The sequence below is a fragment of the Spea bombifrons genome, chromosome 9, assembly GCF_027358695.1.
Source record: "Spea bombifrons isolate aSpeBom1 chromosome 9, aSpeBom1.2.pri, whole genome shotgun sequence".
Classification (NCBI taxonomy): Eukaryota; Metazoa; Chordata; class Amphibia; order Anura; family Pelobatidae; genus Spea; species Spea bombifrons.
The window spans coordinates 26,434,233-26,559,888 of NC_071095.1; the positions used below are offsets into that span (position 1 = coordinate 26,434,233).

At 39.8% G+C, this 125,656-nt stretch overlaps 10 protein-coding genes across 10 annotated transcripts; 3 read left to right on the forward strand and 7 right to left on the reverse strand.

Annotated features, from left to right (window-relative positions):
• The first annotated feature begins 1,636 nt into the window (after positions 1-1,636).
• Positions 1,637-31,510, forward strand: NTRK1 (neurotrophic receptor tyrosine kinase 1). The gene is made up of 17 exons (XM_053475040.1): positions 1,637-1,843; positions 12,073-12,147; positions 12,860-12,931; positions 16,358-16,426; positions 16,604-16,761; positions 17,212-17,354; positions 17,565-17,700; positions 17,884-18,213; positions 18,740-18,757; positions 20,224-20,282; positions 21,193-21,295; positions 23,534-23,680; positions 23,887-24,017; positions 25,332-25,504; positions 26,969-27,209; positions 29,836-29,994; positions 31,101-31,510. The coding sequence occupies exons 1-17, from the start codon at positions 1,671-1,673 to the stop codon at positions 31,284-31,286; spliced, it is 2,373 nt and encodes a 790-aa protein (XP_053331015.1). The 5' UTR covers positions 1,637-1,670; the 3' UTR covers positions 31,287-31,510.
• Positions 31,511-44,475: 12,965 nt separating this feature from the next.
• On the forward strand, positions 44,476-76,479 carry PEAR1 (platelet endothelial aggregation receptor 1). The gene is made up of 24 exons (XM_053475288.1): positions 44,476-44,866; positions 61,158-61,271; positions 61,935-62,039; positions 62,390-62,490; positions 64,269-64,361; positions 66,062-66,308; positions 66,648-66,771; positions 67,350-67,486; positions 68,315-68,527; positions 68,660-68,834; positions 69,295-69,415; positions 69,915-70,078; positions 70,234-70,336; positions 70,582-70,728; positions 71,035-71,163; positions 71,487-71,615; positions 71,925-72,053; positions 72,189-72,317; positions 72,448-72,666; positions 72,943-73,058; positions 73,455-73,593; positions 73,735-73,803; positions 74,323-74,535; positions 75,186-76,479. Exons 2-24 carry the CDS (start codon positions 61,159-61,161, stop codon positions 75,347-75,349), a joined length of 3,279 nt encoding a protein of 1,092 aa, XP_053331263.1. The 5' UTR covers positions 44,476-44,866; position 61,158; the 3' UTR covers positions 75,350-76,479.
• A 2,792-nt stretch (positions 76,480-79,271) lies between these two features.
• On the forward strand, positions 79,272-87,560 carry LRRC71 (leucine rich repeat containing 71). Its single transcript, XM_053475249.1, has 17 exons — positions 79,272-79,344; positions 82,406-82,500; positions 82,637-82,672; positions 82,978-83,112; positions 83,333-83,467; positions 83,648-83,723; positions 83,833-83,907; positions 84,106-84,174; positions 84,590-84,749; positions 84,973-85,056; positions 85,143-85,232; positions 85,471-85,599; positions 85,871-85,976; positions 86,412-86,494; positions 86,727-86,835; positions 87,009-87,130; positions 87,321-87,560. Exons 2-17 carry the CDS (start codon positions 82,425-82,427, stop codon positions 87,432-87,434), a joined length of 1,599 nt encoding a protein of 532 aa, XP_053331224.1. The 5' UTR covers positions 79,272-79,344; positions 82,406-82,424; the 3' UTR covers positions 87,435-87,560.
• A 4,493-nt stretch (positions 87,561-92,053) lies between these two features.
• On the reverse strand, positions 92,054-92,989 carry LOC128504809 (olfactory receptor 5V1-like). Its single transcript, XM_053475029.1, has one exon. It carries the CDS (start codon positions 92,987-92,989, stop codon positions 92,054-92,056), a length of 936 nt encoding a protein of 311 aa, XP_053331004.1.
• A 4,581-nt stretch (positions 92,990-97,570) lies between these two features.
• Positions 97,571-98,936, reverse strand: LOC128505087 (olfactory receptor 1019-like). The gene has a single exon (XM_053475387.1). It carries the CDS (start codon positions 98,768-98,770, stop codon positions 97,796-97,798), a length of 975 nt encoding a protein of 324 aa, XP_053331362.1. The 5' UTR covers positions 98,771-98,936; the 3' UTR covers positions 97,571-97,795.
• Positions 98,937-101,457: 2,521 nt separating this feature from the next.
• On the reverse strand, positions 101,458-102,538 carry LOC128504397 (olfactory receptor 5V1-like). Its single transcript, XM_053474428.1, has one exon. It carries the CDS (start codon positions 102,391-102,393, stop codon positions 101,458-101,460), a length of 936 nt encoding a protein of 311 aa, XP_053330403.1. The 5' UTR covers positions 102,394-102,538.
• A 5,112-nt stretch (positions 102,539-107,650) lies between these two features.
• On the reverse strand, positions 107,651-108,581 carry LOC128504398 (olfactory receptor 5G3-like). The gene has a single exon (XM_053474429.1). The coding sequence runs from the start codon at positions 108,575-108,577 to the stop codon at positions 107,651-107,653; it is 927 nt and encodes a 308-aa protein (XP_053330404.1). The 5' UTR covers positions 108,578-108,581.
• A 2,893-nt stretch (positions 108,582-111,474) lies between these two features.
• LOC128505107 (olfactory receptor 1019-like) lies at positions 111,475-112,543 on the reverse strand. The gene has a single exon (XM_053475407.1). The coding sequence runs from the start codon at positions 112,541-112,543 to the stop codon at positions 111,578-111,580; it is 966 nt and encodes a 321-aa protein (XP_053331382.1). The 3' UTR covers positions 111,475-111,577.
• A 5,308-nt stretch (positions 112,544-117,851) lies between these two features.
• LOC128504399 (olfactory receptor 5G3-like) lies at positions 117,852-118,829 on the reverse strand. The gene has a single exon (XM_053474430.1). It carries the CDS (start codon positions 118,827-118,829, stop codon positions 117,852-117,854), a length of 978 nt encoding a protein of 325 aa, XP_053330405.1.
• A 1,563-nt stretch (positions 118,830-120,392) lies between these two features.
• On the reverse strand, positions 120,393-121,357 carry LOC128504995 (olfactory receptor 1019-like). Its single transcript, XM_053475268.1, has one exon. The coding sequence runs from the start codon at positions 121,335-121,337 to the stop codon at positions 120,393-120,395; it is 945 nt and encodes a 314-aa protein (XP_053331243.1). The 5' UTR covers positions 121,338-121,357.
• Between the last annotated feature and the right edge of the window lie 4,299 nt (positions 121,358-125,656).

Below are 125,656 nucleotides of genomic sequence, written 5' to 3' on the forward strand. Positions count from 1 at the left end.
CAAGCGTCTTTGATGGCGGTCTCTATAGATTCTAAGGGATTTCCTTAGGACGGGTAATCACGCCAACCATATGGATATTAATGCGCTCTAAGCTTTCTCATTCATCACCTCTTACGAGTGTTTCTTTCTTACATATATAAAAGTCACGCACGCAAACCTTCTCTGGTTCGGAATGTAGATCATTAATAACGGGCGTTCATGTGTCTCCAGTTTGAGGTGTGACTTTCATATTGAGAGTTTGTCCCAAGTAACGCCTCTCATGTGCTTCAGATGCCAGAGCTACTACCACCTGCTCTCAAAGCTTCAACAAAGCCCAGATAAACAAGATAGGTGTCCAGAATTCTTGTGGGAATGAGCATTCTAATCAGAATGATGAGAGTGATCCTGTCCATATCACTCCAAAATATGGAATAGAGTTCATCCTGTATTCTTCCACATCTTTAATTCTTTCTGTTCCATTGTAGAGTCTCTCTGTTTTTTCGAAGTTGCAAGTTTATTATCTCGGGGAACGGTCATTTAAGAAACACTAACCAATATAAGCACGAAAGAACATGCTACAGCTCGAAAGAACATGCTACAGCTCAAGAGAACATGCTACAGCTCGAAAGAACATGCTACAGCTCAAGAGAACATGCTACAGCTCGAAGGAAGTGGCAGTTTATGCGTGGAATAGCCTTCCATCAGAAGCAGTAGAAAAGAAAATGTCATGCTAGAATATCTTGCGGCTTTGTTTAAAGTGATAAGAGTAAATGAGATAGAATAATTTGGTTGCCATGGTAATTTCACCATTTGTACACTAAAATTGCTCTCTATACAAGACTCGCTGCCGTGAGGATGGAAAAAAAAGACTCTGGAATAAAAGTTGTCGGATTTGGGCATCGGGTTGGACTGCGTGTTCCTGCTGGTTCTGATTGAGTGCAAATACAAATAACGTTAAAAAATTACAATGTGTGCAGCAGAATCTGCTGTTATATAGCAATACAGAGCATGTTTTAATAATGTAGCACGGGAGGGGTTAAATGAATATTGCCCCGTTTCCTCTCCATCTGCCCCTCTGCTCTCTTTTGGTTTAATTTACTTACTTCTCACTCCTTTGCTCTAAGCCTCACTTCATACATAAATAAAATACAAACATCTATCTACCCCCAGCATTTTATTGCCTCTGTCCCTGGGTCCAATACCCCAATAATTACTATAAATACCACATCCCATCTCCGTCTTTCTCTGGACCTTTAAACCAGTGCCGTTGCTTAAGCCCCCCGTCTCAGTGCTCCAACCCGGGGCGGTATGAAAAGTGTGAGCGTGAGGGTCTGGGAGGGGGAGGCAGATGGGAGATAAATATGTTCTGTGGACATCTACATCCCTCACATTAAGTATTCATTAATATGGTGACCACTTTTCTCCGTGTCCTGTGAGGGAGTCGTAATTCCCGATTCCTGCCCCTCCCCGTTTTAGGCTGAGTGGAGGAGATGCTTCAGTAGCTCACATGTGTTAGGAGTGGAAGAAGCAGGAGAAGGCAGCATCCTATGGGTCTGGGTGCTGCATCCAGTGGTAGGAAGAGCTTTTAGGACATGCGCTGAGTGTCAGCACTTAAGTCCTCAAGGAACATGAGGCACCCCGTCGCAAGCCCTAGGACCTGGCCCTCCTTGGACACTACAGGGTTTCTAGGAATGAGGCATGCCACTGGCTGGACGTTGGCTTGCCTCCTTGTACTCGCCGCATCGACCATGGTGAACCCTTGCCCGGAGACCTGTAGGTGCTACGGGCCCTTGGTCCAGTGCCTGGAACCCAACACCATCTCTAGCATCTCCGTACTGGGGGACATGGAGAACGTCACAGAAATGTAAGTGTATTCCGTCCCTGTGCCTCAAGACACATCACCTGCTTAATCTTCGTGTCATTGGAACACGGACATATCCGCCTATTGTTCTAATCATTTTATAACCTTATTAATGAACCTTTAGATTTATCTAGATAACTATGTCAGCAAATCTGCTACACAGACCAAGTTAGATATAATTAAAAGTAACTAAACCCTAACGACGTTGTTACATTTTAGATACATGTACGGGATTTCTAGGTTCTAGAGCAAAGCTTGGGTTAGTTATGCTCTAGAACAAAACTTTATTATTGTTTTAAGACATTTTATCTGTCTAGATCTCTGCTAATTTACGAGGAAGAGAAGACACGGAATTCTACGGAACCTTCCAAACCCCTGTTTGTTTCAAACTTATTTTAATACTTAATCTATTAACATCGTAATGGGGTCCAAGAAAGGGATGTTTGCGAGTCGGAAGAATACTTATGTGGGGTATTTGTGAAAGGTCGGTGAGAACGAATTTCGTTAAGTTAAGCGAGGGTGACAGGTCCTCGTAATAAAATGTAACATGTCGCTGGTGTTGTGGGATGACGCGTATCGTGAAGTCTCGTATTTTATTGATGTTGAGAGTTCATTCGCGTCGTGGCCTTTGATTCTAGACCAGAGCTGGTCCGGCTCACCGACACCTTCTAGAAAGGAGGAAACTTTGGTTCCTGGACAGCGTTTGCTACACATGTGTTTTGCGGTCTCTTTTGTAATATTTGTGTATGATTAATGTATCCAATGGCAGCTTCTTGAAAGGCTGCAAGGTTGAGAACAAGTCAGGAAGACTAGTGTTCCTACTCCTAATAAATTGTGGGTCACGGAGGTGATGCCCTCCCTAAGAGCAGCATTTAATTTCTGTATCATGGGCTTCTTACGCACAGAATAGTCCGCTCTATTGACAAGTTCACCATTCTTCTATTAATCTGAGATCCGTCGTCAGGATAAAGATATTCCACAGAGACTAAAGGATCTCGATAAGTATAGTTCAGAGAAGAGAGGAGATGGGAGGGAGACAGTAGAGGGTCGGAGGCTTAGATGGAATGGTGTGGTAGATAAGTGGAACAGCCTCCCAGCAGAAGTGGTGGAGGGTAATACAGTGAGGGGGTTTATACATGCATGGGATAGGCATATGGCTCCTGAATGTAAGATGAGACTGAGGACCAAGTAATGTCCGAGGGAGGAGAAGTTGAGTTGAACGGCTCTTTCGTGCCATAAACTGTTTCTGATGCCGGTGAATTGAGCGAGACGGACATTCTTAACAGCTGGAGTTTGGAGGAATTCACCAACTCCTTCCTTCCTCCTGAGTTCAGCTGGAGAGTCCCGCTTCCACCTGTGTCCTGAATGCCTTTAGCGCTCAGAGGCTGCTGGAGATCACGCTGTGCGACGGGGCTTCTTCTGGACACTTAGCACTAAAAGCGTCCTTTAATTAGAACACGTATGTCTATAGTAGGGGTCAGGTAACTGGCACATCCTGAGCGATGGTGTTACCCCGGAGTAATGACTGCCCCCCAGCTCGGGTAATGATTTAGTAATGGCATGATTTGAAAGGCAGATCCGGCAGTAAACAAGTCTGATGGATTGCCCCCCAAGGAGCCACAAAAACACTTGCTGCAACCGTAGCAGCTTTTAAGGGTATCACAAGGATCGGTTCATTTTTTACTCGTGACGATGTATCGGCCTTCCGCTCCATGTATCTCATGGCTCTTTCAACGAGTCGCTCTCAGCTACGCGGCACCAAGAGCCGCCCAATTCGGCCGTCTAGTCACCCGTTTCTCCTGCTGTAAAGTCTTAACCCTTAATCAGTCGTTGGTCTCGTCTTAGATTCAGGAGCCGTACGTCTATCCCATGCATGTTTAAATTCCCTGACTGTATTACCCTCTACCACATCTGCTGGGAGGCTGTTCCACTTATCTAGTCTTTCCTAATTCCTCACTTTAGTTGCTCTTCTCTGAACTCTCTCCAATGTGTCAATATCCTTCTAGAGACGTGGTCCCCAGAACGGTAACAGAACTGAGTAAGTTCTCATCTTTTTCACAAATGTTCAGAGCATCTAGTTCTGGTGTTAAATCGGCCATCTTTATCAAAGGAATATTGGAGAATGTTGGTGCAAAGTGCTTGATTTGGAAGAAATCAACCTAGAAAAGTGGGAGAGACGGGACCAAGCCTTCGTTTTCTAGAGGACTTGAATTCTGGCTTTTCCCGTCAACGACAGAGTTAATTCTTTGGGCTGTTTGGTTTCTTAGTGGGATTCCGGCTGTAACGGTACATGAAAGACACTCGTAGTTATGTCAGGTTACAGACCCGCCGATCTCTGGAGATGAAAGGTAAACATACGAGAAGTTATGATAATAAACGCTCGAGAGCCAACAGAGAAATCAATGTTTCCAACAGCCCTGATCAGCAGGGGACAGAGGTGGGAGCAACGGGGAGCGTCGGAAGTACAGTATTCCAGAGCGTAGAGGCGGGGGGGGCAGACTTGAAGGCGTAGTGGTTGGGTGACTTGACCTCCTGGCAGAAATTCCATGTTTATGGTGGAGTTTTTGATTGAAAATGAGCATTAGTGAGATTTTTGGATTAAAAAAGTTTGTTTCAGGTAGTAGGTACACAGTTTTGATTTTCATTATCTACAGGAACAAAGAGGCCATAATCTATGGCTAAAATGTTGGAGGCTAAGACAGAATGAAAGGAAGTCTTACTTTACTGAGAGGGTAGTAGATAAGTGCAACAGTCTCCCAGCTGAAGTGGTACAGAGGTAATTTAAACAAGCATGGGATAGGCATATGGCTCCTGAATCTAAGACAAGATCAACGACTGATTAAGGTTTGGGTCTTTACAGCAGGAAAAATGTTCAGAGTAGATGGGCCAAAATGGGGCGATCTGCCCGAAAATTGGTTTCTATGTTACAATATTAAAGTGGTTGCTACGGTAAGAACACCACTTTTTACATGTTGCACCATATTTACTCTTTATTGGCACTCTCACAGTATTCTCTCATACAGGATGGTTTAATGACCCCTAAATAATGCATTAAGCATTAAGAAATTCTCAAGAAAATAAAAAAATCTACAAATAAATAAATCTATTTTGAAAACATTGCTCTGCCACAATACATGAGAAATATAAATAAACCTTATAACTCTACACAGCTGCGGAGTCAGCTGATGATATATAGATGATGTGACCTTCGGCACCTGCTCTGCCATTATATTTAATCCATAATACGGGGTATATAATAAAATGGATAGAATTCTAAAAAAAAAGTGAGTTATGACCCTACCCAGAACCACTGGGTAAACATCCGATAAGTAATAATATTAAATGCTCGGGAGAGTACCAGAAGGAGCTCACTGAATTAAACCATATGCCCCGTCGCCTATATTAAAAGAGGATTAGGCGGTGACTGAGAGGCAAACCTTTCAACATATTGACCACAAACTACCCATGGAGTTGGTTTACCCCTTGCTAAGAGGTCTCTGTGATTGGCACCAGCCATCCATCCAAGGATGACTGACGGGACATCTTGGGTGTCAATAAGGCTTTGTGTGCGACGTCGCGCAGGCCTTCTGGGAGACAAACAGGGTTTAAGGATCAGTGGCTTGGGGGTCTGATTATTTTGTATGTGCTCTGACGGTGACCGAGGGGTTAACCTCTCGGCTTAACTGATCCGAAGCTCCGCGTGTAAAGATGTGCGTTCTAAGTGTAGGTCACAGTGTAATTTTGAACACGTCTGTTTAGTGGGGCTTAAGGGAGGTATCGGCTTACGCGGCTTTTAAGTTTGGCGTGTTGTTTGTACAGCTAGATGTCCACGTGACGAGAGATACAGCGGCTCGCTCAGATTGCAGAAAATGGGCCCAAAGTATCGAGAGGGAGGGGGCAGGGGGTGAAATCGATCCTTTAAAAAAAGAAATTAATTAATTAAAAAAAAAATATATATATATAAATATACCCATTGTACAGCGCTGTGGAAAATGCTGGCGCTATATAAAACAATAAATAATAATATTAATGCATGAAATATATTTTTTTAGGATTTGATATTTCCTTTTTTTTTTTTTTTAAATGTATATACACTTAAAATATTCATGTGAAAGAAACAAAAAATGTAAAAAAAATCTAAAATAGATTGGAATCTACAGGATTTAATAAAAAATTCTAATTGAAAAACTATAAAACTATTATCTATCAGCATTAAATAAAAACCATTGGGGCTGAAGAATGTTTTTGATTCCAAGAACAACGTCTGTAATGGATAGGCGAGAAGATAATAGATTAGTATTTTTTGTTAGTTTGTTTTTTTTAGAGTGATATATATATAATTTATATACACAGACACATATATATATATATATATATAATATATACACAGAAATAGTTCATCTACATCTACATTCTTTGCTTAATACACATTAGGCAAAATGTTCAAATTCACTAGAGAATTAATCAAACCACTGGACCCTTGTGACATCATTCCACCCAAAAAATGACATCACCATATAAAGTAATCAGAAGAACAGGGCAGTCCAATCAATGACAGAAAGAGACATTTACTCAAGTTTCATCTATACGCAAATAGATCGTTTTTGTATTTGTAATTGTTCTATATATAATTTTATCATTTGGTTATAACCGCTATTCTTCAAAGGGTGGTGGATAAGTGGAACAGCCTCCCAGTAGACTTGGCTGAGGCGAGGGAATTGAAATATTTATGGGATAGGCATATGGCTCCTGAATCTAAGACGAGATTAAGTCTTAGTTTAGGGCCAAAACCGAGACATATCTATTTCGAGGGGGATCGGCTACAGAGAGACCCCCGACTGTTTAGTACACAGCCTTCCACCCCCGTGGCTGCAGAGACTCGCATTGATCCCTGCGTGATGGCAGCTTCTCCTGAACACTTGGCTTATTATTTAATGGATCCCCCCTGGGAAGAGATTCTCGCTAACGATCTGCTCCGAACCTCAGAGCACATTATCATCCACATTATTAACCCCGCGGCAGAAGGGGGATGAGGTGTCATGCGGACCGAGACTTTAGCGGTTAATGGGCAGCTGTCACATACGATTCGATGACTCCTATTGTTATTATTCATAAATTTAACATTCGCCCCATCCGGGGATCAGAAATGGAACATATCTTTCAGTGGCTGATTGATGGAGGAGGACAGCATAGATCAAGGAAGGGCAACCCTGCCCACTCGCTGGCGTTCAACGTATCATCGCTATAAAATTAAAGGGACAGTAAAAGGGACCCGTTCGGCCGTCTAGTCGCCCGTTTCTCCTGCTGTAAAGACTTAATCAGTTGTGGGACTTGTGTTAGATTCAGGAGCCCTATGTCTATCCCATGCATGTTTATACTCCCTCCCTGTATTAGCCTCTACCACTTCTGCTGGGAGGCTCTTCTACCCATCTACCACTCTCTCTTTACGTTACATCTACGCCTCTCTTGCCTCATATTATGACCTCCTGTTCTAACATTCTGTGAATGAGAAAGTAACAAGGATGTGGAATCCTTCTCCATGAGACGGACCTTTAGGGTTCCAAATCTAGAATGAACATTAGAAAAAGGGGAAACAATAATTCCAATCAATCATTGTCTTTGACATAAGTTTGACTTTACGTGGCCGTCTCTAAGAGGAGATCAGCCACGATGGGTCGTCTCAGATCAGACAGCCCTGTGTCCTCGTCTTGATTACGAGGGATAAATGAAAAGCGCTCCCTGATAATACGTGTTAACGGCTCTGCCAGCAAACAGCCGTATTAATTAGGTGGAAAACGCGCTCGTTTGATCTTTCGCCGCTCCGAAGGCGAGGAAGGGAGAGGAAGGTCTTTAACCAAGTACATTAGCTAGGAGAAGGCTTCCATTAGACGCTCGTTCACAGATAACGCATCGTTTAAAGAGGCCGAACAGGCGCAGATCACAATCTCGGCAAAGCCCTTTAATCTCTCATCCCCTATTAGACTAAAGCCAAAATAATAGCGGTGACCATCCCTACAACAGTCACAAAACATAACAGAAATGGATAGGTTTTCACGAACAGGGTGGCAGATAAGTGGAACGGCTTCCCAGTAGAGGTGAATACAGCCAGGTCATTTAACCCTACACTGGCTGATTTTTGATTTTTTTTTAAATAGAATTTGCAGTAAGGAACGTTTAACCTGCCAGCGGCTCAAGGGCCGGACCCTGGGAAATATTATTTTCAGATGCAGTGGAACGGATGCTCCCGTGCTGTTATTCACGTGTAGAGCAGAACGGTTGCGTGATAAGATCAGACATTACTCGAGCCCCTTCTTGTAAGAGGCGCTCTGGGCGGTTCGCATTACCCCAGCGTAAGAAGGTTTGGAAAACGAGAGTAAGCTGGGGGGGTTACGGAGCCGCGGGTGAAATGATGTGTACATGAAACACGCGCCGTACAATGTATACAGCAGCATATTCTATTTACGCCGACTTCCAGGCAACATCGACCAGAGAAGCAGCCAAGTTTAATCACTGCTCCTAATCGAATCACGGGAACATTAGCAGCTATTAGAGGTAATCAGCTCCCGGCTGAAAGGCTTCTCTCCCAGGGACGGTCGAAACTCAGCACCTTGTGAATAGTTCACCGTCAGCTGTTTGTTTTATAAAGTGCCAAATGTTTTGTGTATAATTACAAAAGCCTTTCCTGACAGTGACAACAAGGCAGACGAATGGGAATATATAACTATACCTCCCAAGTGTCCCTGCATAGGAGGGATAGTCCCTCTCTCACCTCCCCTGATGCCCCTCTTTTCTAGGAGGTCAGGATGTTTGCTGGGTATGAGGGTATCGCAGGGTTCTACGGCCCTAAAAGCCCACGTAGCTGTATATGAATCATCCTATAAGTGAAACAGCCTTTATCATCTGTATTAATTGCAGAGCGTCTGTCTTTCCCCTATTGTTGTCCCTCATTTCCAGGAAAACAGAATGACTGTTAGAAGCCATTTGGACTTGCATGTGAGTCGGCCTATGCATTCTACAGCACTGGGAGGGTTAATACAACAGGCCAATGGACATACCTAGGGGCATTGTAACAGAGGAACGCGTAAGTGCAGGAGATCAATCACAATCCGTTTATGTATAAGCAGCTCATCCTTCGCATCGCCCTGATGCTCTTCACATGAGGACTCTGTCGATTTGTTATAATGAAGTTAGGAGCGTCCGGTCTATTGGTGCTATCCGCAATTACTAAATGATACATATGAAACTGGGTGGAGCGCTGGCCAATAGGGCCACAGGTCTATGCTACACACCCAGTTAGGGGCGACTGGGACGCTGCCTGTTCAAAAATATTCATAAATACATTGTTACTTCCATGTTTCACCTCAATGTTGTTTAACTGCACGTCAAGGCTTAGCGAATAAACTGCTAAGGCATGGAAGAACTAAAATTAAATATTTTCCTCTTTGAGTGTAACACAGTTATAACCCCCAACACTGTATACAGTAATAACCCCCTAGCGCTGTATACAGTAATATAACACCCATTCTGTATACGGTTTTACCCCCAGCACTGTATACAGTATTATACCCCCAGTGCTGAGTACAGTAATAACCCCCAGCACTGTACACAGTAACAGCCCCCCCAGCGCTGCATATAGTAATAACCCCCAGCGCTGTATACAGTAACATACACCCAGCACTGAGTACAGTAATAACCCCCCCAGCGCTGTACACAGTAATAACCCCCCCCAGCGCTGTACACTGTTATAACCTCTAGTGCTGTATACAGGAACATACCCCAGCGCTGAGTACAGTAATATACCCCCAGAGCTTAGTACAGTAATATACCTCCAGCGCTTAGTACAGTAATATACCTCCAGCGCTGTAGAGAGTAACAACCCCCCAGTGCTGTATACTGTAACATACCACAGGACTGAGTACAGTAATAGCCCCCAGCGCTGATTACAGTAATAACCCCCAGCGCTGATTACAGTAATAACCCCCAGCGCTGATTACAGTAATAACCCCCAGCGCTGATTACAGTAATAACCCCCAGCGCTGAGTACAGTAATATACCTCCAGTGCTTACTATATTAATATACCCCCGTGCTTAGTACAATAATAATCCCCAGCACTGTAGAGAGTAACAACCCCACAGCGATGTATACTGTAACATACCACAGCACTGAGTACAGTAATAACCCCCAGTGCTGAGTACAGGAACATACCCCCAGCGTTGAGTACAGTGATATACCTCCAGCACTTACTATATTAATATACCCCCAGTGCTTAGTACAGTAATAATCCCCAGCACTGTAGAGAGTAACAACCCCACATGATAATGCTAATAAAGTCCATTCCTCCATAGACTGTGAAATGGTGGGAGCTCCTCTATAACTAGGGACCAGACCTAATGAAATTATCCACTTGTCAATAAACCTTTACGATTTTATGCTAATTAACCCCTACACGCCAGCAGGAGACCACCAAGCATTTCCACGGCCTTGCCTCCAGGCAGAAGCAAGGGCCCCAACTGTTTAAGAGAGGAGTTTAAGACCGGCAAAATGCTATAGCTCATAATTTATGGTAATTGAAGTGTAATTGTACACAGCTCCGAACTCCCGCGTCCTTTAAAATTAAATTAGGAAAATTGACCAACCTCTTGTTCCACCTATTTTCTATGGCCTTCTACCAATATTTCTCCACCATTACTGCTCAGGCCAAAAACACCCCTTGATTAAAAAAAAATAGTAACTCCATGACAAGGGTTGGCTACAGTTTTGGCAGACATGCAATTTTCATCCCGTTTCAGGGGTCCACAGGTTACAGGGGTTAGTAATGCATTATTTTAATGGTACAAGTACAAGATATTTCTATTATAAGAATGTGCCACGATGTATCAGTTTCAGTGAATAATCACAGCGCTATGTGTGTGGAAATAAAAGGTTATATTAAAACTGTCTCAACCCCGGGGTTCAAGGATATGCCCTCGGAATTGCTAACGGTGTACAGGTCTTCAAGACCCCCCCATGCTATAAATTCCCGCCGTCCCTCCCTTGGTGTCAGCCTCAACTGATTGCGCTGACACAACAAAGACTAAGTAGAAGAATTTCCAATGACCCCCGCCTGGGCGAGAGGATCCATTAATCCCATGCAATGTTTTCATTTCAGTGATCACGTTCACGAGAAATCAAAACGCCCATCGAGGGAAGGTGACAAAAAGGGTGACCCTTCTTTTTCAGATGGAGAGCGGTGACCTAATGGTGAAAGCTGACACCCACTTCATTAGAAGCGCACACTTTAGGAGTGGGTGTGAGTGTTTTCGAGTGGGGGGCTGGGATGGAGAGAGCGGAGGGGGGGCACGAAATGTAATAGCTGTCTGAGAAGAAAGATGTCATCTGTCTGTGGGAACACACAGGGCAGGCAGCGACGGATTCTGGGAATTCTACAATTTTGTGTAGAAATTCAACAAAAAGGGCATTTTTTTAGTTAAAATAATACCGTTTATCTTCTTACAATATTCATAATATTACGTTCCCTCCCAAGAAATCAAAAGGCTAAAGGGGGCATTGGGTTTAATTACTGAGAAGCTCTGTGTTATATCTTTATACTGCCGGGAAGGAGGGATGATATGAGGGCAGGCGAGGGGGGAAGAGGGATTTGGATTGAAAAAAGGGACACCTAGTAGGAATGGTTTACAGGCATTGTGGCTGAATTTGAAATTATTTATGAAAAAGAATCGTCTATCTCGAAGAGTTTTCTTATGTACCCCCGGCCGCTCATAGAAATCCAATATCTGCTGGACATCGGATTCGGAATTTTTTAAAATATTACAAATATTAATAGAATTTTAAAATATCTTACAAACATTTTAACTCATTGTGTGTGGGTTTTGGCTACATTCTGATTAAATTAGATATCAGGCCTCCACCTCAAACCTGTGCCTGACTACTCTTAATGAACAATCGCAATAAGAATATTATTAATATCACTAAGCGCTGAATTCAAGAATGACACAATTTACATTTTTTGACCCCAGAATGTAATTTAAGATGATTTGTGTATTCCAGAATAGAGTTTCCACCATGCGGGGCAAGTCTAGGGTGGATGAATGGCCATTTCATGATTGAGGTTGCATATTGGCAGTGACATTTTTTTTTTGGAAACATTTTAGCCCTGAGGTTTCCCTGAATGATTCTCACCCCCCTCCGGGGACCTTAAAAGTTTGATTGATGCATATGTCTCTTCCAACAGAGTTTTAGAGAACCAGAAGGACTTGCTGAGCCTAACTCAGGTCGACATGAAGAACTTCAGAGAACTGAAAAACCTGTGAGTATTCTATTCGGAGCTCCGAGCCTCCAGTCTCTCCAGACGGGGAGAGACATTAATATCTCCTGTCATCCCGGGCTTTTAGTGCTAGGAGGGTAACAAAAGACAGATGATTTAGGAAGTTGAAGGAGAAGGCGCACGACCTTGAGCCTGGGGTGAGACAAGGAGGAATTTGTCTGGGGGTAGAGCAAGGACCAAGTTCAGTTCACCGATCTTAACTTCCTAACAGATGATTGGGTTAACGATAACCCTTTGAATGGTGTAATCATTCTAGTACTTTATGTTGCAAGAGGTTCCATGAAATGTTGTGTTTCCAGAGGGTTAGGAGTTCAAGAACCGATACATAGAATCCAGAAGTTCCAGTAGATTACCAGCTACCTGTTGAAAGGTTTCATGTAGAAACCAGCGTTTCTGCAGCAAGGCAACGACACCAATTCTCTAAGAATATTGGAATCATTTGCCGTCCACATTCACAAACGTGGCCGTACGCTTGGTATAAGAGGGGTGGGCTGTCAGTCGATGTTATTTCCAGCTCTATAACCGCATTCCTTGACTGGTAAAAAAGTCTCGTGGTTTTTTTTATACAGGAGAGTAAGTTTAATACCTATTCTGCACTATATATATATAAGGGTTAGGGCTAAAAAAAGACAAAGAATTAACGGTACTTTTTTCTTTCTTTCTTACTTTTTTCTTTCTTTCTTTTGAATTGCAGGACAATTTCGTATACTGGGCTGAAGTACATTTCAGAAGACGCTTTCGAAATGAACCCGCGGGTAACTCACATGTAAGTAAATCTTCCAGGTGACTAGATGGGCCAGATGTGTCTGATGTGTCTATGGATAACACAAATGCAGACTATTGCTAGATCATTGGACAAGGACATCAAAGGCAAGTAAAATGCATTGTAGAGGGTGTTTGTCACCTAGAGTCTCCTTCAAACCTTATAGAAGAAGAAGGTTATTTGAGCCTGTTGGGAGTTGTAGTCCGCTTCCCTGTCCTTGTCCAAAAAAGCCTTGAGCTTCTGCTTGCTTCTTAAGCCATTTGTGAAATGTTGTCATTAAGAATAGGGTGCGTTTGTTTCGTTGTTTTTCAAAGTTCTAAGTGTTTTCCTGGACTGTTTTTAATTGCCGGAGAGCATTTCTGGCACGGCACAACTGGCACTAATGGAAATCACACTGAGGAGGTGATTTGAATAAGTCATTAAATACACACAAATGTATCTTTTTTTGTCTAACAGCAACATCATTCTCCAAGGTAAGCTCTTTGTTCCAGTCTCTAGTGAACAAACTCAGCGTTATGTTCCTGTTACCACCAGCATTCATAAAACTCAGTGATTCCCCGTAGGATTTAAAGCCTCACCTTAAAGGGGAGCTGTCCCCGTTACAGCTTTTATCATCAGTGGACATGTTTGGGGGGGATCTTTAGTTAGAAATAAGGGACTATTTACTCCATTAAGTTATGCCTGAACTATCATCATCCCATCCATTTACTGCACTTAAGTTCTCTTCCTTCTCATTCACTCACCCTTGTTTATCTTAACCAATTAGATAATTTAAGAAAGTTTTGCTTTACTGAGAGGGTGACGATTAAGTGGAACAGCCTCCCATCAGAAGTGGTAGAGGTTAATACAATGAGGGCATCTAAACATGCATGGGATAGGCATTTGGCTCCTGAATCTAAGATGAGACCAAAGACTAGTCTTATCTGCTGCTCCAAAGTGAAATATACCTTTAAAGGTCAACTCACTTGAGGCTTGGGGACTTTTCGTTTTGTTGCCCCCTCTATTAAGAGACAGGCTGTGATTAGGTTACCCTCCTCTGTGCGTGTTCTGGTCAGCCGCCATGATATATGAGCTTTAGCTGTCTTCTGAAAGCACATTTATTGGGACATTGTCCTGTTCTAAACATACTGATTTATATTTGTGTTAAAGTCCATCGGGGAATAAGGAAAGTTAGGCTAAGACTTTGTTTCTGGCTCCAAACCTCTCTGCCAAAAGGCACCGTGCCTCTGAGGATGTGGCCGGACAGGAGGTTTGGAAGAAATTAAAAGCTAATCAGACTGATTCCTCTTTGTAGTCGACTGATTCATGTTTAAACAGCCATTCTTCATCTCAAAACACAAAGACAGCCCAGGACTGAAAAAGCCGGTCCCAATGGGCTTACGGGACCATTTATATCCCATCCATTACATAAAGAAACAAGAAATGTCCAAAACTTCAACTCCTATAATGCTCTGCCAGAGACAGAGATGGTAATTCTAGTATGTACAGTGATGCTACGATCAGACATGACTCTTGAAAAAATATATATAGTGTCCAAGAGATGCATTCATCCCATAAGCGGATACATTTTGGGTTGCTAGAGAGCCCTCGTCTGCTAGCGATTATATTTATGTTTACAGCTTGTTCTTGTGTCTTCATTTGTTGTTCTTGCATTAATGCTTCATTTGTTCGTTTTGTTTATTTCTTTTAAGCCTCAGTCATGATTGATTAAAGCAACTTTCCAGGAGACGCGAGCAGTCATATCCTATCACTGGGATGACTTTCTAGCAGTGGAGCTCTAACTGTACAACATAATTATTATAAAATATTATAGAGCTATTATAAAATATTAGATAACTATTAGAGAATGTGAGGGGTAAACTAAGTGACTCATGTTATGTTACATATGAGAAACCTAGCAGATCTCAGCTTTCGTGTTGACCGCTTCCAGCCATACAGGTCCCAATTCTGTGTCCAATCACAAAAACTACCTCGGAGCCACTGATCAGAGAAAGAGCATTTTCAATAAAGAAAGACGAGAGGCCAAACTCACTCCTAAGATTAAAAATAGGGATAACATTGTAGGAAACTCAGCTATTATAACTATGTGCCAGAAACTTTGGATTTATGAGTATAATTCACAAATTATTTAACCTCAAATTCAAAAAGAGGAATGCTTTTTCCCAACACCAGTGCCTGGAGAGAAACCATATTCAGTTTTATTTCTCACTTAATCCAAAGCCTGTCTGTTTATGTTTTAAGAATTTACCAGTTGGTTTCATACTAGTTGTAAAGGTGGTTAAACCTCAATCAATGAGTTATCCCAAGTGAAGGCTGATACATATTACGCTATAAACTTTCCCGAGTACAAAGAAGGTCCCTCGCTAAGAATCTCTGGGTCACAGATGATTAGTAGATGAAACTTTGATGGATAACGAGTGAACTTGTGTCCCATAAGACTTGGTTTCCTTCTATTGTATTGCAGCCAAAAAGAAAATGAATGTCTGTAGCCTACAGGTTATTTTATCCATGGGAGGAATAGGACATCAAGAAGAGATTGGTTTCATTTGCTCCTAACAAATCTTGGAAATTCTGGTCCATGCAAGACTTCGTCATAATTTACTCAAGAAGCACAAGGGTTCTTGGTAGACAACCCATGAATTGTTTGCATTAATCAGTATTATTAATACGAGAAATTATACAAAAAGAGAAAAGCACTATATCTGCTAAAACATGTTGCATTAATGTATCGTGTAGAATATCCAAGCCCGCGGAGCATGGAGGTGCCTGTGCCGCTAGCTTCAGCTCTGTGCTTTCGGAAGGTAGAATGAAAACTGATTCCAGGCAGATGTGTCTGCTGTGCAGATCAATGCTTACAGCGGAATTCAATCCCTCAGCAGCTGGCTACATCAGGGACCCACCGTGAGGATGGACAGCAAATTCTCATTTTCAGTCCCCAAGGGCCAATCGTTGACCTGACAAAGACTGAAATTCATCCCACCCGACTTACCCAGCGCTGCATGCGAGTGACTCATTGACCGTAGGCAGATGCGGTGCTATTAAGAGCTGTTTTGATTGTCTGCCACCATCCTGAAGAAGGTGCAACGACAGACTGACAGCCACTGTGGACAAAGGTTAAATATTTATACAGCTTCTCAAACGTCTGCGCTGACACTTGAGACAATAAATACCCCCTTGGAGTTTTACTCAGAAAGCAAACTCTTAGGATTTTACTTTAGTTTATTTGCTATAACGATGCTTTGGGTTTTTTGGGTAACATTGACAAAGCTCTTTGAGAGTCGTGATTATAACTAGAACGATATCAAGCCAGAAAGAGGAAAGGACATGTGGAAAGCAAAAGTGTTAAATTCGAAAGAGGTGCAAGATCTACTCTAAGATAAATCTATGTCTGATGTCTATCCTGACCAGACGGTCTTCTTCTTTCCACAGAAACCTGTCTTCTAATGCTCTCATCTCACTTTCATGGAGAACATTTCACAACCTGACTCTCCAGGAATTGTAAGTCAGCTGTATGAATGTACTTTAGTATACATTTGTTATGCGTACACATACATCAGAAATCCACACACAGCTGCTGATAGGGTATCGTTGGTACACTTTATGGCCAAAAGCATGTGGACACCTGAGGCATTCAGTCTCACTTCAGACAGACTCACTGAATCCTCCTTCTCCTAGGATTCTCACTGGCAACCCTCTACGGTGTTCCTGCGAGATACGTTGGATACAGATTAAGATCGACAGCGAGTGGGCTGACCTTGGAAACCAATCACTGAGCTGTTTTTTAGACAATACGGAAGAGATTTTGCTGGAAAACGTTCGCGTATCTCAGTGTGGTAAATCTCCTTCTTAATACAGTTTGTTAGCTATGTAGAATCCCCACGTTCTCAATTAGAACACTGTTCTGAACAAATGAAATGTGTTTAGGGTAAAGGGTCTAGTTCTCTTTAGATGTACTCTTCTGTTTGGATTTGCTAAATGGACTTTATGAGCCAAATATTGGCCAAATGTTTGTTCACCTAATCTTATGTCAGCACAGTAATATGTCTAATTGTAAATCTTCAACCTTTTTGCTTTAATTTCCAGCTTTTCAAAGCAATTTTCCTTCACTAATAAAATAAAGACTATGTAAGGGCTACAGGCTTAAAAACATAAAAATAATTAAATTGTAAATATGCAATGTAAAATCCACTATATTTCTGTTTTTTTTTTTTTTTGGTGTCGGGTTTCTTCTTCATTTTGACGGTGGCCAGATAATTTCAGAGGCTATACTTGTCTCCCCTCAGATCTGCCAGAGGTTAGCATCATGAAACAGAACCTGACGGTTTTGGAAGGAGAGAGCTTGACCCTCGTATGTAACATCGCTGGGCAGCCCAGTCCTACGGTGACTTGGATTCTGCCAAACATCAATGCAGAAGCAGAAATGGAGGTACCTATAATGGTTGGGATGGTGAAAAAAGATGGCGGCAAAGGTGCCGGTAAAAAGAAAAAGGCGAATGAAACAATAGATGTAAAACAAATCTCTGCTGTGGACTTCTTCTTTAACACAATGGTCGCCTTGATTGTAAGGAGACACATTGTGATTGCATCTTTATAGACATTGGGAACACTGCATTGTTTTTCTGTGTTGTCTCCGTAGCAATCGGACACTCCGGAAGCAGAGATCTACCTGCATCTATTCAATATTTCTTCAGGGTTCAACAAACGTGATATTTCCTGTAGGGCAGAAAACATAGTTGGACGAGAGGAAGCCTCGGTGCAGATAGATGTTCTGTGTAAGTAGATGACGAGCTGTTGCACTCGTGATCCGGTATTTTTCTTCTACACGGCGTCCACCTAAATTCTGCATTTAATTCCAAAAATGTATGACAATTGAGCTAAGTGTTATTTAGCCCTTCTTTAGCACAAAATAAAAATTGAATTGTTGTCTTTATATACTCCCTTGGTCTCTTTTACAGTTCCTGCCAAAATTATTAGTTTAACAGAACCCTTTAGAGGGCACCATGACTGTATCCCGTACACGATTGATGGAAACCCTCGCCCAGAGGTTCACTGGCAGTTTAATGGCGAAAACCTCGAGCTGGGCCACTTTATCTTCGAGAGAGATTTTAATGACTTTGAGAACTCCACGGCCATCCACGGCTGCCTCAACTTCAACAAGCCCACTCATGTCAACAACGGAAACTACACTCTTTTCATCTGGAACATGCTAGGATCTGCATCTCAGTCCATCGAAGCCCATTTTATGGACAACCCGTTTAACTTCAACCCAGAAGTACCTATTCCAGGTAAAAAGTATTGCAATGTTAATATTTAAAGCTTAGCGGCCTGTTCTGAACATCATGTCAAATAAAATTGGGATCGGGTTCAATCAACATTAGGTCTTATGTCAAGGTATTGGTACCCAACCTCTGTTTACCAAAACTGATGTTCAGCGAGACTTTCCTTTAGCGCATTTAGACGATAATTCCATTGCCCTCCGACTTTCGAAAAGTTGTTCACTAAATTGCTGTAAAATGCTGTGGCTCGTTAGTGAAATAAACGCTGTCTATGAATGGAAGGAAGGAGATGTAGGTACCATGTAATTCATGGAATAATCAAGTGGCAGCAGATATGCATATTTCCCGACCCAATGTGTCCTTCTAAATGCAATAAAACTGCTTTCCATCAGCCAGAGCCCGCTTGAAAGATTAGCGCTGCCAAAATCTTGTCATCTGATAATGAGAAAATCTCCCGGTATTTTGTCAATGGAAGTTTAATGCCAATAAATACATTCATCTGAAACTAATGTGTATTCTCGTGTTTACTTTTCAGTGTCCCTGTCTCCAGTGGGTAAGTGTTGTTTACTTTATTTTGAACTATTCCATTATTTGTGAGTTTAAATAAATTAATGCTTTTAGTTGGTCTGCTTGAGCACAGCTGAAGACATCTCACATGCCCTGAAAGCTGGTAATAATAATAATACAAAATATACAAATTTATGTATGTCCTTGGAGTTAAAACTATCCAAGATTCCATTGACCTGGATTAGGGCAATCAGAAACCCCTGTAAGTGTATGCCACTTTTGCCCAAAGGGGAAAAAAAACCCTACATGGAGCCACAGGCAGCCAAAATTACCCAGATCAACAATTTGTAAATTAAACACCAGTACATTTTTAAAAGCCTCAGTTTTTATCGCTAACTCTGTAGGTATCTCAAACGCTTTACAGCTTTACAGTATGTGACTCAAGCTACAAAATCATCTCTAAAGCGGATCCTTAGGGCTCCCAATGGGCCAAACCGTCAAGACGTTCTTTTAAATGTCCCAGCTACTTAAACTGTTTTAAGACAGGCAGAGCGAAATACTTCGACCACGATAGAAGTCCTGTCTGGGCCTCACACGTTCCCTTAAAGTTGATAAATGAGTTTCACAGGGTAGATTTTTATTGCCATAAGCCCTTCATCTTCTCAAGCATTTCAAGAATTCTCACACACTTTAACTTGAACCATTTTTTGTGGATATTTCATTCCACTTGCATTAATTTTCACACAGGCACGTTGACGTTTTAATTAACTTATTAAATGTACATTAAAGGCATGCCATTTGCATGGCGTCTGTTGGCTCCATGCCCTTTTTCCTGTACATTCGCGTCGTTACTGCGTCTTAGAAAGACAGACTGCTTCGATTTAAGTTATGCGATCTCCCCATTTTACTTATGGAGGACTCCAAGGTTAAATGAAATCAAGAGACCCTAATCTACATTATAAAGTGAATTAGATTTGTTTATTGCTTCTCAAATGTAATAAAATACTATAGTTCCTACTCTTAAAATCCAGAAGCTAGTGGTGCCTGGGGGTTATCCACCCGGCGCCAATATGGCCTCTGTGGTTTTCAAACGCATCAAAATGCTGGAGACGAGAACCCAGCTATAAGAAGGAGAGGGGTAAGAATGGAAATGCCCCAGACCCCTGTTTTTACCTTTGGTGCCAGGGTGTTTCTTATCACTGTAACGGTAGTTGAATGCTAGATATTTGACGTTATCCATTATAGGAAAAACTACTCAATATTCACGTTTGGCTATTATAACTACTGGGGGTGCCCACTACCTCCTTCTGCTGGTTGACCCTTAAACCAGTCTGCATATAGCATCCCCTGGAGCCTATAATATCTTTGAAGAAAGCAATAAGATAGCTTCCCAATTCCATCAGCTGCTCACCTTGGTGAGAATATTACCTGTAAATTCCTTAGAAAAAGACTCAATAGAAATCCAAAAAAAGATTGCTGTATCTTTAACAACCGTGTCCAATTGCCCTCTAGGTGGAGGCAACAGCACATATGTCAACCCAGTGGAAACAGTTGAGGAAAACACATTTGGGGTGAGTTTAACAGAATTCTGACAGATTCTGGACTAAAAAGACAGACATAGTGAATATCTAGAAGAGGCTCTATCTGCATGTCAAGGTTCCGTATTAGAACACTGAGCAGCCAATCGGAAACAAACTGTGTACAGGTTTAATCTCCTATTGGCTGAATGCAGTGTGTCAGTCTAGAGCTTCAATGGCTTTCCTTCTCATAATGGGAATGTTGTTACCTATGGAAAGGCTCGGTAGGGGCAAGGCACGAGATATTTATGTAACGAGATTCACCGCCAGAATCATTATTACTGGCGCTAATATTTTAAATTAGTGGTTTGCAAGCTCTGAGGAACCACAAGCTTGTTGTAATCCTTCAATTCCCTAATTGGATGCCAATTAATTGGCCGTCATTAATTAGTTGGTCATTTTTACGTGGTTAGTTTCTAGTAGTGAGAGAACAAACCACTAAGTAACACAATATACCATCTAAGTTGTCTCTAGAATGAAATACACCAATATCACAGAAGTAGTAAAAGTTCCACTGATATAGGGGTACTACAGACATTAAAAAAATGTTACACACCCACAACTCATGCAATCTTTGTGTTGACCAACAGACCAACATAGGCCCTGGAGTCAGTTTAAGATCATAAGAGTCACAAACATTATATAAAGAGAAGTTGAAATCAGCCCTTAAATTGCAGGGGTGGTTTCACAAATGATTAATTCTAATGTAATACTTATGCATTTATTATAAAGATATTATTTTATGAATTTTCCACGTGTATCCCAGGTGACTGCACATTTATCGAGCCTGAATAATTTATAGCACTCTTATCTGGGCTGAAGCACTGTGGGGTTTCTCACATTACTCCTGATTTATGGGAATAAGCAGGTTCACTCTTCCTGTTTCACTTTTTTTTCCCGTCAGGTCTCAGTCGCGGTGGGACTGGCCGCGTTCGCCTGCCTGTTCCTCCTCCTCATGCTCATTGTTCTTAATAAATGCGGACAGCATTCCAAGTTTGGAATTAACAGTGAGTTATCGTCTTTCCCTATACATGTGAAGTCAAAATTTGCTTACAAAAAAGTTTCAAGTGTTTGCCACTTATGAGCTCGGAATGTTCGCTGGGTATGAGGGTATCGCAGGGTTCTACAGCCCAAAAAGCCCCGATAATGTGTATAGAAACAGCAGGAAACGGCTTTATAAATTAAACTGTGTAAACGTTGGGAGGTACACGCAAAGTGTTGGACCTGGCTTAATTCTCAATATTTTAACACTCTCTCAAAAAACATAATGAGGCTGTTCCAACCTGGGCCAAAAACACTTCAGCTTTGTGAACAGTTTGGGATGAACAAAAAGGATTTAAACAAAATGACAATGGAGATCCTTGCCAAAAAGTTTTGACGTGGCTGCATTTTATTATTCTTGTTGTGAAAGCCACAGCCATCGTAATTTAGACTTTAATAATAAAAACACGTTTGCTCCATTAGTAAATCTTCTTGTACTGTTAATTACGATGCTCAGCTATTGTTGTAGGTTTTAAACACACTTACTATTTAAGCATACTTTCTCTTTAAATATAAACTATAATGTCCCTTTAAAACTGTATCTCTCTTATGTGGAATCCCCTAGTAAATTAATTGTCCATCCGGTACGACCCCTTTTCCCCCCCCTCTTATTCTTCTTATAATAATCCGAGGCTCATAGTTTAGTAAAATACAAGCAAATGGACAGGGCTAGAGATGAATGTTTAACCTTAACGTGGTCTCCAAGACCTTCCAAGTGTCAGATCTAATGATATTTCCATAAATTATCTACATGGTGGGAATAAGTACATTTTATGGAGCTTTCAATCCATTTTACACCTGTCATAGTATTATGGTCTTCAGACCTCTTTTAAGTGACCCCAGACATACAGTAGATTTGTTTTTTCAGCCCAAGGGCTGAGGTCAAGGAGCTGTTGAACCATAAAATAAATAGGACTTAACCCCCTGTTAACATCTGGTCCTTTTAAATATGCATTTGCTCGTACATCACCTCTTTACTATCAATCCTGCCCTAACAGCGAGAACGTTTAGGGTGGCTTCACCTTGACCTCTGATAGGTACTTACAGGTCAATCAATATTTATGGCAATTGGGAAATAATTACGGGGGATTAATTACCTCTGAAGACTGAAAGGTAGATAATGGTAGAGACGGTCAGAAAAGTCAAGCAGTGCTGGGTTGTATAGCGAGAGGCATTAGTGGCAGGAAGAGGGAGAGAACTCTGACACTCTCTGGTCAGACCTCACCTAGGGTATTAGGGACAGTTCTGGAGACCCCATTTCCAGAAGGATATTGACATTTTGGAGAGAGTTCAGAGGAGGGCAATTAAAATGGTGAATGGTTTGCAGGATAAAAATGATCAGCAAGAGACTCTCAATGGTCTCAATATGTACGACTTGAAGGAGAGACGAGAGAGGGGATGAGACGGAAACGTTAAAATGCATAAGGGGATTTAACAAAGATACGTGGAGGGGCCTCCCAGCAGACGCTGTAGAGGTTAACACAGTAAGGGGATTTAAGCATCCATAGGATCTCTCCAGAATGTTAATCTACTTCTAGAGTTGGGGTCTCCAGAATGGTCCCCAATACCCTAGGTAAGGTCCAACCAAATATATGCGAAGTGTCAGTACAACTTCCCTCTTCGTGCTACTAATGCTTCTCGCTATACAACCCAGAACCCTGCTAGCTTTTTCCGCCCCTGTGTTGCATTGCCTGCCTAGTCCTCAGGAATAATTACTGCCAAGTCCTTGTCCTCTATTGTCCCAGACAGCTCAGTCCCCCTGATACTGCATGTTCACCAACACCTCTTTTCATGTAATGGTTATTGGTCCCAATTGTTTTCTGTAGTAGACACATTCAATTTACAAGACCTGCTTGCAGCCTACGGTACATCTTACTCTCTAACTGCATCTTCTAGCTTAGAGAGCTACTCTTCATTACTGTTTGCCCCCCCCCACGCTATGCAATAAGAAGCTGTTAATTCACTTTTGAAATTGATTCAAGGCCTAAATGGGTTTGATCCGTCTGTATCCCAAGGGCCCACAGGGCTGGGCTGTTGGAGAAGAGATTGCACAGTAGAAAAAAGCAAGTTCTGCTTCAGCACTCAAAAATGATGTGTCTGTTTAAAGAGAAATATAAATTAATATTCTTCTTTAAGTATTAAATACAGCGCTGTATATATTAATATACAACAAGATAAGCGTTTTTTGATGATTACTTTTCCAGGAGCCGCCGTTCTGGCTCAAGAGGATGACCTGGCGATGTCCCTCCACTTTATGAACTTTGGCGCCAGTCCCTTGAGCTCAGCAGAGGGAAAATTGGACGGGGTGAAACCCAACTTCATCGAGAACCCACAGTACTTCTGTGATGCCTGTGAGTTATACGATTTCCTCTTTGTCAGATCATGTTCCATTTCTGGACGCCAAATACACGCCATATAATCACAATCACGGCTCCAAACGTAGCAAACAACTGCCAAGCCTCCAGGGCAACATCTAAATGTTCACGGAGGAGAACTGGTGCGGGTGGAATGTAATGGTCCTTCAATGAAAGCATGATAACCCTGTTTCCATGCGCAGGTGTCCAACACATCAAACGAAGAGATATTGTGCTGAAGTGGGAGCTCGGAGAAGGCGCTTTCGGGAAGGTGTTTTTGGCCGAATGTTATAACCTGACCCCAGAGAATGAGAAGACGCTGGTGGCTGTAAAGGTGATGTGGCGTCATGTCTCTTAATTACTTTTTGGTTTAAAAGTTGCAGCATCTTTCTTTCAACGGCTCTGTAAAGATGGGCTAGACAGCAAGAGTTCAGGGTCAAGTTCGTTAGTTGGCTTTAATGAAGCAAGTTCTGGGTCAACTTAATTTCAGCAGCTGAGTTGATTTTGTTGAACTGAAACCTGTTCTCGTCTCTGTCAGCCACCCAGACCATTTGGATTGGCGTCAAGATAACTCCACGGTGCTTCATTAAAAGCAAGTTGCCCTTGGTGACTTGATTTAATTGCCCATTGGACCTTTAGTGAACAGAATCCCCCAATATTAATATTTTAATGGTATTAAATGTCATTTTTTTGACAATGAAATGCTAATTCCCAATGTCATTGCGTGTTTCTGTTCCACTACACAGAAACGTACAACAGCCACGATATCATCAAATTAAAAGTAGTGGAACTGCTCTTTTAAATATGCACTGCATCTATAACACTAGTATTTCACCTTAATTATGGTGACCTTACGTGCAATTAAGAGGGCAATACTTTCATGAAATCTGGCCTGTATGCTTCATTTACTTTTATATTTAATAATGCCAGCAAAAATGATAATTATTCTATAAAGCAGGGTTTAAAGAGCTGTTTAGCTTGTACAGGATATAATCCATATGTATTCAAGCTTAAATGTATTTACTGTAAGCGTAAATATAGATCTAGAAATCCAATTATAGAATTTTACTTTGGCAAATTAGATTTTTTTTCTTTGAGAGTTCATCTAGAATCATTTCACACTAACCACTTAGAAAAATACCATACAATAAACAAGAAATTGATAGCAGCAAAGTTACAGATCAATGGTTTTATTAACTTATTTTATTTGCGTGTGTGGAATGATGGACATCCCCCCAGGCGCCTCTGCAACATGCATATGGGAAAGGTAAATTGGGTTACTCGTTCTAGAAGATCTCCATTATCTTTCTGCCACTTTTATGGGTGTATCGCAGTGCACCAGGCGAGTCTGACCTAAATGTCAGCTTAATGTGAATAAATGACCCCTGTTTATTTATTTTGTTTACAGCACTTCTTAAAATGAAAAGGGACACCAGCATGTAGAATGGTCTCATGGTTTTCTAGGTTCAATCTTTGTCATGTTCTAGAAGCACATCGAATCTCTATCAGTCTATGTAAAGCCGATTTTCAAGGTTTTTCCTACGATGGTCTTTAGTAGTTACTAAACCATATGAGGTAGAACCATTGGTTTGGACTTCAAGATGATAAGAACCAGAATATTTGGTACTTAATGTGTGTTTGGTTTTAGGCTCTGAAAGAAGCCACAGAAAATGCCCGCCAGGACTTCCAACGGGAAGCGGAGCTCCTCACTGTCCTTCAGCATGAACACATAGTCAAGTTTTACGGGGTCTGCACGGATGGGGAACCTCTCATCATGGTGTTTGAGTACATGAAACACGGAGATCTCAACCGCTTCCTCAGGTGAGAACGTCAAGGGTTTTGCAAGCAACTAACGTCTGGACTTGGCTTTTTACACAGATTGGAATATATATAATGACATAATTCTTTGTTCCCATGTTGGATGATGTTCTAATAAATCTAGTGTAGCCAAGGTTACGAACTCCCATAGCCTAACCGATGCTTTCATATGCTCTTTGTCAACTGCTCTACTGTCATCCCTTTTGTCTCAATCTGTATATTTTCCTGTTATTCTGCTAGCACAACATAAAAGATTTACTTTTATACTCTAAATTTCCGCAGCTGGAGAGAATGTCCCTTTAATAAAAAATGTAATGTTGTGACTTCTTTGGCTTAATGTTGCAGTGGTATACAAGTTTTAGCGGAAGTCTCTGCTAATAAACAGTACATTAATACTGTTCCAATGGAATCTTTCCATTAGACGTGCTTTTTAGAGGAGAGATTCCCCTTTATGACTCATTATATAACAAGTGCGTACGGAATTGGACCACGTCTCCAGCAGGAAGTTCGGTCGACTTGTCCGGAACACTTGTCTCCATTTGGAACTCGTGGGAATGGCTGTAGACCACACCCATGAGATATCTGCACGCCGTCGGCTTGTTTAGGATACCGCCATCTTCCTTGTAATTTTCCTTTTCTCTTATCATTTTTCCCTGCCAACACAACCCCACCCTGGACCCCCCCGGGCGCTCTCTTTCCATTATTAACGGTCTCTCAGACTGCCATCTCTCTTCAGCTAATGCAGTACTGCTTGCAATATTGATTAGATTAGCTGTCTGAGAGGTTTAAATAGAAGGAGATTGTCCATCAGTTGAAATAAACAGAGACATTTTGATTGGCCCCGCAGGTATTAGAGACAGACGATGTGCTGCCAGTGGCATCTCACAGTGTCCAGGTTCTGATGGCAGAATCTCAGAGACACTGTTTTATAGTCCTTTTATGATTATTGTTACAGTGCAGCGTGATATAAAGATCTCATTTAAAAAATACACGTCCTACTACAGATAGCATCGGTGAACGCATCCCGGATATCAACTATTAAAAACTGTAATCACAGATGTTTCAATGGGCCAAAAATTAGAATATGAGCAAGCTAAAAACAATAAATAAAGGATATATTATATATATTATATTTTATATTATAATGAAGCATGTGAGGTATAAATCTGATTAGGGTTATCAAATCTACTCATGTAGTTATTTGAGCGTGTATATATGGGTAGATTTAAACCACTTTGGAAGCAAGTACCTGCTTCTAAATAAAGGACATAAGCGTTGTTTTCCCTGTGGTACAGAGTCGGTTTTTAGTACCTTTACTATATTATACAAATCAGGTATAATATCTTAGGTGTGTATTTTGTACCTATGGAAGGCATTGTTGGGGGTCCTCAAGCCCAATGATAATTAGACTTTTGGTGAGGTTGATGTCCTCAGAATTCACATATTGTTGTCATCTTCTTCCACCAGATCCCATGGACCAGATGCCAAGATTCTGGACAACGGTAATGGACAGACATACGGGCAGCTAAACCTAACACAGATGTTGCAGATTGCCACTCAGATAGCTTCTGGCATGGTCTACCTAGCCTCTCTACACTTTGTGCACCGGGATCTCGCCACGAGGAACTGTCTCGTGGGCAACAATCTGGTCGTCAAGATTGGTGACTTTGGAATGTCAAGAGATATCTACAGCACAGATTACTACAGGGTAAGATGCCAGTTGAAGTATAGAATTTCTACAATTCGACTTTTAATACTTTTATAGAACCCACCATTGGCTTTAAGAGGAGCCACATCATAAAAGTATTTTACTTTTTAGGTAGGGTACTTTACATCTTTGAAGTGTTGGGGAAGGACAAGGAGGACAGTCCTTTTAAATCTTACAATTGTAGGAAATCCCTCAAGGCGATATCACCTTTAAGACCTCGTTTGTATTTTTGTTTTACTCTGTAATCGCATACAAATCTGCCTCTCGTTCAGGAGCATGGTTTTGACACAGAGCCTCTGGGCTTTGTAACGGAGAAGCAGGAGATGATCAGACAAGAGCTTGTTAGATCAACGGTGTCTTCGCTAACATCGTGTAGGCAACGAGAGACAGACAGACTCGGATCGATGTCATAATCCCGCACCGCTGATCCTTATCACAGCATCGAGGCGGCTGGGGGTAAAGGAGGGGTGAATATAACACCCTGGGTTACAAAACTCCAGCAGGGTCAATCCAATCAGTCAATACCTTGACAATTAACCACTCAATTGTTATTTTAATTTCATCTGACCCGGGTTCAGATTTGGTAAAGACAATATCTTCATTAAGATAACTTTCTTTTCCTTGGTACGATTCTATAACTTGATTTCATAAAAAAAAAAAAGAGAGACATATGAGCCTCTCCATGACAAATAACTTCTGTGCGAAGGCTATAAAGATTCAAAGATATCGAGAAATACAACTTAGTGGTAATAATCATCACCATGCTATACGATATTTAAAGGTTTACAAACATATTATTCATTAAACCCGCTACCCCACCACGGAAAACACCCAGTAACCAGATGAATAAAACCCTAAGTTCAAAATGTGGTAAACCACAAGAAAATCATTACAATTCTATTTTTCTCATGCTAAAAAAATGCACTTTACCATTATGTAAAAAAACCACACTAAAACAATTAAGAAGAAAGGTTACTCATGTGCATTGTTAAGTTGTCAATTTAAAAAAAAAGGGATATGAAACTTCAGCTAAGAAAATGACGTTTCCCAAACTTTGCCCGTTATTATAAATATGGACTAAGTTAGAAGATGTATTTGTTTTAACGTCTGTCATTTTTAAAATGCCAAGTGCTTTGTGGCCTCTGCGACAAAAACCCAAAGTCCTAATCTATTGGTAAAAGCTTGTGTAATGGAATTCTGTGTTACACAAGTTCCCCGACACGGGGGGCTTAATGGTGATCACCAACCACTTGACTTTTCAACAGAAAATTAGATAAGACTCCAGGGACGAGAGCACAGATGTACTGCGGACAGCTGTTGAGATAAATATTCAGAGAATGGAGTCGTTTTAAATAACTGCAAGTCACTAAAGCATTTGCACTGAAGCCATACTGTGACCTCAAAGCTAGAAAAAAAGGAAAACGGATCTGGCCATATCGGTCCAGCAAAAGCAGAGCATTTAGTCAAAGGTTATCCATTCTCTTGGGACAATTTAGAAAAAGATATAGATGGCACATGAGCTTTCTGAACCCCAGAGGTTCTTTAGATGGGGAAAGCTCTGAGAACCTTACAAGATGTATCCTCACTAAACAATGGTGGCCGACTTATTATAATATATTATTAGTATTTATAAATTATTTCTTTAAATCCTTACATTAGAAATGTAGTGTTTTGTGATACAATAATAATGTCCTTGCTCCGGTTGATACATCTCTGAATCATAGGATTCCATTCTAGATCTTCGACCTCCTTTCAAGAACAGCTTAGCGTCTGCAAACAACGGATAGGATGGGTTGTAAGCCTGCCATGTGCTGTACGTGGCGTTTGTCCAGAAGTGGAGGTTTTTATTGCTTGAATTAATCTTAAGTAACTGGCATGCTTGCTGTGCGACCAGAACAGGCCATTCGTCTTCATCACCTTTAACGGCCCAGTCGGGATTTCATCTTGCGACATCCTCAATGGAAAGGGTCTTTTCTTTCCCTTTTAGTGCATCTATTTCCAAGAGTCCTATTCATATTTAATGTTGTGTTTTGATGGGAATGAGGGGGGAAAAAATCACTTAGTGAATGGAAAATAAAGTCTTATTCTAGTGAAATAGATGGATGGAGAGAATGGCGCCCCATCACTGCGATTACAGTGCAGGTATATTGTCTGAGCATCCTGGATACATTAAACAAATGCTAGATTTATTATAGAATATATTTAATTACATCGCAAATCCATAAATCCGGCTGTGTAACTCGATTAATTAACATTTTTCTGGATATACAGTATACTCTCACGTTCAGCTTCTTGGTGAGCTGAGGTCTGACGTGATCTATCAACCAGAACTTCATCCAGTTCCAGACAACAATTCCTATTCCTCCCCGTTGACTTTCTTCCCCATAAGGCGGACATTCAATATATTACATTATTTGGAATAACTAAGGTTTCGAATGTGTAGAATTACAAAAATCGGAGTCCAGGTGTGCGTCCTAGTAATAAAACAACTAAAGTAAATATATTTTACAGTTCGTGTCCCATGTTGAAAGTGACCGCAAATTATTTTCCTCTCTTCTGTCTAATTCATGGTAAATTCCGCACGCCGCATGTTCTTATTAGTTTTCTTTTATGTCTCCTGTTACAGGTTGGGGGCCGCACTATGCTGCCCATTCGATGGATGCCTCCTGAGAGTATCTTGTACCGAAAATTCACCACTGAGAGCGACATTTGGAGTTTTGGCGTTGTGCTGTGGGAAATATTTACATGCGGGAAGCAGCCATGGTACCAGCTCTCTAATACAGAGGTAAGCTGAACAAAAAAGGGACAGGGACGTTCCCCCAAGAAGACCCTTCCTCTGCCTTTTGGAGGGTCCAGTTAGAATCTTCTGGCCACTGATGTCACAATGTGTGTGACTCTTCTGAAACTTTGGATGTCTCCGGAGCTCATGTGACCTAAATGTCACAGCGCTCATGTTAGGAAAGTCCAAGGAAACTCCCCACCCCAAGAATTGTTCAACAAAAAGGGCTCATGCCTGTGAAATTTACCCCACCTGCCCTTGCTTGGGAACAAAGAATTACATTCTGTTCAACAGCCAAGAAAGCTTTCTGAAAAAACTAATGTAAATGTAAAAAAAAAATGCAATTTTAATTTTTCCAATGCGCGAACAAGATAATTCAATTTTGTTTCCCTGTGGGGCTAGTAACCAACCTTCTCAGGAACTACAGACACTAATGAACTCGAGAGACACCCAGATAAGTGCCTTCTCTCTCCATCAGGCAGCATCGGGTTACCCTGGGCCTGGGGCGTCTTATCCGGGAGAGGGGGGAATTTGCAAACACAACATTATTTATTTTTGACAACTAATTGACAACTAATTTCATTTAAACATACTAGCAATTCTTAAATTCCACTGGGCATGAAAGATTAACTTCTCCGTGGCCAGAAAGACCGAGTGTTGCTCAGGTTCTAACGTTGTAAATCAGATAATTGAGGAATTTGACAACAGATAAGTTGGGTTTTTTTTTATCTGATATGAACTTCTGGAAACAGATGCCTTAGTATTTCAGAATCCTCAGATAAGGTACGGATAGTCAGAATTTTTTTAAAAGGACAGTATTGGACAAAGTTTAGCTTTTTAATAAGAATCGTAAAAATGTTAAAGAAAAAATAAAAACAACAAAAAATTGGGATACATGTGAGAATTTGTTTCAGTTTTCTTTTTATAAATTGTAATAAAATTTGCAATTTAACAATGTTCCTAAAATTAAAAAAATACAGAGTCTATATGTTGTTTTCAAAGAAAAAAATCATACCCCCCCCATTAAAAGGGATAATAGATATTTAGTAGCACTTTAGAGTAATTTTGGTGCATTTAGAAATGTTCCTAACTTTTTTCTGTTCTCAATCCAGGCCATTGAATGCATCACCCAAGGCCGGCAGTTAGAGAGACCTCGGACTTGCCCTACGGAGGTGTACAACATCATGCAGGGTTGCTGGCAGAGAGAGCCTCAGCAGAGATTAAACATCAAAGTGGTCCACAGCAAGCTTCAGGCTCTGGTGAAGGCCCCACCGGTATACCTAGACATCCTGGAATGAACAGACTTAACAATGTGATAAGAAGATTCTTTCAGAAGGCAAAAAAACATCTTCACCCAAAGAAGAAGAAGAAGAAGGAGAAAAAAAAGCTTTAATACCATCATATAACTCTATAGGCTGCTAACGCTTAAATTCTACAATTTAACTCTTTTCTGGAGGACAGTTCCAGATAAACGAGGATGAAGTCCAACTTGATGGGTTGAAATAGAAATACAAGCTAAAAATATTTAAAGAAAAGAAAAAGTGTTGGCACGTCAGAAAGGCTGGTTATAAAGACTATTCACTACCTGGTAATACTGAAAACTTAGATCTGTGAAGTTTGTGCTTTAGGTGGGACCTACCACTCCCTGCCGCTTTCTATTAATGTATGTCGCAAAGGCAGTATCACATTGGTATTGCATGGACAGAAAGCCGTGTCGCTGCTGGTCCGCAGATAAAGTGGGTCACCCTGACAAAGACGGACGCCGCTGAAGATGATATCAATGTTTCCTTTCCTCCGTGACGTGCATTATTTAATGGGTTACAGTGACAGCCTCATGCTTTGCTCATATATCGAGCAGCAAATGCCGCCAAAGACAGATATTCACCTTTGTCGAAGCCGCCTGGTCCTACGATTCCTCCATCCCATACCTACATCCGAAGCTCATAGGCATCTGAGGCCTACATCACTGGCATAAGGACAACTAATGTTAACGTATTCAAGAAAAATCAAGGACAGCAGTGCGTTACTTGACGGCTGCTAAACTTGTTTTTGGGGGAGTCTACAAACTTATTAAGATTACATAAAAGCATGTTATTTCAGAATAAATGACCAAAAGTATGGGCTGAGTCACCAACCTCAGTCCATGATAATTAACCGACTCTTGTACAATAAAATAGCTTCTGGGCAGAAACAAGAATGTACAGATGTTTAGCGTTTACTCCTGATACCAGGTTCCGCGATGTAATCCGATGTCGAACGTGTTTGCAGCCTTTAATATCTCAATGCCGTAGAAATATCAATATTCTTGCTGATCTTAGAGACTGATGAGAGAGATCAAAACAATGGTTTTCAAAGGTACTTCTATACATGATCACTTTCCTTTTTTGGTCAGGATTGTCCGACGACCTTCACCAATGTCCTTCTGGCTGGTGGGCTGTTTAGTTATGCTCCTGAATGCATAAAGCGTATTCAGATTGAATTTATGTGGTCCCAAGACACCTTCGTTGGCAAGGACACGTTCCAGTACGGTATCTCTCACCACATAATGTTCTCCAACACCGTAAATGAAGGAAGAAGGAATAGTCATAATTCTAGAATTGTCCTCATTTTAACAGATCTGGAGAGTTAACAAATTCCGCAAAACTCCACTTCAAAATTATATATTTTTTCCGGTTAAACATATCCGTTCCCCCCCCGAACAGACTCAATTGGTATGTGTTCATAGAATTGTAGAAATAAAAAAAATTGTTAACCAAATGCACCAAGAGCTGATCGGTCACCAAAAAAACATTCCATTCAACCAAAATGTTGAATAAGCTCCATTAACATTTAGAGAAATGGTCCACCGATTGGTTTTATCTTCTCTCCTTCCTTAAAACAACACTTAACCCTCCCATTCCTTAATAACTGACCTCTTCTGAATAATGAATATTATTCATTTGGGTAATCTCTTACAAGTTATTAAAACTACTGAACTGAAAACTGAAAAACTTTACAAACTACTGGCTGTCACTGAATGTATTTTTTGCTCTCTCAGATGTGTAGCACAGGAAACGATTTATGGTCCAAGGAAGAATTGATTCCTACGAATATAGTAGAAATTAGAAGTATTCCTAATGTGCCTAGAGATGCCTTTGAGATTGAGAGTATAATAAAATTAAAGTTACATTTCAGAATGCGAAGAAGGGCTAGAATCTGCCGGCAGATCAGATCCATTTGGCCCGTTTTTCCTGCTGTGAAGACAAAACCCTTAATCAGTCGTTGCTCTCGTCTTCAGGAGCCATATGCCTATCTCATATATGTTTAAATTCCCTCCCTGTATTATGCTGGTAGACTGTTCCACTCATCTACCCTCTCAGTGGTAGAGGGAAAAGTGGGAGGTTCTATGGAGACTGTGTCCGAGGAGCAGGGCCAAGGTCCTGGAGGGGCCCGATCTCCAAATAGGGCATTCTGCCCCTGGTAATGAAGTACAGAGGCCTTTCCCAGGGACCAGCAGTCGTAGACCTAGCCAGTCGGGGTCAGCATATGCCATTGGCGTGTAGCGATGAGCATCACAAAAATAGTTAATATAAAGAAGGTACATAGGATGCAGAAGGCAGGATAGCTATCCCCCACACAATACACCTTGAAACACAGCGTGCAAAGGGGGAGAACTGGGCGATTCAAGGTCTTCGATAGAGCAGGAAGAGAACTGGAAGGAATCTTCTGTGCCAAAGTTATCTCATAACACAATAAGATGTCTTTCATCCAAAACCATGAACGCGCAGCTCGCGTATAACCGCCTTGGACAGGTTCATATTTCTTTGCTTGCTGTAATCATATGTCATTGTATTAGACTGTAAGCTCTTTGAGCAGGGAATCTTCGTGTCTGTTAATGTCAGTAGCACTTATCTTGGCCGTCATTGTTGTGTATTCCTATAACGATATTTATTTCCGTTTTAACGCATCTCGAAGTACATCAGTTCTCTGAATAAACGGTATATCTGAATGCCTGGGTGCCGGAGTGTTTATTGAATGGGTCAACAGTGTCACGATTTACAGACTGACGGGTTAAACGCTTGCCTCCAAGATATTAGGGCTTCCGGGGATCCATTAAAGCTGCTGTTCCACCTACTATGACGAATTTAACACTTTTGCAACAATTTTTTTAAATTACGCACCATTCCTAGTACTGCTGGATAATCCCTTTCATGAAATTATTCTTCAGTCATGGACAAGGCATTCATTCATAATGTTGGTATATAAAAGTGCGCAATGAGAGAATACCTAGGATGAAGCCGGCGGGATACCTGGGCGTGGAGGAAGAGGGCTTAGAATTAGGCACACACGGGTGTTGTTGAAAATAAAATCACACTCACCTACTATACTGTAAAGAAATTGCAAAGAAATGCAATTAAAATGTTTTGCGTCGTAAAGAACTCAAAGCCTTAAACAAATATGTGGAAATCCAAACAGAGGGAGACAATGAATTCCTATAACCTATATCAAGGGATTCTGACAAGAAGAAACAGTTCTCTAGAAGTGTAAGGTCAAGAAGAACAAGCTACGTACAGACAATAGACTGAGAGGGTTTGGAAATAACACTGGACAATATATATATTACATTTATTTACAGATAACGCAGTGGCTGCACAAAACAGACAAAGCAGAGGTGGTAATGTACACATTGTTTCTGAAAGCCTGCAACGGAAACATAACTAACTGACATCAAGAGGATAGGTAGATGGGCCATAGGAACACGTTCTACCTCCACTATCTAGGTTCCTGATAAAATCTCTGATTGTGTGGATCTATTGACGAAATGGAATTGTTGATTCTTCTGAGCTTGGTTTGCAAAGCCATCAGAGCCGCACTCCCTCCTGCCACCGCTAACACGCCGTAAATCTTCCTTCCGTTGATTAACAAGAACATATAGGTGAGACATGCCAGGCTCTTCCGAGAGTGTTAAAGACTCGGCGAGAGTGCAGAATCTGTCATTATTACCTGTAGGACGGATACTGCCCAGGGGAGAAATGTCCTCTCTCCTGTGGTAAGAGTATGAGAACAGATGGTGCTGCTCCCTGATGCACGCGGGTTTATGGATGCCATGAATATTTCGTGAAAGATGAACCTCAAATAAAGACTATAAAGATGTCTGGCAAAATTCTTATGGAATTCTGAGCCACGGAAAAGGAATCCGTTCAGCTGCCTTTGACTTTCCAATGCCGTAGAAAAATAATACATTTCAATTATTCGATTATTTTATATGTAGTCACCTGAGATTAGCTATTTTGGGGGGGGGGGTCACGGTTAATGTTGTAAAACCACTGAGAAATTCAGATGCTACATTCAGACTGGAAATGAAAACACAAATGTATATAAAAAGACTACAATGGCCAATGCTATTTGGGAGGGTAAAGGAAAGGTTGAGAGCTGAGGTTTTTCCAGAGAATAGAGGTGAATACAAATAACTAAACACTGAATAAAGTTTTTTGCCACACTATTATATTAAATATATATATATTAAAAAAAATATATATATATATATATATATATTGATAGCAGTTTTCCTGTGAATCCCTATTTCTATTCCCTATTTTTTTCTTTGTAGTCACGGTAGTAGAACTAATATATTTCGCTAGCCGTTCAAATGGAAAATCAATTGTTCCTGACGGTGTCCCTTTAAAGCCCTCTCCTCTGCTTATTCTTTCTCGGACAGTAAAATGGAAATGTTGATGGTCTCCATTAGGGACGTTTTAGGGTTGGTCCCATTTAGCCAAAAAAAAAAAAACAGTTTCCATTTGAAATTTAAAACTACTTAGGCCAATACGGCAGGGTGCTTAGATCAGACCTATATGTCCGTGGAAATGTTAATGCGGAAATTATTTTAACCTCTATGTAGCTCGGAGAATACCAAATGACTTGTTAACACCAGAGATCTACGATCTATTTATCTGTTATTGGCGTTTGGCGTTATGGAATTGCTGAGGGAGAAGAAAATCATCTCTAAATTATTTAGAATATAAAGAAACTGCCTAATAATCATTAATATTGCTTTAGTATAACAATAATAAAAATAATGTTACGAATGTTATACATTCCAATTACTAAACATTTGGGTTGGACACATTGTCATTTCTGAAAAGAAAGTTCTTTGAAGGCCAGTGGACCATAAATCAGAGTTTAAGAGGCTGGAAAGGAAATTCATACTTGTCACCAACTTGGATCCACAGATCATTGTCTACCATAAGACGCAACTTCTCTATGCAACTTATGCTCCGATAGAAATAGAATCTTTTCCCACGGAACTTTGTCTTTAAGAGTAACAAACAGAAGATGAGCCAAGAGAACCTTATATTTAATGCACTGCATCAGTTTATATGAAATGTTTACTGCAATGTAATCTGCCCTCTCCATAACTACAGATGGCAGAAGACCAGGAGGAGCTCTTTCCATCTTTCATTAAAAGTTACGCTATAAATCGAAGGCTGACTTTATCTCATGTAAAATTAATTGATTGCCAATAAGAGAGTGTATTTAAAATTGGCATTCATGTTCGAAATGAAAGCCTATCAGGAGTTGTACTCGTGAAAACTTACATTCGTCGTATTTAACCAGCGAGCCGAACAGATAGGGTCATTAACGGAGTGATGGAGAAATTAGATTTATTGGCTCGGAGCCAGTTTGCCTTGGCACCTGTCCATGTGGAAACAACATTCTGCACAATCTCTCCACCGTTCTATGATGAGAAAGGGAATGTGTAGCCCAGCAGGCAGTCTGTGGCAATTTTGGGCATAGTGGTCATCAGTCTGGTGACCTGTCCTTTTGCAATACTTTGAGGTCCTCCTATAACTACCCCCACCCGAGCACCATAACATCTTTCTGATCTCCAATGGTTGTCACATTTGGTGGAATCGTACACGGTCATATTCTGTCTCTAAACCATTAAAACATTGGTCAATATCGTGCAAATATGCACTAAAGTATCAGTTGTTGGCACATTTTTTTTTTATCGAAACACATGGAAAAGACAGATCAGGGTCCAGTTATGAAGCTTTATAAATGATAATAACTATAGGCAAGGTGTTGAACTTTAATAGTTGTACTTTAAGTGGCGGTCACTCCAAGACACACCAGTTCTGATGAACACCAAGGACTCAAAGTTCACTGCAAAACTATTATTCAAACTTGTCGTCTAAATAAAAATCAATATTCTAAAAAGTGCAAATGTTACCTTGTAGTTCTAGAAGAGAGAGAAATATTGTTTTTAAAGAATGTAATCATTGGATATTCTCCAAATTGGGCCAGTCTCACAAACTGCTACCTATATTTTTAAGACTTGAATTGATGCCCATGGGAAACTTCTTTATCCCAAATGTTTATGGAGGCTTCTTAATTCCAGAACATAATATGACTTACACAAGGTGTAAGAAGAGCTATATCTATTTAGCAGGATGGGCATGAAGATTGAGAATCCACAACCAGCGATACTTTATATTGTGATCAGTTGCAGTGGAAGCCATTAATGTCGTATAGCGAGGGGCACAGATTTATGCTGAACTGGCAATAACTGGAACCCCCCCAAAAAACCCAACGTAGGCTATGATTTTGTGGATCCCACTTTAAAGTTCTCCTACGCTGGGATGTCAGGCTTAGGGATTGTGGGAAATACTTTAAACCTTACTTTTGTTTCAGAACCGAGCCTTGATCATTTTAAAATCTCAACCTATATTTTTTTTCCTCTTTGTCCTGGCCAATCAATACTCATCTAGACGGAGTGGACATTAATATGGTTCTCTCTGTAAGTGGAGTGCATTATCCCTGACCACAATGAACTTAGAGCTTCTAGCACTGGAGATAAGACACCACGTAGGGAAAAGATTACTAACCTTTTTACTTATTCACTACTCTTCATAAGCCATTACCTGGACTCTCGTCTCTGAGGGACATATGTTAATAAGATAAATATATATCATATCTGTACTTACATATCCATCCGCTTGTAATATCTGTTCGCCCCTTTTCATCTAATAGCCTGTAGCCTTCCAACGAGGGCCAGTTTCAGGAAGACCTAGTGGATTCTTCGTTTTTTGTAAAGTAAGGTCTCAAAAGAATAAATAGTAAAGTCTGGCAGGTGACATATTAATGTCAAGTAATTGGAAAGATGGATAACCAGATCAGACGGCTGAAAACATGACATGTTATCTAAGATATTGCAATAGAACTGCCACTGAATAGAAAACTATGAAGTCAAGGAAACAAAATCAATTCCCTGATCACAAATCCATTATTTGATTATCAATATTATTATTTTTCCCCTAGGCCTAGAAGCTTGTCATACAGCATGTTTTTGTGGCATTGTCTCCTGGTACTCGGCCACCAGTTTATTGCACCAGGAGAGCCTCTACTTTACGGCTTATTCATTATTATGGTGTAGATTTATAATAAATCTTTGGAATATTAATGTTACTGAGGGTTGCCCGGGTCCAACCTTTAACCGAAATAAAAAAAGAGGCTCTCAATCGGGTTAGCATGCTCGGTTCTTTTCATGACATCCGGTTTTGCCTCACCAGACCAATGCTTTGGGATTCTGAGGTCCCATCAACTCCTTGACATCTAACACATCAAATCTAAACAGGGCAACGTATTTTAAATCTTTGTAATGTAGTTTGGGGTAGCCGTATTAGTCCAGTGTATACGAATGCAAAAAACAGAATTACATTCTGTTTTTTGCATTCGTAAATCTTTGTAAGAATCATTGTGTTTCCCGACGTGCTGAGTGTTACAGACTACAGAAGGAATCACGTAAGGGATAAGAGTGTGATTTATTGTCCTGCGTTCTCTTGGTAGCCTCCACTCTCTTATAGACTTAAGGCCATTACAAGAGCGCCTCTCACTTCACTTCTGACCTGCAAACATCATCTCCGTGGGGTCCGGGAAAAGCCTTTCTACCAGGGAGGGAGGTCATTTAAATGGAGCCTCCTGTCTCTAGAATAGTATTTCAATTCTCCTGCACATTATAAAAATATAGCATTTAGCGCCTCTCTGCTTTATTTATGTGCAGTGCAGAGTTACTTGAGACAATTTATGGATGCTCTGCTATGGTCTGCTTCCTTTGATCCCTTTTTTTTTTTTATACGGGGCTATGGAAACTGAACGTAGACTGAAAAATCAATTCTCTTCCAGAATGAGATTTTTAATCATTGTTGGTAATTACATGGTTCAGACATAACGAGGGCATGACATATTCCAAATATTCAAAACTCCAGGTCAATAAGTTCGTAGTTTCCGGGAGACCTAGTAAAAGAAAGCTCGGCAGGAAAATATCAATTCACCAATGGAATGGAAAACCCAAAGTTCTAACTATGGTTGGCCACACGTTTTCCATTTACATTCTATAACCTATAGAAAAGTTTTACATTTTTTATAATGGTGAAGGGACTCACAAGCACAGCATTTCATCCCCGATAAGAATTAATGTTTAACCCGTTCAACATCTAACATCTGTGGAAAATATTTACTGATTAAAAGCAATGTATAAGTCACAATTATCCAATAGGCAGGAGTAATGTGGGCTCAAGCAGGGAGTGAATTTCCCAAAAATCCAATAGAATCTGCGAAATTCTATCACCCCTGCAAATAATGAACTTTATTTTATTTTAAGTGCTGCTGGCCAGAATTACAGACTCTCTGCATCAATAGGTTGATGGTTAAATGGGCGAAATGTTTTCTGAAACCGTCGGTGTATACCTATATACAGGGCTTCCATGCATCTGAATCACTTAGAGTATGGCTCGGTGGATTATAATTAACCGTCGGCTCCATCGAAGGACACAACAGGTCGGTTCTCCTTACCACAAGACCGTAATTATTCTGCATATACTGTACTTAAGGATTCGAGGAGGGGGATGCCAAGCAAACTCAAGATCGATATATATGCCTATATAGTTTTTATACCTTGTCAACATCCCCAATGAGAGAAAAGCTTAATTTAAAGATTCAGACGCTGTAAATGGGAGCTGTAAGTAAAGCTTGTGGACTCACAGTTGCTGTGTAAGCAGCTTTTACAATGATTGCAAGGACTTTATATATATATATATATATATATATTTATACACACACATATATGCAGCAGCCTTTAAGTGGAGGTGTACATATTAGATGATTTTTGGATACTTTATTATTATAATATTTGTAATATTACTTCTTATAATATTAAAATACCACTCATAATATTTGCCCCTATGAGCTTACAATGAAGCTAGAATGGCGGTGAGCTCATACTCTATGTTTTGGTAGATGTGTACTCTCCCTTTAATGGTCCGAGGTCTGCTTACTGCATTATGTAAGAAACATACATTACGTGGAACGGCAATTCCATATTCGGGGGGGGGGGGCTGTCGCTACAGTCCGAATAGCTGTGATTTACGAGGAAGACAGCCTAATGCCTCCCACCATCGACCCCCCTCAGGCTAAGGGCTTGGAGCTCATGGACATGGAGCAATTCCCTCCAAAGACACATTAAAGGTGCATTTTCTGTTAATTGTGAGGGGATTGGGAATTAAACCGAGGTATTTCTAATGTGCTTGGGGGGGGGACTTTCTTTGAATTGTGAAAAATCATTACCAATGATTAGTGTTTTACTAGAAAAGCGATAACCGTCCGATAGCGACTTGAAGGAGCAGTTTATGGGAGGTAATAAGGATATTGATAGCACCTCTCCTGAGTCCTTAAGTGTAGCAGCATAGCGAAGGTAGCAGAAAGCTGAGCATTCCGTTTCATTACCAGACTTCTCATGAACCGTAGGGACCGAGCCATGATTAACACCAATTACATCTTGAAGAAAAAAAAATATCGGGTTTTTGTGGATGGGATACAAGGAAGAATTTTTTATTTTGTTAATTTGTTAATGTACGGTATTCTTATTGCTTCTCTGTTAAAGACAATCTTCAAGAATACTTCATGTTCCTCTTCAAAGAGACTTCCTTGACCTGAGTGTCCCTGTCCTGGGAAATCCTTGGCCCCTAAACCAAAGTGTCCGTCTTTTCTCTTGTATGAAATACACAGGGGTCCTATGATTGTATCCCCAAATTCTGTCTCTATTGCCCGTTAAATAATGATGGAAAAATAATGGATACCACTAAACAGTAAATGGGCCAACGAACAATGAGTCCAACCTAGTCTTTGAGAAAGACTGGGGGTCCCTACAAAGTAGGCACGGCTTCTTAGGAACATCAATTGTTCTCTGTACAAATGCCCCCAAGAGGTTCACTTCCTAGGCATTTCGAGTACGTTACAGATGGTTGATGGAGATGGTTGATGAGCGGTTTGGGAATAGATGGATTATTTCAGAGAGAAACCAAAAGGTTTCCTGGTGCCGTTCCAAGATGCTGTCAGAGTTCCTTGATGGATGACCGTGAATAAGGAGCAAGAGCAGAGTGACTTTTCTGTACTATTCAACTCACACACATACGTATAGTACTGTGGATCATATGTGTGAGAGCCACACAGGGCAAAATGCCCACACATAACATAATCAGCAGCTGCAGCCTCCAGGACTGGTTGGGGAGATCATGGATCTCTCTAAGCAGCCTACATTAAGGTTGCCATCTAAACGCATTGGGCACACAGGGCAGTTGCCCAGGGGCCCAGCATTCTAGGGGCCCTGTGGTGAATCACATTGCTACCACATTGCAATGTGATTCACCACAAAGCCCCTAAACAGTAAAAAAACAGTAGTGTATCTATAGGGGAGGGGGCAAGCAGAGAGGCCACCTCCCCAGGGCCGGTCATCAGGGAAGTGCCGACACAGCCGCACGAATGTGCTCTCCCCAACCAGCCCTGTTCATCAGGCGCCCCCGTGGGCAGTGTGCAACCAGGCCACCACCCGCGCTGGTCTGGGTAGGAGGTGTCCAATGATCAGGGCTGGTTGGGGAGATCACAGGGTAGGCGTGTGTAAGGGCAGTGTATGTGTATATGCATGTTAATGGGGAGGTGTGTGTGTAAAGGCAGTGTGTAAGGGCAGTCGTGTGTAAGGGCAGTGCATGTGTATATGTGTGTTTATGGGCAGGTGTGTGTAAATGTAGTGTGTAAGGGCAGTGTATGTGTACATCATTGCAGAATATGATGATGCTATATCTATAATAATGATGATAATAATAATAATAATAATAGTAGAACTGCTGAAATCTAGATTACTCTACCAAGGATATCTTAAAGTCCTGCTATATTAGTGTTTCCCACAAGAACCTCTATTGGAAACATGTTTGCATTGAAACGCAGGCTTGACATGGGCTATTTAAGAATCCATGAGTCAACTCATTAAAGAAGGCATAAGACTCCATGACTGGTACCTAAGCAGCTTGCAATTGTAAGAATACAATCATTAACCCTGAGACTGACAGACTAGACTGAAACCCCAAAGCACTGTAAGAGTTCATATTTCCAAGTCATTCCTTATTTCATTGTTTATTTACATTTGTGCTCGGTTTTATGTATGATGACTAAGCCTAATGCATTCTTCTCAATGGCTAATACTGTATTCCGGGTAGTTACTTCTGCCATATGGATTATTGCTGCCCTCTGCTGTCCAGAATTGATATATATATATATATATATATATATATATATATATATATATATATATATATATATATATATATAATGCCAAAAACAAAAGTTATGGTGGATAAAGGTGATGGAAAACCCCTCCACTTAAAATTAAGGGAGTAGTAGAAGCATTGCTAAACACTAATCTACAAACACCAGACAAACCAGAAGGCTTGTTTTTTCCCTCAGAAATCTCATGGTGCTGCCACAACCACAGGGGATTCTGGGTAGGTGCATGCAAACAAGGTCAACAATGATCACCTTTTGCCTTTATATCCACTTTATACATGGATCCCGTAAAAGTAATTGCCTGCTGTACAAGACAGCCTTTAGACAAAACTTGGGAAAGAGGCAAAAGGTGATCATTGTTGACCTTGTATGCATGGCAGCACCATGAGATTTCTGAGAGAAAAAACAAGCCTTCTGGCTTGTCTGGTGTTTGTAGATTAGTGTTTAGCAATGCTTCTACTACTATATATATATATATATATATATATATATATATATATGTATATATATATATATATATATATATGTGTGTATATATATATATATATATATATATATATATATATGTATATATATTACAGTCTTTAATAATGTCCATATACCACTTGGCACAATCTTTATGTTATTAAATCTTTTTTAAGAAGACATATCTTTAAAACAACAAAATAAAAAGTGATGGATATTTGTAGACAATGTTGGATTTTGTAGGGGGCTGTTAGAAGATTTTGGTGTTTTGTTATTATTATATTCAACATTATAGGGTGCTTTTTTTTTTTCTTATAAAAAGCCGCATAATTGTCATCTGATTGAACAGAAGATAACATGTATACATGCATACTGCAATTCTGCCACTAGATGTCACTATATATATATATATATATATATATATATATATATATATATATATATATATAGTGTATATATTATTATTATTATTATTATCATCATTAATACTACATTACATATAGCACCAGCAGATTTCATAGCGCTGTACAATCAGAGTCGGCAGGATAAATTTAAAATCACAAACTATAACAAATTGGTAACAAACTTACTATATATATACACACATATAATACAAAAGCTTGTTAAATGTAAATGATTAATGACACAAAAGTCACAACCAGTTATTTTATCATTTTACAAAATGAAAAAGAAAAGGTAAATCAAGTAAATCCAGCAAACCTCTCGCTTATGTATATATATATATAAATATATATATCAAGCAATATGGGTTCTGACTCAGGCGTCAGAGAATACCCTTATCAGAGACTGTTTAAAAAATATCTTATCTCGTTTGGCTGCTGCGAGAGGAAGGAACCGCAAGTGAATAACAGAACACGAATAAGGGTTACAGTATGACCTGATCAAAACCTTCAGAGGGATCTTGTGACAATGAGAAGGTAGCCTCAAGCATCTACTTACAAATGCCTGTTGCTTCAATTGTCCAGGAAACGGTTAACCCCTCTCACTACCCAGTGTGTCCCCCATGAATTTGATCAATTCACCATGAAGTATAATTGTTTAATCTGGTCCTAATCCACCTGGTTAAATCTCTCTGGAGTTGTACTTTGCTCGTGCAGTAAAGCTGCAGTAGAGATCACTAGTATATTTCTCTAAAACATATATATATATATATATATATATACATATACACTTTTTAAAAGAGAGAAGGAAATTAACAAAAAAGAAAATAACTAAAAAAGACAAAAGTAAATATAACCCTTTGCATGACACTGTCCACCCTTTGGCTTCCAGTGAGTCAAAGAGCTGTGGGATATTGTGAAAGGGATGCACTTTAACACCACAAATGCCAGAGTGCTATGCAACTCATCCAGAATGCAAAGGGTTACAGTTGCCCATCCCAGACGCTCTTCATTCCTGTGCCTTTTGCCTGTCCTGTGACTTCTCTTCCCAATCCCTGCTTAAAACACAGAAATCCTGCCAAGAGCATCCTCTGTAGAGTTTCCTTGTCAAAACTTCCTGTAAATTCTGTGTTCCAACAACTTTTCCTGCACCGCTCCTCCCTGCCCCAGATAATGCACGGCACAAACGCTTTCCCGAGTTATTATCTCGCTGTCCTGTAGGCATTCAGCACTGAGCTCCCTCGATACTCACACGAAAACGGATTAAAAAAAGGAAAATACTGCAGAATTCCGACTTAGAAGCAGCAGCTTCTGCATAGCAGGAGTCTCCTGAACCCAGTCAGAGTGTCTGATCCCCCTGGAATGTAACGGGAAGCTTTCAGGATCCAATAAAGAGGTGACGGTACGACAGAAAAGTGAGTTTTATTTAACTTTATACTCTCGGCAAGTAAAGCCATCATGTGATATGTTACAGCCACAGTACTGGGGTAATGGAGCCAAAACAGCAGGTTTTGGTGATAACCTGATATCATTGCTTGGCCGTAGTGTTGTGTTGGAATGTACAGAAAACAAATTATTTCATATAAGATATTGTGTTTTATTTAGGTATACAGAATGCGCAAAGTCTCAAAGAGCCTATTATTAAAATACAGACTATTATGCCTCACTGTGCCATCAACATCGTCTCAAACACACCTTTCCCACCTGCTTTAGATTGTAAGCTCTTAAAACCACAGAACTTCACACCTTCTGTTAGGTGGACTCTTGTATTTATTTAAACCCTGGGCAGCCTAATAGCACCGTGGCATTTAGCAGTCCACTTAAAAATAATAATACAAACATATAATGCGGATGATTCCAAAGATTTCAAAAGTACTGTATTAAAAGTATAAATAATACAATTTAAATTCCATTATTTGAAAACTGAGGATTCGGTACATTCTCTGTATGTCCCACAATGCACCTGTTCACCTGGATGCAAGGTACCGAGTCTTTACAATGGCTATGCATTAATCCTTTTGCTGACCTGGTCGGAATTAAGTCATAGCTGAGCGCACGTGGATGTTTATGTTTGCTCATCTGCACGGCAAAGTCATGAAAAAAGTCAGCTGTATGTAAACAGGTAAAAAAATCTAGATTTATGAATTTATGTGATAAAAGGCAGGTGCCTTCTACACCTGTTCTGAAAAAAGTACTGCCTTTAAACAATGTATCAATATTTATAAAAAATTGGTGAGCCGTTTTTGGAATATAAGATATATATATATAAATAACTGTAAAATTAACGTGCCACAGGGTGTGCAAACAAATTATAGAGATATTTATACACTGAAGATGAAACATTGTGAGCAAGGTCTCATTTTACTGTAGATAAAGTTTATTACATTAGGTTCCAAACGCTTGAGACTACTTGCCAGTGCATTGGACGAGACCCCGTTGAGTAGAGGCGATATTAAGAAACTTTTTAGGATACATATTTAATAGCCGCGACTAATTTCCCATGTAAGCTCACAGGAGAATTAATGTCCTCTTGAATAAAACATGCTATGTCCAAATTGAGCAGATACAAGAAGGGTTGGTTCCACAGCAGCAAACCCTAGAACCGCAACCTTTTTGGACTCGTGCCGTAACCGTACCACATAAAATGTACATGTAGTGATATAGTTGAGTGACTGTTATCTTAGATACACAATCGTTACGTAAGATTCTCTGCCACAGAAGATGGCAGAGACATTTAGGTCCGTTGGGCTACACTAAGTTCATGATGTTCAAGCAAGCAGTCAAGTGTAATGGCCACCCAAATGAAAGGAGTCTACACCCAAGTATCAGGTTTACATATTGATGGAATTATATGATATCAAAGAAAAAGTTTTGACAGATAGGACATTCAATGAGTTGCTCCCTAGCAGAGCATCAGCATCGCTTGGAAATATGTGATCATGTCTTATGCTGGGCCATTGTTTCCAAAACAGATCGCCAAGCAGCCAATGAGTTACTAGCTATGCTAGAAAAAACCTCCTCGACTTGCACATATATCGCCAATTAGTGCAAGAAACTCTATATGTTTATATGCTGTTAATTGGGCATCGGGGGCCTGAATTGCAATGTTTTTTCAGATGTTGTTAGAGCGAGCCAATGAACTTTAGCACGATGGTTAAATTGAACCTGCCATTTCCAACCAGCTGGGGTCACAGGCGGTCATATTACTCTCTAGTAGAAATATGATTTTTTTAGTGAACCTGTTTCGTCCTCCTCTAATCCTGACCCATCTTAACAAGGCATACATTAATAATAGATCCTAGTAGAAACATAGGTACCTACCTCTGATAATCGCCAAGGACTCAGTCATGTCTCCGTCCTATCGCCGAGCACAGGGGCAGGTGCCCAAAGCCCAAACACCCTAAGGTGCCTTCTGCTAACTCTGCTTCTTGAATGCAGTCTTTAGTACAGGGTCTTATTTGAGGATTGAAGGTCTAGAGGAGCAGAAATAAGAGGGACTGATGTAAATAAGCACAAGCCTTTTAGGACAGCATTCTGGAAACAAAACTAAGATTCACAGTCTGCAGCCTGTTAGATTTCCTTGAAGCTACCCGGAATTATATGTAGGAGAGGCCAAGAACCAGGACAAACACATCTGCCTGGGGGGAACGTTAAGTTAAAGGTTACACTAGGCCAATGTAGGCATTAAAGTGAATATGAGATCTGGAGTGTCCCTTTAAAGAGGCTTTGAGGAGTAAATAATTCAGGGGTTCAGCTGTGGCCCCCTTCCACTTTTTGGTGAAACGGAATGTTCATTTTTTGTAATGGATTAATCACTAGAAAATCTGTTAAAATAGATTCATTGCATTCCTCCACTTGTACCCACTGGACACCCAACATTTCAACACAAATAAATAATACAAACAAAAAAAAGAAATGCTGATTCAGTGTTACAATAAAAAAATGTTGAAAACAATAAACATTTTTAATAAATTTTCCTCTACTTTAACTAATACATAATAACAATGAAAAAAAAACCAACAACATTATATAATACATGGGCAAAACTAAAATAAATAAATACTGATACTGAGTTACAATAAAAAATAATAAAAAGGCTTACAATCATTTAATTAATTAAATAATACTTTTAAAAATAAAATACATGGGCAACAAAAATTATATAAAAAAGGTTAATTTACTCTACAAATACTAAATGGGCATTTTTTGAGAAGCCAAATTGTGTTTTGTATCTCTGATGAATACTGGATGGGTTACAGGCCAGTATACATGTTACAGTTTATTTTTTTCTGGGCGGCGTGCCTCATAACTTTAAACAAAACCGTGTGCTTCCTGAGCAGTGTGTGAATTGTCATGTACTTCCTCGTTAAACACATTGAGTTCACGACTTGCCAAATTCAATATGCTACATCGAGATGAAAGAGACGGGGAAGGTTTAGCCACCGCTCTGGGAAAAAAGGCACAGAGCTGTACCACGAAGAGAATGGTGAGAGACGACCAAAGGGGGGTGGGGGCAAAAGCACAAAAGTAACCCAACACTGAGCCCATCCCACTGAAACAATGGCACATTTGAGCCAAAGTATAAATATAACTTTTTCCACTGAGAAAAAAAATATATCCTTGACCATAACCCCTAGTGCTGTATACAGTAATAGCCCAGAGTGCTGTATACATTAATAACCCAGAGTGCTGTATACAGTAATAACCCCCAGTGCTGTATACAGTAATAACCTAGAGTGTTGTATACAATAATAACCCCCAGTGTTGTATACAAAAATAACCCAGAGTGCTATACAGAGCCGTAGCTAGCTCCTTTTGTGCCCGAGGGAAGAATGGAAAATTGCGCCCCCCCAGCTATTTTTTTACAGAGGCTATTTAATTTACACTGACCTTACACACTGCCCTTACACACACCTGCCCATGAACACACATATACACATACACTGCCCTTACACACCCCTGCCCACACACACTGCCGTCACACACCCCTGCCCATTAACACACATATACACATACACTGCCCTTACACACAACTGCCCACACACACTGCCTTTACACACACCTGCCCATTAACACACATACACTGCCCTTAAACTCTGCCTTTACACACAGTTGCCCATAAACACGCATATACACATCCACTGCCCTTACACACACCTGCCCATTAACACACATATACACATACACTGCCCTTACATCCACCTGCCCATACACGATGCCTTTACACACACACACCTGCCCATTAACATGCATATACACATACACTGCCCTTACACACACCTGCCCATTAACACACATATACACATACACTACCCTTACACACACCAGCCCATAAACACGCATATACACATACACTGTCCTTACAGACACCTGCCCATACACAATGCTATACACATACACTGCCCTTAAACACGACTGCCCACACACTTTGCCTTTACACATACCTGCCCATAAACACACATATACACATACACTGCCCTTAGACACAACTTCCCATAAACACACATATACACACACTGCCCTTACACACCCGTGCCTTTACACACACATATGCACATACACACACAAGCTTACAAACACACAAATATCTACACTGCTCTTACACACACACACACATCTCTTACCTTTCTTATCTTCCATCTTCCACCCTTCACCTTCCATTCAATTTTGGGAGCGCGAGGTCTGTCACTCAAGGCCTCTGCTTTAGTGCTCCCTCATCACTATGATGCAGAGTGCAGGGATGATGTCATATCTCGGCACTTGGCATCATTTGCTGGCGCATAGTGATTAGGGACCCTCGCGCTCCCTAATGTTGGGCCGCTTAGAGGGAGATTGTGATCTCCCCAACCAGCCCTGTAGCTGCTGATCGGGCGGCAGTGCATGTCCTTGCAGCTGTGCCTCACCCTTCTTACGGTCCTGGTGCTATGCAGTAATAACCTAGAGTGTTGTATACAGTAATGCAGACCTGGAGGCCACCATTGCTGTCAGTCATGTGATATTTTGGGTGACTTTCCCGGCTCAAACACAACACAGAGTTCATGCTTTTTTTAGTAAGAGTGTCCATCTGTGTGAATAAGACTGAGCCATTCTATTGTTTCCCACAATGTTTGTCTAGTAGATTGATAACAGAGTGAGAACTCATGCAAATAGCTGAAATGTAGCATACTATTATGGGGCAAAAGGACAACTGCTTTATAAAAAGAAAACTTTTTTTTTTTATCTGATAGTAGCGATAAAAACCCTGATAGTTCACCCTTTAATACAGAGTCTGTCTGTTTCAAGGATTTACATTTCCTTTTACGTTTTCAGCTTCTCGCAGCTGGCATTTGCCCCGGGTCATCAAATGTTCTCATAAAACAGAATTCATGCTAGAGTTACACAAAGTCACTTTCCCATAATGACATGTGATCTAAAATGTGACGGGGTGAGAGCCAATAAATGCTTTCTCATAACCCCAATGAGGGCTGAAAATGATTCATGAGAAGGCCCCACTCTAGCATCTTAACTGCAGCAAAAACAAGGGTAGAATCAGTGTTTGAGACACGGTTAGCATCAGCTCTTCGGTGAAACCAAAGGGGTATCGGGGACTCTGTGTACTTAAAAGCCACAGAGTGACATCTGTACATGATATCAACACCATCCAGGGCAGGAAATGTCTGGCGACACCAACATTAGTCAGTCTATTAAGGCTGCGACGTAATCTGGAATCTAGAGATATCTGCGAGCTTCACAAGATTCTAAATGGCCAAAGAAGACACTTTTGTTTCAGTGGTTAGTTGTTTCAGGGGGTGTGGTTAGAGGTACGGCCAGGGTGTGGCTTTACATAAACTTTTTAGGTGACTTTATGGCTTATTGATAGCCTTTAAGAAGAGATTTCCAAAAATGATAATGGATTTTACTTGCATATATAAACCATCCCTGCTGTTTCTATAGACATTATTGGGGCTTTTGGGGCTGTAGAACCCTGTCATACCCTCATCGCCAGCAAACATTCTGAGCTCCTAGAAAAGAAGGACATCAGGGGAGGAGAAAGAGGGAAATAGGGGTTTGGGTACCAAAGAGGAACTGATCAGATTAAACTAAAAGGTTTCTGTCTCAATGAACATACTCACACCAAGATACAATACAGAAGTATTGCAGCCAAACCTCAGAAGAGAGGGCAGGAAAAGACAGAAGGATAGCACCAGGACAGGAACAGGGTGGATGTGACATAATATGGGGACCTATTAGGTCACTGTGTTACTATTTAGTACATATAATCTAAACACTGTAAACACTTTAAATTCAGTATGACCTCTAAACATTCTCCAGTCTGAACTTTGCCCGCATCTTCCTAATAACGCACTATAAATACCCCCTGAAGTTTCCATGACTTCTTCTGGTATCCATTCTACATTCCTCGGTACGGATGGCAGAGCCATAAAGCGAAATCCTTAGCATTATAAGAAGTTATTTACTATACAGACATATCTGAGGGTTCAGATTGCTACGTCTTCAATACTGTGTGGGTCACCCTAGGAATATATTCCAGTTGACTAGTCCCAGTTACAACTAGAATTTATGGGACTTGATAATGTTATAATGGACTTTAAAATAAAAATAAAAAATCCATTACCACACATATACACATACACTCCCCTTACACACAACTGCCCACACACACTGCCTTTACACACACCTGCCCAAACACACTGCCCTTACACTCTGCCTTTACACACCCTTGCCCATAAACACACATATACACATACACTGCCCTTACACACACCTGCCCATTAACACACATATACACACACACTTACAAACACTTTAATTACATGTTAACTCCCTGTCGTTTCTATTAAGAATATAATTCCCAGCACCACGATTCCTCTTATTGAGTGCCCCAAATTTTGAGGAATTTGCTTTCTAACTAATTAAAAAAACAGGATATAGAATTATGTTTGTGTTCTAAATTCACCAGTATCATGAGTTCCATGGAGGATTATTTATATATATATATATATATATATATATATATATATATATATATATATATATAATAATAATCTTTTATTTATATAGCACCAACAATTTAGGCAGCGCTTCTTGCAATACATACTAAGACAAATCGATATATAATTTATATATGTATATAAACACACACACACATACATACACAAGGTAAGGTGTATGCACAGTCATAATGGAATTAAAACTTGCTGGAGCATCTCCTCCACCCCACCGGCTCAGCGTGGCCAGCTGTGTGACCTGCGGGAAATGTGACATTGTAGTGTGTAATTAAAACTCGTTCTTCATAAACTCATCTATTGCCAAGTACACAGACTGTTTTCCGGATTAATTTTCCATTTTTCACAGTTAGTTTTTAATCACTGTATTCTGCTGTGGAGCTACTGGGTAATGTTAGATGTTCATCCCCCGAGCCCCTGCAGGGAAGTCAAGTAGCTTTGTCATACGTCAATCAAGACATAAGTTTTAGGGGTAAATTAGACTACGTCTAACGTCTGAAGAGCAAGCGACAGGATGCTGCTAGCAGATATGTCCTTGTTTTACGCATTGAGTGCAGATTAGACGAACGCCAAAGGGTCACAAAGCAGAATGGAAACACATATCAAATCGTGACAAATATTTTGTCAGCCTCAGGAAGTGACCATCTTTCCGAGTGCTTGGGCCGTTAATAAACGTTTAATATGAAAAGCTGAGTCTTAACCCTTTAAATGATAACTAGGCTGCATATTCTCTCTCTGTGTTTCAGTTCACATTAGAACATATAGTAAATTGGGTTCTTTAGAACAATAAAGGAAGAGATGAATAGTTTTTCATTAATAAGGATATAAGCCTTGCTATCTTTCATCTGGCACACCGGGCAAATGCCTAGACACTGGTCAACATCACTGCACACTCCAGCTTAATATGCCTGGCCACAAATTATAAGACCAGCCTTCAAATGTCAGGGCCACTCGACCATTGCCATTCCGTCCTTGATAGCAGCCAGCACTTGAATTCTATGGAAGCTTTTGTTTAAATGTAAAAACGGATTTCAACCAATCACAGCTAAGAGATTTCAGACCAGGTGGCCTCTGGTTTGCTGAAACCCAACTGCGATTACAGCCTTAAAATACAATTAAATAGCTACACCGATGCCAATCAGCATCTCTCCTAAGTTTACTGTGTCAGTCGTGGATTTCCGTGTTGCTCTTGGCTTCATTAAGTTACTCTGTCTGGAATAGAAAGGACAATTTTTGTAGTATACATAAAAAGTTCAGAAATCTGGACTGTTTTCAGAACTGGTGGGCTATAGGACATAGAGGCCACGGACAGGACAATCATGGTCACACTGGGACAATTGGCAACTGCGATAAGGAGGTTCTAAAGCAACTGTGCTACAAACTCAATAACCCATTCCCCCAAAGCGGACAGCCAGTGCTTTTATCAAGTTAAGACCTCTAGTACTTAAAGTGTTAAAAAAAACATTCTAAATTGGTCTCTGACCTACAAAAAAAAGTTTATGTTGAGGGTTTTACAGAGTTCTGTGATAGAACTTACAAACAATGCAGAAATGATTCAGCACAAGACCCGTGGCCTCGGTGCGATAAGCTTTTCTGTGTACGAGGAAATGAGATTTCTACAAAACTGGGTGCAACGCTAAGCCTGATGTCACCGTGAATATCCACGCAATGTTATTCCATTAGTCAGAGGGGAGGAATTCCAGGCATGTTACGAAATTTAAAGGGAAGAGGCCTAAAGGCCAGAGCGTGGGGCCCGAGTAATACATCGTCTCTTTGGGCACATGGGTTAAATAAAAAAAAGAAATGGATTGAAATAAACTTCCCCAATATCTGTTACTCTCCAGGCCTATGGTGGGTTCTTATAAGAACAACTACTCTCCATCCTATCAGACGTCAGAACATATGGAAAACATTATCCTAAAACACTCACAAATAAAGCGTGTTAGGAGCCAGGCGTGATGTCATCAGTGAAATTATAATAAAAATAATTGGATTATTGCCAAACCTGCATCATATGTAAATTACTCTAACAGGTCATCTGGTGGCATAGGGACCCCCAGCTTTGGATGTTATATTGTTATAATTTGATACGTTTGAAGATGAGGTCCCACCATCCTGTCATAAGGCAGCGACATTGTGTATATAGACTGCTTGTCACAGCAGTATATGATGGATAATGAGGGGCAGGAATTTATTCTCTGGAGATGTCTAACATTCCATAATCATAACGTCATCGATACTATGCTTGTTCTTCGTTACCCATCCGGTCATTAAAGAATGCTGCGTGCAGCGCCACCTGATGGCTTCCACTTCCTTCATATGTCTTAACAGCAAAGAATTTGTAGGCTCCCCACCCCAGTGTCTAGCAAGACGGCTTCCTGCTTTCCTGTTCTTCAAAGAAACAAATGTCCTCCCTAAGTAGTGGAAAATACTCTTACTGAACGCTACGCTCGCCATCCACCGTAGCCTGGAATACCATACGTAAGGAATTACAATGACATTTTGAGGCAGACTGGAAAGAACAACTTACTGGTCCTGCAATCAGGATCCCAAAAACACTGATGGACTTACCATGTTTATATCGCTGAAGCCTACATTAGATAGACATTCACGTCATATTTTGTTGTCTCTCCGTTTTGATACCCGGTGCGTTTCATATCTTTAGTTTTAAGAGCTAGAGGTAATGGGTGCCATAGATGAATGATGTTGGATATTTTTCTGGAATATTTTTTCCTTGAATACTGTTCAGTAAACATGAATTGTGGATAAACATTTCCTCTTGTTTGTGTAACAATGAGAAGATGGCTAGTCTATGCTGGGAAAGGCTGAGGTGGACCTTTATATGGAGTGTGTACTTTGGGGCAATGTGCACACATATCTTACTGGTCACTATCTCTCAGGATAGTGACATTAATTATTTAAAAGTCCAACTCAGATCCAACTCACAGGAGAACAAACTCAAGGTCCTCTTTTTATGGTAATAAACCATAAATGGGAAGAACATTTTAAGCCTTCTAGGCTGGGAAAGGTTGAGGCTCAGGAGGTCTGAGTAGGTCTATGGTGCCCAAAGAACCACCTGAGAACATTTAGGACCAGGGAAAGTTTTCTAATTGTCCTCAGGTAACATTTTTTCTTTCTACAGTGAAATGGTTGTTCTGTTAAGCCCTTAATAATACTTCTCACTAAACGTATTGGTAACAAAGCCCCAGAAGGCAGGAAACACATTCAATCAGACTTTACACCTCTCCTACAGGAGGATAATGTTTTGTGGGTCCAGACCACCCACCCCAAAATCCCTAGAGAAAGGTTCATGGTCCAGTACACGGGATTGGGGAGGGGGGTAACATTCCTGAGTCATAGAGTTTAACATGTTCTGCATATGAGTATAACAAGCAGATCTGTGGTCTCTGGGGCAGTCATCTTTTAGCATCTGTGATGGCTTGCGTGCCGTTTCCAGAGGCCAGGGATACATTTCGTTGAGAACATTGCTAATAAAGTCTTGTATTTTGGGATCTTTGTGAAATCAACAATCTCACAGGCTAGATGGCAAGCTCACAGGCAGGCTTCCCAACTCTTGATGTGTCTGTATGTGTTAAACATCCCACTTAAATTGTACAACGCTTCGTAATGTGTTGGCTCTTAGCAACACCGGGATAATCTGCATATATAAATCAGAAGGCACGTTATATTTGTACACGATACATTAATCTAGAATTTCAATATATTTCGAAGACAAAATTGAACAGAATGGAAAATATCCATGATGAGTTTATATGGTGTAAAATATGTAGTATTCAGGTCACCGCATTGCCACCTTGGTCAACAGAAAGTGTTTTCCATGTCTACTAAAAATGGCACATCCTAGTGTCCTCTGAATCAGACGTCCCTAATGGGATCAAGATGTCTAGACTATGGGCTTTGCATTTTAATGTTACCCCGCAATCCCTTTGGATTATATGGATGTTTATTATTTCTTGCCGAACCCAGCAGCTGCCCTCTATTGCAGGACTGAGCCCTAACCATGCCTGCCATCTCAGGGGTGGGTGTGAGACCCCAATCTGGGACAGTAAATGGAACTGGAGACTGGCACATAAACCCACACTTAGTCCAGGCTCCCTAAAAGCCAACATTAAAACATTCATATTTTTTAAAAAAAATACCCTATTATTTATTGCAGTTATTTATTACCCCATTCCCTGACTGCCAAAGTATTAATTTGCCTCAATGCAACGTCGGTCTGACTTTTCTGCCCCACCAACGCATTTGCCGACTGTCACCAGGCTTAACAGCTCATTATCATGTGGAACAGACCACGAAGAAGTCATGTTTTGGGAAGGACAGAAAGGCACGCTGGCTGTGTAGCAATCTTACAGACGGCTTTCCAAGCAGAAGGGAACGGTCCAAATTAGAACCAGATTGCATGTACACACAGCGAGCATTAGGGATCGGCACTAAGCCTCCCACTCGCTCCACTCCTTTGGCAGATCCTGCTGGAAATCAGTCATTATTATTTAGAAATGTGCTGTTTTTTTTTTTTTGTTTTTTGCAATTTGCTGATTGTACATAAAATGTTCACGTCCTGATAGCAAGCCATACATTTTATATTGCTTTATCTGGCCCAGAAAGAGATTATATGTCCGATGCCATATGTGTTTGTGGGGCAAAGGATGATTCGATGCATAGTCCAATAAGGGTGCTGGTGATATATAAGTAATTATAATTTTTACTTTCAATAAACTTGCCATTATCTTTATGAAGGGATCTCTGTAGCGTCTCGGGTTGGTCCTCTAATATGTATAGAGAATCCAGTGGGTTTAATCATTCCGTTAACATTGACTCACCTGCAATTACATTGTTTAGTAAATACTCCCTCATCAGTACCCTTCACTTCACTAATCATAGAACTTTCTGCTCCAATTAAAGCAATTTATTCCACCAAAGCATGAAATTAAAACAATTCCGCCAAACCCCATATGTGTCCAGCGCAGAACGCCAAGCAAACCCATGAGTGGGAGTTAAAAAGAAGCCCCTCGCAGAAACTGATTATCACGAGCAATCTGGTTTTGATCAGGAATCGAATCACACAGAGCTAGAATTACCAGTTCCACACAAAGCCCACGGTTTAAACAAATCATCCTCCGTCACACAACAGAACAGTTACCATGGTATTTGAAACTGTTTTAAAATATTTAAGTCAACGTGTTTTGAAGGAAAAAAAATATGTTGAGAAATTGGGATAAAAAAAAAGTGTTTTAATAAGAAAAAAAAATGCTTATTAGAATTCAGAGGAAATAAGCATGATTGCTTCTTTTTATAGGGTCAACATGTTCGGAGTAAAAGTTGGGTCCCAAAGTTGATCGTGAAAGTTGATTTCGTGACCATCATGAAAGTAAACTTTAAAAGTAATATAACGTTCCTCGTCTGGTGACGGAAATGTCAAATATAGTTTTATTAATGAACTCGCGCTTTCGCCTTTTCATGGAAAATTGGATGTCTCACCGAAATCTTCTGTCTACTGAGAAGTATTATCTAAGATTAGCAACTTTATTTTAATCCTGATAATGTCCAGAGTTCTCTAACATTTCAATTATTCCAAGTTAAAAAAAAAACACGCATTTACAACAAAAGCTAGAAAAATAAAAAGACAATTTCTCAAACGCAGACATACATTTGTAAGAAACATTGTTGCCAGCATGTCATACAGCACCGCGGAACATGATGGTGCTATATAAGCCTATATATAATGTTAATTCAACATGACAAAGCTTACACGGACAAAGCATCAAGTCCCTAAATAAGTTTGGGAAATGCTGTTTTAAAATAAAGTATAAAATATATAAAAATAAATCTTAAATCTGTTATGGATTAAAGTGCAGATCCCAGAATGTCTTGCATTACCACGCCAAAAGTTTTTGGAAGAACAAACAGAGATGTGATTTAATCCTCTTTCCTCGCAGAAAATTTACAGTATGAAGTTTGATTATCTTGTTACGTCATCGATATATCCTTTACTTTGTCTTGGATTTTGTCAGCATAACATAGGCCATCTTTTTGTTTCCTCACTGGAAGCTTATGTGAAAGTAAAGCAAAGAAAAAATTCTAAAGTAAATTAAAAAAACAAAACTTTTCACCCTTAAAAAGACCCTTCAGATGACACAGAAACAGCGTACATATTAAACAAAAAAGATAATTCTAATACAAAGTTTGAAAGGTGGTCTTATCAACACAGCAGTCTGTTGAACGTTCTTACACCATGTTTATAGTAGGCAGCATATAACTATTTTTTTTATCGAGAGAACAATGAATGGAACTCTGTGCCAAATAACGATACTTTGGCCGCTTCAAAACAAAATTGTCTAGAGAGGGTAGGCAAGTTATACTAATTAGGATGGACTTTTTTTTTTTTTTTATTTGGCCTAGTGTTAAATAAAAAATATTGTTTAAAAAATAGTTTCTGTTTTGCTGTTTTCTTGTCTTGGGTCAGCAGATATTTGGTCGTTGAATCTGTGCTTCTGTTGAGTGTCGGGAAACTCTGTTGCTTGATAGAACCTCAGATCAGAAACTCGGTTTAACAATTACGAAGATGATCCAGAACTTCTGTAAGTATTGTCGTCTGGTTGCCCTCCAGATAATATGAGGGAATAAACCTTACCTAATTTATGATCTGGGAATAAACCTCAACGTCAAAAGGAAACGTTGGTTTTGCCAGTTGGGGCGTCAAACAAGAATTTCACCCATTTAATGTTAAACTCGCCTCCTGGAGATGTTAGTCATTACCTCCTACGCAGAACATCTGGCCTGGTTTGTCCTAATAACCTTTGTCTCGACGTTGCAATGAGTCTCCATCTTGAGTAGGACTGGTCATTAGTAATGCTCAACTCCCATGTGTCTTACTAGCTGATCCAAGTAATCCTGCGGAAGAATGAGAGGGCTGAAAATATATGATGAAGGGTTTGGACAGAGCTTGGTTGGAATAACCAGGCCACGTCTACTTGCTTGCAGGGTTTCAGCATCTCTGCAACCAGGTTCCTGAAGTCTATTATCGTCTTCTCTCTGTGGACGTCGGATAAACCTCAAAGTGAGAAAATGTCACCTTCTGCCAGATTCCCACCGCTGAGTAATGAACGAACCCTGAATACGTTTTTGTTGGCTAATCTCTGCTATGATGAACGCAGCATATATTCTAAGGGATTTGTGTTATAATGGCTGAATGCACAGCACTAGATGTACTAATTCACAAAATAAAAGTGAGTTGAAGAACTCAAGCATAAGGAGTATCACACAATAAACCCAATTGCACACAGGGAGGAATCTAGAACAACTGATATAAGATTCTGGAACAGAGTATTCCAGAAAAAGATGTTCAAGGTATCAATGGCATCAGTGGAGTAGATAAAACAGAAAATGATGATTATGAAAATATCACAAATGAAAACAAATGAGCATAATGCAAGAATTATTTCAATCACAAAACAGCTTGCAGCAACATCTAAATGAAAGCTGCTATTGGTAAAAAAAAAAGAAATAAAATGAAAACAATTTTTTCGCAGAAGTGTGCCTTTAACATGCCTCAGATTATGACCGATAACAATCTGAACTGAGTTTGCCTCTGGCACGGTCACAAACCTGAATATAATAATTGGTACGACTTTCCCACACTAGCGCCAGCTGGTAACAAGATGCTGGAAAGCATAATTTCCTTCTGAGCATCTTATAAAGACACGGAATACATAACCAGAAGCATTCCGTTCCTCAGAATCTCTGGCTCAGAAGGAACTGTCACTGTAGATGTTGTGAATTAACAAAAAAACAAAAGCCATAAAATGGAATGCTTCGTAATATTATGCAAATTTGCAAATGGTTACATAGGAACAATCTAGAAATCATTGTCACGAAAGAATTAAAAAGATGTAGGATTGGGGTGGTGGGCACTGGACTCTAAATCAACCTGGAGGACCCCGGTTTATATCTGTCTCATACAGAGGCTGCTACAAGTTAAAAAATTGCTGACTCTACATAAACTGTATTAGAGAACACTTGAACTAACCGGGAGTCCGGAGGCACATACACTCACAACTGATTGATGCTATACAATTCCGCATAAGTGGTAAGAACAGATGGAAGCCGGACGGGGTACGAGGTTAAAATGATACAGAAAGGAGTTCTGGGATAACGAGTGTCCAAATGTCTCAAGGAAACGGCAGAGTCAGTGCTCTAACTCTGGCTGCTGATAAATGAATAGTCCTCCTACGCACAATGTCTGACACTCCTTAACGTACCTCTGAAATCCACGGGCTTAGATCCAAGACATGTGAAACATATCAATGTATCCTACCAAGCCCCAAATTCTTGTACTACCCCAGGGCCCAAACCCCTCATTACCTCCCACCTTCTCCAAAGAACCATAAGAGGAGAGACTTCACTTCGGCTTGGTGTCTCCATCATTATAAGAAACAGATAATGTTTTTTCCCCCATTCGTTTTGTACACTGGGTGGTCCAGATAATCACAAAACCCATGTTCTTGGTCACATTTTGATATAGAGCGTAATTAACTCCAAACATAAGCCAGTCTCCTTTTGAGAAGATGCATTTGGGAAAACTTGGATTTTATAAGTTTTCATTTTTTTCTATGTTGAAAAGGGAATTTAAGATTTACGGTCACGCATTTATTTAAGGGACGACAGAAAACAGAACATATGTATTTGATGGAAGCCACATGGGCTTCTCATAGTTCATTTGCCGTTCTTCCTGAGTTATGTTACTTAATGTAATAAATAAAAAATTATACCTGACCACAGTCACTCTCTTAATAAGTTATGTCCTGTTTTGTATTCAATGTAATCACTAAAACTGGAGATTTGGCCAGAAAAGGTGGCTTTCAAATAATTGCCTGTTCCTTTAATAATGTATCATATATAACATACATTATTTTGACGGCTCTCGAGAAAATGGACAGTACACAAAGACCTGAGCCTCTTAAAAACAATGCTAAAGGTTTCGGATGTGATTAGTCCTAAAAAAGAAAAGTAAAAAAAAAAAGCTGTGAAAGGGAAAAATGTTTTGTAACAATTCGTACATTGTTATTATTCGAATATCAAAACATGATTGGTAAAATATTTTGTTTAGAATTCCTATGTTTTTCGACTTTCGTAGAGGAATGTTTTCCTGAACAGTTCTCTGTCCAGTAGCCAAACGGTTCCATCTGTCTCTACTCGAGTGCCTTCAGCGACATAACATCCTCTCGCCTAGGACCCACTTCCTGTTTTCTCCACTGACTTCCTGTGTTTATGGTTTTTGCTGGGAGCTGATTGGTGGAATGGGATCTTATCCTGCTTTCCTTCCAGCACCGAAACCGTTAAAAGACAATTGCTAATTTCATAAGCATGCACAGGGTCACATGGATCACCTATGGATTATTTTTTTGTTTTCAGAAAAAAAATCTTAACTGTTTCAGTGCAGGGCAACACCCAAAACAGCTCCAAAAATAATCCCCCCCCAAGCAAACTGTACAAAAATATACACAATGTCATTCAAAGTTACTTTTTTTGCACAATAAATACAAAATAATATGTAAAAATCTGTACTGCCATGTCTCATGGGGGAACTGTCTATCACTTACCCCTTTTTCCAACCCACTGTGACATTGTACCCAATTATCGCTGATTATTGATATATATTTTTTTATCATTCTATTTGTAGGATGAAGAGTTTGGGCATGTTTACCCTGACAACGATCCTCTGGTTCTTGCTCGTTATTCCCCATGGCTTCCCACTTAATCCACACGACCCCAATGTCTGCAGTTACTGGGAAAGGTAAAAGAAAAAATCACCTAACCAGCATATTCTTTTATGAGCATAAGGCCAGTGTCGGGACACCGGGCTAGAATCACACAGGGAGGAAGCAGCTGCCTCTCACATCTTCCTGCTATTAATCTGACAACTCGGGGTTAATCATTTCCCATCCTGTATACGAGCCTCCTTCAAAACAGAAAACAAATATTTTGTAAAGTGAAAAAAACAACTAATAATATTAAAATATAACCTGGGAGTTGGATATTTGTGAAGAAAACACACTAATAATCAACTTTGCAAATTCTCTCTGGGATCATGGTTTCAACCAATCTCCGCTGTATGTATAGGTAAAAAAAAAAACAGCAAACCCTGAGAGCAAGGGACCCGTGATCCCTACATTTTTTGGTCTGTTCTATAAAGAAATTTGTGGCTGTATCGCCTCCTTGGTTCTTATTCCAGAATCATTTGTGAGACCTTGATCAAAACACAAGTATCTGGACAACAATTCTACATTCCTGGAAATAAAATCAATACCAGAATAGAAGGCAAAGTTAACCATACAGCCAAGAGTTAGCCATTTGATGGTAACGGTTGCCTGTTTTATCTTAAACACTGCCAAATGCGTTGGTAAAATCCATCCGAAGCCACGGTCTGTCTCGTGCCAACATGTTCTCTCTTCTTTAGCTTCACCACAGCTGTAAAGGAAGCTTATGCCCACCCGTACACCCAGCTATCGCCAGATTCTTGTGACGGCACCTGGAACTACTTTAAGACCTGCTCTCCACAAAAGTAAGGCATATTTTTTAGAGCTGCGTCCAACTCAAATAATGGTCACTGCTGAAACATTTTGGTAGTACTGATAAAGAGGGAGGTCCATAACTGTTTGGTACATTACAGTAAAACTTTGCCAATTTACGCTGTTCTGGTTACACACAGCTAAAACCTCTTCTGAGCTCCTACTCCCTCCTGCTTGAGCCGAGCTAGTTCATGATGTGAAAGCCAGAGAACAGCATCACATAGTTGCCTCATGCCTTCCATATGGATATATTCTTTATTCTCTGCTTTCAGGGGCAGGACTAGAAGCACAAAATAATCCTGGTACCCAGCATTCTAATTGATGCAAATCTTTTTTTATTTAGGATTATATACAGAACTGCATACCGGCACGGGGTCAAAGTCGACTACAGGAAGAGATACAGATGTTGCCAAGGGTACTATGAAAGTAATGAGATCTGTGTCCGTAAGTCTATTTAAAAAAACATATATATATTATACGGCTGCATGTTGGCGGCCTTACAGCTGTGGACCTCCTTGTCGCTATTGTTCTGTTTGTGATTAGTAAAATAATCTCCGGTGTAAGGCTGATCATGACGGGGGATCCCTGGAGTTTTAGGAAGCACAGACATACATTCCAATGAAAAGACAGATACATATTCCAAAGACCTTCTCTTTCACATATATACAGAAAACTCAACTCTTTGTAGAATTGCTATGAAACCTTGGGGGTGGTGAGACCTCAAATTTGTTCAAACAGTGGAATAAAAAAAGCTATGGTCGGCACATGCCGCATGACAATTACCATGAAAGCCGAGCCAGGAGACAACGGTGCTGCAGGTTCATTGTACGGCCTTTTGGTTAGTGTTGCGGGGTAACCAAAATGTAGTTTTCATCTGCTGATGATACACTTATAAGTTAATAGCGTCTAAGAGAGAATCATCTTGCTGTAAAGAGAGGCGCAGGAACCAAAGTTTATTATTCCGAGATGGAATGTTGGAGATTAAGTTGTTGTATCAGAAAGGAGAAACTGGGAAACACTGGGAAATTTCACAATAATTAATTAACAATTATTTAAAGACTGGGGGAAACAATTTTCTGTTGCACTTGCTCTTACGAGTATTTCCTAATGGATGCAGCAGGAAGTTGGGTGTGCAAAGCAAAATATCTTCCCCCACCAGCCTAACTTTCAGATGGGAAAGTACAAAACAAAAGCAAATCAAGACTCCCGTGCTTTATCCTTGTATGGTAATGTTTACACCAAGATTTCAATGTTTTAGGAGTCTCTTTAAAATAGGAAAGGCGTTTTAGTGTGATTTCTTCGTAATCGGGGAGGCAGACTCCATATCAGCGAAAGCAGTGGCTGCTGACGTGTTTCTACTAGAGAAGAAATGCTAAATGCCAGACACAATTATAGGGATTTGCTGGCTTCTTATCGCTGTGCTTCGTCCATCCTGCATCCTGATAGTGATTTTCAAAGAAGAACTCATTTTCTAGGCTCTGTGCCCGCGTAAGAGATATTTCCATGGAGGTTTTCAGTATTTCTCTCTGTTGACTCTGGCAAACCATGAAGCGGCTCCCTGCTTGCCTTTTTGCTCTCTTCTATTGACCGACAGCAGCTTTCCCACCTGGGATTCTGATTGGTTTACACAGGCTGCCGATGATGCAAATTAAAAAACAAAAAAATGAGGTCACGGCCGATCAAGACGGGTCAGCAGCACCATATGTGTTAAAATGGCTGCCTCTCTGGAGACGCAGCCAAATTCCAACCATAACAAAGAAATCTGTATTCATAATAAATAAAGGAAAGAGTAAAAAATCACACTTTTTGGAAAAAGAATAGTATTTTGTATACATTTCTGCTAGGAACTTGACAACCAGGCAACAGCCTATCAATGGCTGCTTTTGTGTCACATAATGCATACCCTTAAAAATGATGAAACTAAATCTTATATGACTAAAGAATTATTTCTGGTAAAGCTTTTAGCGTTCAGCAGAAACAGAAATTAAGTTTTTAATTTAACTTGGAAAAGTTAAATTCAGCATAGTAGGTGGGATGGCAACATGGAAATGTAAACAATATTTTCTATTCATCCTAATTTAAAAAATACAATAAACAATGGAAGACATGACTGTACGAGACTTCAAAGCCAAAGGAAGTGTTGGTGCTCTAAGGGCTGCGAGTTCCTGTATCTGCCCTGTATAAATGCCCTGTTCTAACAGTGCTGCCATCTCTTTAAACAGCTCATTGTACCCAGGAATGCGTGCACGGGCGCTGTGTGGCCCCCGACCAATGCCAATGTGAGCCGGGCTGGAGGGGAAAAGACTGCTCCAGTGGTGAGTAAGAGACAACACTGGTAAATATCAGTTTAATGTCTTGAAGTTCTCTCCCTTCTCCTCACCCCACCTTCCAAAGATGGCCTGAAGCAACCAGCAACTTAATAACATGATGAGGAGGAATAAGCATGCAATCAGTAACTTAACAATATGGGAGAGGTAGAAGAAGTGAAAGATCTGCTTTTAGAATTTGTTAGCATGGATAATCAGGGAGACACTGACAATGTTGTGTTAGTTTAGTAAATGTTTTCCCCTTAAAAACAAAAATGTGATTTTTGAGTTAGTTATCATTACTTAAAAAATAAGAGCCGCTCCTGGGCTCATAGAATACAACCTTTTGTAGCTCCATTGCCAATTTAAAAGTAAATATTTTGATAAGCTATTTACTTTTTATTATATTATTATAATATCATTATTATATAATATTTTATTATTTTTGCAATGTAAACCTGAACCTCTTCCTGTTCTAAAAACGCCAGACTAAATCCCACCAGACTTCCAAACGATCATTTTACTCTGTGAGAGGACAATGAATTTTCTTTCTTCTTTAACACCCCGCCTCTAAATTCAATTTAAATTAAGATGAATTTAGCTATCAGCCTTGGGGTGAGAATATGGTCCACGTGTTACCATTGATTTTTTTTAAACAGGAAAGGCTTTTGAATAATTCTACAGTTTTTTTATTTAAAATAGCTGTTTAGTACCCTTGGGGTTTACTAAAATATTTGGGCAGCGTGCCTATCATTTTGTACAATCTCACAACTTTTAACCGTCGACAGTCCTGACAAACAGATATTAGTGGTCAGGACAAACTGTTCCCACGCATTCTAATCTCCCGAAGGGGTTCTGCACTTTTAATACGAGAAATTATTTTGGGAAATGTAAATAGAAATGTTCTCATAATAACACTTGGGTCCTTTCGTTAAAGTGACTACTTCAGGCTTCCTCGGCTGTTATAATGCAAAGTTCTCCACGTAGGTAAATAGTTCCTTACAGAGTAGTGATGAGAGTGGAAATCTATGACAGAAGCCGATAATAGAAGGAGGCTCATGGCTACTTATCAACAATGATAATGTATTTAAAGAGATTTTGCTTAGGGGATCATGGTCCCCAGACCAGGGAATAGATGATAAGACATATCTCAAAATTAAATATATTTTTTTAAAAGGAAAAAATGTATCTACTATTATGTTTCCAACGTGAAGTATTTTAGGAGAGCCACATTTGGGGAGCCCACTCCAATTTGATCCAACTAAGCCATTTCTGAGCATGCGGCACCCAGTTCTTACCTTTTATAGTCAGTGGATCTAGGGGGCTATTCAAGGGTTAAGTATATAATATACGATATGAATTATGAGTCCTGCTTTATACTCCATGGAGGAACTGTGGAGCATATTGACTACAGCGAGGTTTGCAGGAAAGTTGTAGCTTCAGATCCTTGCTTACCTTTTCTCTCATTAGGATTGATCTTCTCCAAGAAGGATTTGGCTCTGCATAATGTATAGTTCAATCTATGATGAGTGACCAAGAAATCTCACCCATTTCACAATACATTATACAGGACCAGCCAAGCTCCTCTTGGACTTTTACAATAAATAGAGAAGTCAAGGAGTTGAAACCACAGATCTCTTGAAAATTCCCACTTCAGTGTGCCGTATATTGTTCTGCACAAATCATTAAATAATAATTCTGATTTCCAGCTTGTGGCGACCACGTCTGGGGTCCGAAGTGCAACGATACCTGTACGTGCCATAACAATGGAGTGTGTGACGCCATTTCCGGATCTTGCATATGCCCAGCGGGTTATAAGGACCCCCTCTGCCAGAGACCCTGTGACCCAGGAACGTACGGGATCAGCTGCTCGCTCGACTGTCAGTGCACAAATGGGGCAGCATGTGATCCTGAAGATGGGACCTGCCTCTGCCCCGAGGGGTACACAGGACCATAGTGAGTCCTCACCAACTATAAACACTAAGCACGCTAAGTACCTAGCTTACCTTTAAAAAAACACAAAAAATAGAAAAAGCCGACACTAGACAAAGATTATTAAATTAGCAAGGTCACAAAGGCTGACTACAAACCAATATTCTGCAAAAGCAAGAATTTTTTGTTATTGGTGAAGCCTAGTTGCAGCTAAATATTAAAGGATATCCCCCCATAGAGTCTGAGTCACAAACAATATATATTTCAAATTCAGAGCAAGCCCCAGGGGCCATGTTCACATACGATGAATATTATTATTGTCTTCATCATCATCATCATCATCATATTCTGCTCTGATCCCAGCTGTGAAATCCGCTGTACAGAAATTCAGCCGTCCAAATACGTCTGCCCAGAACACTGTCCGTGTCAAAGTGGAGGGATCTGTAATCAGAGCACTGGAGGCTGCAGCTGCCCCCCAGGATGGATGGTGAGAAATTTAGAAAAATAATCTGTGTTTTACGTGGCCAAAAAGATCCAGTGCTTGATATCCTTGCAGCTTTCCGCGTGAGACAAGTGCAAGACGTGTGTTCCGATTCTAAATGTGTCATGATAAGTTTTTGAAATGTCAAAACATAAGGTTCCCCAGAGGTGTTGCCCTCAGGGGAGATTTTCCCCTCCACTAACAATATCACCACAATGTTTTTCTGTTGGCTACACATGCGAAATCGCGTGGCCACATAATACAGTAATAAAATAAGACTGCCTGTGAAGATGGCGCCACATCAGGAACAATGCCCTAGAAGATCCACACTATATCCCTGTGTCACATTTACCACAAGGGCTAGATGTGTCCTAATATAGTCTAAAATATGTTTTAATTACTATTCAGTATTGAAATACTCAACTATTGGTATATTTTTCTTCGGGACCCAGTCCCCGGCATGGTTTCCTCTCCTTCAACGGGCCTTATAGAGCAATATTTGTCCTGCCATAAAACCAATATCTTCTTGAAGATTCTTTCCTCTTCTAACGTCCATGCATTGTATTTAACGTTCCCCTCCTCAGGGCCCAATCTGCTCCATACCCTGTCCAGAAGGTTTCTTTGGACCCAACTGTGAACAGGAATGCCTTTGTCACAATCGTGGGCAGTGTGACCCACGGACCGGCCAATGCCACTGCTCTCTGGGCTTCACCGGGGGAAGGTGAGTGAAGAATTCATGTTAACAAAGCATAAAAGGCAAACATTCTAAACCTATTCTAACATAACCAACCAATCAAACCTTAATTATAATGATGTTGGCATAAGTGTCCCTTTCCAACATGTGAACACAAATACTTCAAGATCCCGTAGGTTCTTTCATATCTTATAGACCCCATATCACTCGCCCCAGACTAGAAGAAATAACAGTTCTAGTCTGCCAAAGTATTCCTAATAGACAATCCTAAGATATAACATTTTACTTTTACAAATTTGATTGCCAAGAGCTTGCTGGAAAATATGATGAGTGCAAAGGTTGGAGCTCACAGCTGTAAATCCCCTTAAGGCGCCTGGAAGCCAAGCGTTGAATAGCATAGTAACAGTCTCTGAGGTTTGCACATGTGATTGGAGGTCAGCACAATATACAGGGTCTGTTGTCACAGAAATTGGCAGCTTTAAACAGAAGCCGGGCTTGTTTGTATAAATTATTACAGTAAAAGAAGCATCTCCTATATCATCCAATATGTCTCATACTGAATTAAAGAGATACCGTATAAAAGAGTTCATCTAAATTGGATCTAGAATAGAGTAAACAATCTTTGTTAGGATTATATTCTATACTTTCTTCGTACCTGCCTGCTGTCGTTCGTTGCCTCGACAGATGGCATTTAGTTTTGGGCTGAATAATAATGGTTTTATTATTTAAGCTCCACTGTCTTCTGTATGCAGGTTGTGAAACCTTTTTTTGTTTTGCACGGCATTTCAATTTCCTGACATTGTACCTCTCCCTTGCCTATACATTATGCTTCCCTACGATGGTCCCCGTCCACAGCTGTCGGGAGGAGTGTCCAATTGGGAAATACGGCAGGGACTGCGGAGAGGTCTGCGATTGCCTGCACGCCGTGCGCTGTTTTCACATTGACGGGGCGTGCATGTGCGCGGCCGGCTTCCAGGGGGAGAAGTGCGAGGAGCGAATGTGCTCCCCTGACCGCTATGGGGTACATTGCAACATGCGCTGTCGGTGTGACCCCCTGCACACTTTGAGGTAAGAACCCATTACCCTGATGGGACATACAGACGCTGCTAAATTAAACAAAATCCATTATTCTTCTCCTAAATGCTTCACTACGTAACGACAAGATACACACACCTGTATGTCATCCCTATTTGTGTTCAGCTGTCACCCAATGAGCGGGGAATGTACGTGCAAAAGCGGCTGGGCCGGACTCTACTGCAACGAGACCTGTCCTCAGGGGTCCTACGGAACGAACTGCCAAGAGCCCTGTCTGTGTCTCAACGGGGGGTCCTGTGACAGCGAGACTGGGAGCTGCATCTGTGCCCCTGGATTTACGGTAAGGGCAACCAATATTATCCAGTGTAATATAAAAAATATTATATATATATATATATAAAACACATGCAATAAAAAAATATTTTAAAAAAACACACAAAAGTAAAACCAATTCATGAAAATAACAAAAAACAACGGATACATTTCAATCAAAAATCTAAAAGTAAAAAGACAACTTGGATTGAGAAATAATTATAATTAATTTAGAATTATATTTTTTTCTCATTTAAGTCATGCAGACCCTCTATAAAAGTTTATATTAAAACATTTGAAGTTTTACTTTTATGTTTTTTAAACGTCGTTAATAAAAATTCAATGCTGGATTTCCACTTTTTCCTCCACTCAAGTCACTCAAAAAAAGTATCAGAAATTACGAGTCACAAAAACAAAACATCAGCACATAAATTAACATATAAATCATTATGGAGTCTGTGACTAATTGAGAAATGAATTTGTTTCAGGGTGCGCAGTGTTCAAATTATTGCCCAGAGGACTCGTATGGCCCAGAATGTTCTCAGACCTGCAAGTGCAAAAACTACCTTTCGTGTTCCCCGATCGACGGCTCCTGTGTGTGTAAGGAAGGTAGGCTCCAAGCTAACGCCCTTTAAATAAATTATTGGGTAGAAAGGACAACTCAAAAATTATCATTTTTATTCATTATATGAACTGATAATTATCATGGACTTTCACTGAAAGAGGATACCGTGTAGCATGTGCTTTTATAAAAGGTGTCAGAAGAAGGTCAGAAGCTGTCGATGGTATCACTAACTTCTGTATTTTCATTCATTGGTATTTAATTTGATAAAAACATAAAAACGGCAGAGGGTTAATACCTTTTAGGTTTACAGCAGAATTAAACTGAAGGAAGTGAATTAAAATAGACGTTTGATTTTTACTTCGTAGCTACAGGCTTATGCCTCTAGATCAATATTTCTATTAATTTAGGATAAAGAGTATCTCTGAGCAGGTCCGTAAGTCCCTGTGATTTAGTACACCTCGGACAGCTTCCATATCCATGCTGGTACGGAAGGAGAAGGCATCCCCGGTCTTGCCAGCTTACTATTTCCTTTACCTTTTACAGGGTGGCAAAAGGGGGACTGCTCATTACCCTGTCCCAAGGGAAGCTGGGGCTTCAACTGCAACAGAACGTGTCAGTGCGAAAACGGGGCTTCTTGCAGCCCTGTCAGCGGCTCGTGTTCCTGCGCCGCCGGGTGGTACGGGGAGACGTGCAGCCAGCCATGCAAGGTACCGGTGGAGGTCTCATATACAGCATAACTATCGTATACCGCGCTATTTCCACCTGCAGTCATCCACCTGCTTGAGCTGACCGCCTATTACCAACTGCTTTATCCGCATCTTAAGCTAACCAACAATTTTGTCATCTCCACCTCTGCTTTTAGTCGGGAAGTTTCGGGCTCGGGTGCAGCCAGCGCTGTGACTGCAAACACTCCGACGGCTGTGACCCTGTCACTGGTCAGTGCCAATGTTTACCAGGATGGACAGGTGAGTGGACAAGGCAGAAATCAAAGGGAAAGCAACCCCTATTTATGCTATCATTTCCAGCTGTGGATGCCCGGTAAATCTACCTGGATCAGTCAGCAGTGTTTGGGGCATCAATGAGCCCATAGGCGCCCTATTAGTAAACTTAGTTATAGTTTTTATTTACACACAAAACATTATTCTGTGACGTAAACGTTCCCAGCCACAGATAATGACATTGTCGCGTCTCTCTCTTCGTTCTCCCGCAGGGATACAATGTGACCAGAGCTGCGAAGACGGGCTTTGGGGGAGGAATTGCAACATGTCGTGTGCCTGTAAAAACGGGGGGATCTGCTCTCCGGAGGATGGGACGTGCACCTGCCTGGCTGGCTTTCAAGGGCAAACCTGTGAGAATCGTAAGACCAGCTTCCTTATCTTTTCCCTGAACTCAGTAACGGGCCACATAATGGCAGATTAAAAACATCTTGCCAGACTAAGACAGGGTTCATCTACGTAGTAACTGACGATTAGCGAACATGGCAGGTTCAGACAATTACTCAAGTCAATATCAAGACACATTAATGAATCCTTTTCACACAGTATGAACGTAACATTATACATGGAGCCTGACACCGACTTTTAAACATTCCAGGCTTAGAATTCTTCAGGTTCTGGTTTTACACAGTAACCCGACCCGTGTATTTCATGCTCTTCCGCTGCAGAGTGCCCACCTGGACGATATGGCAAGAAATGTGCCCTGATCTGCAAATGCTCCAACTTCTCCACCTGCAACCCTGTCGATGGCTCCTGCAAATGTTTCCCTGGATGGAAAGGAACTGATTGCTCAGAGGGTAAGGAGCATATATCCATGCATTACTAACCAAGGGAAGATCACAAAGTGACCTGCAGACTTTTCCCACGAGCTACTTGATGACATAATTCTTCTACAGGATGCCTCACTCAGTTACACAAATAGCCAGCAATAGGACATAGACTCACTTAAAAAGTCTGGGTAAAGTCCTGTGCCATTAGCCTGCTCTCTAACCATATCCCCCCAAAGCAAACGCATCCCTTTTTTGCCATTTGGAATGTTTGTAGGTCTACGATATCCGATTGATGTCGATGCTAGGAGAGGTTGTGTGGATCATGTAATGCTTTCTCTCTCTACAAACAGCCTGCGTTCAGGGATTTTGGGGCAAGGATTGCGCCAGCATCTGCTACTGCCAACACGGAGGCCATTGCAGTCCGTCGGACGGGGGGTGCACATGTTCCGCGGGATGGACCGGGAAGTCCTGCTCCGAAGGTAGGCTTTTTTCTCTCTTCTCGTCTCTGCTCACAATAAACATTCATTGCATGTGCTAGAGAATGCAGGGATCGCACTGGCAGCATTGTGCAGAATCCTTCCATATTATACATCTAAATCTATCAATCCCCTACACGTCTAGCTGTTTTATTCTGGAAACATGTATAAGAGATGAACAAGTAGATGGCCAGAGATTTTGTCTGGAGCTTTTATCAGGCATTTTGTTATTGAGGAATCGAGTGTATAAGATGAGAAAGCCCAGCAGTGGCTTTACCATAATGTAGCTCTCTCTGTGTTTCCTGCGAGTAGCCTGCCCTCTTGGGACATACGGAGAGAAGTGCATGCATAAGTGCAAGTGTCAGAATGGTGCGGAGTGCGATCAGATCACTGGGAAGTGCGTCTGTCTCCCTGGATATCACGGGCCCTTCTGCGACTTGAGTAAGTGAGCGGCGTATAAGCATACTCCCTTAAGCATTATTGGGGGAAAACGGGGTGAAGTTAAAATGTTTGCAGCCCTCTAATGGGCTCAATGGTTTCATGACTGAGTGACCCTATCTACGTTTCCTTCCCCAGAGTGCCCGGCCAGAACCTACGGGCTAAAATGCCACCAAGTGTGTGAATGTCTTAACAATGCCACCTGCCACCATGTCACCGGCAGCTGCCAGTGTGACGTCGGGTGGTCCGGAACCCACTGCGAGAAAGGTAGGTACGCGCAGTGCCACTTTGGCTACGACCAATACCAATAACCATTACACATGGTTTATGATGGAACTAGTGATGCTGACCCATGAATGCAAATTAAAACCAAATTGTCTGCATTCTTTCTGCCCAGCCCTTAACGTGGATGTGCCCTTTACTATGGTACCGAAGACATCAATGGGCACGGACTCTCTTGGACCCATGTTTGGCATCATCGCCCTGGTCATCTTGGTGGTGGCGCTAATCGGCTTCTTCCTGTGTTATCGACACTGGCAGAAGGACAAAGAAAGCCGCAGTCTGGCCGTGGCCTACACCGCCACGAGACCTGCCAGTTCCGTGTATGAAGTGCCTGGTAAGTAAACACGTCTTAGAAACATAAGGCAATGCAGCCTCTCCCATCTTGGATTGGCTGTTGGACCGTTCCCATATTCTATGTTTCTATAGCTTTACTTTACAGAACTGGTAAGTGGAACAGCAGAAGTGGTAGAAGCCATTATTTCTTTTAATATATGCTAAATTCTACATGGTCCCCATCTGACCAGCAGATTTCCCTTGTCCCTTTGTATTAAGTCGTAATTATTTTGTATATTCTGTGCAATTCAGTGCATTTACTGTGGTTTTTGGGCAGATGTTCCACCCGGCTACACGCACTATTACTCCAATCCCAGTTACCATACGCTGTCCCAGTGCGGTCCCATCCCTCCACCACCTCCATTAAATCAGGAGAGACCCGGCTCTAAGAAGGTAAGAACGAGCTTGGTAGTAGAATTCATTTGGTTGCTACTCCTACCCAAATTCTTACAAAGCCATTAAACAGAAGGTGTCCCTTACTTAAAAATAAGTAAAAATAAAGAATTTCATGTCAAATTCCAATACTTTCAGAATTCTAGACACTGGCAGGGGGTGACTTAATGACATCCTCATCCTGACCATGTTTCATTGTGAAACAATCAAGACTTGGCCCTAGTAGTGGCCACCCCAGTGGCCTGAGTTGCTAAATGTCCTTTAAAAAGCATTTAGTATTGTATCATTTTATACAGAATTCTTCCGCTGCCTTACGACGTATTAAAAGCGCATCAAAGCCAGGGTACACCGAATTCCACAACAACGTAACCTCCATTAATGACTATTTTATCCCAGAATGTAATCCGTAACCCACACTTCTCCAAAGTGAAGAGCACGGACAGAGAGCGACCAGGAGCCTGCGGGCCGGATTTTAATGCCACGTTACCCGCGGACTGGAAACACCAAGGTGGGCCGCTGAACCCAAAAGACCAAGGTAAGTGAAAATCGTTCGAGAAGCACTTTAGTGATTATCCCCCAAGTGCTTTCATTTGTTTAAATGATGGCTCTTTTGTTTCAGTTTACTAAATGTTATGTTGTTCTTTATTTTGTACTTGTTATCTCAATCTGATCTTAGGAGGCTACAGGGTGGATAGAAGTTACAGCTATAGTAACAGTGTGGGCATCTACTACAACAGGGGAAATGGTAAGTATAGAAAATATGACGGTGACGGTTTGTTTTAGAGAACCAACGCTACCAACAGCTAGTCTTCCATTCACACAAAGCTACTGTCCTGTTTATATCGCCACTCTCCATCACTTGGGTAGCCTGAGACAGTCATAGTCTTTAACGTTAAGGGACTGTGGTAGTCGTAGAGTTTCCCCGCTGAGGAATTAGTACTCATTGTTGACCACCTAACAATCCTGAATTGAAACAGAAGCTGTATTATATATTAAAATACATTGTATAAGCAAAATAAATCTCAGAGGTGTTCATAGGACCTTCAGTGATAAATTCCAGGCTACGATGAACTTCATAATGTTTTGGGCTCCTCTCTGACCCGCGCCAGTTTGAGAACAATTATGTCCAAAACATAAGAGAAAATCAGGAGACAAGAACATGTGTTCTTGCAATTTACCCCCCTCCGAGTTAACATATAAATAAAAAAATATTGATGAACCATCATCTTTGTTCTTTTTTTTTTTTCTTCTTTCTTCGTTCTAGATTATGTCAAAGATTCAACTCTGAGCACAAGCAACAGTTCATTGAACAGTGAGAATCCTTATGCCACCATTAAAGATCTCCCAATGCTTCTGGCCAGGCCCTCGGAGGGAAACTACATGGAGATGAAGTCTCCGGTGCATCGAGAATTGTCCTACGCGGAGATCGGTCTCTTTGATGAAGATGCCATGTACGAGCAAGACCAAAAAGAAGAAGGTAACGTCCACCAGACAGGTCAAGAGGCCTGATGGATTGTATTTTTAAAATGGAGTCTTAATGGACCTCTTATTGGGCCAATGTCGGAAAAAAGATGTCAGGTTTCATGAACTTTCGGGATCTTAGTCTTTAGTTTCCATCTGAAAAAGATCCCTGATGCACCAAGCGCTCACCTTTTACCACATGGCCCAATAAAAGGTATCAAGTTCAACTTGGTTTGTCTACATGCGTCTGGGGTCAAAGCCCTTATCTCGGCAGCCATTATGAATAAATGTTTATCTACAGACACGTTACTGCCATTAAAAATAAGAGTTAAATATTTTAAGCGCTTGATTTGATTAAAAAGTTTTGTCACATTAGTTTTTGCATGTATTTTGCTTTCCTTCGGGTATCTGGGTTAGCAGTTTTATTTCACTTTGATGTGTTTGACTGACGTCTGTTTAAATACACATTTTTAATAATTAGCCTTTTTTTAAACTAGTTTTATCATCTATCCATGTTTTACGGAACAACAACTCCTTGTGGACACCCCTGTATCTACAAGCGTGGGTTTCCTACCAATGACTTCCTCCTCTTTTAATGTGTGTGGTTACCAATGGTTCCATTTTTTTTGAAGAATTCATTACATTTGCTGTCTTTTAATTTCCCAGAAAGTTTAGTTCGAGGAGCAGGGGTGATGACCAGCAGCCCGAGAAACAGTGCCACGCCAAGCCATTACGACTCGCCCAAGAACAGCCACATTCCCAGCCATTATGACATGCCCCCCGTCCGTCAATACCCTCCTACACCTCCAGCAAAGCGCCAAGCCCGATGAGGACGTATTATTATAACATTTGTTTTTTCTTTATGGACTTCAGGAGTCGTTCTTTGGACCTAAATGAGAAACGGAGTCTCTGCCCAAGCTGGACTTTTAGGGGCATGTGTGTTACTTTGTTACTGGGAGAAAAAAATTATTTTTCCACATCTGTTCTATGGAAACTTAGAATCGGATCTTTCCAAGGAGAAATAATAGATTTTGCCAAACTTGATTTTTGAGTAAAACGGCTCAATTTCACTGTGAATTAAAACAAGGAGGCAGAATTTTTTTCCTGGATAACTTGGGTGTAAATATCGTAGCATAAGCCAGTTTATAAGCAGCTGGCTGGTTGCCGGCGTATGGAAGGACCACTCTTGAGAAGTTGTCTGTGGTGTTTAATACAACAGATGATCGTGATTAATAATCAGGACTGAGGAATACAACTGTGCTTACTAAACTATCTATATTCCGTTAGGTGGCCCAGAGGTATTATGCCACCCCATAAAAATATAAGAACCTTTCCAGGACAGGAGAGACATTGAAAATAACTATCCACGGACTCGGGAGATCTGATTTTCCATTCTTGGTCTTGGAAAAGCTACAGAACTAATAAACCTCTGTTAATGCAGAGCCAGGCTGACCAAAGTTACTCTTAAAATGTCCAACAAGGGCAAGGAAGAATTTCCATCCAGCCTGGAAAGCAATAACATGGTGGAGGATCCCATGTTCCTAAGCACTCTGTTGCATTTCTCTCGTCGCCAGTTGGAAGACTATATGGGCCCTTTTTGCCATGAAATCGTGTATTTCTTGAGTTTATGCTAAAGAGAAATGGTTGCAGAAACTCTTAACACTGGTGGTATAGCACAGAACCTGGTAGGTCTGGGTCGACCCTCGTTCTCCTGCTCTTCTGAGTTGCAAGGGTCACGTATCGGTGTGGTTGCCGGCAAAAGAAAAGCACTACAAAGCTAACACATTGCTAACACAAACATAACACATGTAAGAGGCTACGAAGAGACCCATGGGACCCTGTCCAGTCACAGCCATGTCACACCAATGGACTGATACATTATTAAAGTTTAGTTTGTTCCTGGGAAGCATTTGCCTCCACTGTACTACCATTGCAGTCCTCTTCTGTAACAGTTTACAAACAGCACTTGATACGTTCGTTATAATGTTTTTAATACTTGTTTCTACCTTAAAAAAAAAAATACTTGTGGAGTCAAGTCGTGTTGATTCTTTTTACACCTTTAACTCAAGGAGACTATTTACGGATTCAGTGCAGACATTAAATTTGATATTTACTAATATGGATTCCGAAATCAATACCCAAGATGGAAAAACAAACATAAATCTATAACAATGATTCCTGATCTGTGCATTCTACTTAGTCCCAAAGGGCATCTCTCTACACATACACGCCAATCATTGATAAATGCGTGGGAACCCAATGCCCAATTTCAATTCTCAATTCGGATGGGTTCCTTAAAATATACAAGTGATATCATTATGTTTGTGGGAATGCATCATTTTTTTTATGGGAATGCACCCTTGGTTGGGTGAGGTTCATAAGATTTGCCATATAACAAAGTGTTTTGCTTTACCAATCCATAAGAAGTTTGTGCCATAGAGGTTAGTGTTGTTTGGAATCAGCCCAAAACTCAGTATATTTCCCAAATCCTAAAAAAACAAGGCGATAAAGATTCCAAATGTATTTCCAAAAAAATTAGATGAGATATACCTTGGGCAGTCAAGCATGTTAATTAATTTATTTATTTATTAAAGAGGTGAAATGTGGTAGAACAGCCCCCTCTGCTTGTAAAATGACACAGCTGCAAGCGTCGGAGAATATACTGCACCATGGGAACGATTTACCATGTTATATAAAACCAACGATTTACCACTTTATATAAGGGCTCAACTGCAAAAAAAAAAACGGAAGGGACTCAAAATAAAACACATTTTAGGAAAAAACAGAGGCGACATAACTTAATGTTGATGGAAAACACAGCATATGTCAGTGTTAGGTCTCTAAATATTGCATAAGACACAACTCTGCTCATCCACTGGCACATAGATACACCCTTTGTTACAGACACGGTCGCCGCTGATAAATAAAACATGCAACTCCTTATGCGGCAAACAGACAACGTTACCTGAAAGGGGGCAAATACTCATATACTATTACCCCAGGCTCTGATGGTTTACCACTGGCCGCTGTCTGCCCTTAGTAAGTCCCAGAACTATATCATTTTGCCCTTATCCAGGGCACTACCTGAATATAGTCTCCCCTGGGGGAATTTCTTTATTGGGTAACAAACTTCTATCCTCTTGCCCCAGGCCAGGTGGTATTTCCAGGAAATGTCCTGAATCTAAAGGGGACACTCCAAGTGATCTACCTCTACACACTTACAGAAAACTACAATTACCTTTTCCGCGCAGGATGACGTCTCTCGAAAGATGGAGGAGGTGAGTCCAACAACCTGTGGTTCACAAAGGTAAAAATGATGGTGTGAGTTATCTCATGTGCTAGAAACAATGGGCCCCCATTGGGGTTACGGAATGAGTCTGAGGGCAAGTGTCACATGTGGTCAAATCAGTAGGAACATTCCTTTGGTTGCTATGGTGATGACTTCATATGAGGAACATTGCCCCCAAAGTGAGTTTATGTCATAAATTTACTTAGGTCCTTTGCTCAGCTTTCGAGATTTCTGCAGGGTGGGTTCAAATAATACAAACAATACTAATATTAATAATATTAATAACATTACTACTTATAACAATAATAATACTAATACTAATAATTATACTAACAAACAATAATAATACTAATAATAGTAACAACAACAATACTAATATTACTACTTATCATAACAATACTAACAATAACAATACTAGTAATAATACTAATAATACCAACAAAAATAATACTAATAATACTACTTCTAACAATAATGCTAATACTAACAATAATACTAATAATAGTAACAATAATAATAATACTATTACAAACAATAACAATACTAATATTACTACTTATAATAACAATAATAATACTAACAATAACAATAATAATACTAATAATACAAACAATACTAATATTACTACTTATAATAGCAATAATAATAATACTAACAATAACAATACTAATACTAACAATAATAATATTACTAATAATACTAACAATAATACTAATATACTACTTATAATAACAATAATAATACTACTAACAAAACTAACAATAATACGGTAATACTAACAATAACAATACTAATATTACTACTATAGTAACAATAATACTAATAAAACTAACAATAATACTAATAGCAATAACAATACTAATATTACTACTATAATAAAAATAATAATAATAAAACTAACAATAACAATACTGACAATGACAATACTAATATTACTACTTATAATACTAATACTAGACTAACAATAATACTAATACGTATACTAACAATAATAATAATAATAATACTATTAATAATACTAACTATAATAATACTACTACTAATAATAATAATGACAATAATTATAACATTGATAATACTAATATCAACACTAATAATACCAATAAAAAAGGTATATTTTTCATTTAATTGCATTATATAAAAAATGCCCCCTGACTGGAGGTGACGTTTTGCTGCCATGGGGAATAATATAGCAGCATATATTTATACGGTATATATATATATGTATAAGTGACCCGTAATACTATGTATAAGTGGCCCGTAATACAGTTTACGTACAGCATTCCCGCGCGCGTGAGGTATGAAGTAAAATTTCGGTAAATGAAAAATCCTGTCAGAGGCGCGCTCATTCCCGGCCCGCGCGCCAGCTAGGCAAACCCCGCCCCGTGAGAGCTGATTGGCTGCTGTACGCAGAGCTTCTGTCATCTTCACGCCGCACACTCGCTCGCTACCATGGCGACCGAACGCCGAGGCCTGGCATGGTTACCATGGTTACCGGACGCCGCTGACCTAACGTGGGAGCTGCTGATATTCTCGGTAATCATAATATTATTGTTATTATTGTTATAATTATAGACGGGTAACGCACAGCACGGAGCGCACATATACAAGAACGACAGCAAATACTAGCTCTTCTATGCCCCATCGTGAAGCGCTACGGAGTATGACGGCGCTATAAATAAATAATGATCCTCTCCGTTTGCTGAGGTTTGTTTTATCTGAGAGTGTAACTACTTATTTTTTTCATATATTGCATTATTGCCTTAAGAATAAAACTGATTTATTGATTATTTATTATATTTATTGTTGTCCTGGTTGCTTTATAGGTATTTATTTAAGCAGAAAATAACTAGAATGTATCTATTATTTGTATTATTATTATTACCATTATTATTAGTAGTAATAATAGTATAATTATTATTGTAAGTAACGATTGTGTAATTGTATTAATAATAATAAAACAAATAAATAATAACTATATTTGTATGATTAGTGGTTTTAACCCTAGCTAATTAACCTGGTCTCTTAAAAGGTTAAAATATTTTTTATTAATTTATATTATTTAGTTACCATGGGGACTGCTAAACATTTTGAACTTCCCCAATCTGCTGTTTATTAATATTGCTTCTTTTGTTTATTTTAAATACAAAATGCCACTAAATTATATATTTTAAGGCATTTCACACTTCCCAAATGTCTTATTTGTTCCCCAGAACTTTATTGTTTATTGCTAAATTAATTAAAGAATTGTATTGCGATTTAAAATATTTTATAAATAATTACAAGAGAGGAAAGATATAACATTAGTAATTTTATTTTATAAATAATAAGGAGAAAAAATATATATAATATAAAAATAATATAAAAATATAATATTCCCTGCACACACAAAAATACTGTATATAACAATTGATGATGTCATAAGCAGATTCTATGGTATCACAGGCATTCAAAGTAATGGTGCTGAAAGAAGACACAGTTGAAACAAACGGATATGATGTCATCACGTGTACTTAAGGCTGTGATGCTGAAGGAGTCATTACTCTTAAACCTTCAGACAGAGGCTCTGTTTAATTGCTGAAAGTTCAGTTGAGTTTTTTGCTGCTGTGTCTTTACACAACCATGAAAAACTCAAAAAAAAAACGTAAAAAGACTCAGAGGGAGAAACAGGAGAGTGAACGTGGAAGACGTAGAGAGGAGGAGATAAAACGACGTAGAGGTAGCACTGGTGAATATGGACTTGAGAGTACTCTTCAAGAGTTGGATGAGAACGTTCTTCCTTGTACCAGCCAAATGGCTCTTGGACCAACTGGTGCAGGACCATCTGTAGGAACCTCAAGCGCAAATGTAGGCAAGAAAAGAAAAAGAATGGAAAGCCAACGACAGAAGGGGAACCAGGCCACAAAGACGAGGAAGGAGACTAAAAGGGGCGTTAAACGTAAAGCAGTAACAACGGAGAAGCATGGAGATAGTAAGAGAAGCAGAGACGAAGCTGGCTGTCGATCATCACATTCTGACCTTTCTGTGGAGAGGCTTCTCTTCCACAGCCTATTGGGGATGGGAAGCTATGGCAAGGTCATGCTGGCTACTGACATCCCTAGCAAAAGATTTGTGGCCGTTAAAATAATAACGAAGAAGACTCTGGTAGAGGACGACAAGGACAATACAATGGTGGAAAGGAGGGTCTTAGAGTCGGCCTCGGGATGTATGTTCCTGACCCACATGCATGCAGCCTTCCAAACCAAGGACTGTGTCTTTTTTGTGATGCAGTTCTTAAGAGGAGGAAGCCTTGACAAGTTTTTGACTGCGCATGGCAGACTTGAACTCAATACCACCAAGTTCTTTGCTGCTGAGATGGTGTGTGGTTTGCAGTATCTGCACGATCGAGGTATCATCCATCGAGACCTCAAGCCAGAAAACATATTATTGGACAGCGTCGGCCATATCAAATTAGCCGATTTTGGTCTGGCAGCTGAAAACCTGTTTGGAAATAAGATGATTAAAGGGTTTGCGGGCACGGCGGGATACATAGCACCAGAAATGTACCAGGGTAAGAAATATAATGCTTCTGTAGATTGGTGGTCCTACGGTGTTATTCTATATCAGATGGCCACCGGAGACTTGCCATTTTACTGCGGGTCAGTATCGAAGAAGGCGGCCAGATCAGTCACCAAAGACACTCCACCTTATCCTGGATTTCTCAGTCCTGACACTCGAGACCTCCTAGAAAAGATGCTACGAAAGACACCGTCCATAAGATTAAGAGAAGCTGCCCAAATCCGCTCGCACCCTCTTTTTCAGCTTATTGATTGGAAAGAGCTTGAGGCAGGAAGATCAGCTCCCCCATTTGTCTTACCCCTATCGGAGGAGAGCTTTTCACAGGCAATCAGAGAGGTTAAAACATTTCCATCTATCGAGGTCCAGGGAAACCCCATTGGATCAGAAGATCAAAAATTTTTCGGTGGGTTCTCCTTCGCTAGTACCCATTGGAACAACGCAGCATCTTCTCATTAACATCTGCAAAGCCCATCTGGTTGCGTTGAACCTGTGGAAGAAAGACCAACCTGCTACCAAGCTCTAGATCCAGAAGATCGTCGTTGTCTGTCTTCTTAGAAGTTCACAAAATAAAATTCTAAAAAACTTCAAATGATCTGTGCTTTCTTAGTGATAAGTAGTTTAATTAGGTTGTGTTCTAGGTTGAGAAGGGAGATACTTACTAATAAGGGAGAAAAAACATAAAACATTTATTTTTAAAGGCAATGGAGTGCGTTATAAAATAACTAAAATCTTGCATATAATATGGACATGTTCCACTCGGTTTAGCGAGTGGGTGCATATTGTACCAAATACAAAAGAACATGGTTATATATTGAGTTTTCACGCAACTTTAGTCTTGAATTTGGAGTCCATACTATACATGGGTGTGTTTTATTCTCGAAAGCTCAAGGAAGCCCTCAAGGTTTACCAATGAGAGCCAAATCAAGGCTTGCCAACAAGTTCTGGCTAACGGTTTGGGAAACGAGGAGGTTAAGGGCATTTTTGGCCATTTGAGGTGTTGGGATGTTTGAAACCATTCGGGCATTTTTTTATCTTTTAGGATTATCAAAAAAATCACAATGGGTAAAAAGACAGAGAAAGGATCAAAGGATAAGAATGTTGTTGGAAGCAACGACGACGATTCAAAGAATTCAGGTAAGGCAGCAGTTTAACGTGGGAGCTGCAGATCTAGTCACTGAAGATCTGACTTCTGAGAAGTCACTGAAGTAGATTTGTGATCCAGTTCTTATGGGAGCTTCCAGTGATAACATTTTTATTTTTTTATGTTTAGCTGTTGGTTTATTGGACAAGACACTGCTGTCCCCTGGTACGTAAAGCTTCGGTCACGTCTGGGTGTCCTAAAAAGCAAAATAGATGCCTTTCCAGAGCTACAGCTACCGCTATGGTTGAGAATTACCACTGGGATCCTCCTATGTTATCCAATAATGTTTTAATAGGAAGCATTTCGTTAAAGCCATCCTGACAGATGAGTCTTGTTAATTGTCCTCCATGTTTACACTATCCTATCTCGAATGACACATATTTAATAATAATTGTTAATAAGATTTTTTTTATTCTTTTGACCAAACTGTGCTAAATTTTACAGACAATGTTTCTTTTTTTTCTCCTTAGAGGATTACCAATGCACTGGTAACCTGGATGAAGACTTTACCGAGCTGTGCTGCCGCGTGGGTTATACTGAAATCCCCAAAATTATTGCATGCTCAAACCCTCCCGGTACACCAGCATCTGAGAAAACAAGTATGGGTGAGCAGAGCTCTCATCGTCTGCTCCACCAGACCACCGTGGTTCAGAGTCAAAAGTAGACAGACATTGAATTTTATCTTCTTTCCGTCTTGGTAGTTAATTAGTATGTAGGGGTTACGTGGTGATATGTTGAAGGACATTACATCAAGATGTTTAAAACCTTCACATTGTGCTCACGGGATTTTAGGTCCAGGATGCAATGATTTTATCTTCCCGGCAGATGAATCTGAATGGAACGCTGACGGCCAGGCCGGCTCGGTCCACAACGCAGAAAGGTTTTCCTACTTCAGACCAAAGATCCGCGTGGAACTGGAAAGTGAAGATGCAAAATCGGTCAAAGAGGTCTCTGTTCGAGGTGCGATATATTCACACGTCGGATAACATATAACATATTCTTTCTATATGTTAATATTAAATAAAACACATTTAATATATCATATTAATCATAAGTCACAAGGCATCTTTTGAAAACCTGCTCATCCAGAAGGAATGCGTCACCAATGAATATTACGCCAGTTTATTCTTTTTGTCACAGGATGGAAGATCGATGATAAAATGATGGGAGTTTTTGCTAAATGTCTGCCGGCACTGACTGATTTACATGCGATCAGGTGAGGAGACGCAGACACTTGTGGAACATGTCCGTGCATCATTATGCTCAAAGTCGGAGGCGGACTTATAGTCACAGTGTAATAGTTGACCACTTGTATGTCATTACAGCCTTTGGAATGTCGCTCTGACAGACAACACCTTCTCCTCATTCGTCTCCATTCTCCAACAATGTCCTAATCTCAGGTATGTAGATACTGTTATAAAATAGCACTTATAGTGGATAAACAAAGCTCCTTCTACAATGGTCTTCACGAGCCTCTAGAAATGTGCACAAGTTTGGAATGACCTAGATCTAGAACGTTGTTCTAGAACTGTTCCTTATTTATATAACCTAATGTATGTATGTGCTAATGGAATGTGTTTTCTTCTCTTTGATGCCAGGGTGGTTACGCTGGAGGGGAACCCCTTACCTGACCAGTCCTATTATAAACTGATAACGGATGACTTGCCGTAAGTTACCGTAAATCTTTTTTGTGATGTAAACGTGGTGATGGCCAAGACTTTTTGTGCAAAAAAAATTGGAGTTTACATTGGACGAGGCTCTAGAATTATCAACATGAGGATAAACCAAGCAATTTTCTCCTGCTTATTAGTTGAAAAACCGAGCATCAAAATGATGCTGGTGGAGTAATTACTCCTCGAACTGTATTTCTTATCAAAGCCATGCAGCTGCTCACAGTAGCCTTATGTTTACGATATAATAATAAAAAGTCTTGTACATAAAAGATATTGTTTTATCTGCAGTTTTCTTAATGTCTCTCGTGACATATATCAATCTACTGTTGGCAGTAATTTAGCATTTGATTTTATGTAGAAGCCAAACGTGCCATTTTTTTTCTTGAATGTTCCCTCCGTGGCGATCCAGGCTGACTCATGTATCCCTACGTAACAATAAAATCGATGACGAAGGAGCCAGACTGCTCAGCCAAGCTCTTCAAAACCTCAAGTTAACCAACAAGAACCTGGCATCGCTGAACCTCGGTTATAATCACATCTCCGACGTGGGAGCGTGTCACATTGCAGAGGTAAGGGAAGGATTGGGTATCTTCCCAAAGAGCAAAGATACATCTCCTGAGCATAAAAAGGCAATTTATTTTTTTATATTATATATTTTTATATTAAGACAAGGATTTATGTTTCTTTATAGGGGTATTTAGCCAAAAACTGCTTGCAACTTTTGGAATTTATAGATTTCTAATTGTTTTTTGGCTGTTGAAGTTGAGGGTCATCTGTGTTATTCTGTCTCAGGCCTTAAGACTGAACCGCTCGCTGCTCTCACTGAACCTGTCCAGCAATCGAATAGGAGATAAAGGCGCTCTTGCCTTGGCCGAGGTTTGTAATGTTGACGACCCTCTGCTGTTTGAAAACAACAGTTGCATAGTTTCTTAAAATCCTTTCTAAAAAAAATTGTTTTTTAGATCCTGGGACATTTTGCGTTAAATCACAAAGAGATTTTGGAAAGGAGGAGATTGTTACTTGAAAAGGAAAGTCAAGAACATCCAAGATCAGTAAGTGTGCCGTGTAAGAATTCACAAGTTGCTGCTGAAACATAAATCTGGGCTCTATCCAAAGATATTGGATTCCATAACTTATTAAACTAATTAAAACGTATTAAACTAATTAAAGTGTTGGGAAGGACTTAAGGACTGGAGATGGAAACCTGTAGTCTAGAGGACTGAGTATCAGATAAGTTGCATTCTTTGTGGCAGAACCCGGCACATGTCCCATAATCTTTTCTGCTCACAGCCTGGCACCTCACGACATGGAGACCCCAAAAGCGATCGGCCACAAAGCCACCAAAGCAACAACGTTTCTGACAAAACACAAGTCGCCAAGACAAGCAAGAGTACTGTAAAGAAAAAAGAAAAGGAAAAGGTGAGGTGAGGTTGATTGTGTTCCTTCACAATCCGTGTTTTATCTTTAAAACATTTAATATAAAATTCTAATATGGATACATCCTCTTCACTGACTGACATGCACTGATCTGCAACTATTCACTTACCGTCTTCAAAGTTACTTTTAAGTCTTTTTCTTATATTGGCTGAGAGTGTTGAGTAATGGCAATGTTCCCGTCAAAGGCAATTATCTAGACAAAGAGAGTGACATTCTAAAGGATTTATTAAAAAAATAACTCCAATTGTCACAGGATCCTCCAAGGAAGGAGGAGAAGTCAGTGACGAGCACCCAGCCAAGTGGCACGTCTAGTCAAACTGGGGCGGTCAAGAAAGAAGACGCAAAGCCACCCAAAAAACGTAAGTTCTGAGTAGAAAATAGAGTTGGCTATTGGGAGGCTTAGAAGTTCTGAATTTTCAAAGATTGTCAACATAAGAGAGGATTCCTTGCACGGTTACCAGCACAACACTTTTATATACACCAATCCAAATTCCAAGTATAAGAGGGAAGTTTATTTCAAAGGAGGAGAAATGTAAGCCCATAATCTAAAACTAGAGGGTCAGAAGCTTATATGCAGTGGAAGGAAGTCTTACTTCACTGATATGGTTGTAGGTAAGTGGAACAGCATTCCAGCAGAGGTTGTAGAGCATAATATGGTAGAGGCTATGTTGACTGAATAAGTTTTAAGGATTTTACAGTAGACACAAAGGGCAGTGTCAAATCCTGTGTTTCTATGTTCTTGTATGTTCAATGTATTCTATGTATTCACTATCGTTGACTTCCTGTTTTGACAGAATTGGCCAATCCTGACCCCAAAAACCAGCGAGGAAAAGGAGTTAAATCTGCAACAAAACGTGTCCCTTTGACAGAGCAAGAAGTGAGTTGGTAGAAACTTTATATTTTGCCAAATTTCAGTACTCACAAGCTCCTCTATTAAATATTACACTTAACTATTACGGGGACCGTCTACTGGACAAGAGCCCTACAAAGCATTGATAATACCTGCGTCCAAGCCACTGGGATATTTGAGTGACGGTAAAATTGTTTGAGGATATTGCGAGACCTTTCTACAAACGGTTGTCAATACATTTTTATTCCTTGTGTTAAAGCAGACTGAACCCACTGAAGTGACAAACCCCTTACTGGAACCAACAGAATCTCAGGATGGAAAGATATTTCTCCCCGGAAACAAAGTCCTGATCAACCTAAACCTTTTAAGTGAGTTTAACTGTGATGCCGTTTTGCTTGGAACATCAGAAAAGGGCTAAGATTAATTCTCTTTCTTTCTTAAATCTTCACTCTTTGGGTGGCATCAATCTAGACCGTAGGCCTCATGAGACAAGGGATAGAGGTGCCTTATTCTAACATGGAACTTTAAACCTTGTCTCCAGGAAACAGGATCTCAGAAGAAGGCCTTAAAGGTTTCCTTGCGGCTATAGAGACCCAGGTTGTAGAGTCTAAACCGGTCCCAGGCACCAAAATCCAAACAGGGCTGCTTCGTCTGTCTATAGCGGTAAGTTTGTCCCGCTAATGGCCTACTAGCTTGTTTCCATGGAACCTGTAAAAGTCATCATGTCATGTGTTTACCTATAAACATTTTTTGCACACGTTTTGGATTGCTTAAATATTGAATTTAGAATCTAAGAGGTGAATCTTAAACAAAGACAATTTTACTAGAATCTTTTTTTTTTACCTTATTCCAGAGAAACAATTTCTCACCAACTAGCCCGACATTCATAAAACTGCAGGAAATAATGTTTACCAGGGACCCGATGAACAAGTCATCCGCTACGTCTGTGGAGGACCACATCGCTTAATAGGAGAAAACCCCTTTCTAAGGAATGGTATGATCCACAAACGTAAAAGACGGCCAAGGGCTTCAAGTTACATCCAGAGGAGTGCATCGAGTCCTGGTGCACACAGTAATACACTAAATGTCTGATATGTAAAGACCAATTGTGGGGAAAATAGTTTGGTCACCATAACAACCAGGGCCGGACTGGCCCACCGGGATACCGGGAAATTTCCCGGTGGGCCGGCAGATTCGTAGGCCGGGCGGCTGCCCGAAATCTTATCTAAACGGCCGGCGCTACTTCAATTCTTTTTTTATTAAAGTATTAAAGCAGCGCCGGCATCAGCGCTCAGCGGCCGTGTGCGATGGCCGCCTACTGATGGGAGCAGCGTGAGGGGTGAAAGCCCCGCCCCCTCGCACGGACCTTTCACCCCTCATGTTGCTCCAATCACTATGCGGCCATCAGATTAATGGAAATTTAATCGAAACGGCCGATGCGTGCTGACACCGCCGGCCGGAGCTACTTTAATACTTTTTTTTATTTTACTTTATATGGCAAGCCGATCCGGCATATTCAATTTAAAAAAAAAAGAATTAAAGTAGCTCCGGCCGGCGGTGTCAGCACGCATCGGCCGTTTCGATTAAATTTCCATTAATCTGATGGCCGCATAGTGATGGGAGGAGCGTGAGGGGTGAAAGCTCCGCCCCCTCACACTCAGACTGCTGGAGCACCGGATGTCCTGTGGAAGAAGTAGAAGGTAAATAAACAATTTTTTATTTTTTTTAACAAACTGTATAATATTTTTTTTATATAAAAGCCTTATGCCCCCCATATGCCCCTCTGCCTCCCTGATATGCCTTATGCCCCTTATATGTCACTCTCCTTCCAGAAATGCCTTATACCCCTATATGCCACTCTGTTCCATGATATGCCTTCTGACCCCCTAAATGCCAGAGTGGCATATAGGGGTATAAGGCATTTCTGGAGTCAGAGTGGCATATAGGGGCTACAAGGCATTTCTGGAGGCAAAGTGGCATATATGAGGTTAAAATGCATATCATGGGGCAGAGTGGCATATAGGAGGGTATAAGGCATATCAGGGAGGCAGAGTGGCATATGGGGGGGCATAAGGCTTTTCTGGAGTGCCCCATGGTATACCTTTTAACCCCCTATATGCCACTCTGCCTCTATAAATGCCTTTTAACCCCCTATATGCCACTTTGCCTCTATAAATGCCTTTTAACCCCCTATATGGCAGAGTGGCATATAGGGGGTATAAGGCATTTCTGGAGGCAGAGGGGTATATAGGGAGTTAAAAGGGGGCAGAGTGGCAAGCCTGGGGCAGATGTCTGGCACTCCACCAGAATTGATCTGTGTTTGTTTTCTGGATATACCCTGCAATACGAAAATACATCAGATTCTACTAACTTTATCAGGTTCTATTAACTTAAGTAGTTGAAAGCTCCTTGACATGGGGCTCTGTGCAAAAGAAAATAAAAAGGGGGTAGAAGGGGCTGTTGGTAACCCTATTAGAGGAAGGGAAAGATTGCATCAGGTTCTGGGCAACAGCGACTCGCGTGATATGCCTTTTAACCCCCTATATGGCAGAGTGACATATAGAGGGTATAAGGCATTTCTGGAGGCAGAGGGGCATATAGGGGGTTAAAAGCAGGCAGAGTGGCAAGTCTGGGGCAGATGTGCATAACTGGGGGGGGCAGGTTGGCAAATAAAAGGAAATAAAAACAAAAACAAAAAATGTCTCAATCTAAAAATGTTTGCAGTAGTAAATGTTTTGATTCCATTATGTGTAATATATTTCATTTATTAGGGCCTTTTAACAGTTTTGCTTTCTGTTTTTTTAATACAAATAATATGATAAAAAGAATGTTTTATAGTTATTTGTATGGCAAATAGTGTGACTCGGGTATGTATAAGGGGTGCGTGTGGGTATAAGAGCTCAATCGCGAGATAAACTATATGGGGCTGCTCTCCAAATGTTTCCAGGGCTGCTTTTCAGTCCCAGTCCGGCCCTGATAACAACTAATGGGATGTTAGTGTTAGTTGCTCCATTTTAACAGTTTGCATCCCATTTGTTCTTTACATACCTGCCCTAAGTTTCTAGCTATACTAGTAAACCCCTATTCCAAGAAAATGGACATCAATGGGACAAGAAGAATGTGTTATTTTTTAATTTGGCATGTTATTGTTATGTACTAAAGCATGGAGTCAACAAATATGAAAACAAAACACACAAAAAATTCATTAGTATCAAATTATGCTATAGTAAGTATCAAGTGTGGTTTGTCCCAAAAATTAATGGTGAAAAAAAGGCAAATAGCCTTAAATCATGGAGCAGGGACTCTTATGACCCTAAGGGTATACTATCCTATACTATCTGCATACTATCATGACAAATCCAAAATGGTCCTATCCAGTTATTCATCTGTATTTTTAGGTTTTCTAAAACATTAACCATTAAAGAAAGCATACAAGTGCCAATAAAGAAACACGAAAGCAAAGACTCCCGTGTAGTTGTGGATACATGGACAGGCTTTGGGTGCTTCCAAAATCTGGATTTGGGGAAGGTAGAAAGGAAAAAGAGTGTGTGTGTGGTGAACCTTTTCAGTTTATATGGCAATAACCGATCAATACCCGCTTTTCTGATCAATACCTGACAATTAATTGCTCCTGGCAGAAATTCTGAATTAGACAACATTTTTACATGATTGAAGAATTATTCTAGGGAAGGGCTTTAGACATTCTAGAGCACTAGGAATGCTGATTCTAATGTTGCATTTGGTTACAAAAGTGTTAAATTAAGTGTCCAAAAAACACCTCTCAAGAATCCCCTATGGACGTACTGGTACGTCCAGCCTTTCGTGCAGTGCCAGGGACACATCCCTGCCGCTGCACGGGAGATCAGGCTGGATTCCCCACTGACAGCAGAAGCCATCATCGCGGCTTTCTGCTGTCCGATCTGAAGAAACAGCATCCGGCATGATAGCCGGAAAGCTGTTACATTTCAAACTGCCCGATCGCGTGACCGGGCATTCCCTTCCGGGTTGCGTCACTCCCAACTTAACCCAGAAGTTCATCGGAGGACAGGATATCCCTTGCCCCCCGTCCTGAAACAGTGAAGCAGAAAAAAAAGTTTATTCATTTAAAAAATAATAATAAAAAAATCATTAAAAAAATAATATAAATAATACTAAAAAAAAAATAATAATGTGAGCTAAGAGATGTCATTGTGACATCACTGGCATGTGCAGGAGGTCCCTAAGAGTACGTCTAACCATTTTAAAAAAAAATATATATATATATAAAAAAATATATATACAAAAAAAAAATAATAATAATTAAAAAATATATGTAAAAAAGATAATAATCCTAAAAAAATTAAAAAACCTTACATCTCATTGCCCTAGCATAACATCTACCCAGTATAACCCTCCTGCCCCCGTTCACAACCCTCAAACCCCTTAAACCATAAGCATAAAAATTCTACAAAAAATGTACACCTTATAGTATGCTCCCTGGTGCTGGGAAAGTCTGGAAAATCTATATAAACTAGGTATTTCTGAAATCAGGACACCTGAATTGATAAACTTGGAGGGGATTTTCCATCACTTTACCTAATTTTGTGAGGATTCAGAGGGAACATTTAAAAAAAATAAGTTGTGTTTTTTTCTAATTTTCGCAAGTTTTTACTACATTTCTCATTCTAAATTTTCAGCTAATCATCCAACTATGGTATCAAAAGAAAGCTCTATCTCTCCTTGAAAAAACAATATATAGTTTACATGGGTAGACTATTCACAGGAAAGGAGAATAATCGCTAAACCGACATTCCGCAAAAATGGCAGAATTGCTCTGGGACTTAAGGTACCAAAAAACCCCTGGGACTGAAGGGGTTAAACTGACTCCAATGCACTGGTCAGCTGCAAGTAATTAGCTGCACTGACTGCAATAAAGCCTGACCTGTTGGACAGAGAGAAAAAAGAGAGAGAGAGAGAGTTTGTTTGGAAGCAGCAGGGCTTGCTATGCACAAAAGAGACCATCAAAAAACTTTTGTTTAGTTTAGACGCTGAGTAGTGAGGGACTTCTATGTTAGTAAGTGCTCAGACGAGCTAGGCTTTTGTTTATAGGGAAATTGTGTTCTGTATAATCCTGTTAAAATCTGAATACGTGGTTTACAAATAAATGGTGGTTGATTACCTCACCGAGACTGTGGCTTTAATACCCTAGAGGACCGTGCTGTTTGGTGCCCTGTGTGGGTGCAGGATCTATAATGTTTCTTAGTTAGTAGATTCACAGTTCTTGACTACATTAACCTGAAATCCCAAAAATTGGAACCGACCCACCTTCCCTAGTGCTGCACCCCCTACAAAGTCCAAATTTGGTGGTTATTCCATAAAGAGACACAATAATTAGTCTCCCTTTTTATTTGGCACATGATTTATCCGGAAGTCAGTGGGACTTGGTCCTGTGTAGAAATGCAGTATTGTAAATTCTGTTTATATGGTTGAATGCTTTTGATATCCAAGCTAGGCAGTATTCAGCATCAGCGATGTTATTATGAAGAGCATCCTTAGACTGACACGTTAATAAACCCAATAATTGATAGTTTGCGTGGTTATGAGAAATTAAGAATATTTTTTTATGGCTAGCATCTTTTTCAAGGTGCCTTTGACTTCCTTATTCCTAATGCTGTAGATGATGGGGTTCAACATGGGGGTCACCACGGTATAGAGGATTGACACAGCCCTGTCCTTATCTGGAGAGTAACTGTATCGAGGGCGCAAATACATGAACACAATGGCTCCGTAGTACAATGAGACCACGGCAAGGTGGGAAGCGCACGTAGAGAAAGCCTTGTGTCTCCCTTCACTAGAGCGGATTTTCAGGATGGTGGAGATAATCTGGACATAGGACATGAGTGTCAGCAAGAACGAGCATAGTCCTACTAGTCCACCCGAAACATAAACTGATATTTCATTCATTAAAGTGTCCCGGCAAGACAGACGGAACAGAGGAGGCATCTCACAGAAGTAGTGGTTGACAAAGTGGGACTTGCAGTAGGGGAGTTGGAAGGTGAAAAACGCGTGGGACACAGAGTTTAAAAAGTTTGACAGCCAAGTCCCGACCGCGAGTTGAACGCAGAGCTGTTTATTCATGATAGAATTGTAACGCAGAGGATTGCAAATGGCCACATATCTATCGTAAGCCATAATTGCCAGGATTATACATTCGGTTCCCCCTAAAGCCAGGTGGAAGTACATCTGAGCTGCGCACCCCAAGAATGAAATACTTTTATCCTCAGCGATGGTGTTTATCAGGAGTTTTGGCACGATGGTGGAAGAGAAGCAGAGATCAATAAACGAGAGGTTACTTAGGAAAAAGTACATAGGGGTCTGCAGGCGGCTGTCGGTTCTCACCACCACAACGATCAGAACGTTTCCTAAGATGGTGATCACGTACATGAATAAGAAGACGATGAAGTATACAGCTTGCAAATGTGGGATGGTGGAGAGGCCGATCAGGATGAACCTGCTTGAAGATGTTTCGTTGAAGTTCTCCATAAAAATTAAGCTTAACCTGATTCCAGTGAACCAAACAGAAATAGGAGTTTGGGGAGAAAGGAATCCATCAGCACTAAAATATGAAGTCCATAAAAAAGCCATAAAAAATAAATCAACTAAAACAAAGAAATATCTCTAACCTTGAGTGTACCCATTCTCAATACACAAGTAAACCTACATGACCTATGTATTAAAAAAGTGTATACCGGTATATAACTGAAGCAGCCGTCTTAACTTCCCCATCTCATCATCTGCATGATTATTCCTCCTCATTAAGTCCTCTCTCTCATGTTAAGTTGCTGATTGTTACTGATTGGTTCAGGCAGCCTTTTTGTAAGGCGTGGGGAAGAATAAGGCAGAGAACTTTAGGACAAGGTATTCTCTTGACTGTATGATCCTGACAATCAGCCCATTAACAACAAGACCATGAGAATGGGATAAAAACCTGAAGAATGCCCAGTTTGCTTGCCTAAAATGTCCTGTTTTTAAGGTATATCTGTCTACCCTTTCATTTGGCTCCCCATAACATAAAAAATGTATATAAAATAATAAAAATATCGCTTACTTTAATTCAATGCCGTTTCTTGTTCTCAGATGACAAAGCAAACTGTAGAAGTAAGGTTCCTTATTCATAAGTGTCAGTGTGAATGTCCTTATGTCTCTCCTGTTCAGAACAATACTACACGAAGGATCCATTCATTATCCGATGTCCTGGGTCAAGCAGCGTAATGGAAAACTTTGGGGAAAAAACTTAAAACACATCAAGGTTAAAAACACCATGTAATGAATGTTAAAGGGAATAGAATTTATTTTTCTACCTCGACCTCAGGAATCTAGCGTCTGAATGTATTACTTACTTAAGTCCATGAGGCTTTTCAGTAGGAGCATCTAATCTTTTTATTGGGCCATCAAAGAAAAAAAGCTTTCGAAATATCAAAAGTCTCCCGTTCAGTAAATGATAGTAACAAAAATCAAATAAACATTTTTCTTCCAATTTAATAATTTTTTAAATCCTAATTATTATGATGTAGAAATCTTTATAAAATTGGCCAAACTTATTTACTTTACTTTTTTCAGTCCTATTTCTTTCATATAGTAAAGGTATACAAGGCTGCTGTTTTAAGGTTAGGATTAACTACTCTCAGGGCCTTTTGTGTATTTCTTAAATAGATTTTTGGTGGCATCCATAAAAAAAAAAACCTCAATTTTTGTAAAATTATTATAAATATATCAATATACTGTATTTCATTCTTGGCCTTTTGAATAAAAAATATAAAATATATTTTTATTTTTTTCTACGTAGAGAAAACGGTTAATCTAATACGTCCAGTTGTAATAAATGAAAAGGAACATGTCATCCATTTAAATATATATCTTTTTCTGATGCATTTAGTGTTTTGTATTTATGTGCTAAAGTTTTTTGTTTACAGAAAAAAATCATTCATATTCAGAGATTCATTACTACATTTTATTAAATGTGGTTATGTTTTCATTTTATTCCTCAAATGTTTATATTTGGGAAAATGTATGCATTTGCATGAGAGTTTTTTCAAATATTTTCTAAAATATAATTCTTATTCTGCATGTAAAGATTACACACATTTAGGGCTATTGCAGATTAATTACATAAATTTCAATTTTTTTGTAAATGTATCGGTTGTCTTATGTATACAATGATTTTTGTAAGCAAGGGAAGAAAACCAAAAACATACATTATACTAAAAAAAACAATTCCTTAATTTATTTTATATATCAACATAAATGGTAGTTAGAAATTTCAACATTTTATTGCACTGGGAAAAAAAAAATTCCAACCAGTTTTGCTTTCTGCGCATTAAAAAACTATTCTTTTTTTGGTTGTTTTTCAGATGTGAAAATTGAAAAATGTAATGGAAAAGTAGGATTTTTTACTTTTAAAGTAGAGAATGTTGGCTTACTCCATCTTGATGCCAAATTAGTTCCTTCACGGCCGGGCAAACATCTTTACATATAGAATAAAAAGAGGTAACTTAAAATTAAAGGTCTTACCTTAACAAGAGAGCATCCACTTTGTGAAATGATTTTGGCAAATTGTAGAACCAATGATAGAAATTATTTTTGACTTTTCCTTTAAATGAACACAATGCAGATCAGCCTTGACTCTTTGAAGTCGACAGTATCCCTTCACTGATGATGCTCCTGGCTTTTGGAGCAAACGAGAACATTCTAAGATTGGGTTTAAATACTATGGGATCCACAAATGCTGGCTAGTCCCAGAAGATGGATGCTTCTGAAACTCAAACGATGTTTCTCCCTAAACAATTATATTGCAGACATTGGGGAGTAGACTTCTAATGGCTTCTTAGAAGGAAAATAAACATTTTTAATACATCCTACCTGTTTTAACCTTTATCCATTGTCCAACTCTTCTTATTTCAATATGTTTAATACGGTTTGGGGGTTTTGTACTTTGACTATCCAAGTGTACTGGAGAATATATCAGTAATTAATTACAGGCATGTCATACAAACATGAAACACTAGCTGGGAATATAATTGATGCCATAGTAACATTTCTTATTCGTGTTTTTATCCTTTTCTTTAAATATACTTTGATTTGTATTTATTTTTGGGGGAGGCAAAACTAAAAAAATAGGGACAGCATCTCAATTTTGTTTTCTGGACTTGATTAAGAAATCTTGAGTTAAAATGGATCAAATGTCAACCTTTTTCATTGGGTTGGGTAGTAAATATGTTAGATCAGGGGTGTCCAAGTTTTATCTGCAGTGGGCGACTTCATCAGAATTGTATACGTGCGCGGGCCGCACTCATTTTTCACTGTGAGAAAATATGGCCTTTAATAAAATATGCAGATTAAAATAAAGTAAATGACACAAAACCTTTCTGATTTCTGGACCTAGAAAGTTTTGTGACTACAAATTCAGGATTCTGGATAAGTAAAAATTAAATAGTTCTATTTACTCTAGGGATGCACCAAAATGAAAATTCTGGACCAAAACCGAAAATTCCGGGTTAACTTAGCCAAAACTGAAAACGACCACCCCCACCTTTAAAATTAATAAAAAATCCCACACCTTTAATAAAAGTAAGTTACACACCAAAATTGTACAAAAAAATGTAATAATGTTTATATATATATATATATATATATATATATATATATATATATATATATATATATATATAATGATTGTTAACAGCAATCTCAGGCATACCCAGATTCCAGCATGTACTGGTTACCTGGGCATGATAGGAGTGTGATTGCTGTCAACAATCATATATAAATTAATATTGTTATTGTATTCTTTGTCCAATTTTGGTGTGTTAACCACACTTTTATTAAACACACCACAATGGGACAAAAAAAATCAACAATATGACTTGGCATGATAGGAGTGTGATTGCTAACAATAATCACACTCCTATCATACCCCGGCAACCAGTAAATGCTGGAACCTAGGCATGATGGCACTGTGATTGCTGTTAGCAATCACACTCCTATCATCCCAAGTCAGCCAGTCATCTCGGGGGGGGCACATCTTGGGGGCAGAGTGGCAGCATATCTGTTCCACTGATTTTTTTTACTTAGAAAGTTTTTTTCTTTACAAAAGCACCTAACCGTTAGGGTGCGGCCTATATTCGGGTGCGGCCTATAATCGAGCCAATACGGTATATGTGTGCATCAGTATGGATATGTGAGTGTGTGTAAGCATTAATGTGTATGTGTAAGTGTTATAGCATGGATATGTATGTGTAATTGTGTAAGCAAGTATTAGTGTGTGTGTGAGAGGGAGTATGAGTGTGTGTGTGTGTTAGCATGAGGGTGTAATAATGTGTAAGTATGTGTATGCGTGAATGTGTACATGTGTTAGCATGAGTGTGTAAGTGGGGGGATTGGTGATGGGTCACTTGGCTTTGTCGGCTCTCCAGGCCAGAGGGTGCCAACTCCCTAATTCCCAAACCCAGGCATTAGATGGAGAAGTATCTCTCTGTACATCTATCTATAGATTTTCATTGTAAAACATTCATGTGACACGCTGCTTTAACCCTATACAATTTCACCAAATAATCAGATTTTTTTTAAAAAACGTAAGCATTATTGCCATATTTCTCCTTTGTTTTCAAAATAATACGATCTTGGGAGACCTATTTTTTTGTACACATCTAAATGAGCCGATTTAATTACGTTATTTTCTTAGAGTTTCAGTGTAGTTGAATTGGAATGTTATTCAGCTAAAAAATAGACATTAATGTGTAGAAAACTGTAACTGTTTATAGATTGAGCTTTCCATAGAATTCAAAGGAAAATATGTAAAAACACATAAGCAAAACAAAGACATTGAAGTATTCACAATAAATTCAAACGCAGAGGCTGACAATCAAAACTGACAGAAAAAAGGGAAAATACATCAAAATACAAAACGGTGATCATTTAAGCCCTGAAAGTCATGGGAGAGAACTTGCGGGCAGGTAGTTCATTAGACACAATTAATTGTGATATATTGGCACAAAAGTCTCATTTGCCCATATGAAAACCACCCAAAGTAGCCATGAGAGAACCTCCATTGTATCACTTCTTCTGCATCACACATCAATCTATGACATCATGGTCTGGTGCTCAGGGAAGAGGACGTGGAACATAAGAAAGTGAACCTTCTTGAGTTAGATCCTTGGGGAGTGTATGGGTTGGCTCCATAATAAACTTCACAAATAACTCCATTATTAGCAATCATAGGATTTCAACTGTTTTCAAGTGTTTGGTGCATTAGTGGAGGAATATGATTTAAGATAAACCTGCAACGGTCATCTAGCTGAATTTATTAGCTACAAATCTCAGGTTAGACACTTTTTTAAGAGATGCCCATTCCAATAATCTTTTTATGGTACCTTTAACATCCTTATTTCTAATACTATAGATAATGGGATTGACCATCGGGATCACCGTCGTATACAAAATGGTCACAACCCTGTCTCTCTCAGAAAAGTATATTGACCGTGAGCGCAGATACATGGGCATAATGGTGCCGTAGTAGATAAAGACCACAGTCAGCTGGGAAGTGCAGGTGGAGAAAGCTTTAAGTCTTCCTCTGGAGGAAGGGATCTTTACTATGGTGGAGATTATATGAACGTATGAACTTAGAGTCAATAAAAAGGAACACACGACAATAAATACAGCCGAGGTATACATACCAACCTCGTTTAACCAAGTGTCCTTGCAAGACATGCGGATGAAAGGTGGCACCTCACAGAAGAAATGGTTGACGCGGTGGGACCTACAAAAAGGCAGCTGAAAAGTGAGAGCCACATGGATGGTGGAATTAATAATACAGATAGCCCAGGACCCTGTATTCAGTATAATACACCATCTCTTGTTCATGATAATATTGTAGTGTAAAGGTTTACAGATGGCTACGTATCGATCGAAGGCCATGACGGCCAGCATCAAACACTCAGTGCCCCCCAAAACTAAAGATATAAACATTTGGGCCGCACAAGCCAACACGGTAATAATTCTGCCGGGGGCTATTGTGTTTACCATGATTTGAGGAACTATGGAAGAGGATAAGGAGATGTCAATGAAGGCGAGAGTGCTGAGGAAGAAGTACATCGGGGTCTGGAGCTGAGTATTCAGTCTCACCGCTAACATAATTAACAGGTTTCCCAACAGGGTCGTTATGTACATAGCCAAGAACAGCAAGAAGAACATAACTTGTAGGTATGGAACATCAGAGAGACCAATAAGGATGAATCCGTTCACGACAGTTTGGTTTGTGTCATCCATAAGGATCACCGAGCAGTCTCTAGACAGAACAATAAGGGTAATGAACAAATTCTAATTCACATAGAATAAGCAGAAAGAATGAAATTCTTTTGCTAAGATTAAGGCGTAATGAATATCTACGTGAGTAAAGGCACTGACACATACAATAGGATCCAAACACAGACTGAAAATCTGTTTGTGAGGAACAAAGCTGTATTTTATCATGTTTCACATACTCTGTAAAAGCATGCCTGCCGTCATTGTAAGACTTCATAGACTGAGGCAGGGTTTGGCTCAAATGTGAGCAAAAAAAGAAAAGGAATTGAAAGAAAGATTATATTCTTGTAGAACAAATAGTATGACTTGGCTTGGCTCACAGACTCCCTATAACTATATACTACATCATCAAATAATTATATATAATATAATATTATATATATATAATATTATAAATATATATATATATAATATTATAAATATATATTGTATATAATATATATATATATATATATATATATATATATATATATATATATATATATATATATATATACTTATATATAAAGACTCATATTTTCTTATATTTCTTTTCTTGGATGAAAAATAAAAGAAGAAAAAGAAAAGGATTCAAAGATAATGGATTATTTTTAAAGACTTACCGAATGGTGCAAAGTCACCAATGCAAAGCCCAATGTCGGAGATGATTAAATTCCTTTGGAACACTCCTGTTTTAGTATCTGAAATACATCTTAACAAATCACTTTCTTTCCTGGCTTTTTATAATCTTTTCAGCATCTAAAAGGAATATTTAGTGGCGGAATCTTCAGTGTTTTAAAGGGTGTTCATTAGAAATCCAATGGGACCTCCACATCTGACATGGATTTGGAGCTCTCAATACAATTAAAAAGCAATAGACGTTGGGGATTTTTTGCTTATTTTTGTTTATTTGTCATTATTCCCGGCTATTTTTGTCTGTGTTCTCTGGGGATAAAAGATGGTGGACGGGAGAATTGTTATATCGGATATATCAGACGCGTACGTGGTCATTTTTTAAGATGACCTCATTTAATAAGCCGGTTCTTCGGATTTTGATGAAAACGGCAAAAGAAAGAGTTTTTGAAAAAAAAAATGTGGTAGGAGTTCAGATAAAAAAAGATAGTGGTATAAATGAGAGTAACGATAAAGAAGAGAGGGGAATGACCCCCACAATAGAGAGAAAAGAAAATGATGAGAAATAACGTTCTGTTACCCAGCTGCTGCCTCCTGACAGTTTGTCCGATGCAAAACGTAGCTGCACATGCGCAATCACTACGCGCATGTATTTAATCTTTCCCATTGTGGTTCCCACTTACATCCGTGCCAATAGAGAGTAAAAGTGGAACGCCTATTCTTTTCTGCGTCCCCTGTAATAGAACGTCTGGAGATATGACGGAATCATTGTTCAGAACTTCTCCAGCGCTGATAAGATTAATAGCTTGTTCCATCACTAAAGGATCTATATATCTGTAGTGAAAATGTGATTAATCCTACGGATAAAGACAGGCCCCCTTGGTGGCTTTGGGGTTAAGCCTAAGTGTGTTTCTCAAATTTCAAATGTTTATTAGACAAATACAAAAATGGGATATGGACCAAGTTGTGAAGGCATTGAATTAGATTGCGTTCTTTATAAGGCAGTTTAATTTTGGTTTAATTGAGAATCCAAGGTATATGGAATCTTCTTTGTCTGTGCAAAATAAAGATACAAATACAACGGTCATCTAACTTACTACCTTAAGCTACAAATCACAAATGTGTTCTTTTTAATGGAACCAATAACATAGTAATTTCTAATGCGCTGAAGATAATGGGATTGACCATCGGACTCAATGTTATTTACAGAATGGACACAACCTTGTCTGTCTCAGGAAAGTATAACGTTCAGGGTGTAAGTGCATGGGCATAATGGTGCCATAGTACAGAAAGACCACGGTCAAGTGGAAAATGCAGGTGGAGAAGGCATTCCATCTTCCTTCGGCAAAATGGATCTTTAATATGGTGAAGATGATACAAAGAAAGTCAGAAGAAAGGAGCCAGCCAACAAAAGAAGCGGAACCTTCAATAAGGAAGCTGAAAAGTATGAACCACATCTATGGAAAGGTTTCTAAATCAGGAACTCCATTAACTGGCAGACATTTCTACTTTGACATTTGCTGTCTTGTCTTCTGAAATGAAGTTTAGTTATTTAATTTCTTCCAAAAGCTTTGTAAACCACGTCAAACTCGGACACTGCTAATGAGATGCTGGCTGGCAAAGTCCAAAATATTAGTAGCTATGTTTGACCGAAACATGATTTTTTTTTTTTGTGGTTATGCACTTTGCGTTAAAATTTAACATGAAAAGAAACTAGATCATGTGTTTGGGGAAATGTGTAAGCCCTATAGGACCATAATAAAATCCAGCATGGACTATGGACTGGTTTAGCCCATTAATGGAAAAAAATGGAGTTATTCCAGAACACGGTGTTGGATGTGGAGAAATTAAACACTCAACCAATGGAGTATATGTCCTATTACAGCTCCAACTCGGTCCTGATTAATATCGTCCAATGTGTCACTTAGGTCATCTATAGAGACAATGGCAAGAGCTTGATGATTCCAGATAGTATAAAGGATGTTTCCCATGTTTCACATCAGTAGAGCCCTATAAACAAAGAAAATATGCTACAAACATCAATTTTTGGTAAACATTCTTCTTACAGTGTTTATAACTTCTGTGTTTCTAACGCTATAGATAATGGGATTGAGCATCGGAGTCACTGTCGTGTACAGAATGGATACAACCTTGTCTGTCTCAGGAAAGTGCATTGACCTGGGGAGTAAATACATGAACATAGTGGTGACATAGTATAGAGAGAGCACAGTCAGGTGCGAAGTACAGGTGGAGAAGGCTTTCCATCTTCCTTGGGTGGATCTAATCTTTAATAAGGTGAAGATGATACGAACATATGATATTAGAATAAAAGAGAAGGAGCACGTCCCAATGAATACAGCCGAGGTATACATAGCAACCTCGTTTATCCAAGTGTCCTTGCAAGACATGCGGATGAATGGCGGCACCTCACAGAAGAAGTTGTTGACGAGGTGGGACCTACAAAAAGGCAGCTGAAAAGTGAGAGCCACATGGATGATGGAATTAATAACACAGATAGCCCAGGACCCTGTATTCAGTATAATACACAATCTCTTGTTCATGATTGTATTGTAGTGTAAAGGTTTACAGATGGCTGCGAATCGATCAAAGGCCATGACGGCCAGCATCAAACACTCAGTGCCCCCCAGAACTAAAGATATAAACATTTGGGCCGCACAAGCCAACACGGTAATAATCCTACCGGGGGCCATTGTGTTTACCATGATTTGAGGAACTATGGAAGAGGATAAGGAGATGTCAATGAAGGCGAGAGTGCCGAGGAAGAAGTACATCGGGGTCTGGAGCTGAGTATTCAGTCTCACCGCTAACATAATTAACAAGTTTCCCAACAGGGTCGTTATGTACATAGCCAAGAACAGCAAGAATAATATAACTTGTAGGTATGGAACATCAGAGAGACCAATGAGGATGAAACCATTCACGACGGTTTGGTTTGTGTCATCCATAAGGATCATCGAGCAGTCTCTAGACAGAACAATAAGGGTAATGAACAAATTCTAATTCACATAGAATGAGCAGAAAGAATGAAAGTCCTTTGCTAAGATTAAGGCATAATGAATATCTACCTGAGTAAAGGCACTGACACATACAATACGATCCAAACACAGACTGAAAATCTGTCCAAGAGAAATCAAGATCCCTGGAGGCATGGGCGTAGGAACCGGGGGGGACGGGGGGGACAGATCCCCCCCAGTAACTCATGCGGGGGGGACCGATAATTAAGAAATCCCCCCCAGGGCCGTAGGAACCCGCCCAATAGAAACGCCGCAAATGCGGCCCGCGAGACCTCGAGGTGCGACCCGCGTAAGATAGGCAGCCAGGGCAACCGATCTTACGCGGTCCGCACCTCGAGCCCTGCTACTTACCTGTGGGAGGGTCTTCTGTACTGTGCAGTACCAGAGAACGCAGAGGGAGGCCGCGCCCTCTGCTGAAGACTGTGAGCGGCATCGAGGAGCTGCAGTGCAGGTAAGGGGGTGGGGAAGGTGTTTGAATGAGTATGCGTGATTGAGGGAATGAATCTGTGAATGAATGAATGAATGAGTATATGAATGAATGAGTGTGTGTGATAGAATGGATGTGTAAGTGCTGGAACCTAGGCATGATTGGACTGTGATTGATGTTAGCAATCACACTCCTATCATGCCAAGTCAGCCAGTACATGCTGAAACATAGCTAGCTGCCCTTGTGTATTCATGCTGCCAGCAGTATGGGGTCTGCACATCACTTACAGCCACCGTGTACCAGCATGTACTGGCTGACTTGGCATGATAAGAGTGTGATTGCTAACAGCAATCACAGTCCCATCATGCCTAGGTTACAGCATTTACTGGTTGGATGTGTAAGTTCTGGAACCTAGGCATGATGGGACTGTGATTGCTGTTAGCAATCACACTCCTATCATGCCAAGTCAGCCAGTACATGATGAAGCATAGCTAGCTGCCCCCCTTGTGTATTGATGCTGCCAGCAGTATGGGGTCTGCACATCACTTACAGCCACCCTGTACCAGCATGTACTGCCTGCCTGGGTATGACTCCTATCATGCCAAGTCATATTGCTATTTTTTTTTGTCCAATTGTGGTGTGTTACCTACTTTTATTAAAAATGTGAGTTTTTATTATTATTTTTAAAGGTGGGGGTCATTTTCTGTTTTGGCTAAGTGAACCGTGAATGTTTTGGTCCAGAATTTTCATTTTGGTGCATCCCTAGAATAAATAGAAGTATTTCATTTTTAATTATCCTGAGTCCTGAATTTGTAGTCACAAAACTTTCTAGGCCCAGAAATCAGTGAGAGGAAAAGTAAAGGTTTTGTGTCATTTACTTTATTTTAATCTGCATATTTTATTTTATTAAGGCCATATTTTCTCACAGTGAAAAATGAGTGGGGCCCGCGCACGTATACAATTCTGATGAAGTGGCCCACTGCAGAAAAAACTTGGACACCCCTGGGGTAGCTAGTGAGAAGGGGGCGATAGGGAGAGGGTAGCTAGTGAGAAGGGAGGGTAGGGAGGGGGTAGATAGTAAGAAAGTGTGAGAGGGGGTAGATAGCGTGAGAAAGTGGGGATCTGATGGGGGAAAATGCTGTCCCCCCCAGATTTTTAGGGGTTCCTACGCCCATGCCTGGAGGAACAAAGCTGTATTTTATCATGTTTCACATACTCTGTAAAAGCATGCCTGCCGTCATTGTAAGACCTCATAGACTGAGGCAGGGTTTGGCTCAAATGTGAGCAAAAAAAGAACAGGAATTAAAAGAAAAGTTTATATTCTTGTGGAACAAATAGTATGACTTGGCTTGGCTCAAGGACTTCCTATAACTATATACTACATCATCAAGTAGAAGGATCATCAAGTAGAAGGATGTAGAATTATATATAATATTATAAATATATATATATATAATATTATAAATATATATTATATATATATATTTAATACAGATATTATATATATATCTATCATTATAAATATATATATAAAATATTATAAATATATATTGTATATATATATATATATATATAATAAATATAGCTATATATAAAGACTCATATTTTCTTATATTTTTTTTCTTGGATGAAAAAGAAAAGAAGAAAAAGAAAAGTATTCAAAGATAATGGATTTCTCTATCTGTGTTCTATGTGTTGTCGAGTTTGGTATTAAAATACGAAACAAGGTGTTTCACTGGATTGTCTGTTATTCTCAATGACTTACCGAATGGTGCAAAGTCATAAAGCCCAATGTCGGAGATGATTAAATTCCTTTGGAACACTCCTGTTTTAGTTTCTGAAATACATCCTAACAAATCATTTTCTTTCCTGGCTTTTTATAATCTTTTCAGCATCTAAAAGGATTATTTAGTGGCGGAATCCTCAGAGTTTTAAAGGGTGTTCATTAGAAATCCAATGGGACCTGCACATCTGACATGGATTTGGAGCTCTCAATACAATTAAAAACCTATAGACGTTGGGGATTTTTTGCTTATTTTTTTTATTTGTCATTATTCCCGGCTATTTTTGTCTGTGTTCTCTGGGAATAAAAGATGGTGGTCGGATTTATCAGACTCGTACGTGGTCATTTTTTAAGATGAGCTCATTTAATAAGCCGGGTTCTTCAGATTTTGATGAAAACTGCAAAAGAAAGACTTTTTGAAAAAAAAAATGTGGCAGGAGTTCAGAAAAAAAAAGGATAGTGGTATAAATGAGAGTAACGATAAAGAAGAGAGGGGAATGACCTCCACAATAGAGAGAAAATAAAATGATGAGAAATAACGTTCTGTTACCCAGCTGCTGCCTCCTGACAGTTTGTCCGATGCAAAACGTAGCTGCACATGCGCAATCACTACGCGCATGTATTTAATCTTTCCCATTGTGGTTCCCACTTACATCCGTGCCAATAGAGAGTAAAAGTGGAACGCCTATTCTTTTTCTGTGTCCCCTGTAATAGAACGTCTGGTGATATGACGGAATCATTGTTCAGAGCTTCTCCAGCGCTGATAAGATTAATAGCTTGTTCCATCACTGTAACGTTCACCCTTCGCTGTATGGACTTGGTTAAACTTTGTGCCATTCATTTTACGTTTTCAGCCACTAGTGGCCGCCCTTGCCATTCAGAACCACTCAGACTGGTTATCAGGTCAAGCTGCAGTTGATCTCATGATCAAGACAGCCTTTATAACCCTGTCCAGCCCTGCAGTCTGGGTCTTGACATTGAAGTTAGAGGACTACCTGTTTGGTTCCTGCCTTGTTCCAGTACCTGCCTTGTTCCAGTACCTGCCGTGTTCCAGTACCTGCCGTGTTCCTGAGTTGCGGCCTGCGCCCCACTAGTGGACTCCCAAGAGGAGTGCCCTGCATCGCGACTCCCAGGATGACTGCCCACTAGCGGACTACCCTGGTTGAGTGCCCTGCAAGTGGGCAACCTGCCGCGTGCCCTGCAAGTGGGCAACCTGCCGTGTGCCCTGCAAGTGGGCAATCTGCCGTGTTCCTGAGTTGCGGCCTGCGCCCCACTAAGTGGACTCCCAAGTAGAGTACCCTGCAAGTGGGCAACCTGCCGTGTGCCCTGCAAGTGGGCAACCTGCCGTGTTCCTGAGTTGCGGCCAGCGCCCCACTAGTCGACTCCCAAGAGGAGTGCCCTGCATCGCGACTCCCAGGATGACTGCCACTAGCGGACTACCCTGGTTGAGTGCCCTGCAAGTGGGCAACCTGCCGTGTGCCCTGCAAGTGGGCAACCTGCTGTGTGCCCTGGAAGAGGGCTTCTAGTCATGTGCCCCGCAAGAGGGCTTCTAGCCGTGCCGTGTGCCCTGGAAGAGGGCTTCTAGTCGCCCCATACAGCGGGCTTTCAGCCAAGAGACTTTCCTTGCATATATATTGTTGTTCATCTACAATACAACTCTTAATCCGCATCTCCTGTCTGTGGTTTATTTCCGATGCCTCGTATCCCCTGCACCTGGGCTCCTTATCAACCTGTGTCCTCGGTTCGTGACAATCACTAAAGGATCTATATATTTGTAGTGAAAATGTGATTAAGCCTACGGATAAAGACAGGCCCCCTTGGTGGCTTTAGGGTTAAGCCTAAGTGTGTTTCTCAAATTTCAAATGTTTATTAGACAAATACAAAAATGGGATATGGACCAAGTTGTGAAGGCATTGAATTAGATTGCGTTCTTTATAAGGTAGTTTAATTTTGGTTTAATTGAGAATCCAAGGTATATGGAATCTTCTTTGTCTGCGCAAAATAAAGATACAAATACAACGGTCATCTAACTTACTACCTTAAGCTACAAATAACAAATGTGTTCTTCTTAATGGAACCAATAACATCCTAATTTCTAATACGCTGAAGATAATGGGATTGACCATTACAGAATGGACACAACCTTGTCTGTCTCAGGAAAGTATAACATTCAGGGTGTAAGTACATGGGCATAATGGTGCCATGGTAGAGAAGGACCACGGTCAAATGGGAAATGCAGGTGGAGAAGGCATTCCATCTTCCTTCGGCAAAATGGATCTTTAATATGGTGAAGATGATACAAAGAAAGTCAGAAGAAAGGAGCCAGCCAACAGAAGAAGCGGAACCTACAATAAGGAAGCTGAAAAGTATGAACCACATCAATGGAAAGGTTTCTAAAACAGGAACTCCATTAACTGGCAGACATTTCTACTTTGACATTTGCTGTCTTGTCTTCTGAAATTAAGTTTAGTAATTTAATTTCTTCCAAAAGCTTTGTAAACCACGTCAAACTCAGACACTGCTAATGAAATGCTGGCTGGCAAAGTCCAAAATGTTACAGCTATGTTTGACCAAAACATGATTTTTCTTTTGTGGTTATGCACTTTGCTTTAAAATTTAACATGAAAAGAAACTAGATCATGTGTTTGGGGAAATGTGTAGGCCCTATAGGACGTAATAAAATCCAGCATGGACTATGCACTGGTTTAGCCCATTAATGGAAAAAATAATGGAGTTATTCTAGAACACGGTGTTGGATCTGGAGAAATTAAACACTCAACCAATGGAGTATATGTCCTATTACAGCTCCAACTCGGTCCTGATTAATATCGTCCAATGTGTCACTTAGGTCATCTATGGATTAGTAGTAACAATATATTTTCACCTACAGACAAATGCAAGAGCTTGATGATTCCAGATATATAAAGAATGTTTCCCATGTTTCACATCAGTAGAGCCCTATAAACAAAGAAAATATGCTACAAATATCAATTTTTGGTAAACATTCTTCTTACAGTGTTTATAACTTCTGTGTTTCTAACGCTATAGATAATGGGATTGAGCATCGGAGTCACTGTCGTGTACAGAATGGATACAACCTTGTCTGTCTCGGGAAAGTGCATTGACCTGGGGTGTAAATACATGAACATAGTGGTGACATAGCATAGAGAGAGCACAGTCAGGTGCGAAGTACAGGTGGAGAAGGCTTTCTGTCTTCCTTGGGTAGAACTGATGTTTACTAAAGTAAAGATGATACGAACATATGACATTAAAATAAAAGAGAAGGAGCACGTCCCAATGGATACAGCCGAGGTATACATAGCAACCTCGTTTGACCAAGTGTCCTTGCAAGACATGCGGATGAATGGCGGCACCTCACAGAAGAAATGGTTGACGCGGTGGGACCTACAAAAAGGCAGCTGAAAAGTGAAAGCCACATGGATGGTGGAATTAATAATACAGATAGCCCAGGACCCTGTATTCAGCATAATACACAATCTCCTGCTCATGATAATATTGTAGTGTAAAGGTTTACAGATGGCTGCATATCGATCGAAGGCCATGACGGCCAGCATCAAACACTCAGTAGTTCCAAAAACTAAAGATATGAACATTTGGGCCGCACAAGCCAACACGGTAATAATCCTGCCGGGGGCTATTGTGTTTACCATGATTTGAGGAACTATGGAGGAGGAGAAGCAGATGTCAATGAAGGCAAGAGTGCTGAGGAAGAAGTACATCGGGGTCTGGAGCTGAGTATTCAGTCTCACCGCCAATATAAGTAACAGGTTTCCCAACAGGGTCGTTATGTACATAGCCAAGAACATCAAGAAGAACATAACTTGTAGGAACGGAACATCAGAGAGACCAAGAAGGATGAATCCATTCACGACGGTTTGGTTTGTGTCATCCATAAGGATCACCGAACCTATTCTAAACATATAGAGCGAATATGATATTCTATTAACGCATTACAGTTCATGTAGTTGGTGCTGAGACATCTACTGCCCTCACCAGATCTACGCGAGTCCTTCCCAAGACATAATCCCTTTCACCAAAGCACAAGCGAAGGGAGAGAAGGATGCCTCCAAGTATCAAGCTCATTTATAAAAGACAAGGCTGCTCTTGTTTCTCGTACTATACAGATCCCGTGTTTCTGGCAGTCCTTTCTGTGGACCTTAGCGGAGAACACAGATTAGGTTTGACTTGCAGTGCCATCAAATTGTGTTACTTATGAAGCTGGCTCATCCATCTCCGCTGATGTACGGGCACCAAGCAGTTATATTTTACTCTGCAATCACATTCAGTTTACCCTGAAAACCTTGTTTTTACTTTCTTTACAAAAACACACACAAGTACATAGATCAGGTCAAGGCATACATAGTGCCCGGTATACACAATCCTATCACATACCTGATAGTATATTAATAAGACAAAATTTCCATTATAATACATATGTGCACCGTTTATAGACCGATGCGTAGTAGCTATGGGTCAAAGAGACAGAAAAACATTACTTGTCGATTTCATAAATATATTTCCAAAAAGTGCCGTTCTTGTAATTTTTCCATCCAGTCAGTGAGATCAAAAATATTTTTACCAGCTGAGGAATAATCTGTAAATATATATTTTTTGGGAATATTTTTCAGTATGATTTCTTGTTCTTGCTTTCATTTTTATGCTAAAAATAAGATCTTCCTCCAATGATTATGAGTCTATTCTCTACAAACAAATACTTGAGGGTCAGCGTTCCTCATCACATGGCACACAAAAAAATAATTTTAACAGGAAGAAACCTCGATCTTTTAAAGGGTTCATTGGAAGACCGATGGGAAAGAACTGCAGAAACTGGCACCCCGTGCCAACCTTCTAGATTGTGAAACTCTCAATGCAATTAAAATCCAAGATACTTTGGGGATTTTAATTCCTATTTTTTCATTTAATGTTTCATTATTTTTATATATATTTATTGCCTATTGTGCTTCTGAGTTAATACACTTCATGTCTGTAGCCTCAGGGGATAAAATATTTCCAGTTCAGTAAATAAAGTTTAGTAAAAGTTCAGGCGCTACACAAACAAAAAATATATATGTGTATAAAGTAAGTGAAAATTAAAATATAACAGGTGCTGCAAACACTTAAGTATAACCCCTTTCTACCAAAATACAAAATAAAAATTCAATAGTGTTGCGCAAAAATATTTATGCCAGTTAAGAGGCAAAATATAAAGTGATTATATATAATCTAATGTAATACAAACAATATGTATAAAAAAATATATATTAAAGAAAACAATATTTTGTTACACCCGGAAGTTGTCCGCTTGGAGAGAGAGACCCGAGAAAGAGATCTTAAATGTGAGCATACCGCACTTTTTTTTTGTAAACGAATTAAATATCTGTATACCTTACCTTCTGCCTCTTTGCTTCGTTCCGTGGTGTTCTCGTGTGGACCGAGAATTGTTTTCTACGGGAAGGAGTTTCGGAAGCCTATATAATTCCTTTGGCGGGTGGAACCGTTCGATTTACGCCCAGAAAGTCAGAGCAAACTATAAGGCTCTCATCAATGTGAGTGGGATACCGCATTCGAAATATCTGATACAAATTTATTGCCTTTACGGAAAACACTATGTTACTCTTTTTTTGTTATATATATTGAAACACTGGGAGAAAAACCACAACTGAGAAACTGAAAAAAGACAGAACACAGAAACGAAAAATATAAGTATTGTTTTCTTTAATATATATTTTTTATACATATTGTTTGTATCACATTATATTATATATAATCACTTTATATTTTGCCTCTTAAATTGGCATAAATATTTTTGCGCAACAAAACATTTAAGTAAATGAATAAGGATCATAACCATTGACTGCGATAAAAAAGAAGTCTTTGTTTAAATAAAGTTATTTAGCAAAAAAAAAAAAGTAAGATGGCGGTACGCAATGTGGGACCTTTAATTAGCCTTCTATATCTCTTGTCTTCCCTGCTAAACTGATGTCTTATCCCAGCAGATACGTTTAATAAGCACTTAATGGATTTTTTAAGCCTAAATCCTGATTTATATAGTCTGTGTCTATAGATCAGTAGAAAAAATGAGTCGCCATATTGCAGATATTTCCCGTTAGTTGTAACATTCCACCCTTCGCAGCCTGGAATACACACAACCTTGTGCCGCTCATTTCCGTCAGCATCCACTAGTGGCCACCCTTGTCACTCTGAACCACTCAGAGTGATTAACTGATTATCATGTCTAGCTGCTCCTTATTACCTGATCAAGCCAGACTTTATAAACCTGCCCAGCCCTTTAGTCTGGGCCTTGATATTAATGTTATAGGACTGCCTGTTTTGGTTCTTGATCTGTTCCTGTTTTGGTTTCTGATCTGTTCGTGAGTTACGGCCAGGACCCCACAAGTGGACTTCAAAGCTGAGTGCCCTACAAGTGGGCTATCTGCAGTGTGCCCTGCAAGTGGGCTTACCTGTCGTGTGTGCCCCATCCAGAGGGCTTCCTGTCATGTGTGCCCCATCCAGAGGGCTTCCTGTCGTGTGTGCCCCATCCAGAGGGCTTCCTGTCGCGTGTGCCCCATCCAGAGGGCTTCCTGCCGTGTGCGCCCCATCCAGAGGGCTACTATCCGTGAGCCCCACCAGCGGGCTTCCATCCAGGATACTTACCATTTCTATACATTGTTTTACCATCATCTGCAATAGAGATCTTATTTGCATATTCTGTCTGTGATTTATTTCCTGCGCCTGTCTGGAACAACCCCAAGCCATCATGCATCGTGGGGTACAGATGAAGCCCCTCGTAACCCCTGCACCTGGGCTCCTATCAGACCTGTTCACCCGGTTCGTGACATTAGTAGAGTCATATAAATAACGATACATATGCTACAGCCATCTAACTTACATTATTAGCCACAAGTCTTTAATTTAGCCATTTTTACGTAAAAATCTTTTTTGGTGAACATTATTTTTATGGTGCCTACAACATCTGTGTTTCTAACGCTATAGATAATGGGATTGAGCATCGGAGTCACTGTCATATACAGAATGGAGAGGACCTTGTCTGTCTCGGGAAAGTGCATGGACCTGGGGCGTAAATAGGTGAACGTAGTAGTGACGAAGAATAGTGAGAGCACAGTCAGGTGCGAGGAACAGGTGAAGAAGGCTTTCCGTCTTCCTTCGGTGGACCTGATCTTTAATAAGGCGAGGAGGATACGAACATATGACGTTAGGATTAGAAACAAGGAAAAAATACTAATGACTACAACCGAGGTATACAACGTAACCTCGTTTAACCAAGCGTCCTTACAAGACATGCGGATGAAAGGTGGCAGCTCACAGAAGAAGTTGTTGATGTGGTGGGACCTACAAAAAGGCAGCTTAAAAGTGAGAGTCACCTGGAAGGCGGAATTTATAACACAGATAGCCCAGGACCCTGCAGTCAGAAGAAGGCAGAGTCTCTTGTTCATGATAATATTGTAGTGTAAAGGTTTACAGATGGCTGCGTATCGGTCGAAGGCCATGACGGCCAGCATCAAACACTCAGTTTCCCCCAGAACTAGAGAGATGAACATTTGGGACGCACATGCCAACACACTAATAATTCTGCCGGGGGCTATTGTGTTTACCATGATTTGAGGCGCTATGGAAGAGGATAAGGAGAGGTCAATGAAGGCGAGAGTGCTGAGGAAAAAGTACATCGGGGTCTGGAGCTGAGTATTCAGTCTCACCGCTAATATAAGTAACAGGTTTCCCGACAGGGTCGTTATGTACATAGCCAAGAACAGCAAGAAGAACATAACTTGTAGGAACGGAACATCAGAGAGACCAAGCAGGATGAATCCATTCACGACGGTTTGGTTTGTGTCATCCATAAGGATCACCGAACAGTCTCTAGACATAAATAGAAAGCATGTAATATTTTATAAATAAAAGATAATTCTAATAAGATAAAGCCCGCCTGCCCTTTTAGGACTACGCAGACAGATGAAGGGCTTCTGGCTGCACTCATTCTGTTGAGCATGAGGATCCCAGCTGTGAGGACAGACTAGGTTTGAATGGCAACGCTGTCTAAATCTGCCCTTCGCGTTGCCGGCTCACCCGCCTTTACCGGCAACAAATAGTTCACCTGTATTTACTTTATTTGCAGAGCAATGATCTACAAATTAGAACATCCTCCCAGCACAAATGGTAGTGGCTAATAAAGTAAGGGCAATTAAACATGCATGGTATAGGCATATGGCTCCTGAATCTAAGACGAGACCAACAACTGATTAAGGTTTGAGTCGTTACAGCAGGAGAAACGGGAACTAGACAGGGGCCGAATGGGGCCGATCTGCCGGCAGGTTCTATGCCTTATAGTTATTTAGATGGATTTAAGGAATGCACAGTGCCCAGTATACACAATACTCTGACATACCTGATACGTATTATAAAGAAAATGTAGTCTTTATAATAATCTGCGCAGTGACCCGGCGGAACATGTATTCATTTATAGAGCAATGCGTAGTAGCGATGGGTCAAAAAGTCTTCTTTCAACAAAAAAAGTAGCAAACCATTATTTGCGGATTTAATTAACAAACTCTCCAAAAAGTGCTGTTCTTGTTGTTTTTGTCCATCAGATCAGTGAGATCAGAAACAAGAATCTGTCATGTTAGACAATAAATATATTTTTGGGGAATATTTTTAAATATATTTTTTTTTCTTGCTTCGGTTATTATTATTAAAAAGTAGACATTTCTCCAGCGATTAGGAGTCCGTTTCTCTACAAATAAATACTCGAGGGTCAACGTTCCTCATCACCGATACAAGTCAGAAGCGCTTGTACCTCGCACACACACACACACACAAAAAGATTTTCTACTGGAAGAAACCTCGACGCTTTAAAAGGTTTCTTCGGAAAACCGATGGGGGGGAAAGACTGCGTAGATGGGCCCCGCGTGTCTGGCTTGTGAAACTTTCCATACAATTAAAATGCGATTCCATTTTAAGTCTCCGGTCCCAGGGGATGAAATCATTTCAGTTCATTAAATACCGGTAAATAAAATATGGCAAAAAAAAGAGAAAGTCTATTTCCATCAGAATAAGGGAAATTAAATGGACAATCAAATATATATAGTGAATTTACGTTTTGTATGAATTTTGGGCTGTTTATCCCAAATAAAATATGTTCTTCTATTCTTGAGTGTGCTTTTAGCTTTGACTGAAGGCCGAATGGTTCCAATGAATCCATATTCTATGTTTCAATGTTCTATATGGGCTTAGATTTTAGAATTTGTTAGGAATCCCGCTGATTCATTTGTGGAATTTAGGGGATCATTTGACTGATTAATAGCATTCTTATTAAATATTTTATTACAATTTCTTATATAAAAAATAAATATATACAGATAAGATGTCCAATATATATAACGACCCAAAGGAGTTTTGTAATAACGTTAACAATTATACAATGATTAAAAACCTTGTACACTGTATTAAACAGTTCTACCAAGTGAATAAATGCGTAGATAAAAATGATATTTTTACCCTCCTTAATATATGGATAAGCCAGTTATACAAGGAAATATCTCTTTCTAGGCCGAAAATATAATTTAAGTATGTATATATCATTCGTACTAACAGTCATACATCCTACAGGGCGGACACATTCAACGGCGGTAGCGGGAAGCCCAAAATTATCCAACGATTGCGTAAAGAAATTTATACATGGATTTTTAAAGAAAGTCGCTATGACACTAATCCCATTGGGGTATTGTTAGAGTAAAAAATCTATATCATGAGAACGCATATTATATATGAGAAAATAGCTAAAGGATTAAATTCCAACACTGGAGTGTGTAACTTGAATATAATCAAACCATAAGGACCAAATCGCATTGTATTTAGGTAGATTTTGATTTAAGAAATAAAAATATTTTTCCATATTTGCCTGAAACAAAATGTGGTTAGTAATCTCGATCCAGGTAGGAACTTCCACTTTTCGCCAAGATCTAGCGAGGCAGATCTTTACCGAAAGTCGAACATTAACTACCAGTAGTTGACGTCAACTAGGTGCAGAAGGTAAACTGAAATGAAAAAGCCAAATAGAAGAGTGTAAAGGAACTTTAACTTTAAATATATATGAAAGGAACCTAGTTATTTCAAGATTAATGTTCACTAATTTAGGACATGACCACCAGATATGGAGTTTGGATCCCACCTCAGAGCCACATCTCCAACATAAGCTAGAATTTAAGTTCGAAAATCTACTTAATCGGAGGGGAACTAGATACCATCGATGTAGAAGTTTCAAAAACATCTCTTGGAGGTTAACTGAGTGGACCGCCTTTCTAACCATTAACCATGTGGCTGACCAACTTTCCATAGAAAAGGAGATATCGCATTCATTTTGCCATTTCTCTATAGAAAGAGGTACTATAGGCTCTTTTACAGTATCCAAATAAGATGGTAACCTAGCAATTAGATTTTTTTTTATAATGTTTATTAATAAATATATCGAGGTCAGAGGATGGGTGAACTACCCTGGACCGTAAAAAATGTCAGGGAGCCTAAACCTAGTCTGTATATCAGTAAAAGTCAGAATGGAATCGTTCGATATAGAGTCTCCAAGTGTCTGTATGTTCAATGTCCAGTTTGTTAAATCTATATTCTGAATATAGTATTTTAACACTTTCAAAAGAGTAGAAACAGTCGTCTGTTTTTGCTCCATATAATATCCTAAATTTATAACTTGTTTTTATAGAGTCCTGTATAATAGGATTCATATGTTTTGTTGTTTTAATACAGAAGGATCAAGCCAAAAAAGATTAAACAAGTCCTGCTCATTCGCCTGAGCACGTTCACAGTGAAACCAACCTAGGTTTTTGTCCTGTTTAATATCCCAGTATAAAACATGCGTGAGCATTACAACTTCGCTTAACATCTGGAAAACCAAGACCTAAATGACTATAGCTTCTTGTAATTGTTTTCTGGTTAATTCTAGATTTCTGATTTTGCCAAACAAATGAAAAAAACTATTTTTAACATTTATCCAAAATACGTCCAGAGACACGTAGTGGAATGATTCTAAAGAAATATACAATTTTAGGGATCAAATAAGATTTTATCAAGTTAATTCTACCAAGCCAAGACAATTCCACTGATTTCATTCTTACTATTTGAGAGACAAAGTCCTTCAACAACAATTCATAGTTAATAGAGATTAATTTCTTTAAATTAAACATTAATCTAATGCCCAAATAATCCACCCAGTCCTTTGAACAGTCTAAATGGTAATGATCTGTAAGCAAAGTCTTTTGCGCAGACGAGAGGTAGGAAGTGATCACCAGTGCTTTAGCTAGGTTTAGTCTGTAGTTGGAGAATGCACTGTATTCTTGGACGGCCGACAATACCGCGGGGACAGATAGCTCTGGATCGCTCAATGTAAGGATAATAGTCCTTACATTTAAATCCTTTAATTTCTTGGGACGATCTAATTAGTATGGCTAATGGCGCAGTAGTTAAAGCGTACAATAGAGGAACTAACGGGCATCCCTGTCAAGTGCCATTGGAAATGTCAAAAAACGAAGAGTTAAAAGAAGGTCCAGACACCTTAGCACTAGGAATGCTATATAAGGCCATCGTGCTTTTCTGAAAAAAAAAAAAAAAAAAACGGTAATCCCAGCAGCATCCAATGTAGCGCTTAAGAAATTCCAACTAACTCTGTCAAATGCTTTCTCGGCGTCAAGCGCCAAGAAAACCGAGGGTGTAGATAGAGAGTGAGCTTGTGAAATAAGATGTATTAATTTACGGGTGTTATCTTCTCCGGATCTGCCGCGGATAAACCCAGATTGATCCGGGTGAATCAAATCTATAATCACCTCATTCAATCTGTCTGCCAAAATTTTCTAAAAATATCTTAGCGTCCAAATTGATTAACGAAATTGGCCTATAATTTGACAAGAAGCTTGGATCTTTCCCAGCTTTTGGAATTGGACAAATGGATACTTGTAGAAATTATCTCCTATACTATTAAATAACCTTAACAGTATAGGGGCAATTAGTGGATCCAACATCTTATAAAATAATGCAGAATAACCGTCAGGGCCAGGTGATTTCCCTGATTTTAAATTTGAAATCGCATCTTTTATTTCTATCAGAGAAAATGGTCAATTAATAGAATCCAGCTTTTCACTTGATAATTAAGGAAGTGGCAATCTTTGTAAAAGGCGATCAATAGACACGGGAGAAATATCTCAATAGCGTTCTTATGGTAGAAAAAAGGGGGCATTTTATAGAAAAATGGTGGACAAGTTAGGACCTACATTAAGGCAGCTGAAAAGTATGAAACGTAAGAACGCCAGAGTTTATAAAAATTCCATTAAATGTTCCGCTTTGGTGTTCTGTTTTGGAAGCCATATCAGTGATTTCTACAGACTTGATATTGGTATGATTGGGGGAACTGTCCTTCCTGAAGGCATTCTAAAATTTAAATTATAATAATACCAGTGAAGTGAAGCTCCTTATTGAGGTCGAGAGACATGACATCAGGCTGTGCCCGCGCGATGGTGGTGGCGTCTTTTAAGGATGCGCCATGTAATAATCGGGGCACTGGCTGGGAGTCACCTCGTAAAGTAGTTAGTAGCTCTTTGTGATCAAAACCTCATGTTTTTGTAGGTTATAAACGTCATGTTTCAAAATTTAAAATGAAAAATAATCAAAGACATGGGTTTGGTGAAAGTTTTAGACCCTCTAAAACCAGAATAGATTCCGTTATGGACTCTTCACTGGTTACGCCAATTACTAGAGAAACTGGAGTAATTCTAGAGAAGGATGTTTGATTTTGAGCAATCAAATGTGTAACCAGTGGATGAATGCCCTATAACAGGGGCGTCCAACGTGCGGCCCTCCAGCTGCTACAGGACTACATCTCCCATACTCCTCAGCCAGCCCCTCAGCTGAAAGAGCATTATGGGAGATGTAGTCCTGCAGCAGTTGGAGGGCCGCAGGATGGACGCCCCTGCCCTATAACGTTCCAACGATCTCTTCATTACTATAGCCCAGATATAGATCAGTAGTAAAACTGTTGTTTTTGTCAACGCAGACAGGCAAAATCTTCATGGTCTAGGATAATATAAACTCAATTGACCATATTTCACATCAGCGGAGCTAAATAAACAAAGAAACAAACGCGACGGTCACTTAGTTTACTTTATTAGCCACAAATCTCAAATTAGCCACAAGTTTAGAAATGTGTTTTTTGGCAACCATTATTTTTACAGTGTTTAAAACTTCTGTGTTTCTAATGCTATAGATAATGGGATTGAGCATCGGAGTCACTGTCGTGTACAGAATGGGGACAATCTTGTCTGTCTCGGGAAAGTGCATTGACGTGGGGCGTAAATACGTGAACGTACCAGTGACGTAGTACAGAGAGAGCACAGTCAGGTGCGAAGTACAGGTGGAGAAGGCTTTCTGTCTTCCTTGGGTTGATCTAATCTTTAATAAGGTGAAGATGATACGAACATATGACATTAGAATAAAAGAGAAGGAGCATGCCCCAATGGATACAGCCGAGGTATACATAGCAACCTCGTTTAACCAAGTGTCCTTGCAAGACATGCGGATGAAAGGCGGCACCTCACAGAAGAAATGGTTGACGTGGTGGGACCTACAAAAAGGCAGCTGAAAAGTGAGAGTCACATGGATGGTGGAATTAATAACACAGATAGCCCAGGACCCTGTATTCAGTATAATACACAATCTCTTGTTCATGACTGTATTGTAGTGTAAAGGTTTACAGATGGCTGCGTATCGATCGAAGGCCATGACGGCCAACATCAAACACTCAGTAGTTCCAAAAACTAAAGATATCAACATTTGGGCCGCACAAGCCAACACGGTAATAATCCTGCCGGGGGCTATTGTGTTTACCATGATTTGAGGAACTATGGAAGAGGATAAGCAGATGTCAATGAAGGCGAGAGTGCTGAGGAAGAAGTACATCGGGGTCTGGAGCTGAGTATTCAGTCTCACCGCCAATATAAGTAACAGGTTTCCCAACAGGGTCGTTATGTACATAGCCAAGAACAGCAAGAAGAATATAACTTGTAGGTATGGAACATCAGAGAGACCAAGAAGGATGAATCCGTTCACGACGGTTTGGTTTGTGTCACCCATAAGGATCACCGAGCAGTCTCTAGACATACAACAAATATAATATTTTATGAATCCATGAATTCAGTTTGTGCAGAGGCGCCCGCTGCCTGTCTATGTAAATGGATAGATGCAGATAATGTGTTTTAAGATATTATCCCTTTCACCAAAGCAAAGGTCAGTGGAGAGATGGATGGCTGTAGGTATCAAACTTGTATGTAGATGCAGATCGATGTAGGGTTTTGGCCATATAAGCCATTTTTTTGGGGGGTAAAAACGTGACCTCCGCTTTCTTACAGTCCTTGCAGCGCCTCGGCTGCATTGACATAGTAGGTTTGACCTGCCATGTCGTCTAAATGCTCATGCTGTCGTCTCACCCACCTTAACTGATGTATGGGCACCAATTAGGTCAATTTTAATGTGTTCTCATGGCAATGATGTACAAGTTTGCCCCAAAAGCCATTTTTGTCCTCTTTTTGGGTCAAGGCATGCGTAGTGCCCGGTATACACAATCCTATGACACACCGGATATTTATTATAATGGAAATTTTGGCAGTGATCCGGTGGAAAATGTATGTATCTATAGAACAAAGGGTAGTAACCGCGGGTCAAAAATTCTTCCTTCAAAAGGTAGAAAACACTGTCTGTCCATTAAATGAAAAAAGTGCAGATCAGAAGGTTTTTTTCCGGCAGTTAATATTTTTTTGGGCTAATATTTATCACAAAAAAAACAAACACAGACCTCTCTACGCTGATGACGAGTCTGTCTCTTTCCAACTGAATACTTGGTCCGGGATGCATAGGAGGTCCATAGGGGTCTGAGGCACGCATAGAGTGCACACAACATTTTTACTGAAAGAAACATTGAAGCTTTAAAGGGTGTCCAACAAAAAAAAAAATGACGGAGAGAGTGGCAGAAATTAGTACCGCATGTGTACAGTGGGTTGTGAAACTCTCAATCCAATTAAAATGTAAGAGACTTTGGGGAATTTAATTCCTATTTGTATATTTTCCTACGTACTGTATCCTATGCCCCAGAGTCACGACAATTTAATTCTGTAATCTCTGGGGATACAATATTTTCAGTTTCATCAAATGAATTAGATGAAGCCTTGACAAAATATTTCTTTTAAAATATTAAATTTAAATATTTTACAAGGGGCTATAAAAGTAAGAATTTTTATATATATAGGGATGCATAAAAAAAGTTTTAGGAAAATATTAGGAAAATCTCAGGATTTAACAATCTTGTATAAAAAATTGGATTTACTTGAGTAGATGAAAAATATTTGTAAATCCTGAGATCATAAGCTATAGATGGATTCCCATACGTGTTGGGTAGTGGTGGTGGCGCTGGAGCTCTAGATGGGTTCTTTTCGGTTGTCAATCTCTATGTTTCTACAATCACATTAAGGTGTTACATGCATGTTCCGGACAAGATCAAGGAATGAGTTATAGGAGCGGAATAACAAAACACCTAGTTTACATTTTATTATCCTCTCCAAGAGAGATTTAATTGTTGCCCCATGGCTATTAGACCAAGAAGAAGTTATAGACTTCACCTTAAGCACATTATTTGATAAACCTTTAATATCTATTTTTAGTGGTTAATAGTCTTTTTAGGGTCTCTTTAACACCTTGATTTCTCACACTGTAAACAATGGGATTAAACATCGGAATAACCGCGGCGTAAAGAACGGACACTTTCTTGTTTGTTTCCGGAGAGTATGTGGAATGAGGCTGAAGGTACGTGAACATGATTGTGCTATAGAAGACAGTGATTACTATAAGGTGGGACGTACAGGTGGAGAAGGCTTTATGTCTTTTTCGGGAGGAGCGGATTGCCAGTATGGTGGTAATAATATGGACGTATGAGCTTAGTGTCAGAAGTAAGGAGCAGAGAACGATAATCACAGCTGAAGTATACATCGCTACTTCATTGAGCCAAGTATCTCTGCAAGACAGTCGGAAGAAAGGAGGCATCTCACAGAAGAAGTGGTTGACGAGGTGAGACCAACAAAATGGCAGCTGGAAAGTAAGAGCCACATGAACAGTGGAGTTTATAAAACAGAAGCTCCAGCAACTGGAAGACAGGGCAATACATACTCTATTGTTCATTATTGTATTGTAGTGTAAGGGTTTACAGATGGCTGCGTATCGGTCAAAGGCCATGATGGCCAGTATCAAACATTCGGTTGCTCCAAGAGCCAGAGAGAAGTACATCTGAGCAGCACATCCTAACAAAGAAATGTTTTTGTGTCGGCGTAAGGTGTTTATGAGCATTTGGGGCACTGTGGTTGAGGAGAAGCAGATGTCGATAAAGGCCAGATTGCAGAGGAAGAAGTACATTGGGGTCTGGAGCTGCGTGTTCAGTTTCACGGCTATGATAAGCAACATGTTTCCCAACACTGTTGTAACATACATTGTCAAGAACAAGAAGAAGAACGGACCTTGGAGGTAGGGGACTCTAGACAGACCGAGAAGGACAAACCCATTCACTGTGGTATAATTTGTGTTCTCCATAAGAGTCATCCTATAATCTGAAGAGGAACCAATTCTGCATTGAGTGAGGGTCTGGAGTTGTTCAACAGAGAGTTCCAGCTGGTTGACCAACAATCAATAATAGAGAAAAAAAATCATATGAAAAAATTAGCATTATGCTAACTGATAAGATGCGTGGTTACTTGAAATTGACGTAAACTAGCAGATCTCACGCTTCAATAATAAAGAACCATATTTAACAAAAAAATGAAGAAACATAATAACGGTGGGATATTCATGTTGATATCGTTTTTCATTTCAATCATTTACTTAAAATCATGTTATGAAAAATATCACCCAATTTATACACGGATAAACAATAATATGCAATATTTTTAATCGCTGAATTAAATTCCCGGTATATTATTAAATATATACATTTCAAAATATTTTAATTTGGCTAAAAATTTGGAATCTAAATTTCCTGGCCGGAAAAATTAACAAAGGAACGGCAGTCTCAATATTTATTATATTTCTGGTCTTGGCTATTTAAAAAAAAAAAAATGCCATGAATATATAAATACTTACCATGAGTTGCAACTCAAGAAACCCAATGTCTTAACATATGTGCATATTTTTTATAATTGTAAAATGAGTTTGATGCTTGTAAATTCATGATTCCATATATATTTTTTTTACAATTAATGAGGCTTTTTTTGAAGATTGCTCTGAAATATAATGTGATACATGGCAAGACAGTTCCAAATTAAGTTCTTCTGGAAATAGGAATTTAAAGTAATAGCACCTCATTAAGTGTATGTGAACACACCTAGGGTTTTGTCTAGAGGACCTGATCATTAATATAATAACCAAGTCACTGAAAATTCCATATGGGATTTTGATACAACAAATCCACCCCGGGCTTCTATTCCGGTCTCTACTGGTTCATTAGCGTTCTATTCTAATCTTCTATAAACGTCCGAAAGTTCTGTCTTTTTCTGAAGTAATACTGCAGTTTTTTGGACATGAAAAAACTGCAATACGGCACTTTTACTGCATGTGTACTTCACTATTTTTTGTAAGGAAGTACAAATGCAATAAAGCTGCAGCACATTGAAGTACAACTGTAGGTTTGCAAACGTGCAGTAATACTGCAGTAAACATGCAGTAAATGTGCAGTAATACTGCAGTAAACGTGCAGTAAATGTGCAGTAATACTGCAGTAAACGTGCAGTAAACGTGCAGTAAACATGCAGTAAATGTGCAGTAATACTGCAGTAAACGTGCAGTAAATGTGCAGTAATACTGCAGTAAACATGCAGTAAACATGCAGTAAACGTGCAGTAATACTGCAGTAAACGTGCAGTAATACTGCAGTAAACGTGCAGTAAACGTGCAGTATTGCAGTTTTTTCATGTCCAAAAAACTGTAGTTTTCTACAAACAAACTGCAGTATTACTTCAGAAAAAACTGCAGTCATTTTTCGTAAGGGAATATTTGTAATTAATAAAAGTAGTAACCATTTTCTGTACTTTGCTAAATGCAAGCTTCAAAATTTAAATATATATATACCGGTATATATATATATATATATATATATATATATATATATAGTGACAGAAAGGCCGGTACAGTAACATGTATATATATACGCCCTACTTTGGCAAATTTTGTGTGTCCTTACATGAAAAATTAAAGCCCCAGGGAAAGAGAAGCACAATAAAAAACTACACTATAGGAATGTGATTTATAAATTGTGTAACGGGTCCCTGGGGTGGAGGATCCAGAAGAGCCGGGTGGGCTGGTGCTCCAATAGTTTGTATAATCCAGACCAGGATTTACAGGTGACCCAAGTACAGCTCACCTGGTCTAATCAGGAGGGTTTAAAAAGCCCAGCTGGGTGCAATTCACTTTCTCTTCTTATTTCCAGCCAAAAGAGCTGCTGGAGAAAAGCCTTGCTGGCTTTATTTTCTTTGTTTGGAGGGTTTTGTTGGGAAGTGGGGAACCTAGAGAGGAAACAAAACCCCCGTGTTTAGTTAGCGCTCAGATAAGCAAGGGTTTATATTTTTTTGTTTAGCTGCTGATTTGAAGAAAATAAATATTTAAATTCTATCAGGATCTGGAATTGGCTTTTATATCACCCTAGAAGACAAGTGGTTCTGAAAGATCTCTGACTAACTCCTTGTGCTATAAAGGACGTTCAGTTACAATATATATATATATTACCAAAAAACCGTTTTAAAGTTTGTATTTTTTGTATAAACACCACAAAAAAAGGACAAATAAAAAAAGTGATTGAAATGTGCAGGAAATATTTTACATTACCCCTTAAACCCATCGAAAACAATGCATTTTGAGCCCGTACATGTACGGGCTTTGTCATTAAGGGGTTAAAAAAAATTTCCAATACAGTTTCAAAATTAAATATAATAAAAAAACAAACTCCTGAAGAAGTAGACAGCATGTGGAAAATGTGTTGGGATTCAATATGGCATGTTAAGGAACGTTATAATTAGAGAGTTAAAACTTAATGGTTGCCTAGATGATCAAAAGTAACTAGTTCAGGGCTCAGAAAATAAATCAACAATTAAGTGTTTTATTAAAGTTATTTTACTACAATTGACACAAAAAGGTTGTACATTAAATTGAGTTAAAGCAGGATGTTCTTACAAAGTAAAGAAAAGATAGAATTAATGTAAATATATACTTTTATATATATATATAAATATATATATTTTATTTCCAAATTACAGTTACTTGAACAATGATTGTGATACATTTCTATTTAACGCAAAAATATATTGAAACCCATAGAAAATTATTTAATATTGAACCTAAAGCAATAAAGAATATTTTTTTTAAAAGATATAAAGATCATTGACAATTGCGTCCTGTCGTAAACCATTGACTTCATGACTTATTTGTGGATTTTACTGCAGAATATACCACCTGGAAAGAGAAAAGTGTTGCAAGTGAGATATATTTTTTTAAAAAATAACATTCCTTTGCTGTCCATTAATAGGAAAATAATACTAAATAATTAATAAAATAATAATGATAAACTTTTTCACTTTTGAGTTTTAAACAGGAAATGTTTACTGTCACACACCTTAATTGAGCATGAATTAAGGTGTGTGACAGTAAGGAAACAGGATGGAGATTTATAGTGTGGTTAGTTTTTTGTTTGTTTGTTTGGCAATAAGCAATCTCTGGAACAAGCGCCTTTGCATAGTAAGGCAGACAGATATGTTAACTAAAATGTGATAAGAAATAATGGAGAATGAAGAGAGATGGAAAAAAAGAGTAGAAGACGGCGCCAAGTTGGTCATCCCAACGTCATGGTTTGATATTCTCCTGTCAGAAAAAAAATCTCCCTAAAAATTCCCCTGAAATTCACACAGAATACCGAAATTTATACTAATTTGTTATCTGTTTGATAAACTGATTATGAAGAGTTCAGATGCATACCACTTCCCCCTGTTGGCTTCTTCTCCTAGGTTGAGTTTGACCTGGAACTAAAAAAAACAGAGAAGCCGTCATAGACACAGAGAAGTCATCTCAAAGATGGGTTTAGGTATTTATAGGAACACCTGGGATTTGTGAATGATTAAATAAGTATTACTATTGTTTGGGGTCAGTAGATACACTGGTGTCCACCTACGCGTCTTCTGGGCGGTCTACCATGTATCAATTGGGGCATCTCTTTGATGTTAGACTAGCATTTTCCACCATGATACTGTAAGTTGGAGTTTAAACACCTATCCTAGATACTTCACGTGTCCTGTGCTTATTACTCTTTTAGGTTTCCAATAAAACATTAGTAATACTCTGAGAAGATCTGGAACAGGTTTGGAAGACGACTGACCTGTTTAATGCTATAGCAGACATTATTTGTTTAAGATGTTTATTTGAACGTATTTTTTTTGGGGACGAGAACAATCTTACCTTCCGAGAAAGTCCAATGCCTACGGGCCAAGATGCTCAGGTGAACCACAATGATAAGGACAATGAACAGAAACCCGACGTATAATACGATGTAGCAGTTTGGGGTTGCTTCTTCACCTTGACACAAATTTTAAACAATTTAATAGCCGTGGTGAAAAAGTTGTTTTAATCTATAACTAGTAATATAAAAATAGTGGCAATTACCCCTTAATCTCATCATCATGTGCAGTAATTAGTGAATGATAAGCTTTCAGGTATACAATCATTGTGACTACAAGTTGTCTGAAGAAGGACAGTTGATTAGGGTCAGATTCTCAATGGGACATGTTAAAAAAAAACATCAAATCAAAGACTTTTCTTTTACATATAACTTCTAGGAATAGATAGTCAATTTTTGATCTTGAAAGGAAGGTTTCTTTACCAAT

Excerpts from the sequence above, each read along its gene's own strand:
- NTRK1 (XM_053475040.1), top strand. The coding sequence starts at position 1,671 with ATGAGGCATGCCACTGGCTGGACGTTGGCTTGCCTCCTTGTACTCGCC. Across the intron at positions 24,018-25,331 it reads AGACGCTGGTGGCTGTAAAG|GCTCTGAAAGAAGCCACAGA; the intron begins GTGATGTGGCGT and ends GTTTGGTTTTAG. Across the intron at positions 25,505-26,968 it reads GATCTCAACCGCTTCCTCAG|ATCCCATGGACCAGATGCCA; the intron begins GTGAGAACGTCA and ends TTCTTCCACCAG.
- PEAR1 (XM_053475288.1), top strand. The coding sequence starts at position 61,159 with ATGAAGAGTTTGGGCATGTTTACCCTGACAACGATCCTCTGGTTCTTG. Across the intron at positions 70,337-70,581 it reads ATGTTTACCAGGATGGACAG|GGATACAATGTGACCAGAGC; the intron begins GTGAGTGGACAA and ends GTTCTCCCGCAG. Across the intron at positions 74,536-75,185 it reads GCAAGACCAAAAAGAAGAAG|AAAGTTTAGTTCGAGGAGCA; the intron begins GTAACGTCCACC and ends TTAATTTCCCAG.
- LRRC71 (XM_053475249.1), top strand. The coding sequence starts at position 82,425 with ATGGGTAAAAAGACAGAGAAAGGATCAAAGGATAAGAATGTTGTTGGA. Across the intron at positions 85,977-86,411 it reads CGCAAAGCCACCCAAAAAAC|AATTGGCCAATCCTGACCCC; the intron begins GTAAGTTCTGAG and ends CTGTTTTGACAG. Across the intron at positions 87,131-87,320 it reads TGCTTCGTCTGTCTATAGCG|AGAAACAATTTCTCACCAAC; the intron begins GTAAGTTTGTCC and ends ACCTTATTCCAG.
- LOC128504809 (XM_053475029.1), bottom strand. The coding sequence starts at position 92,989 with ATGGAGAACTTCAACGAAACATCTTCAAGCAGGTTCATCCTGATCGGC.
- LOC128505087 (XM_053475387.1), bottom strand. The coding sequence starts at position 98,770 with ATGGATGACACAAACCAAACTGTCGTGAACGGATTCATCCTTATTGGT.
- LOC128504397 (XM_053474428.1), bottom strand. The coding sequence starts at position 102,393 with ATGATCCTTATGGATGACACAAACCAAACCGTCGTGAATGGTTTCATC.
- LOC128504398 (XM_053474429.1), bottom strand. The coding sequence starts at position 108,577 with ATGGATGACACAAACCAAACCGTCGTGAATGGATTCATCCTTCTTGGT.
- LOC128505107 (XM_053475407.1), bottom strand. The coding sequence starts at position 112,543 with ATGGATGACACAAACCAAACCGTCGTGAATGGATTCATCCTGCTTGGT.
- LOC128504399 (XM_053474430.1), bottom strand. The coding sequence starts at position 118,829 with ATGGGTGACACAAACCAAACCGTCGTGAACGGATTCATCCTTCTTGGT.
- LOC128504995 (XM_053475268.1), bottom strand. The coding sequence starts at position 121,337 with ATGACTCTTATGGAGAACACAAATTATACCACAGTGAATGGGTTTGTC.